This window comes from Leiobunum rupestre, chromosome 9 (assembly GCF_980474605.1).
Source record: "Leiobunum rupestre chromosome 9, qqLeiRupe1.1.hap1, whole genome shotgun sequence".
Lineage (NCBI taxonomy): Eukaryota > Metazoa > Arthropoda > Arachnida > Opiliones > Sclerosomatidae > Leiobunum > Leiobunum rupestre.
Window position 1 is genome coordinate 49,159,240 of NC_143392.1, and position 144,179 is coordinate 49,303,418.

A 144,179-nucleotide genomic window follows, 5' to 3' on the forward strand; every position below is an offset into this window, starting at 1 on the left:
ATTAGAATCACTTTAGAAAATAATAATGGAGGCTGGCGGTTAACAGTTCGATTTTTAATATTCGACTCTTGGTGCAAACGTATTTTATTTAATACAGGGATGGGAGTGTTTCCGGGGAATATCATTGACTTTAAAATGAACTACGAGGTGGGCACGATAGCTTCTAGGCGTGAACCATAACTACGATTTGAGCCTCATAACTTCATCAGCTGATCGGCACAGAAGCGAAATTTCTAAGTAAACGCGGTCCATTTAAACATATAGCGGGCCCAAAATAGACCGATAAACATTATATTAATTTAATATTTACAATGCTTTCTAATTAGGAGGTAACCTTCGAATTTAGGTCGAAGGTAGAATAGAGGTAAATGTTCCCTTAGCTTAAATTCGTTTAGGTTATTAATAATTTATGGCGTATTAATTAGAAAAAGTACATGTCGTGTGAGTATTATATTTATTAACTGGCATTTCCTTTTTGCTCATTCATTGTTATTGCTCTGAAAGTGGAGAAAGTATCAGCGAACCATGCGACAGGTAAGTGGAAAATTTTGTTACTGGAAAATATAATTTCTTTGAACTGATAAAGTATATGACTATTATAAGTGGGATGGTGGTTAATTATCATAGCCGAGGTACGCCAAAAATAGCAAAGAATTCCGTCTTTTTGTACGCAAGCCAGCCACTTTGTGTCAAATTATATTATACCGTTAAACATGATTTCCAGATTGTAAATTTAAGGCGTTACTATATAAAAATAGGCGAAGGCCAGTAAATGATTAACCACGAAAGATCTTTTAAATTTGTTTTTTGTACAATCATTATTAATTTGTGGATAATCTTTCGAAACCATTAAGTAATTTGGTCGCGGCTCGGAAATCATTTTTAATAAAATAGTTACAAATGAATGAATCACTTTTAAAAAATAATTAACTTATTTTTTGGTTAGACAATTTTACTTCAATACTTCTTGTGTGGAACAATAGCTTTCTACCATAGCAAATTGAGGTGTGTATTCTACTTTAAAATATAATGGTGAAATTAAATTAAAATTTACTTAATGTTTCCATAAAATTAAATTTTTATGTATTTTAATACCATATACACAGAAGTTATCTGCTATTTTTATTATAATAAAAATGGCAAGTTATATAAATGATTTACTTGGTGCCACGAACCGAAGTTTGTTATTATTTTAGTGAGAGAAAATGGTTTAAGATCGAAAAATATATTATGGAAACACGTATTAGAAAAGGTCGAGTATGAAAAAATCGCGGTTAAAAATAAAAACAGTGCCTTGATATAAGAATGTAAATATGTTCTTTTGGCTTTTATAAAATTGGTTCAAACTCGGCATTGAGCGATTTGAGCCTTCATCAAAATTGTCTATCATTTAAGCATTTCACCTACTCGTTAAATAGATTTTAGAATAGCTAATTCGTGTTCCAGCTGTTCTGTAATGGAAGCTCCAGATCCGACGAAAGATGTAAAAACCGTCCCTTTGTGCGAAGTGGACACTGATCCGGAACCATTGACGCCCTGCTCACAATCAATTGATGGCCTTCCGGGCAAATCTGACAGTACAGGAAATATTAAGTTCCAACTGAAATCAGCTGTTTGCCATAAGTATGAATTTATAGTTTTATAAATTTGTCTTCAATTTATTCCAATCGGATTAAAGAAAAATTGATCCAAATCGATAATTTTTGCGATGAAATCCCATTTTATTGCAATAGGAAAGGTAATTTTATCCAACCGCATGTGGTTCTAGTTTGATAAGTCAACTTGTTTCAAAATTATTTCAAAATTATTTTTTAAATTGAATTTGTATTTTATTCCGTTAAGTTTTTAATTATCGTTCTTTTTTCTTTTAACTTAATAATTTGATTGGTGGTATATACTAGTTGTCCATGCGGGAGTCCTAGGTTTCTCAGGATAAACTTAACCAATTTTAAGCTACCAATTGCAATACCAACAGATACAAAAATCGTATTCTGCCTTATTCCAAATTTGATTGCGTCTGGATAAAATAGGCATTCAAATTTTTCGATTTTAATCTTTAGAATTTTTAACATTTATATAATCCGTCATTTTCGACACTTTCACTGATCTTGGCCCCAAAAGCAATTCATCTTGTTTATTGGCAGGAACTTATAAAACTCATTTGACACCTGGTTAACGCCGAGTTTTAAATACGATTCGTGTAAACACATTTTTTCATAACAATTACTTCAGCCAGGCTAATACCCAAAGCACCACCTTAGGCCTAAGTCATCATGCGACTTTTGAAGCCCTTAATTCAGGTGGCCGGGTCACAATGCGTAGGAGGTTGGTGGCAAGCCCTGCATGCCACGAGATCGAGCCAACAGCTCCCTACACTAACTATTACCGTTAACCTAGACAAGTGCTAGAAGCATTTCTTTTGGAATAAATCAGTAATCATTTATTCCCTTCCCACAAAAAGTTTAAATTTGCCCCCTCTAGTGGAAATAAAATCGTAAATCTCGAACGCCTTTGCAATTAATTTTGATTCTATTTTGATACATAATTTAATTATCATTTTTTTAAAATCGGTAAATAAGTTTAAAAAATTTTACCCGCACTCAAAAAAATGTAATTGAAAACTTTGGTAATTTCCTTTTGTTTTATAAATAACCTGATGATCTTAGTTTCACGGGAAAAAGTAGGTACTGCCATTGGTGCTCTACATAATAATAACATAAACCAGCTCAGCTAGTACCCAAGTCATCAAGTGACTTTAAATGCAATTAATTCAGGTGGGTGGGCTATGCTGCGTAGGAGGGTGGTAGCAAGCCTTTAATGCTACACGAGCCAACAGCTACACTTGCTATTACTGATAACATCCATAAGTTTTTATAGAAGAACAAACCGAAAGCTAGTTGGAAAACCCTTTTATCCATGTAGTTGGGAGATAACGTAGAAGGAGTAACTTCGCGACCCCAAATCCACCATTGTTCGTCACCTATCAGTGGGTGTAGGAGGCGGTTTGGAAAACTGATTCCATGCTGCTCAGTCCCTCAATCATGCGATTTGCTAAAGCTCGATCGTTCTACTCATTTTGTGTATGAAGTGGCTACGGTTTGTCCAGATAAATATGGCTGCGAGACCATTTACTTTAACAAACCATGAAGTAAAATTACGATTTCTTACAAGGAGACTACCTGAGGTGGTTATCTCCGATTTGGTTCAAACTTGGGTGGTAAGTAGACCTTCATGTAACTTGAAAATCCCTAAAAGGGTGGACAAGAATGGGCTTTCGTTTTGCAATGGCATCCAAAAATGTTTTTCGCAACTTAAAAACTGAATTTATCTAAGAAAATTAACATGGGAAAATTAAAAAAGGTTCATCAATTAGATACATCATTCTGGTACATTTGGACCAATATACGTCAATTTTGGTTAATATGAGTAAATAAACATATATTGCTTCAATTCGAGTAATCAGTTTTTAAGTTGTGAAAAACATTTTTGGTTGCCATGGCAAAACGTTAGCCCATTCTTGTCCACCCTTTTAGGAATTTTCAAGTTACATGAAGGTCTACTTACCTCGGGTAGTCTCCTTGTTAGTGATTGCTGGCCCAAAATGGGTTAGAGTGTGCAATAACTGGTGGCTTTACCGGGGAGTCGGGGTCCGGCTCTTGTAACCCATAAGTGTGGTGGCGCACTGGGAGATGTTAGCTCTGATCAAATGGTCCTATCTCCACCTACGATTTCGGTCAGGTTTGGGCTGGATACTGAACTTCGGTTCAGGCTAACGGAGAGGGTCCAGGCAAACTGGTCACCTCGGCGGATTGGGTAGCCTGCTGAGGGGCGGCGGGCCTGTTTCCCGGCCTTTTGGAACCACACCGGGATCTCCGGTGCCAGCTGTGCCGGGTTACTTGGACTGTTTTGTGCTCGTCGCTCCCCTTAAGGAGCTCTCTCCAAAGGGTTTGGCTCCTTACCTACGTAGGTAGGGTGTCGGCTGGAGTTGCTACAGCATTCACTATTTATCCCACTGCTGTGTGCGAAGTGGGGATTGGTCCACCCATTGCTGCACCTTCTGCTGGGTTGAGTGGCTTGCGTCAAAGGTGCGACCATCAATAGTAGGGTTCTGCTACCCATGCTGGATTTGTCACCTGTCCGGGCTAGGTGGACGCTGGCGTAGGGCACTATGATGATGGGCCTCCGGTGGTATGGTCTCTGTTACTAGGTACACCGGGCTATAAATTCTGACACACTGTTAGTGATTGCATTAATTGTTCATTTATTGTATTGCTCTATTTTGAAAAATACTAAGATTATGTAGGTCATTTTAGCTCTACACAAAAAAAAATGTTATTCTAGCTGCCGATTTCAAAAATCCGAAATTTAACAGGAAATGGTATTTTATTGCTGTAACTAGGAACCTTTTAATATCAAAACATGATAACAGTGTTTCGGTTACGATTATTAGTAAATTCAATATGTTCGCATGTATAAAAATATTCTTTACATTTTTGTTGCAGGGAAAACTCGACAAGCAACTGGCAACACTTGTTAGGCGATAGCTATAAAACCAGCTGCACAACTCTCAGGGTGGCTCTCGGTAGTGAGCAATGTATGGTTCCAGTTGGTTGCTCATGTTATTTCAGAAAAGTATAAATTAACTCATATTGTTAATCTTCATATTTATATTTTCAAATTTGTTAATTGGTATACCAATATATCGTGTAAATGTCCCATTAAGATGATCTTGTGAAGGTATTTAACGAACAGACATTTCATCATTTGAGTCGCTGATAAGAGCGTTTCTTTTGATAAAGTTTGCTAAGCTTCAAAAAATAATTTTAAGTAATTTTGTAACTATTGTAAGAATTGCATTGTTTAGAATCATAAAAACTTACTAAATTTGTAAGCTGACGTTAAGGACACTTTAGTTATTAAAATTAACCTAAATATTTTAACAATAAACAATTATAATGATTAGTCAACTTACTTTGTTATTGTTTGGAGACGGACATTTATCTTATTCAAAAACTTTAGTTCTTTAATTTATTCGTCACGAAGAAATTCCTCATGTGCCGTGATGACAAACAGATATACATTTTGAAAGAAAATTTGCAAAATACATAACCGTTACGTGTTTTAACTACGGAAAGCTGAGGAATATTGACGGGTAAGGGGTGGTGGAAAAGTTTTGTTACAGGTATCGTCAGTTCAGTAGGATTTTCCCATTTTGGAAAAAATAGCTGGCGACAAGTTTACCATAGCTGACCCCAAATCATCCTTAATTTTCTTTACTTAAGTACACTTTTTTGCCTTAACCCCTTTGGGTGACTACAAGGTCATCAGATTTGCTCGCCGTTTAAATAAGGTACCGTGTTGGTATTATACGCGTTGTTAACACTTTTGCGCGTAATTTTTGGGTTTCCATCAGAAAAGTAGAGCGTTGTTTAAGGAACAATGTAAATGATACCAAATATTTTTAATGGTTGCTATATAACGCTTGTTTCTGTTCTCTATGATTATAGACTGAATGTCGACCTGCTCATATGATCTTGCTAGAATAACTAGTTTTCCGAGTATTAGGATAGGGCCCCTGAGTGCTTGCCTGCGAAGGTATTTCGAAGTAAAGTTTTTAATAATGTTGTGGAGGATTTCAGTATCACCTTTAACGAAATAAGAAATCTTGGGTAGAGCACGTATGAAATCCATCGATTGTTTCTGACTAACCCAGTATAGCTTCTTCGAAGTGAATGACATCATATGCAGTGTGTTTACGTGGAAGAAAGCTATCGATGAGAGCTTGAAGGTCAGAATATTCCGGGGTCGTAACCCCTCTTGTGCTGGAGGTGACACGATGGTATCATATACAAGGTGTTTCAGAGAAAACTTCCAGAAATTTACAACCGTGTTCTTTGGTTAATAAGGAGTAAAAAGATATTAAGAATTTTTTTTATAAATTGCACCGTATCTGAATAATTGGCCTGCCAAACGTCGAAAACCGCGCAAATGTGCAGTTTCTATTATTCCTTGGCCCGAATGGTTTCCTTTTACAAAACATTTGGTTTTTCATCGAAAAAGATAAGAAAACGATCACTAGTATCAAAAGTTCGTTCTTAATTGATATAAGTATTCTACGTGAAGAAATTAACAATAACAAGGTGTTTTATAGTGACCACGTCAATAGAAAGAAAGTTAATTATTAAATTTCGTTTTTTCTTCAAATGCCTTAAGTACAAATTTAACTGAAATACAAAAAAATATATACAAATGATCACCCGGGGCACACGCAACTCATTCTTGAACCCGTTCGAAGATTCGAGGCGTGTTACGAATTCGCAACCGAAATCTATGGTTGCGCTCCCTTACGGCGGCGGGCGGAAATAATCGTCGGGAGTAAAATTCAATGCACTGTGGAAGCAAGCAATTTAGAAACTTAAGCAGACTCTTACGTTATAAAACGGTTTTTGCACAGTTGCGTCATCTAGACCCGTTTCGGTCGCAAAAAATGTTCACAGTGATCTATAATGCGTTTTCGTAAATTCGTAGGTCGTCAATGTTGCGGACTTCAGTCTTGTGTACCAATTTTTCAAGATGTCCACATAACCTAAATTTGGGTATGGGTAAAAATTCCTGTTCTTTGAGTAACAAGTCTTATGAGATATGTGAATTAAAATTTCTACTAGAAGTATGCCATCGTTACGATTTAAAATAATGACAAGCTGATTTAAATTACGAAGATAAACATTAAATAATTAATTTCTTTGTTTTATGGTTTCTCAGATGTTACACCATTACATTGATCATTGTATTTACAAAAGTTGTTCTTGTGTAACGAGTCCTTGATATTGTCCCAAAGGTAGAAATCTCATGTTATTAAATCAAGAGATCTGGCTGGCCATGCAACAGTTCCGCTCTCCACCTCTGAGGAAACTCGGAATCCAGCTAAAGTCGAACCAAGGCTAAAATGAGGGGTGATCCTTCGTGCATAAATCACATTCGATGTCTTACTGCTAGTGGTATGTCTTCAAGTAGCTCTGGTTAAGTGTCTTGTAGAAAGGTTAAGTACGACTCATACGTTAGACTTGGTGGTAGACAATAGGGTCCAATTAAATGGTCGCCAACAAATCCGCACAAGACCTTGATACTGAACTGCACTTGATGTGACCTAATGGTGGTTGGGCTCGCATTTTCTTGCTGCCATTCATGACGATTACGTAAATTGAAGATTCCGTCACGGGAATAATTAGCCTTGTCAGAATCTTGGAGCGTACTTAACCAATTGACGTCGTTAGTCTGCTCCTGAGACGACTGACAAAAGTCGACTCGTCTTGGATAATCGACCTAATTTAGCATCACAGGATTAAGATACGAAACGTGAATTTCATTATTGAGGTCCCTCAATTTATTGCAAATTCGATCCTCGTACCCGTCCAAAAATCTATAAGCACATGTGTTGTAGACTAAACTTTTTGACTAAAACATTTTTTGTGGTTGACTATTTAATGAGACCATTAATTACGGAAACAAACTACATTCAGTGTACTAGCATTCCAGAAAAAAGCTAGCTACGTTCCAAAATGCCTCACAAGGTGTTAAATTTGTACTTCTTTATGGCATTAGAAGAATAAACAACGAAATTTAATAATTTCCCTTTTTTAATAGGCGTAGTCACTTAGAAACACCTTATTATTGTTAAAACGTATTTATACACGTAGCTTACTGTTTCATTTAAATAACGCACCTTTGATACTTGTTTTGTTTTTTTATAAAGAAAAATAAGAATTTAAACAAATGCTTTTAAATGAAATCAATTGGGTCCAAGGAATAATAGAATTTGCACATTTGCGCGTTTTTCGATGTTTTGGAAGCTGATTTTTGACGGCCAATTACTCGGATACGGTTCATTAAGGAAAACGTTTCTTAGGACTTTTTCACTTCTTGTTACCCAAAGAACATGCCTGTTAATTTGTGCCAGACTTCTCTGAAATACCCTGTATGTGTTATATTTAATCTCCCCGTAATGTACCAGCATTGACTTCTGTCGTAGGTGCGGTGGTCGAGTGGTTAGCACTTTCGCCTCAACTTCCATCTAGAAAATCATTTGTTCTTTATCCGACTTCAAATTCTTGCTAAATATTTGCAACTTTTTCAAATAATAAACATAAATATTTTGTAAAATGAATTGATTTTTTAAAAAATATTACAATACACATCTTCTTTACGAAAGGTATCTGATAAGTCATCTGTAACATAACTTTCAAACCCCATACAAGCTAGAACACGAAAATGGTAATCCCAAATATAACGAATTTGTTCAAGAACTAAGTCACACTTTAATTTCCGGCTTCAAATCTGATTCTTCGTAAAGTGCTCGGTATGGAATCACGCAGATTTTATGAGGACAAGATTTTGGAAAGCTCATATTTTACTGTGAAATGTAGAAAGCAGAAGACTAATCGGTAATCTCAACCATTCAAATGTTAATTTCAAATATATGCCCCTCCCGCTGGTTTATAGATCAGGTTTCTACGCTCCACAGTTTCTAGTAAAATTTACCAAATAATATCCCGGTGAGAAGAAGGTAACTGGCTAAAGTTTTCAAGGTATACGAAGCTGTCGGAGTGTTAGTTTAACTGTCAGTGAAAGTTTAATAATTTGGGTGCTTATATTCAAACCTTTTAACGTTAAAACAACAGAAGATGACTAATGCCATATTACAATAATTACGCGAATGTTTCAGAATGATAAACGACAACTAATTTAGTAGTCATATGTAAAATTGATTGAAACTTTTTAATGCTGAGGTTATGCTTTTTAATAAAAGGATAAGCACTTGATTATATAACTTTTAGCAATTGTAGGGTTTTAAATACTAATTGCTCGCTTCCTATGTGGCATACGTCAATTTGATAAAAAAAAGTACAAGGGATTTTAATGCGTATTGCTTCTCAATTTATTTTATATTGGAAAACACTCAAACCAGAAACATCACGGACCATACTGATAATGCACAAATTTCGCCCGAGTAATTAAAACCGACAGAGTCACAAATTGGAAAGCTAAAACTTTGTTTCTATATATAACGCTTTTTACGCTTGAATTTGTAACCTTTTTTTACTAGATTTTTTTGCCAGAAATTGTACCAATATAGAAGTAAAAAGTTTAAGCATGGTAACATTTTTGGTACAAAAATATGGCCAAATTCTGTAAAACAAATTTAGAATTTTTTGTGTGATTGATCGTAAAACTAGTTATAGTACCTTTCGTTTTTAATTTTTTACTATTTTATAAACGAAACCGAGTGCCATTGGCGAAAAAAAAATTGACCTTAAACTTTAGATACCTAAATAATGTGTTATTTTCAAATCTTTTCATCCCTACACAGTGTTTCAAAGAGCACAAATTTTTATAAAATTAAAATATGGTCCATTACAATTTTTTTTTATATTTTTGTAAGAAGGAAGTAATGAATAGTGACGATGGACCAAAAACGTTTATCTATGACCCTTATCAGCAAAGTTACCTTGCCTAAAGGAACACAGGGTTCATTGGTGTCAACCAATAGATTTAAGCAATTTTACAACTTCGAAAAAAACTAACAGTCATAAGTTTAAGTGTCGGAAAAGCCAATTTTGGAGGATGATAACACGGTATGATTCCGAGAGACGCAAGTGGATAATAAAAAAATCAATGTTTATTAGTAAATGTTACAATTAGTCCATGAATTAATTTTTTAGGTTTCCCTTCGCAACCTTTGGAGAAAGAAAGGTTTTAAAATTTGGAGAATATTATCGAAAAGCTTGGCTAAAACCGCCATATTTGACTATAAATTGTATTATCCGGCAATGAAAGTTGTGTTTAAAAAATTGGGTGAATCTAGTAACAGATCTTGTTAATAAAATATTCTACGAAAGAAAAAAGTAACTTTTTTCGGGAAAAGGTTTCAATATTTTTAGACGAATTTTATCTTTTTAATGAAAGAGTTTTCTTAAAAAAGGGAACAGAGGTTAAAGAATTAAACTAAATTTTATAATCTTAATAGCTATAAACGTATCTTTATCGATAAATACGGTTTATTGTTCGAAAGGTTTTATGCTATTATAAACGGTTTTGAACCGATAACTGGTACAACTTAATTTACTTAATATTGTTTATAATACAATTATGTATTAATCTACAATTATGTGTCAAATAAGTTTTATCAAGTGGTAACACTAATTTTCGCAACGGTAGGACTATTCTCCTACAATTATTTCTAGCCAAATTTTAGCTAGGAATGTATTTATTATTTTGAAAATTTTAAAACCCTATTTTCTCCAAAGTTTGCAAAAGGAAACTTATAAAAAAAGGATTAAATGGACTAATTGTAACGTTTACTAATAAACGTTGAACAAATTATAGTTATAAACATGCGTCTCTCGGAATAAATCGCGTTTTGGCAGCCTCTGAAGTTTTTGTAACTATTCGTTATAAATTCGCTTTGATCAATCGAATGGCACGAAAGAAGACTCTGTGTTCTTTCAGTTAAGGTATGTTTGCCACTAGGGGTCACAGCTAATAAATTTTGGTGCAGCGTCACTGGCCATTATTTCCTTTTTACAAAAATGTACATATTATTTGTAACGGATCATTTTTGCCAAAATTTGAGCTGTTTGAAACCCTGTGCACTAGTGTCTGGAAATCATAATATTAAACATTTAGTAATTATTCATTCAGCGCTTTAAAATACACAACATTTTCCAGGACAATATTCCCTTTTAAAAAAATGTTTTAAAATTCTAATTTAAGATTATTTGAAGTAATTTTGTCTTACTTGCACACACTTAGTAGGGTCCGTGAACCAGATTCAACGATAACCAATAATCAAGATCAAATATCAATGAGATTACAATTAAGAAAAATAATTGATAGCGCATGCATTATTAAACAATCCAACTTTGGCCCAAAGCTAAATAGGCTCATAGCCTACTATAAAATCCAGGTAACGTAAACTGATATCTCAAAGAACGGATTCTAAGACTTATTTACTTATTCAATTATTTATTTACTGGTAACTATTTAATGTAAAAGTGTAGAGGTTTATAAAAATGAAATATAATCTAGCGGTTTATGACATAAGGCACTTTTCAATTGCTATTTAACTAGCCATAATTTTGGTGAATTAATGACTATATTTTCTTTAAGCAAAATGATTTGATTTTGAAATTATCAGTTTATGAACCTTACATAGTAGGCTACGAAAAAGCTTTAGCAGCGGCTGGTGTTTGGTTTTAAATTGTCGGGCAGGTGTTCAAGTTAACGTTTCCGTGAGCTTTGACTTTGCTCATGGATGGCACGGAAGAGTCAGCCTCATTTTGTTTCTTCTGCCTCGATCTGTTCTTGCTCTTAAGCAGTTCGATTCTCATGCAACCCACGAACTGCTCTGTCGTTTCCAACCCTCTCGTGTCCTTGCGGTTCGGGATGCCTCCGAAGTAGAGCGGTTGGTTGGTCTCTGCCGAGTTGATGCCAGCTTTGCCCGTGACCAACCCGGATGACTCGCTCTCGTCGATGGTCAGAATGAGCACGTTGCGAGTTTTCGCCACTGCAAACGAATCAAATCGTCAATTTATTTAAGAAATAAAATAAACTAAGTTTGTCCCCATAGACCCGACACTGAAGCAAACATAATTTAAGAAGGCGTATTATTTAAGTAACGTTAGGAGAAACTCGGAACAACTCCTTCTGCGTTGAGTTTGCAAGTTCTCTCCCCACTGGTTTAAGGGGTTTTCCCCCGAGCTCTTCGGTTTCCCCTTCCATAAAAACTTGTTGAGGTTAACGGTAATAGTTAGTGTAGGGAGCTGTTGGCTCGATCACGTGGCATGCAGGGCTTGCCACCACCCTCCTACGCAGTGTAACCCGGCCACCTGAATTAAAAAGGCTTCAAAAGTCGCTTGATGACTTAGGCCTAGGGTGGTGCGTTGGGTATTAGCCTAGCTGATTATTAATTTATGCATATATTATAAGCGTTTTGATTGGGGTACCAATTTCTTCAAGCGATCAAAAGATCTCACTGATTTGAATGTCATAAGTGTTAACCTAGAATATCTAAAACCTATGGCACACCATTTATTCATTGTCAGCATCGAACATATAAATAGGAAATCATAGTCCATTAATTCATGAAATGAATTCTCATTGTCAAACGTGCCCGTAAGTCATATAGAGGAAAATATATTTAAAATTATTTTTTATCGACTTTAAAAGACCATCAATTTGCTAGTAGAGTAATAGTTGGTGAAAACGAGTCTTCTGTAACATAATTCAATATTTGCTACTTTTGAAGTTCCTACCACGGAGAAATAAAAGCGGAAAGTTGGGCGTCGTTTGTACGTCGCGAGGGAAATGTTTTCCGCTTATAATTCTGTAAGTTTTTCCGTGGAGTATTGAACCAGCCCAATTCTTTTTATGTTTGTTTTAAGTGATTTATTAAATGTATTTTTTGAAGATGCAAGAAATAAATTTAAAAGAAAGAGCGCTTACATTTGATCTCGTGCCAATTTCCGTCGCATAAGTTGATGTCTTTGGGTATGACGGTGGAATTGATGATTCCTCCACCATTGTCCACGTAAGAGACCACTGCTCCGTTGACCATCTGGAGGATGAGGAAATCGACGGGACCGTGGACGGACATGAGCACCCCGGACTGACTTCTGGGTTTAACCTTGAGGACGGCTTCCAACTCAATTCCCACCTTGAACTTGTCGTCTGAAATACATCGGTTAGAAATTCCATATTAGTTTTGCAATCACTGGCCTGATCTATATTTTTGTGGACGTTTTTAATTATTTATATTTATTTATTTATTTATTTATTTAATTATTTATTTGCAAAAATTTAACCATGTTCAATATTAGATATTTTTGTTAGATAGAACGAACTGATCGCAAAGGATATATTAAATGGCCATATTCACTTAAAAAAGAGTGTGCTAAAGGCGGATGAACTAATTGGACTTTTCTAACGCCTAGTGTAACATCATCTACGGGTAAATTGCAGCAGTCACATTAAAAAATAAAACAAAAGTGGTATTTTATAATATTTTTGGTCAAAATGTCTTAAATAAGAAGGGCGCAATTGAAGAAATCAATGAAACGAAAGAGTCATTAAATCGATGTTGACTAAATATGAATACGTACATAACGTGATATATCCTCCGTCAGAGTAGAAGAAGATGCCCTCCTCGGCGTTGTCGGAGCAAGGTTGGACATTTACTTCGTGTCGCGGGTTGCCGACATCTTCTTCGCGCACTTCAACTCTCCGAATGCAACCAGGGAACGACGTTAGGGATCCCTGCGGGGTCATTTTCAAAAACCAATTCAAGTTGTGTAACTCAAATCTTGCTTATTTCCAATTTCTAGATTTCTAGGTATGCTTATTTCACGCCAATAAAAAAGCGTATTTTGTATCGACAGTTAAAACACAGACACTGCACCAGTAATCTAAATTTAATATTTCTTATTACAAAGATATAATATAACATCATTGATCTCAATGGTTAAGTAGATCCTGATAATTATTTGGTTTTGCCTAATGGCTATCAGCAAATGTCTATACTCTAAACGGCACATTACCTCCACTGATTTGAGACTGCTCTTGACTTCGCCAGCCACTTTGTCGGAAAGGCCTCCGACGTACAAGGGTGACTGTACGTTCAACGAATTGGTGGACGACTGGGACTGCCCGATGATGTCTTCTTCATCAATGCGCAGAATGCCGTCTTTGCCCTCTCGAGAGATCTCCACTCGATGCCACTCACCGTCGTTGTAGTCCTCCTTGCTCACTATTTCCGCCGGACCAGAGCCGCAGTTGAACAGATAAACGATCTACAAGACAGTCAAATTACATTCAAAACTTTCGAAAAACCATGAAACACTTGGCATGAAATGCGCGTTAATAGTATTTTATCATTAATTTAATAACTTTAAAATTAATTAAATTCCTTATTTAATTTTAAATAACGTTTTTAAGTTGACCCTCCAGCCAGCTACGAAGACCTCAATACCTTGATAGGGCCACTCTACGTTTGCCAATGATGTCAACTAAAATTAATTTATAAAATTGGCCCTTTTATTAAGGTGGAACTAGATTTGCAATAAAAACGTTTTGAACATTTACTTATGTATATATTAAACCTAATTAAAGGCCCATAAGTGGAGTCCTTGATAATGATTCCAATTATTTAAAAAGAAAAACAAAGAGAAGTATTTAAAAATACTCAGGTAAATTACAGAATGTCCATAAACGGTTTAAGCCCTGTATGGTTGTAATTTAAACAAACCTTTTTGCTCCTCATGAAAAGGCTAACGAAATCGACGTGGTTGGATCCACCGCAGTACAGCAATGTTCCGTCGGTGGCAGTGGTCTTAAATTCCAGCGATAAACTGGATTTATCGAGCATAGCGGCTATAGTGGCGCTCTTAAGGAAGTATTGCAAGTGACTGTTGTTGCTGTTTCCGTAGCGCAATCCGTTGGACGCCGGAATGTCCCGTTCTTCGCGAGGTTCCAAGGGCAAACTGCAAACCTTGGTCTCTTCAGTAGTCGTCGTTGCTTCGACGGAAGTCACTTCGGGGATTGGCGTACTCGGCTCAAATTCGAAACTACTCTCCGGCGTCGACAACTCATCTGTTATTCGCGTTACTTGTCCTATTGATTTAGAAAAAAGTCAAAAACTAAGTTTAAAGCATTTACAAGGGGTATCAGTTTTTATCGTATAAAATAAGAATTTTTCTTTCTATACCGCTATTTCCTTTCTTCAAATATCAGTTTGTCTAATTTACTACTACTTAATCAAAATGAAAATCATTATTGACCAATTTGTTGAGCTTGAAAACTGAAATTCCGATTTCCAAAAATTACCATTAAGCTTTTTTTGGGATAAAAGTTAGATCTTAAAAATAATAAACAGTTGACACAGGCCATAATAGCAAACTCACCACTGCTCTTTTTTATCGTAATTGTGGCCTCAATGGTCGCTGAGAAATCAAGGGCTTTAAGTTACGGGTCCCCGAGGGCCTAAACGGGGATCGCGTCTGAGAGCTTTTCATACCCCATTCATGGACGTGTCGTTCATATTTGTCGCCTTAGTGGTCGCTGAGATATTAATAAATTGACTGTTTTGACCTTTGCGTTAAATTTATATTCGGGGCGTAAAATTACCTTTGATCAACCCCAAATTTCGGTACTGGCATAGTTAGATAGAGAAAACTAACATTGATCGAACGCGGAATCAATTAAATCGGTCGAACGCGCTACCGAAGAGATTTGACCGTTTCACGGGGACTTTTACGTCAGTTTTATTCAGGGGCAAAATAAACCTCTTTAAGCCACAACAAAGGTTCGGCACTTGTAAAGTTAAATATAGGGAACGCATACCAATCGAACGCCATATCAATTAAATTTTAATCAGGAACCGTTGAGGAGCAATCGCTGTTTCACGGAGTCGCTTTCGGAGCTAGCGCCGCAGTATATTCACACCACCGACCAGAGTTCAAATAAGAGCCTCAATTCCTCTTTAACAAGAGGGGTGAAGCTAAAAGGGGGGAAAAAGCTAAATCCTTACAAATTTGAAGTAACGATAAAACTTGCGAAATACTCGGACCTGGTCTACGAGAATAAAATGAAAACGCGAAACTCTGATTAATTTATTTTATTCTCGATGACTTATTAATCCTAGAATTTCATATGTTTCATCATTACATTAAATTGTCAGGGTTTAGCTTCTTTGCCTTCTTTTTTTTTAACTTACTTTAACAAAACTGTTGTTAAATAAACTCGCTAAGCCAGTCAAGAAATATATTGGTGGGCTAGTAAATGGAGTGAAAGCCCGATTGAGAAAAAAACCTTAATGCATCTCAAAAACGGGCATATGGAACTTCTTGAAGAAAAAAAGAATTCGTATTGTGGAAATAACCATAGACACCAAAATCCATGAGGGTCGGGTAGACACTGCATATATCTGAGCATTTACGCCAGAGTTACTTTAATTTAGTCTAAATTAAGCGATATAAGGTCTTCTTAGGAACCTATATTTTTTGTGGTAAAATGACAACGTTTCAATCCCGTCGGAACTTACTTTCGTCCGGTTCTTCCGGAGGTGTTGTTCCAGTATCGTCAATATCAGGCGCTGGTGTTGAGTCTGTAACCACGGGTGAAGGCGGAAGAGCGCCACCCTCCGCGATGGGACATTGTTCCAGAGCAATTCCTCGCTTATCTCGACTAGTGGCGAAGTTCTGGAAATCGTCGTTGAGCGTGACGTCACCTAAGCACCCTTTAAAGCTTGACAACGAACCGACGACGTCCCTGTTGATGGCGTAGGAACGGGGGACGCCTCCGAAGTAGAGAGGCGTCGTAGTAATCAAGAAGGCACCGTCACCCTCTGTCTCGAAGTTCTCCTTATCGTCGACGTCCAACCGCAAAGTGGTTCGGATTCTTGTGGCCAGGACATAATGCCATTCGCTGTCGTCATATCTCGTCTAACGGAGAAGAAAACTTCAATCACTATTTCCAGACCCATATTAGGGTTTTGATTTACGGTAAGGGACAGAGACAGTCTGATACCATCGCTGTCTATCGCGGCGTGTTGAGAAGAATATCTCCTCGTGAAAACAGACGCTACAGTCACAACCACATATTACCCTTTAAATTAATCCATTTTTGGTAACACATCAAGATAGAAACACTTTTCGAGGTAAAATTTTTGAAGTCCCTTTATAGTTTACTTTCGATTTCCAAATGACCCGGACAAAAATGTATTTATCTTAACTTTTATCGATAACTCTTTAACCCAGTAAGGAAATTAAAACTTTGTATTATGTATTTTCGGTTCTTTACCAGAGAAATAGAAAAATAAACCCTCCTTTAAATTATCTTATATATTTATAGCCTCAAATAATTAACGACCCATCGCTCTACCGGATAAATTTAACCTAACTGTATCTGCGTAGGTGTGACGGCATCACATTGCCGATAGGTAGCATATCCCATTTATTAAACGTGGCTGCTCTTTATAATATCTTTGAAGGGTCACGGCTTTGCCTATTTCTCCCGAAAGAGCGATAGAAATTTTACATAAGTGCGCTTACTAAGCAATCTAAATGTTAAGTTAAAAGGAACCACCTATGGACTGCATTGTAAAGGATGATAAAATAAGCGAATAAGTACACTCTGTTTAAAAAATCTTCGACAGGTGAAATTTTTACCCTCTTTTTAATTCTGCTAGAAAACTATAATAGATAGATCGATGAAACCAATTGCAACTCTTATTTATTTTCCAATATCTTTCGTTATTTATCGGTTTCGTCTGCCAAAAATTAATAGTTTAGGCGGGTACCGTCAAAACTCATTTTTGACAACTTTTTAAATATTGGTTCTACGGCACTGACTCGCGCGTTTTTGAATTAACAATGGTTGATTCATATTTAGAAAGTGGAAAAATTATCCCTCTACAACCAACGGTTGAGAAGTTATCACGTTTACAAACTTTCGTCGAAACTAGGAAACACCTAAAATGCACCAAGCGATTTTTATAACGCAACTTCGACAGCGATCCAACAACATATATTTAAATAAAGGCTGGTTTAAAATTGTGTTAAGAATTATTATAAACAATTTATAACGCATATAGCTTTTTAAAAGCTTTAGCGTATAAAAAACGATATTCTTAAAACCACTTGCCAAGTTGTCCTAGAAATTTCAATTTTTTAAACCGGCCTTTAAATAATTATATTTTCAATGTTGTTGGATCGCTGTCGAAGTTGCGTTATAAAAATCGCTTGGTGCATTTTAGGTGTTCCCTAGTTTCGACGAAAGTTTGTAAACGTGATAACTTCTCAACCGTTGGTTGTAGAGGGATAATTTTTCCACTTTCTAAATACGAATCAACCATTGTGAATTCAAAAACGCGCGAGTCAGTGCCGTAGAACCAATATTTAAAAGGTTGTCAAAAATGAGTTTTGACGGTACCCGCCTAAACTATTAATTTTTGGCAGACGAAACAGATAAATAACGAAAGATATTGGAAAAGAAATAAGAGTTGCAATTGGTTTCATCGATCTATCTATTATAGTTTTCTAGCAGAATTAAAAAGAGGGCAAAAATTTCACCTGTCGAAGACTTTTTAAACAGAGTGTATATTAGTCCATTATTAAAAGCTAAACCCTAGACACTTTTGTTTAGGGTAAAGCTTTATTTTCCCTTTTCATTTTAATTTCGTGCTTAGTAATCACATGCTTCAACATTTTGGTTGATTTCTGTAGTACCTACGCAAGGGAACACTGAGAGAAAAAACTGTAAAATTTACAGAAATATTTTACAGCACCCGTTCTGTATTTTTTTAATACAGTACTGTACTGTATCAAGAAATATATACAGTATAAATTACAGGATGTTTTAAGGTATTTAAAATGCAGGGGCTTCATGTAGTATTTATCGTTGAAGAATAATATACACATACATTTTCAGTACATATTACCAAGAGAAAATAGGGGAGAGTGTAGCTCTTCGCGAAACGCACGCGTCGCCTTGTTTGAGGGGTAAAAAATCCGTGAGCAAGAGCTGTCGCCCCCCTCCCGCGAAAGCCGCTTCACAATTTTTATAAGTTTCGAGGTTTTATGTCACTGCGCGCTCAAAAACATAGTACGGTTTTATTTTTAATTCAAAACCACGGAAATTGTTTTATATATATTAAAATTATATATTTTCGATAAGTAAAAGACATGTGCAATACATATACATATATATATATATATAGATATATATAGATATATATATATATAACGAAAAAATTAGGTCAAAGTGACATTTCGTCATCATATGGTAAATAAGTGTTTGCTAGTCTCTTGCTAATCTTTATAGTAGTCGGCTTGCAGCCTGCCTTGAGTAAGTTGAGTTTAAATTTTTTTTGCCAAATGGCAACGCGAGGAGACATTTTAAACCCCTTAATTTTGATAAATATTTTTGAAGATGATATTTTTGAGTTTGACGAAAGCGGAATTTACAAGATAATAATAGAAAAAATGCAAATTAGTGGTGCCTTAGCTAAACTTTGTAACAATTTGTGCAATATATATAGTGAGTTAAAGGAACAATTCAAAAACAACAAAAATGGTTATTCCAGTTTTTTATACGCATGGAGTGCCTCGGTACATAGAACCCTTTATTCTCCTAGTGATGAATCTAGTCAATCTACATGCATAAGCGACATTGAAAATGAAAATGAAAAAGAATTGCTCACACTCACTCACTGGATATCCTTCAGAATAATTGATGAATATGCTAAACTGAATCAGACGGAAGAGTCAGCGTCGAAAATAGTGAGAAAAGATCTAACGCCGCAAATTAAAAAAGTGCATAGAAACAAAAAGGGTGACCAACTATATTCCGCCATAAGACTCGGAGGAGGATGTCTAGGAGAAGTTTTTAGGCTCAACAAAAACTACTTGAATGAAAAATATAGAATACTTAAGGGAAAAAAAGTTGACAGAAAAGCAGCGAAAACAAGCTGAAGTTCTATTAGAATCAAGTTTAGCGATTAGAGACACAGAGAAATCAAAAGAAAATGTACCTGCAGCACTAATCAAAATTGATAAAGGTGGATTGTTATTTCCTCACCCACAACTTTTGCGCTATGTTAACATAGTCAGTGACATGGTGGAAAATAATGCATGCCAAGTTGGCAGACTTAATTAGGGGTCAAGTAAACAAGCGTAATGAGAGAAAAGGAAAAAGAAGTAAAGGTGGGCAAAATTTAAGGTGCAAATTGTATAATTTGTCCAAAAAAAATAAAACTAACCCTGGAAAGCTACAGCTAGTCAAAAAATCAAAAAAAGTGGCAAAAAAGTGTCTTGCTAGTGAAATACTTCTGAGCCATCTTAAGCGGAATAGGAGAAATATATTAACCCGAAAAAATTTAACAAAATTGTGCTAATAATAGTTTATTATTAAGATGTGATATTTTTTATTGAGATAAGTATTTAAAATAAATTTTCACTAAAATTAATTGCATTTTCACTTGATTTTATCTTAAAAAATTAAAATGGAATTTACATTAAAATATATTTTAGAAATTAAAAATAAAATCAGTTTTTAGTTAAATTATTCAGTCCAATTTTACGGTAACCAGCTTCTGAATTTTGTGCAGTTTTTGTGACCCCTTTAATATATAAGGCCCTTGTGCATGTAGAATAATTTACACTTGTTAATTTACCAGCCGCCACATATTTAAGTTGACTGAATATAGTTTCAACAGCTGAACCATTAATTCGCACTGGATATATATATTGACCAGGATGTCTGCCACAAAAGTCCTCAACTAAACCAATAAACCCATAAATTGCTATTCGAAGCAGTTCCCATGTCTGCCAAGCTAGAATTTTTTTTGTCGTTTCCAATAGTTTCACCGGATTGTAGAATTTGTATCGCCCAATCTTCAAAAAACTTTAAGCCCTCTAGCATTGACTTAATAGGAGTTGAGGTAATTGAACTTGCAGGTTTTTTAGAGAGTAGCCCATTTTCGAAAATTTTATTACAGGCTTCTAAATAAGCATGGCAAGCTATAACCTTATTTCTGTCTTTCGGGACTTCACTTTCAATCTTTGGGTTGGCATAGTTATAGAGTTCACATAAAACCGGTTCTTGCTGCATTATTCTTGCGGGTGTTACGTTAAGCTTCGACCATGCGTCCCTGTCAATATGCGATTGCAACAGGCCTTTCACATGAACAAGTTCATAACATTCTCGACGGTCCTTTTCTCTTTCATACATATCAACCAACTGTTACCATCCAAAAGAAATTACCTCTCCATTTATAGTAATTGTGAAATCTCTTGTGAATGATTTAATGCATTTATCATATTTTTGAGTTGGTGACTAGGGCACATAATCCAGTATATCCAACCATCTTTCACAAATGGGTTCTTAAACCTTGGTAAAATGGAAAAAATCGTTGCGCCATCTACATTTGATGTATGAGTGGGAATTTTATCAACGCCTAAACTTTGTCGCAATGAAGCTATATTGGACGAGCCACCATCACAAACCAAGCCTGTCACATGAAGACCCACACTTTCAAATGACCAAATACACCGTATAACGGTATTTGTAATTGTGGAATTAGGGACTGCCTTCGGCATTATGAAATAGGGTCCAATGATGTTTAAATTTCCACCCACGCACCGCCAAAGATATTGTAAAACATATTATCCTTCCAGTAATTCCGTAAGACTTGGTTAAGAATATATATCTTTTAGTGAAGGATACTCACTAACATCCAAAGAACTGCCAATAAATTTGTGATCTCGAGAGTTCCATAATAGTTTTCCTATAACTTTGACTTCGTCAAACACTAGAACTCCTTCTTTTGGTGGTTTTAGTTCTTTTTCGTAGTGGTTAATAAACTCATCAAACCTAGCTGATTCACTTTTCAGGTGTTTTAACTCTATTCCTTGTCCACAAGGTATTTCTCTAGCTTTCGCTTTAACAGTGTGTATACTCGGCAGCTTCAGTACTTCAAATGAAGCCAAGGCTTCATATGCAGCTGGAGACCGAGAATACACAGCAAGTGCTATTCTATAAGTCAACGGACTATAGCGGTTTCCTTTGGACCCTTTAACAAATTATGATTGGTCTTTCAAAAAGTCATTGCTAATTTGATTTGAATCTAATTCCCAAGACTTTTTTAGAGCTTCTCCCAGCGATTTTTTACAGGCAGTGGCTTCTTCGTAAATTTGATTTAAACTAGCTTGGCCTTTCTCATTTATTTCGGAAATAATCTTTGTCATTTCCAAATTTTGCTTTTCGGATAACTCAACCCTAGCATCTGACAATTTCCGCTCTAGTTCATCTATTTGTTTCTTCTGGTTATGACGGAGACGTCTGGACTGAAGTATTCGTTTTTTTTTTTGGATTTTGGAGTGAGAGCACTAATTGGGCAGCTCGAGGAAGCAGCAAACCTTTTAAGTTTCTTTCTAGGTGTAATTTGTTGAAGCTTTCTCAAACGATCACGTAAATACCTATATAAATTATTTTTAAAATTATTGATATTATGTTACCTATGGTTAAATTAATATTGCAGTAATTACATACCAATTAAGAGATCTGCAATCAGAGCATTGGTAAACTTTATTCATTAGTTTTTCATTGGGCACATTTAAAGGTGGCAGGTACCAAGTATGACAATTTTGCGATTGATACCTTTCAAAAGGTCGAGTGAAACTTTATAGGTTTTTAGTAGCTTTAAAATTTTCGCAATCAGACTGTAAAAATATTTTTAACTTGAAAAATTGAGTTTATTCAAATTCTGTAACAAGAACTTTCACCTTTGGTATTCCTGGACAAAAAACGTGGCGGTCAGAGAGAAGGCCCATGGAACTATTAATGACCTCATAATCCAGCATTTGAGTATCGCAATCAAAAAAATCTACGACGTATGCTTTTTGAAAAATGCATAAAGTTGTCAACTGGCCATTTTCAGAAAAAAGTAGCTTCAATGGTACATCACAGTATTCAGCTACTGATACAAGAGATTTTTTGGAAGATTTCAATCTGCTCAATTACCCCACTTAAATTTTTCTTTACTATTATTTCAATATCAACTGTAAAAATAATATATATATATATATATATATATATATATATATATATATATATATATATATATATATATATATATATTAATACTAATGAACCCAAATGCAGTTTTAATTGTGTGATCACCTTTATCACGACTCAAGATGTAATTATTTAAATGAAATAAAGTTGAATTCACTGGTATTTCTTCTGTAGCAAGACTACCATGACAGCTAGTTGAGGCTTCTACGCTATTAGAAAAATTATTAGGTTCCATGGTCCCTAGTTCCATATCCATAGTGATATTATTTGACGAGTTAGGCAGAAGTATTCTTGACCCATTGATGGAACCTTTGATTAGATGCAATTAGAATAGTGGTTTTTATTTCATGCCTTCTTTGTTTTCATACCACATTCACTTTTCGACTCACTTGTTTTTAAAATATTAAGTTCTTTCCATTTCGAATCTGGTACTAAAGTTCCAATAATTTAAGTTTGACTAGGGGTTTCCAAAGAATTTATATTATCTGCCTGAGCGAAGGCTGGAATGCATTTTGAGACAGTTTGTTTTAAAAAGAAGTTACACTGAGTTTTTTGGTTTTTCACTTTTGGCTTTAGAATAGGTTGTTTGTCGTCTTTCAGATTGCGTGGTGGCATTTCGTGAAGTTCAAATAATTTCCCAGAATTACAGTAAAAAAACTATAAACATTTCCTAAAACCGCTGTCACCGACCAAGGGTTAAAAATCTATAATTTTACCCTTTTAGCGCGCTTGGCGTAGTAAATGAAAGCGGTAAAGGTATCCCAGACTACCTCGGTCAGCACTACATTCCCGAGAAGAATGACGTTAGGGCCCCGTGACTTTAGCGCGTCTTTATTGGCTGTCGCTCGAGGGGGGAAGTTTAAAATATTTGAGCCCCTCAAATAAGGTAGCAAGCGAAGGGAAAGCTAATTTTTTTGAAGAGCTACACTCTCCCCTATTTTCTGTTGATATTACTTAATTTGTTTATAGTAAAAATTAGATGTTTGTTTCAGATATTTGTAACAAAAGACAGCCATGTAGTTTCTATGGTAGAAATGTTATATATGTACATATTTGTTCAATACATATTACTATGTATTTAGATTAAAAAAATAAGACGTTTTAAGGTATTTAAAATACAGGTAGTACCTGTAGTTATTGTGGTCGAAGTTGAATTGCTACCAAACAGTAATAATCCATAAAAATTCATTATTTGTTGTAAATCAACTAATATGAAGAAAAGATTTTTAGTGACATCTCGTAAAAGCACCAATGGAGTCATATTTTTAATTACCCATCAAATGAAAACAAATTAATGTTTATACATTAAAATGCAAATTCATCGCGTTAGTGTTTGTGGTTTGAACTAAGTTTAATACGTGTCTGGATTCCGAGCTAATGAGTTGCATTATTATGTTGTGCACGTGTTTATGTCTCTTGCTTTGGACTCTATTTCTGCTGGAGCTTATTGGTATATATTTAGCAAATTTGTTGAATATTTCTTACAATTAAAGTACCTTATTGGTTAAAAAGTAATTACGGAAATGTTAAGTGTACATCAACTTATTTTAAAAAAGGGTAGTAAGAACAAATAAAATATATAATATTTCCTGGCTATATTCATGCAGTTTTTAAATGTAAATTCCAAAAAATTTACAGGCATGTTGGCAATTTTAATTATTATATCAGTTGTATACAATACAATGATTCTGGTTGAAAATTTTACTATGAGCTATTTGTATAAATAACAGGAATCTCAAACAAAAGATATTTACGAAACTTTCTGTAAAAAATACAGAACATTCCTGGCTACTGTGCGTCCACGAGTTCTATGTAATTTCTACGCAATATTTTTCTCTCAGTGAAAATGTAGGAGGCTCGGGCATTACATTAAGCATATTCCGATCAATAAGAGGTTTTTTCTTACCCCCGTTCGCAGTTCTCCACCTGGAGAGCTCTTGAGAACCAGTTGACCGTCTTCTATGAGAACAGTGACGTAATTGGTTTGGTCGTCGTCGGCGACGTAGAAGAGAACGCCGTCACTCTCTTCAGTCTTAAACTTGAACGTCAGTTCCATGTACTGCTCCAAACTGTTCCTGTTTGGCATTATGACGTACGCTTCTGACGATGTGTTTTTGAAGTATACGGTTTTCACTACCTAAAAAATTCGTCAGTTAGCTAGATAAATACTACGAACGTCTGATTCGACGTATGGCAGCCGTTAACTTTATTTATATATTATAATTATGTTTTATGTGAGTGGGTCAGTACAACATGTTACATTTTCACTGTGAAACATTAATAGAAAGCTTCGCGATTTCGTCTATTTGACACTCTTAAAGTACATAATTATAAACCAATAAATTAAGTTACAAGAGCTTACTGTTTCAGGGCAGCCACTCTCGACTCCAAGCGCTTCTTTGTTGTCATTTAAGTTAATAAGCTCCGCTGCGATATAAAGATCCACAATGCAGCCGTCGTATGATGTCTTCGAAAGCGACCTTAAATATAAAGTGAGAACCTGAAGTCGGAACAAGTAATGTCATTTCAAGTGCACCATTTCGCTAAGTGAAGTGGATACCTAAGCAAATTACAGAAGCCGGAAATATAATGTTCCGTTTTTAACATTCAAGTCCAGGGGCCTCTGGAAATTTTGAGGCGATTTCGCCTTTTTTCAAGGTTATTATACAATCAACTGTTAAGCTTTTGTCCACTAAAATACACGAAAAAGGAGCCATTTTCGAAAAACCGATAAAAACGCGTTTATGCACACATTTATCTCCCAAACCAGGAACAAACGAGGGCCAGGAACCCCGTAAAATGTACCTTCCGGGCCCCTTGAAAGCCATTATTTCTGGAGATTATAAGTTTATAAGTGTGCATACAGAAAAGTGGGAGAATGTCCAAACCCTAGCCCAAAGGCTTCATGCTCCCCGTCGTATAGCCTGTACAAATCTTAATTGCGGAGCAAACAGCGTCAAATTATTAGATCTATTATCAAAAAAATTCAAAAACTACAAACCAATAAATTATTTTTGGTATTTCCTATTCTGCTTTCAATTTTTGGTAGTTAATGTCGTTGAGTGCATGCATTCATTTGACGGGTTTTTTTTTAATGTGAACGCCACGTCGACGTAGGAATACGTGGGGATAGGGTTCGGACACCCGTGGAGCAAATAAAACAACCACCTGTCGGGGGATTGGTGGTTAAAATATGAAGAATTTTTTCAAAAAGATTTAAACATGCTATTTGGCGGTTTCTCGAGTAATATCTCAAGTATTCTTTTATTTGGTGTCGTTTTTTGTTCATTTACCCCGTTTTATACAACAAAGCTAAATTTTAAAAAAGTAACATACTTGAACTTTTTCCCGTTGTAGCCACCAACGAAAATATCTTTGGTTGTAGCTAGTTTCTCGTCATTACCCGGAATTACAATCTCTCCAATTTCGTTTCCATCCACCTACATTGCAAGAACGCGGTGTTGATGAGCAGCTGATCGTTGTAATTACAACTAACGAGTTATACGTACCTTTAAGTAGGCTACGTTGTTTTCTCTGGCAGCTTCGACGCTGTACCATTCTCCGTCATTTAACTTCTTCTTAGTGACGAGTTCGTTTTCGCCTTGTCCCAAATTAATTTTCAGTTTCAAATAACCTTCTTCGATCGCCAATACGAAGAGATCGGGCTACAAGAACAAAAAGTAGCTCTAAGCTTAATTCTTTTTATATGCAACATTATCAAATAATAAATAAATAAAGAATTTCAGTAAGTTATGTGATTAAAGTTCCAAAATCAGGCTAAAAATCAAATCACAAAGTATAGTGGTTGCTTGTATCCGAATGAATAGATAATATTACAAGAGTGCTAACCTCTAAAAATCACTCGTGTCTTTAAAAATCCCTGAAGTCTCTAAAAATACCTGATGTTTCTAAAAATACCTGATGTCTCTAAAAATCCCTGATGTCTCTAAAAGCTCCCTGATGTTTCTAAAAATACCTGATGTCTCTAAAAATCACTCTCCCTAAAAACCACTCTCCCTAAAAACCACTCTCCCTAAAAACCACTTTCTCTAAAAACCACTCTCTCTAAAAATCACTCATGTCTCTAAAAACCACTCTCCCTAAAAACCACTCTCCCTAAAAACCACTTTCTCTAAAAACCACTCTCTCTAAAAACCACTGATTTCTCTAAAAATCACTGACGCCTCTAAAAATCACTGACGCCTCTAAAAATCACTGACGCCTCTAAAAACCACTGACGCCTCTAAAAACCACTGACGCCTCTAAAAACCACTGACGCCTCTAAAAACCACTGACGCCTCTAAAAACCACTGACGCCTCTAAAAACCACTGACGCCTCTAAAAACCACTGACGCCTCTAAAAACCACTGACGCCTCTAAAAACCACTGACGCCTCTAAAAACCACTGACGCCTCTAAAAACCACTAACGCCTCTAAAAACCACTAACGCCTCTAAAAACCACTAACGCCTCTAAAAACCACTAACGCCTCTAAAAACCACTAACGCCTCTAAAAACCACTAACGCCTCTAAAAACCACTAACGCCTCTAAAAACCACTAACGCCTCTAAAAACCACTAACGCCTCTAAAAACCACTGACGCCTCTAAAAACCACTGACGCCTCTAAAAACCACTGACGCCTCTAAAAACCACTGACGCCTCTAAAAACCACTGATGCCTCTAAAAACCACTGATGCCTCTAAAAACCACTGATGCCTCTAAAAACCACTGATGCCTCTAAAAACCACTGATGCCTCTAAAAACCACTGATGCCTCTAAAAACCACTGATGCCTCTAAAAACCACTGATGCCTCTAAAAACCACTGATGCCTCTAAAAACCACTGATGCCTCTAAAAACCACTGATGTCTCTAAAAACCACTGATGCCTCTAAAAACCACTGATGCCTCTAAAAACCACTGATGTCTCTAAAAACCACTGATGCCTCTAAAAACCACTGATGTCTCTAAAAACCACTGATGTCTCTAAAAACCACTGATGTCTCTAAAAACCACTGATGTCTCTAAAAACCACTGATGTCTCTAAAAACCACTGATGTCTCTAAAACCACTAAACGTCTCTAAAACCACTAAACGTCTCTAAAACCACTAAACGTCTCTAAAACCACTAAACGTCTCTAAAACCACTAAACGTCTCTAAAACCACTAAACGTCTCTAAAACCACTAAACGTCTCTTAAAAATAAAGGTCTCTTAAATCCACTAAAAGACTCTAAAAATCACTCTCTTGAAACAATTTGTGTATCAAAAGAAACCTTGGGTTTCAGAAAACAGCTTTCCGTCTTTGCAAACAAATTTGCGACAGGCTTTTTAGCGCTCAGCTCGAGATAAAAAAATTCCAAAATACACTTGTTCGAACAAGTGATTTTTTACGAAAACTACTTAAGGTAGAAATTTGTTTCAGAGTAAAATAAGTATTTTTCCATCGAACGCAAGATATTCGTCGGTAGAAGATTATGCTCTAGAAATTCTCAATTGATAAAATTGATCTAGCCCCTAATGATGATTTTTTTAGAGCAACAAAATATTTTCAGAAAACTATGACATTTCACCAATCAATGCCTCCCGGTGTATTTACGTAACCAAACAAATTTCAAATTTGGACCTTAAGTAGTTTTCATAAAACCATCACAACACTATGTATAATAATGGCTTCAATGATTCCCTAAAGATAATAGTACAAAACATCAAAACCGGATATAATATACCAAATTTAGCTGACTTATTTTATCATATTTTTTAGTGAGTTTCCTAGATGCATCCACTCTGACAATTCAATATTTTACCTGGAATTCTCCAGGTAAAATATTGAATTGTCCCAGCCCCCTTTACAACCATAACCAAGTAATTTAGTTACTTACATCTTTTCCAACCAAGAACAACAGTCCATTGGCAGCGTACGTTTTGAACTTCAATGAAATGAAAGTTTGTTTTTCGAGATTGATCTTTCTTCTCTGGACGATGGCATAGCCAGTTCCTTTGAACCTGAGCCCAGTCGAGGATTCCTTGTAAATTAACTGACTGCGGTCGGTGCATCCGTCCAAGTTCTGAGCTACCAAGAAGTTCCAAGTACCTATCGGGGAATCTCCGAAGGACAACTCTTCCAAACAACCCTCGAACCTCCTGGTCGTTACGTCATCTGGTAGCTATATAAATATACATATTGACAAGGTATAAAAGAAAGCAGTTTGATTTATAATTGTATGTCCTATAAATAAGTTTGCATAGAAATATAAACATTTGCCCTGCCATAGATGCCATAGTTCAAAGGTTATGAAATTAATTAAGGTTAGCGCGTGTGAGTTTTCACAATCGCCTTTTTGGAATGGGATTAGAATAGAAAATATAGTTAAACACTGATGTAAGTTAAATCTCTATATGGGCGTACTGACCCATGTGGCTATTAGAAGTCTTAACAAGAATAATATTTTATTATTTTGCATTGGTTTAATTTATATTGCTTAAAATTTATAAATGAAATTGAATCCTATAAAAATGGGTAAGGATGGGATATAAAATTTAATATATCTCGGAAATCGTACAAAATTAAATTTACTAAAAAATATTTATAAATGGGATAAATAAAACAGTAAAACCTGGGCGTTTCGATAATACAAAATTGGAATTCCTAATTGCCTTATACAAATTAGTGAACCAGTTCTATCTCCTGGATCAAAACAACTGATAATTTTTCTTATTACATACCGCAATGCCCTCAGGAACACCTCCAACGAAGAATTTTGCATTTTGTGGATCAACGTCGAAAACGATGTTGGTTCCTTGCAACGAGCCCTGCTTGACGGAGTCTTCTTCTTCCTCGGTTCTCACCGTTACTTTCACTATCTTGGCCATTCTACGCGAGGAAAGGGTTACGATTATAACGAAGCTTAAGAATGTGACGGATGTAGAGTATCTTATGCGATATTAGTCAATGAGGACAATGTCGGGATTGGTTTCCATGCAAACGCATTGGGGCAAGGGTCCTCTTCCAAAGAAGCAGCTAAGCCAAGGCGACTGCGGATTATAATAACGTACAAATGTTTATTTTCAGTTGTCTATGAAATTCGACTTCTGGGCCTAATTTTCGCAGAGTTATGACAAACTTGAGCACCTCCAGCCGACACCCTACCTACGTAGGTAGAGCCAAACCCTTCAGAAAAGAATCCTAAAGGGGAACGACTGGCAAACAGCGATCCACGTTCGCCAGTAAACAGGGTCACTGCACCTGATACGGAGACCCGCCGCTCCACAACAGGCTACCTATTCCTTTGATGTGACGTGGATGCCTGGACCCTCTCCGTTTGCCTGAGCTAAAACTCAATTTCCGGCCTCTACTTGACCGAAGTCGGAGGTGGATTTTGGCTAGCATCTTAAAGTGTGCCACCTCCCTTATGGGTTAAAAGAGCCGGACCCCGAGTCACTGGTAAAGCCACCACTTATTGCACACCGTGGCCCATACTTGAAGGGGATAAAGAGAAGTGTTCCGAAAATTTTGGAAGTGTGCATCTGTTTCTTTAAAATATTATGACACATATACACTGTGCCAGCGTCCGTCGTACTGATAAAAATTCGGCTTTCGAGAGAGAATACGAGAGTTATTTCAGCTCGGGACGAGGTGAGGTAAATGTCGCGAAGAACCGTCTTTGGCGACATTTTAGAATAAAAATATTAATGGTAAATTGGCGAGTTTAATAAAATATTATGTAAATTAATATTGTTTTGGTCATTTATAATGTTACAGGGAGAAGGGGACGGGTAACTGAAATATTATGAAAGATAAAAGATACTTCATAATTTTAATAGTGTTTTCTACCAATTGTTTAATTGGGCTCCCCCTATTCCTTCGGTTTTCCCTTTCCAAAAGAACTTGTTGAGGTTAAAGTTAATAGTAAGTGTAGGGAGCATTAAGCGCGCGTGGCATGAACGGTTCCCCCCCCCCTTCTACGCATTGTAAGCCGGCCACATGATTTAAAGGCATTAAAAATAACTTGGGCATAAGTTGTGAATTGGCTACTATCTTTATTATGAGACACAGTAATTTAAAACGGGCTACGTTACGAGGGCGAGGTGGCAGTCGAACACATTTTCATAATGGTAATCAGTATTTCAAAACGACTTTACCTTTCAACTTTTACTTGATGCCATAAGCCATCCGCCACGTATTTTTCGTTGAGTATTTGCTCCGTTCGTCCACCGAGACTCATGTGAACCACAACGTAACCGGCACGAATTTCAATCGAAAGGAATTCATCCTTGTTTCAAAATAAAAAACAAGTTTTAAAATGATTAATCAAACTAGCCTTTTAAATTACCATAAAAAAACCACACAGCACGCTAATAAGAAAGCTAGTAGCGCTTATCTGCCAGATTTTCGTGAGCCAAGAAGATTTATTTTCTTAACAAATTTTCACTTTGGCCACTAAATAGGTCTACATTAATATGAAATAACAGGGATCAGTACCTTTCTATTTTGCTTCTTTAGGTTTCCGACGTAAGCGAGAAGTCCTTCACTTCTCTGCGTTAAGAAGTACAGTGAAAGGGCGGTATGCGTGGCTGATTTCTCCTTCTTCAGGGCGTCCGGGTTTCTGATCTGAAGAGTGGTGTTTTGGTAGAACCGCATTCCAAGTTTGATCTGAAAATGACCAAAATATTTTATGAAATGGCTTATTTTGAAAATATTTTTTCTTTTTTGAGCTTTGCTTGACCACTCTTATGACTGCAGCTAATTTGATATTTAAAAATTAATTATTTAAATCATTAAATCCATCTTGCATCAAAACAACTAAAATAAAGGCTAAATCGAAGTTTTCTGAAATGTCATAAAAATAAGGAGCATAACAAGTAAAACTTGCTAGCTGTCATGGAACCTAGCCTTGTACATCCCTAATTATATAAATACAGCCCCAGAGAACCAATCAGAATATAAACAGATAATTTACCGATGGTTAATTTACTGGCGTTTTACTTATAGAGTAGAATGTTTTCCTTACAGTGTTAGCTTCCTGTCTGGCAAGTGCTACTTTGTGCTTGAGCTCAGCAATTTTGTCCGCAATATCGTCGATTGCTCGGTTCATGGTTCTTTCCTTGGGAAGCAATCTTCCGATGTATTGATTAATTTCCGGAACAATTTCTTTAACTCGGCTCACTAGAAAGATATGATGTAGGCCGTTTAGCATTATTCTATAATAATTTACATCATATGTGGAGTGACGTAGCACATCAAAAAGGATAAGCGCCCCTACCGAGAAAAATTCACAACTCAAAATAAATGAGCACGCGCAAGCCCTACGTATAAATACTGTACCGACAAACTTATGTAAAACATAAGTAATAGATGACCAACATTATTAGTATGTATTTTCTTTAAACTTATAAATCCAATTAAAAATGATATATATTTAATTAATTATAAATTTAATAAAATTGCATTTTTGTTTTAATGCAGTTACATTATCGAACGTTAAGGCTAGGAGTAGGGGCGTTCAGGGCAAATGAAGGTCGCACATATTTTTAAAGATACATTTTAGAGAAAACATTAACGCTGATAATGACATCCACAATGCGTTATATTTGATACAATTCCCATGTACCGAATTTCACTTTATTCCGATATTAACAAACTCATTTGATCCCAACTTAATTGGTTTAAACTGGATATGTATTGAACCAAATAAGGGCATTGATCATGTCAGTTTCGTAAGCGTCTCAATGCAAATCTAACGTACCGTAGTTGTTAGACCCTCGAATGGCTTGATCCACGTCGTCGTGGTGCCTCGATTCGTCATCAGTTTGCCTTTTCTTTTGCGGCAGGGCGTTCAAGATGTCATCTACGCTTTCAAGTGTATCTGTATCAGTTGCTTTGGATCTTGACGAAGCATCCAGAGAGGCTTGTGCTTTCTCGGCAGTATCACCTTTTCCCAACATACGAAAATAGAGGTTACTACCAAACCTTAGAAAATATATTAAACTAACTCTTTAACTAATAAAGGAATTAAAAAGAGTAACAACCGCCTGCGCTTTGTATTCCACTTACATATACGGAGCTATACGTTGTTTTTGCTTATGATAGTTAATCAAATTTAATTCCAAATTGATCAGATTCCACTCTGATTATGATCCGAAATACGATTCAAAAAGTTTTAACCAATTGCAATACATAAAATTAAATTTTTTATAACGATTTTATACAAAAAGGATTTGTTTCGAACTGAATGTATCTTGATTACAGATGAATTTAAATTTGGACATTAGCTTAAGTCACAGTGATTTTCGTAAGTGTTGAAGATTACGATAAGACTTTTTATGTGTATGTAAAAACCATCCACGTTACGATGTTTTCTCAAGGTTATGTCAGATTAGAATCTGCCTTGTTTTTTATTGTACAATATCTATACTCGCCGGGAGCTCATTTACAATGTGTGTCACTTGTGTTCACTTAGCAGCTCATTTCATGTCGCAATAGCGCACTAGCTATCACTTCATTTAATATGTTGTTCTTATAAATAAATAACTTTCAAATTTAATTTATTACTTTTCTGGATACTTAGATTAAATACCTCAATAGTAGGGATTCTCAAACAAACTTATTTAAACTTTTTAGGATAAATATGTGATAATGAGACTTTGAAATGCTACGAAATAAAATGAAACTCGTCAAATAAGCTAACCCAATCGAGTAATTCATAAATGGGATGTCCAAGATCTGGTCCCTCTTGGCCTCGGTAACACAATGCTAGTGGCGTTGGGACGGTTAAATAAAACACCTCCTATTTGCTTACTAGTTCATGGTACCCGTGGATCGTCTCAACATATTCGCTAAGTGTAAATAAATACGTTATTTGTTTTATTTTTTTATCATAGGATTTTAATACAAGGCCGCGTAAGCAGATGTTGAGACCCAACAAAGTATAACCGGTTGACAATAAGCATTTTATATCCCCCCTAAATTAACTCAGAAATCCTGATTTTTTTAATCCGTGCCTTTCGAAAGTGTGAGCCCAAGGCATTTGCCTATATTGCCTAGTAAGTAACGTGGCCCCTGTTTTAGTATATTTTCGATATAATAATTTTGAAGGTGAACATCAAATTTTACTTAAGATCACCCACTCGCGCCACTCGATGTTCAATTTAAAACCGCCTATACGATTCAAAACTGCAGATCGAAGTAAGAGGTCGGCGTTTGGATAACAATTAACCGTTTGTTTGGATAATATCTATAAATAAAAATTATCCAAAAAATAATCAGTTATTTTTGGCTTTTTCCCATATTAAATCGTTTTTGTCCATGGATAATATCCACGAATAAACGGTTAACCGCAATTTTTATGATTAAATGAAATTTTGCCAGTTAATTTATCTGCTCCGCCGATCTCTAAATTAAACGGTCGTGCAATTCATGGAGCAATCTGAGCGTAATTATTACTCTCAAAGACAGGATGTAAAAAAAAACCATTTGATCTATAAGAAAAATAGTCAATATCACCTTTCGGAATCCTCCTTAGCTCGTTGTTCACAATATCCAATCCTCGTTGAGCAGCGCTGTTTTGTTCTTCCAGAAGTCTAACAGTGGCATCGAACTTCCTTAAGCGGGGTTGCAGTTCTACGACAAATAAGAAGAGTACAACATGAAACACAAACCAGAATGTGGAAGAAAATATGAGAAAATCACCGTCGAATAAGAAATACAGATATTTAAATGAAAGCATATTAAAAGAGTGTGTAAAATTCCACATCTCAAGTGCATCAACGAACTTATCATTTCTGACACCATGTGAACAGAAGCTAGTAATGATTGGCGGTAGTCACGTGAGAAATGAAGTTATGGTCAGTGGCGCAGTCCTAAAATAAAAAGAACCGGGGCGCTACCTGGGTACAGCCTACTTCGATTGCGCGCGAAATTGAAGTTGGCTGTACCGGCCCCTATAAATGTACGTCCAACTTCGATTTTTAGCGTGATCGAAGCTGGCTGTACCTAGGTAACGATTTGAAATTGTTATGGTATTTTTCTGCGGGCAAAATTCATCAGAAAATTAACACACCCTTTATTCTAGAAAATTGATATACGAAATAGAAGCAAGGCGTGCCCTGGCAAGCTGAAAAAAAGAGCCAGGGTCCGCCCTGGCAAAATGGAAAAACCAAGGCGAGGCGGGGACCTGCCTTTGAAAAAAGCACCGGGGTGACGCCCTGCACCGTCCTGGCCCAACTACACCACTGGTTATGGTTCGTCTTAGCAAACGATTGTTTGATTTATTTTCCATTCCTTTTAAGGGAGACGTCCAAAGTCAATCTAGACCAGTTATCTTATTGCGAAAAACCTATAATCTAGCTTCAATCTCATAAACGTGGCAGACTCTTAATTTTATTTCAACAATAAACCTATTTCATTAGCGGTGATCAGTATTTTTAATCTGATACCACAGTCTCTTTCTATTCCGGTATTAATGGTTCTGTTAGATTTTTAACAAACCTATTTCAGCTTTAGCTTTTAGGTCTTCAGCTTCAGTGAGTAGAGCATCACTCATACTCTTCGAAGAGTTCACTAGATCAATCAGTCCTTCATACTAAAATGTAAAAGGTTATGGCATTAACAAAGATTCTTTGCGTATTTAATATTTGCTTAATGATATGTACTTCAGGCGCGAGACTTTCAGCTGTAACAAACGCCTCTTCCGCTTCAATATTAGCTTCTTCGGTATCATTAACAATTGTCTGGTACGCTGTTCCGGCTTTAACCGCGGCTTCTGATGCCTTTTTCGTATCAGCTAACAGTCTGTTGGATGAACGAATTTTGAAAGTCGCGTATTAGGAAAGCCACAAGTTAATGAATTACATTTAAATGTTTTTTGCTCGGGTCCTAATTTTTAGGGTGTTAAGTGACATTAACTATAAAACTGGGAAACTACGTACGAGTTAAGAACAGCCGCTCGTTGTCTCAATCCTTCAGCGTGGTCTTCTGCACGTTTAACCAAAGGTTCAGTAATACTTAATTCTTCTCTCATATTTTCTAAAAACGTTTCCAATTTTTTTATGGCATCGTCAAGGTCATCCAAATCTTGTTTAATCTTAGTCTAAAATATGTAATTTTATAAATTTAGATGATTAGTTGATACGTGAAAAGTTTTAAATATTAACTTCATAAGCGTATCCGGCGTCTTTCAAAAACTGTTTTGCTTGTTCCAGGAAATCAGTGGCGGTGTCCAGCCATTCGTTAGCAGTACCAGAAATTTCGTTGATGTGCTCTATTGCATTCTGAAAAACAAATATCAATTAAATTTCACTTGATACCATTAGACATCGATATTAAGCGCGTTTTTAATTAATGGCAGGAGAAATTTCCGCGGATGCTATGAAAATTTGTCCGAATAACTTTTAAAATCGCAAAATATGCGAATTGCATAAAATCTGCACACGACCAAAACATTTGGTGTTTGAACAATACTATCGGCCTAATGCAGTTACAATCTAAAATAAAATGACTTAAGTATTTTTTTCTTAATTTGGGGCTACGCTCCCCAAACTTCCAGTGCAGTAGGCCAGTGACAAACCGTCTGCTTACCCCGCCACGGGGAGACTTCGGAACTAAGAACTCATATTACAGGTAAGTCATACCGTATGGTTATCATGCCAAAATAGGTAAGCGATGCCAAACTTGTTTAAACACTTTTTGATATGTTTATATGAGAGTGGCAAAGTGTTAGGTCAAAATATTAATAAATTCATTTAAAAATTTTGAAGTAAGCCCTATTTATTCCGAAAACTCGAACTAAAAATTGCTTATTAAGTGATTCTCATGAAAATATCGCACGGACATTTGAGTACACATGATTCCCCGATGTATTAACTATTTAAAAAATTTTGAACAATTGAACTGAACGTACCCAAGAGGAATTTTACCGGTAAATGAATTTTTCGAGTTTCCTGCTTTTAGAAATAAATAACCGAAACGCGAACACTTTAATTTTTAGACAAACCGAATTTTTCGAGTTTCCTGCTTTTGTAAATAAATAACCGAAACGCGAACACTTTAATTTTTAGACAAACCGAATTTTTCGAGTTTCCTGCTTTTGGAAATAAATAACCGAAACGCTAACACTTTAATTTTTAGACAAACCGAATTTTTCGAGTTTCCTGCTTTTGGAAATAAATAACCGAAACGCGAACACTTTTATTTTTAGACAAACCAAATTTTTCGAGTAACCTGGTTTTGGAAATAAGGTAGCGAAACGCGAAAGATTTATTTTTGATAAAATAACTCTTGGGTTTTTTAAGATAATGTACAAGATTATTGAAAAAATTTCGATTTTAAATCTATTGTTTAAAATATATAAATACATCGGGGAGTGTGTGTACTCAAATGTCCGTGATATCTTGTTTTTAGAAAAGTATTGAATATTTTGCGGAGGATCCCCAATTATGGTTCATACGGTTAAATGGTCCATCTTGAATTTAAACGTTTTTTAGTATTGCACATTTTTTTACTTCAAACCAATTATTGCATATAAAGATGTTCAATTTTAAAAATGTAATTTACCAGAAGCCTATATGATTTGGCAAAATATATTTCCGGGTATCATAAAATACAAATATACATATAATTTATATATAAATATTTGTATTTTATTTCATGGTTTATTAAGTCAAGTGGTCAAACTGTAATAGTTGGACCATTTGACCTTATAAACCTTCAAAAAAATTAATACTTTCTTACGTAGTAACAGAACTAGATCGCCAATTGATTAGCACATAATTTTTTTCGTACTATACTCCACAACATGAACCTTTTTATGAGAGTCACTTAAAAGCAGTAGGGCTATTTTTATTTTCGTTCGAGGACTCGAATCTTCAAACTCCACGGGGTTTCCTTCCAAACAGTCCCAAAAACTAATTTATTAATATTTTGACCGAAACATCTGCCAATCTTAGTTATATAAGTACAGAAACATGTGTGCAAATTTTGGAAACACAAACAATTTGCCGTAAGGTCCGGTTATAAATTCGAGCAGAAGTGTAAAACAGACCAGCCCGTAGCCAGAAATGTTAGCTTTAGGCGGCAATGTTTTTCTGTATACGCCGGTATACGCATACTGATTTTTATTCTGTAACACGAAAAATTAATATAAATTTTACTTAGTTTATAGTGAAAAAAGATTTAAATGGACAATCTAAACAAATGAATTTTCCTTTGAAAAAGAAGGTTTTTGTTTCGAGGAAGTACTGAAGTATCATAAAAAAATAGATAAATTTGTGAAATTTTAGCTTTATCATTATCTCTATTTGCCCGTTTGAGGAGAACACTAAATATAAACGCGTTTAAATCTTTCCACATAAAAAAATGGCTACTAACGTCGATGTTATTTTTGGCGTTATTACTCCTGGTATTGAGATGATTAGCATCGTTGGTGAGACGAGCGGTTTTGTCGCAATGATCACGTAGCTCTCGCAGCAAATCTTCCAATCTGTTGTGTTCCGCCAGAATTTCCTCGTACCTGTCCTTGTTGAAAATGGAGGGATCTCGGAACATTTTCACCTCGGCGAGAACTGTGGCCAAAAACCAATCTTGGGATAAGAACATCGATTGCCCGTTTCAACTTCACGCGGAAGGAAATGAACCGCATTTCACGTTACGTAATAAATTAGACCAGAAGTTATTGATAAATATCTAACGAGTGACGTCTTCATAAAATCTAAACATTTACCTACAAGTGCTCGAAAGGGTGCTTAACCGCGGAAAGATACGTAACATTGTCTGTGGCTCAAAGTGAACCAGTTGTAATACTCCCGAGCACCAAATAATTAGAAAGGGAATAGCAAATCTAGCTTAAATAAATAATTGGGAATTTTGCTATTACTATTAAGCCCCTTAATTTCCTATCTACCGGACGCGTTATCATTCGTAAACAAAGCAAATCCAAACCACGTAATATAAATACGTATTTTACTTATCATATTTAAAGTTTAGATAAATTAGCCATTACCCATAACTAACTTACTTAAAATTATAAAAAGAAATTTCACCGTTTTCACTTTAATATGAGGAAATTTCAAACTCATTGCGTTTCTTCGAAATTTTAATGGAATTATCCCAAATTTCTACTGAAATATTTTTCCATACATGGGAATAAAATAAGGACCACCCTAATGAGGATTGTTCTCTAATCCAATGTGCACGTTTTACCCTAAATGTAGTCTCCTATTATGGCCATATTAATTACTCTATATTGAAAACTATTAATTTTATGACTATTCGTTAAGCGGCAGTAATTACGCTTTCTTCTTGTCAAACGTAAAATAGAGAGACGTAACCGGAGTTCGGTGTTTGATTAGAAGTTTAGATTGGAGCTTCTCTATTGCTGTAACAACTAAATGGTTTATCTTAGATTAAAACGCGAATACCTTTTTTCCCAGAACAGGCCAAAAGTATTTAGTTTTCACTAAATAACATTTAGCCCGGCTATGTTACACTAACCGGAACAATTCGCCAGGATGGTATTGAAACAAAATGATGTCAAAATACTGTACTAGCTACTCCACCTTGAAATCTCAATAAAAGCGAAATTATCCACTTAAGGCGTCTTTAAAATATTAAATTGCATGCCTATTCGGTTCATTTACTTCTAACAACAGTAAATAAAAGGTTCTGCGTATATCTTACGATCTTGAGCTAACTGCATTTCGTCGTTGGACTCGTTCTTGTCTTTTTCAAAATCTTTGCTCTCAATTTCCTGAAGAATTCTTTCCGCTTCGTTGACGAATCTGTCAACATTGGGTCCCGAATCAGACTCGAGGCCATCAGCGATTTTCACCACTTCCCGGACGATAGCCTGCGCGATCCTAGCTGCGTTCTCCACAATTTTCTCCACTTCGAGAGCTTCTTTCCGGGTCACGTCTGCGCTAATGGCCTCCTGATTGGCCGATTCGTTAGCCGCTGTGGACTGAAACAAACCGATTTCTGTTAGAAAGTCTGAGTGCGATATTACACAATATCAAGAACTTATGAAGGTTACTGAGAATGTGTGGGACATCCCGATATGGGTAGCAAAACTATTACCTAATGCAAACTAAAAATAGTAATGCCTATGGTCGGGGTCTTGTTATAAAAATGGACACAATAACTTAGAATCAATTAACAATTTTTCGATTTAAAAGTCATAAAGTGGTTTAAATTATCTTTTGTGAAAGGTTTATCGAAACACAAAGACGTTCTTACGACGAACATTGCTACTATGCAATTATGAAATTACCCTATATTCGTTTGAGAAACAAAGTAGGCAATAAATAATGACAACGAGCCAGGAAGGTAGACCCGTATGATCTCAGTACACTAAATACATTCTGAACACCAAAGCCTGAACTAGAATAGAAAAGTGCAACCGATTAAAATTTGGTCTATAAAAAGTATGAAATAGATGTAAATGGTGTGACGATTCAAGTGAAGATAATCTGCAGGATATTACTTTTGGTATCCTCAGGAAAATGGGAGAGGAATAGAGAGAACGACTGAAGTGTTAAGCGATCTAAACGTTTAGGGAATGTTTCTCGGACATGTTTGAATGTCGAGCTTTCCACTGCCATGAAAGTTCTCTTAATGCGTTCTTTCGTTGTCCTAGTGCGTTTTCTTTATTGACGAGAGCCATCTTAGCAATAGTGATTTAGGTGTTTATAAAGCCAAGCGAGTGTTTGTGTCTACGTCATTATGTTATTACCGTATATTTCTATTGATTGATGTGTCACTCGTGCGGCAATTTGAAAAGTAAGATAATATTTACTTTGCGCATAACGTGATCAGTATTATCCTCCAGATCTTGCAAGTCAGCCTCCAAAGGACTCAAATTGAGAGCGGTTGGATCGGAAATGTATTCGTCAACAATCGGCTTAAATTAAAAAGTTAAATTAGTAATAGTTGAAGTGATAAATCTACAGAAATTAGGTCCCACTTTTTTTTAGAGTAGGAGTTGGTGAAATCTACGATTCAACTTTTCAACCGTATAAATCGAAAAAATTTATAAAAGCGGTTTCCAATAATTGCTACAATTTTAACCACGTGTTTAATCAAACAACGTACAAACTTATTTTTCAATTTCAAATGATTTTTACAAGTTAGTCTAATTTGTATACACACACTAGTTCAGAGGTGTATATCTAAACATACATGATTTAAATAAATTGTTTACATCGTTTTTACGGAATTATAAAAAAAATAGAGAGCAGAGAAAATAAGGTATATAATTTGATTTATTGCTTAAATATCACGTTTGTATCATTTTTTTGGAACAAACACAAACCATATTTTGAGTCGACATCGCCCTCTATGACAGTAAAGTTTTCCGATAACGTTACTAACCTAACTATAAAACTTTCTTGAAACTTAAAACCTACTAGAAATACTGTCACTTAAAGCTTAATTTTTATATGCAAACCTAAAACTGGTTTATTGTGTCAAATTTATGATACACTCTTATAAATACTATCTTAACTAGTCGTAATTGTACCAATCCCCCATGTTTTATTATTGATTTGAATGGGATACTGTCAAATCGAATAGTTTATAAGTCGATATGATCAGAACGCCGAAACGGATTTTCGGCCGCGTTATCCGACTGCCATATTTTCAGAGAGAAGTGCTGCCAGACAAATTTTTCGAAAATATTTTTATACGTTGATGTATGAAAAATAGACCGACGATCACGTGATCCAAGATTTCCCGCGAAAAACGCCGCAAATTTGCGAGACTTGCGCGGCGTACATATCAACTAAGACTATTCGTTAAATTAAATTCCTGTCGCTTAAAACAATTTATTTTTATATTCTCATTTTCGGTCTTTTCAAACCTTTAGTCAAAGGTTTTAACTTCGCTATAAGAAAAATAGATCCCCTACATGTTCATGTTATAAATTAATAATGAATGCTGTCAAATCGGAAATCATTTAATGCCAAGTAAATGCTCACTCTCAACTCGTTGACGCTGTTGTTGACGTTCTCCAGCCTTTTGTTGGTGAAATATGAACCCGAGATTTCTCCCAGCTCCTCGTGGAGTGGATCGAATATGCTCCTCAAATGGTCAGTTTCGTCCAACAACGAATGCACGCATGGTCCACATTCTAAACATTATCAATAAAACGTTTCGAAAATTATTGAAAAAAAAATTAAAGCAGATTTAGAAAATTAGCTCGAGCGTTTAGAAAAAGTAATTTATTTAGTATGTACTGTTTCGAAAAGGCTAACGAGTTTTATGCTTTTTTAAAACCGAACCAAGTTATGGTCGAACTAGTGTTGACCAATATCGTAATTTAACCGATATCGATACAGATTATTTAGCCAATATTTGAGATTCGGGAAATTATTACCGTACCATTACATAGCTTATGGGACGCGTGGGGTAAACACCGGAAGTAATCGTGGACCTGTGGTAGCCGAATAAGCAAAGCCAAAGGTCAAGGTTGTTTTTTAGACAATCAGTTTTAAAATATAAGGAAAAACAGAAAATAAATTTATCGGTTATTTTTAAAATCGGTATCGGAAAAATCAGTAATTTAGAGGCCAACCGATAAATCTAGAATATCGCGAAATCGGTAACCGAAACCGATATCATACCAGTTTCGGTCCATCGTTATAATAAAAAAATGCATCGATTTAAAAATAACCCGAATCCACTGTTTCGTAGCTATGCTTTTCGGAGAAAGCGACGTTTCCACCCCTTCAATTTATGCTTTTTCGATTGAACACATATGATTTACATGTAGGAAATAAACCACACTTCAGTAATATGATTTGCGAAAGTACAATGCCTGATGCACCATGAACTATTGGAAACGAGAATTGCATGAAATGGAAGTTACTTTACTATAGTTTATAAAACACTTAAATACTATCTGCTTTCGAAAAGCATTCCTAAATTTTATCAAGTTCTACGGTTGATGGGGAATAACTACGTAATTTTGAATAACCGTGGGTAAAGAACTGACGAAAAACCTTTAACACTTACCAAGACAACCTTGCTTTTTTACGAACACCCATCTGTAAGGGCAACTGTCGCACTTTTCGCCGATGACTCCCGGCAGACATTGACACTGTCCCGTTTGAGGATCACAACCAGCACCAGCAGAATACTTCAAATCGCAATCGCAAGCTGCATTTTAAAAGAATAGAAATAAAGTGAAATTGTTTACTTCCAATTCAATATGATCCTATCAGAATGGTGCAAGAAAATTTCCCATTTTGCTTTAAATCTTTTTGAAAAAACTAATTTGTTACCCATAGACCAAAACGATATTACGTTTTATCGGTAAAACGCATTTGATAAAGCATGTTCTTCTCTAATCCTCGGGTGTAAGAACATTAATTGAATCTGGGTGGAATCTAGCAACCAGCCTTGGGGGTTACTTTCTACTGATGAAGTTCTGTAGGACTAGATTGGTGTGCTGTTTATTTTAGTTGTGACGTAGTATTACGAAGGCCCTTAATTAAAATTCAATATCTTCTTGATTACTCAATCAAAATAGATTAAAATGAAATCAATTCGAAAGAATTAACTGGTTGACTTAGAAATGGTACGACACATCAGGTGAAGGTAATGGAAATATCTGTTTGGAACTAGGTCTTATCGGCCAATTTTATAACGATTCTACCTTTTACTAACGAAGATTATTTAATGGTCAACGGAAGAAGCATAGCACACGGCGAATAAAAAGTGGTATTTTAAATAAATGTGCAGGAGTCTTTTTTTAGTACATCGAATAAAATGCACAAAAAGCCTTATTAGTTCCACAACTGATGGTTAAATGGCACGCCTCCCTTTCCTAATCATAAACGTAACGAAATGATTGCAATTAATTTTACGCCAGAGAGAGACCAATGTAGTGATTTCTCTATCTCCAAAGAGACTCTGATTGCGTTTTGAGTTGGGTTAGATAGAACAAGCATGTTGCCTTCTTTTTGTCGTCGAAGGTTATCTGTTCTTACTACTCCCTAATAAGTTAGTTCTATAAAAACTTGTTGTGAATAACGGTAAAGATGAGTGTAGGGAGCTGTTGGCTTGCCACCACCTTCCTACGCATTGTAAGTGCTTTAAGTATTAACCTAGCTTATTAAAATTATTATTATTTTAACTTACAGATACATCCTTGCGATGAATATCTCCAGAAACCAGCATCGCAGACGTCGCATGTCCTCCCAGTCGCACCAGGTTGACACATACATTGACCAGTAACCAAATCGCACTGTTCATGAATTGACGCCGTAGCGCAGTGGCATCCACGGCATCCGTAACAGCTACTGAAATCGTAATGTCCGGGCTAAAGAAGACCACGGTTATTAATTAAAAGTTCAAAGCCATTGAAGAAAACATCTATAATTTTTCAGACAATAAGATATTTAAATATATTTTTTGATAAATTGGGATACACACTGATTCTAAGATAAAACTAAATTAATTTTAGTTGAAATTTACGTTCAAATCAGTAGAATTGGGGTATCCCGCTATAGGTTTTACCACGTTGTCCACCCTAAAACATCTATTATTCGTTTTCGAGATAAATCAGGTAGTTTTACTGAATTCAATCCAAAGATATATCTGGAATCAACTGAACCAGAGCCCGAAGGTTTATTTAGTTTTGGTGTAAAATCAACTATTTCTCATGTAAAAAACTGCTGGACGAAGTAGTATTAAATTAGAGAATTTTATTTCTTCAGTTTAACTAATTTGAGGAAAATTCATCGGGAAAAGGGTGGAAAAGATAAAATTTCACAAAAATTTTAACCTGTTCGAGACAAAAACAATAAATAAAATTAGTACATCCCCTCAAACTCCCATATGTTGCTAAGAAGTAAACTAATAATTTCCTTTTCATTTCAATGTTGATAGCAAACATAGGAAACATACCGCACATTGATCGCAGTGACTTCCAACGACGTTAACTTTGCATTCACAAATACCATCTCTGCTGTCACATCTGTGAGTTCCACACTCATCACAATCGCATTCTTAAAATATTAAATCAAATAGCTTTGATATAATTTTCATCGTCTTTCAATTTTGCATCAAATGAAAATAATTATATTGTTGAATATTTGGTAGCACTATCGGTCGGTCTCAAATATTCCATAAGGCCTAACGTATCTTATCAATGAAGTATTATACTAACTAGTTGCCAGCCGTGGCGCAAGTTTAGGCTCTATTAGTATATCAAGAGTGATAGGTAGTCAGAAGTTATTTCAGATATGCTTCAGCAGTTTGCTACGCTAATAGCTATGATTAGTTGACCATTTTTATGGCCTAGTTAAGAACTAGTCGTTAGTTAGTGAGCTAACTAAGCTACTTTATCTGATTTAACTGGGAATTGGTAATTATAGCCTTTGCTTATAGTAAGGCGTCGGCCTTACCCTAGCCATTTTACTAAGTACGGCTAGAACTTGTAAAGTGCTTAAAACGACTTGAAGATTCTTACGTTTACAGTCTTTTCTGTTAACAGCGTCTCCATGGTATCCAGGAGCGCACAATTCGCAAGCTGATCCGAAAGTGTTGTTTAAACAAAGTACGCATTCACCGGTATTAGAATCACAGCTTCCCGGTCGTTCTGGGTCTATATTTCCACTGCAGTCGCAAAGCTGGCAGCTACTCCCTGGTGTTTCAGGCGCCCCGAAATATCCAGCAGCACATCTATATTTTGGTTAACATTAATCAATTTGAACGTTACATTCTTAAAAATTAAGTAAATTATTTAACGTACACTTCGCAGCGTGCTCCATAATATCCTGGTTTACACTGGCAACTTATCTCTTTTCCACTTGGTGAAAGCTCGCAGCTCTCGGCGAAACTATTTGAAACATAATTAATGCTTTAGTATGAAAATATTTATTTCGAAGTGTGTAATGAATTTTTGAATGAGATTAAATAGAATACGCAGCGCTTAAGAGGTTTATGAAGTTAGTTATTTTTTTGCATGTCGGCCGATTTTCGAGGATTTCCAGAATTATTTTTCTTTGATTTTAAATCTTTCAGATTTAAACCGATTTTTTTTCACGAGAACTTGTTCTTTTAAAACCAAATAAAGTTTAGTAAAAAATGAAAAAAATTCCTTAATTTGCGTAATTGACAGAAAATATTTAACTTACTTGTTGGTCTCTATAGGCAAAGGACACGCGCAAATAAGACAGTCATAAGGTGATCCTTGAGTGGCGTCTCCATGGTAACCAGCAGCGCACATTTCACAATGAGTTCCAACAGTATAGTGCAAACAATCCTGAAATTACAGGAAAAAGTTAATAAAATAGTACAATTGTGGTTCATTGAGCGGAGCGAGCGAAGCTCTCACTGCAGCGACTTCAATGGAAAAGATGCCTGTCGTGCTGTTCGTCCGTCGCATCGCTGTAGAGTTTTAGGGGGCACGTAAATGGAGGGGAGCTACAGCGACTTCAATGGAAAAGATGCTGCCGTGCTGTCGTTTGGCTGTCCACGCGCAGCGTTAGGTGGCGCGTAAATGGAGGAGAGTAAAGAACCATTTCCTTATCCCCTTTTTAGCCTCTAACAACTGAAAGAGAATATCGCGGTGAACCAAGAGAAGGCGATCGTTGAAATTCACCTCTTTCTATCGTCTTTGCGTACAGCAATAATTAACCAAACTGTAGGTTATAGTTATATAACAGTACTAGGTAAGGATCAGTTTTCTCTATTTTCCTCGGTTATAAAACTCTTGACAGCCTTGCGACGCGTTTCGTATTTTAAGATAAAATTATTTTTCGTCTTCATTTTTCAGTCTTGTTTCTTCCGTATGTATTGATAATCCGGCTCTGTAGTTTTTATCGTGTTTTTGTCCATTATAAAATGTAGCTTTCTTATACTTAAAAGGTTTGAATCAAAGTAAAGGAGAAAAAACTCGTGACTTGAATTATACGCGAGCTCCGCTCAATTTTTGGTCGAGAACGCCCGTTTCGGGTTTTGAGACGCCCTACTTTACAATGCAAAAAGTTAAAAAATCTTACGTGACATTCTCCGGTTTCAACGTCACAACTGTCCGAATGTCCGTTGCATTGACAGGGTATGCAGAAACCCAGGTAAGGGCCGGTTTTTGCTCTATAAAATCCTTTAGAGCATTCCTTTTAAAAATAAAAATATAATATATTTTTAATTTAAAAACTCAGAGTACATGATATGACAAATATTTTTTTATAAAAGAATAAGTTTTAATTAAATTAAAGGTAATTCTCATCTCTCATTATGAGTTGCTCTATTTTTTGAGGAAAATTGAGCGGCAACACACCGTTTAAAAAAAATTACGAGAACCTATTTCACCGCTAAACAAATTAAGATTGGAACGCCAATTGCATTGCTCAAAAATGCGCAAACTGATATCGAGCGAAAAAGGCCTAGCTGCGCAGCTTTTTAACCAAAATTCCCATCACTGTTATTTAGTAACGATATTTTAATTACTTTATTAATTTCGAACCAGATTTTCAATGAAACTATGTTTTTATTGGAAAATCGAGAAGCAGATCACTGTTTCCTAATACTTAACCCAGTTATTTGTCCTTGAAAAAAATCGTAATAAACCATAATCAATGCGGCTTCTTTTTTAAAAAAATGTTTATTAATTTATTAAATAACTTAATGCAAACGTTTTGATTATAGGAGGTTAATCAATAAATCTGGATGAAATATAACAATCATTAACTTACTTCGCAAGACGTCCCTTTGTAATTTGGTGGACACTGACACTGTTCAACTCTAACAGCTTGAGGGGCGTCGGCCACGAAGTCCTCACCGGCTTGATCCAACAAAATATTGCTCAGACTGTTTTTCAAATGGAAAATGTTTTTATTTCCGTAATGGTATGATAATTTTTTATGAAGCGTAGAAATTCAAGGTAGCTATCAGGGTTGCTGATATTTTCATTAAAATTTAAGAAAATTTATTTATTTTGATTTAAACGCAAGGTTTTTTATTTTTATTTTTAACTGGCTTTGTAAACTACACTTTAGAAAAATCAAAATGAAATAAGTACTTTAAATTAATTTAGCTGAAAACTGATATTGCTTTCTGAACTATTTTTCCCGAACAAGTTGATTAAAATCAAGTTAAAATACGGGAAAAGGTAGGAACGTCTATAATAAAAAGGGCGCCAAAGTGAAAAATTTACGAAATACTAAAATTAACACAAAATTCGGACCAAATAGATCTAAGAGACAAAAACAAATTAAAAAGGAAGTAAAATAGCAAGAATTTGGAGGCCATCAGTCTCGCGCAAGGAATCGGGCTTGCGACTTTCTTAACCGATGAGAGAAGCTAACCCTAAACATTAAAAATTGCAAAACGCCAATTGTGGGATACTCGTATTGGTGGAGAATGAAATGTACGATAAGTTACACTTGATAAAACCACCTGTGGTTTTTAATCCATTTAAAATACGGAAATCGTAAAAACGTGTATAACTTTTATGTATTTATCCTTTTATTAACTTGATTAAAATCATTTTGTTTTAAATTATATTAATTAAATACCGATGATTTAAATGAGACTACCCTGATAGCAGTAATACGTTTAGTTGTATGACCTGATTTCGGTCGCTGGCTTGAAGTAGCACGTTCTGATGTAAATGGCTTCAAGATTCACAAGAACCATCATGAGTTGCTCGCGGGAAACTTCGTTGCCTGAAGTATGTCTGAATTCCCTCTGTTCTCGAAGTAAACGGTTTTTATTATAAACGTTAGAAAACGAGAGAAAGATCGTCTAGGTTTGTAAGCGCTTACTGATTACCCAACAAGATGCGGGCTTAAATGGTCTATTATAAACGTTGGTGTTGAAAATTGTAAATTAAAATAAAATATACCTCAACAATTCTAATGTTTATATCAAATGGTTGGTTCTCAACAGGTTGCTCATAATGATGGTGAACCACAGTCAAATTATTGCCCTAGAATGAAAATGTTCATATAATAAGCAATCTAAGGAAATGCATTTTCTTGTTATTACCGCTAGAATGATGTCACTTAGGCCGACAATAGATCCAATATCCTCCAAAGAATCCACACTGATTAATAAAGTGTACGTTAGATTACCTCCATAACTTGTAATCTGCCAAAATAAACAATATTTGATTTTGCGATGCAACAAGTTTTCGCATCTCTTTATGTGTAAACTGATTAGCTTTTTGGCAATAAATAATTAATTGTTTCGAGAAAAGCATCTTAGTTTAAATATTCCAAAGTTCTAAATTTCCGTAATTTCGTATCCTATGAGAATGCAAACCTTGTTTCCTAAATATTTAGCAGGGGCGGCGATGTACAAGTTGTTGGGGCAGCTGTAAGTGTCTTCACCCAGTGGCAATATTCTTATTTCGGATCCAGCGTTGGTGACTTCACCCTCGTTTTCTTCTTCTTTGGAAACGCCATTCTCCAAATCGACTGTGAACAATTTCCAACCTTCCAATTCGTAAATCTAAAGAAAACAATATTTTTAATTATAACTAGTTGATCATTAACGCACATATACAAATACCTGAGATATGTAGCGATAAGCACTGGAGCAACGGTCGGTCGCGCCGAAGCAGAAACACTTGGTACATCCCAATGGATTGTTTTCTTCCAGGAAAAATGTACCTGATTTACATTGATCGCAATAAACGCCATTGACATTCTCCTACAATAGTAAAAATAAGGATGATAAATAAAATGTTTTTTCTTAAAGCGATTGATTTTAATAAACACCAAAATCCTAGGTAAAATTAAAGGAATAATAATAAAATTAAGAAGAAAAACAAATTATAATGTAAGCGTGAGAACCTTGCAAAAACAATCGGATGAAAACTGATCGCAGATTCCTTCTTGGGTTCCTCTCAAGTCGCAATTACAGAGCTGACAGAATGGGAAAGACCAATATCCTGCTTGACAGTGGTCACACGTACGGCCGACAATGTTAGATTTGCATCTTTAAATAGTAACATATAATTAAACCAGATCTAAATATAAAATAGGCATGTTTAATAACTTACTGGCACTGTCCATCGGTAATATTACACTGCTTATTTCCTCTGAATACGCCTCGTGGATTACAGTTGCATTCCTACAATAACAAATATAATTTCAATAAAAATGAATAAATAAATGACAGATTTAACAATAACATTGAAAGGAAACTACCAAGGAAACTATTAAAACTGATCAATCTATTTCGAAAGCTACCATTATTATCATTTCACTTAAAAATTGTTGGAAATTTTACAAATTTGGAAAATGTGCAATGATGTCGTACTATTAATTCAATAAATTTTTAAATTAATCCACTTTCTAAATAAATATAAATATATTGGGTTTTTAAAATTAATAATAATAATAATAATAATAATAATCAGCTAGACTAATACCCAAGGCACCCCCTTAAGCCCAAGTCATCTAGCGACTTATAATGCCTTTTAACAGGTGGCCGGGTTACAATGCGTAGCACGGTGGTGGCAAGCCTTTCATGACACGCGAGCCAATAGCTCCCTCCACTAACTATTACCGTTAACCTCGAAAAGTTTTATGGGAAGGGGAAACCGAAGAACTCGGGGGAAAACCCATTTAACCATAGGGAAGAGAACTTGCGAACTCAACGCAGAAGGAGTAGTTCCGAGTTTTCACTCAGTGCCACAATTTGGGATCGAACCCGGCTCCTCTTGCTGCGAGGCGAAAGCGCTAACCACTCCGCCACCCCACTTGTTTACTGATAATTTGTTCTAAATTAACAAAACCCGAGAAAAGTCCAAAATATCTACTGCACGTATTTTAAAAATTCAAATATCGTTTATCCTCAATATCTGGCCTTCAGTCCATTTATTGTTTGTCTTATTTTCAAAAACGTGAACTATTTCTAATGAAAATGTCGCTAAACAGAACATTGTCAAATTGCCACGAGTAATCACAATGTAGCAAGTGAACTTACTTCACATCCGATGATTGGATCCAGGCCGTAGGTGAAATCGACGCACGTGTCACATTTCTCGCCCGTGACTCGTGGTGGGCAGATGCATTGTCCGGTAATGGGATGGCAGACGGAAGTGGATGGGCAGGAACACGGTTTGCAATCGGGGAACCCAAAGTATCCGGTCTTACACTGTGAACAGGTTCGTCCGATAGTGTTGGGTTTACACGGGCACTGTCCTCCGAATTCTTGGCACTCGAAGCTCGTCGACCCGTCAATGTCGCATTGACACGGCAGAGCCCCGTTGTTGTATTCGGAGGTCAACGAAAATAATGCATCGCGGCAGAATCCTTGAAATAAGTTAATTTTATAAATAATAGGGAAACGAGTGATGTTTGCAAGGGTTAATGACCAAAATATTTATTTAAATTCCGCTTGTAGTAGGTGCTAATATGAAACGTGCTTTTTTATTTTTTTAGTAATCATTCAATGTGTATTGCCCACCCTCATTCCTCAAAACGTACTCAATTTAAAGCAATTACTCTGATACAGACGAATTAAAAACCTAACGTTTGGTCGAGAGCATCCTGACTTTCACAAAACTTTGCGGACATATGGTTAAATTAACTAGGCTCCTGTGGACAAAGTGCTTTCTAAGATGCTCACCTAAAATTCTTAACGACATCCCTTGCAACCCTTTACATTCATTGCCAACAAAAGTTTAACTCAAAAGTATTTCCTTATAATCTCTAAGTCGAAGACCTTACCTTCAACGCCGGTGTCAATATTGAAACTATTCTGTCCACATTGAGTTAAAAATTCTCCAGCTTTATCTTCACGTTCTGATTGCAAAATCGATTCGTCATACTGGTCGGATGGAATTGCTAACACGTAGTCCTGAAAATGAAAACGTCTATGAGATAAAACGGCCTTACATTTCAAATAAAATATTTAACTGTGTTAATCGCAGCAAAGTAAGCTGCTTTCCATGTTAAGAAATCATTATGAGTATGGAGAGAAGAATTTATTAACAACTTATACTCATTTCTTAAGTTAAAAATTGTACTACCGTTACTATTTATGTAGGAAGAATCGTTCAAATTCATTAGCGTCAACGGTAAAATATAACATCTTTAATATTAATTAGTATTTGAAATCAACCTACCACCCAGACACTTTTATGATTTGGTTCTTTCAAGGACAGGACAAAATTCTTCAGAATTTGAAATGACGTAGTGTTGGACCCTTTGGCATTTATGACACTACGGCAACCTCCTCTACTAGGGCAGTGAGACAAAGGCAGCTTAGCTTCGTAGAACTGGCCATTTTGAATCAGCACGTTCATCTCGAAAGCTGGATGATGTGGCTAAAAATAAAAGCTACCTGAAAACCCTAGCTCTATTTGCAAAAACCGTGGTTGCAACAAACTATAGAGTTATATCTCACTTGATAGTAATGGACGACGAAGGTGTAGAAGCCAGTGTGAGGCACGTTGCCAGATACGTCAACCATAGGATCGGAGTGGTCGAGGTAGATCATTTTCGCGTCCGGGTCTTGTATATTCGGTGGATTTTCATCCGAAATCCTGTCTTCGTTGAATCCGCTTTCAAATTCAACCTAATAATGCGCACAAAAACACAATTTAACTTGAAAGTTTAGATCTCTGGAGCTAACATTAAAATAAAGGAAGCTACGTATGTTTTGAAATTAATAATCTACGTATAAACGAAAACTAATATTAATGACAGCTACATAAAGGAAAATTACGTGTGCTGAAAATGAGGAAGCCATGGCAGTAAATCATAATAATTAAAATGCATCAGTTAGGTTTCAAAATGAGATTTACGTTAAATTCCATGAAAGAAAACTGTTCTGATAGACGTTGTTTCACGCCAAAAAGTAGGCACCGCGATCACTGTTCACTATTGTGAAAGTAGTCGGCAACTGTAATAGTGCCTGAAACATTTCGAAACCTACCGCCATCCTACATTAGTAGTGTAGTTTTTACAGTTGTTGAGTGATTATTTGTTTTCTATCTTAGATAGCCTACATGACGCGATAATATTATCTCTTCCCCTGCTTTAAATCTTTATTTGTTTTACCTTGGTTTATTTGATAAAATTTAAGAAATAAGCGCAAAATGAAAACATATATTTTATCATGATAACCGAGATAATAAGGTATGGTATTTTAGCTCTAGCTAGATACAAATTAAATATTCTGCATACAAAGAAACTACTATGATACAATGTTGCCAGAATTGGATTGTTTGAAATAGGGGCGTCCACGGTTCGGAGTGAAACAAAGTCTAAAGTAACTTCGTTTTCCGAGAATTCCAGTAGTTCTTGAAGATTTTTAATGAAGTTGTTTAATGCGTGTGTAGTAATTTCCAATCCTAATTAAAAAACCATAATAATGCAATTACTTTGACAGCTTCGGGTAAGGTCCTTCGGAAAGATCTATCTTTGCAAACGCCGTTTTCCTTGACACATAGGGAACTGGGTAGTATGTAATCATTCGTCCACAAATCGTATGGAATTGCAGCCACGCTCTCTACAGCCAAACTGAAGTCCTCTTCAAAAGTAAGGGTGACACTGGCGAAATTGGACTCTATCTCGAACACTCCGACTTTGCCTTCCCGGTCAGTAACCACTTGACGGCAGATAAATGAATAGTTGCAATCATAAACGACGGCTTTGCCTTTGTCCATGCGATCTGTCGTGGAGAAGTCCACCATGACGTTGGAAGATCGACCACCTTCCGGTGTATGATAAAAGAGGATCAAGACGTATTTCCCAGGTTTTGGAACTCTGATGTCCAGATGAAGCGATTGCTGGTCGATGTTCAGCCAAGCCATTGGTCCAACAGCAAGGTCCTGTAATTAATAAATTATATTGATTTTTTCATTATTTGTTACTAAATTGTATTGGATTATTTTCCTATTAAATAATTACATTATTTATAAGAATAATTAATAAGATTTTTTTATTTAAATTCAATCTTAGTTTTAGACAAATATATTTTAAAATTACTAATTGTTACAGGGAATACTATGATTAATTAATAAAAAGGAAATGACAAAAATGGCCACACAAAAAATGAAAATAATGACATAAAGCCAATGATAATACTGCCCAACACAAGAAATAATAATTCTGCCCGCCAAGTAAGTAAGAATACTACCGACAAAGAAAATAAAAGAAGAATCAGAAGAATTCGCAGAGGACGCTTCATTTCAGGGAGACCTTAATTCGAATGAGATAAAGGCTTCGAACGTTATGGCCAGGGCCGTCAACAGGGGGGAGGCCGGTAGGGCCCGGCCCTGCCTAGAATTGGTTTGGCCTTACCTAGAAATTCGCGATAAAAAAATTAGAGCCTTTGGCCCTACCTAAAATTTTCGTTTCCTAGTAGGCTGCATGTAGGTATTATAAGTTGATAACGAATCTTATCCGGGTAAGTTGTACTGAGAGCTAGTCTCACTATAGTGTAGTAGACTACAATACAAGAAACGTTAGCTTATATTTGGTCCATCGCCTGTCGCCCTTTTCTCTCTTTGACTTACTCGCTCGTAGACATACGTTCTAAAACGCCTCACTTGGCGGCTCCTGGAGAAAATTTCGAATTTTGATGACGCATTCAGTGTTCAGCGATTTGGTATTTGGTAAAAGATACTAGATATTTGTACCTAAGGTTAAAGTATCTAGCGTATCTGTTGATTGTTAGTGAAAAGATACTTTTATCTAGTTCAGCTATAATTATCTAAACGTGCTATACTGTTTATCTTCACATACGTATTCGAGAGTTATATTCGCGTATCAGATATTTCCTCGAACACCTATTACCTTAAAATATAGTACCCAGTAAAAAATGATTTTATCTAAAGGTAAAAATATCTGTATCTAGATAGTACATGTAGGTACAGTTTAGATATACAAAACGATTCCTATGTACTGTGAGTAGCCAGGGCCGGATTGGCTAGTAGTTAATTCCAAGGTTTTCCTATTTGGCCCCCAATTTGAGTTGGCCCCGATCTGACCGGGCCTGTGAGTAGCGACACGAAATTTAACAGAACATTTCAAAGAAGAGCAGGCATAGACCAAATATCAACAAAGCTAACTCAAGACGTTAAATCGACCGATAGGTAGATTCAGAAAGCCAGTGAGTGAGAATTTGCGTGAAGTGAAGTCCAACTTCCCCCTCAGGCCCAGAATTAGAGAGTGCGGGGCCCTAAGTAGTGAGAAGGGGCCCCTTCTCTCAACGCAATGGAAGAAAAAAAGAGGAGGCGCACCAATAAGTGCCGCTATGTACGGGGGGAACCAAAAAACCCCGCTAAGGGCGGGATACCAATAAGTGTCGCTAACTGCGGGATCCCAAAACATGTCGCTAAGTGCGGGCAAGTGTCGTAGACCAGGGGGATTCCGGGTCCAGACTTCGGCCACCCCTCTTGACGGATTTTTGCTGGCCCTCAATAAGTGCCGCTGAGGGCGGTCGCCTTTGTCGTCATGCCCTAGCGCCGACCTTACTTCGCCTACGTCATCTTCCTTTATCATAGGATAGTAGCAGAAAGATGGAGAAACACTGAACTCAGCGGTAGTCACCATACTTTCCGTATAAATAGTACCGACAGATTTATGCGAAATACTAATTAATTTACATTCATGACGGCAAACGACGATGTCTGACTCTTGCGCTACAAACGTTAATAATGCTCAGTGTTTCTCTCAGAAACGTTTCCTCGGGGGAAGGTAACTAGGCTCAGGGTGGTTTTTACCTGACAAACGTGTGTGTGATGTCCATTGGCAAGCTCTTAACGCCCGGGAGGTAGAAATTCCCCCCGAAGAGATGCCTGATAGAAACCCAGATAATGCTTATTCAAACTAAAAACATAATTACGTTCGTTTTCACTCTTTGTACCTGGTATATCTTTTTATCGATTTGTTAAAATATAACTACCAAAACAAGAAAGATACAGATAATGAACGTCGCAGATATAGCCCCTCAAAAAAAGATAGATACCTAAGGGCAATAATTTAGATACATAAGATACATTCTTTGCAAACAGATACGGAAAAAAAGTTGTGTAAGAGATTTTTATATATCTATGTTCGCCTGAAAAAATTAGTATCTTTTACCCACAATAGTATCTTTTACCTAAAAACATAGCTAGATATCGTGTATCTAGATATCGCTGAACACGGACGTATATAACCCCCATTCATTCTTCCAGAGTTGCCATTTGAACGATATTTAGGCGGTCGGTACGATATACGATCGAAAGTACGATCCGAGAATCAGGCCCGTATATCCGCCTAGGCATATTTAGTAATATATCAGCAGAGCTCTGACTTCTACCGGAGAATAAGAGAAATTCAGGCATATCCTAGTTCCAGGGATCGGAGTAAGTGCAGCTCGTGAAAGGTAGCCCGGTAGTCGTTGGTTTATAATTAAACTAATAAAACGATTGATCTATCTATCTTGAAAACTGATTGTATAATTATTGCACATATATAGAAAAATTAAAATATGGTAATTTAAAGTGTCATTGCTAATTTGCGTTTTTTATAGCGGAAATACACGACGTATGAATTCAGTTATTGTGAATACGAATAAAAGTCGTCTTTACTCTGTGTAGCCGCGGAGCGAGCTCGTTTACTAGAGACCTCAAAATGTGCCCTACCATGGCCCTACCTAATTTTTTGGGCTGGTGACGGCCCTGGTTATGGCGGAAATTCAGAACATGACCGTTTCGGTAGAACTAGTTTTGGAAATTAAAAAATAATGTGGGAAATATGAAAGTGCAAAAAAAAATGACCGAGCCCAAAATAGTGGCAAATTTGAATAAAAAATTGGACAAAATTCGAGATTTGAGGTTTTTGACGATAAAAATTTAAAAAGAACGCCACCAAACTAGGCAAATATCAAAGTCAGTAAAGCATACTATTGCAGACTCGCAACAAATTTAAAGGATAGCAATTTAACGGAAGGAAGTGAAACTCTTCAAACACACTCGCGATTTTAAAATAAGAGAGAAAACATTTACCTGGAAATTGTAGAATTATAATTATCCTTAAATACTTTCAATTAATATAACCAAAACCTTATTGCAACTATTCAATTAAGAAAAAAACATAAGGTATTTCTTAGAGCTACTATTCATCTCATTTAATAAATATATATCGAAAGTAAAATTATGCAGATGTAAAGGTTAATAGTTATTTTGCGACTTTCGGAAACCGGCATGATTTTAATGAACATTAGACCGCGTAAAACACGCCGCAAAATTTCGATTGAGTTGTCTATACCGTTTCGACTTTCGACCGCTTATCTTTCATTTTTGTGGCTAAGAGAAACGCATCCCTCGTCAAAGACATACACTTTTGATAAAAAATTGATTACACCAGGTGTTCTCTTAATGAAATAAAACTTTTCAAATTCCAAATTTTAAAATGAATAAAACCCAGGACAATTTAAAGAATGATAAAACAAGCCATTATGAAAAGGGGCAAAAAAAAGCTAAATTCTACATAATTTCTTAAAAATTACAAAACTTACGAATTACTCGTACTAATAGGTCTTTGAGTATAAAATAAAAACGCGAAATTCGAATCAACTAGATCTTCCGAGTCCAAAACGAATTCAAAAGTAAATAAAATAGTCATAAATTGGCAAAGGTTTTTGTGGCTAATCTGTACCGTGCAAGGAATGTGGTATGCGATTAACAAACCAAAAACGAAACCTAAGCTTAATCATTAAAAGTTTCAAAACCAGTTGCGTAGCAACTGAAAGCAGAATACCGAGAGAGTGTGGGATAATAATTTATTCCAAAAGTTAAGTTAATAAGAACTACTTATAAAGTTTGATACTGGATTTTAAACAAAACTGATTTTTGAACCATACAGTATCGTTCTCTTAAAATTGATAATTTTCTAATTTCGCATCACCACGGTCAATGAACTTTGTGTAAATGAACAAGGGGAGTATTTTTTAAAGAATAACACTGAAGCCTGATCACACTAAGGTGTTTCACAAACAACGGTGTCACCCGTTGCACTAGCTCATAGTGTAACTCTCGGTCCATATATTTAGACCAGAAAGATAAAAAAGAAGAAATACAGTTTTATAATGCGAGTGTTATCCCCTTTGAATTTGATACCCGGTTTGATCCGCACCCCTCTCAACCCCATTGTGAGGCAACTGGTTTAATAGCGCAAAATGTGACGGGGTTGTGACGTTTATCGCCAGCAGTATACATTTTCCCATTGGATTCGCGGTGGACGCCGAACACGAGCGTGAACGTAACTGAACTGTTTGAAACTCACTTCCAATCTTTCATAGTCGGAGTACAGTTGCGTGTTGATTCTCTTGTCACCGTCAGGAGCGTAGCCAGCTTCCCCTCTCGTAATGGAGGTGTCTTCTGGGAGTGACGGGTAGGAAAAGTGTTGGCAGAGTCCCTGGGCCACAGATCCACACGGCGAGGCCACGTCTTCTTGCAATAAGGTTGCCTCGTAGTACGATTGCGGCAGCAAGACAATATAGTCCTGTTTAGTGAAGAAAATTAATGACTCTTTACACACAAAATCTTGGCAACCAATAGTCCCCAAAGATTTATTAAAAATAACGGGTTCAAATCTGAATATTAAATGATACTCATGGAACAAATATTTATAATTTACACACATATGAAGATTGAAATTTAAATATTATAAGATACAAAGTAATATTATTCGCAACCAGTACGATCAGTTGTCGTCAAAGTATACCAATAGAGTTATTTACCATCAAGACTACCGTTAGCGTCAACCGGACCTATATATTTTGCATAATTTACTATGCACTGAACGACATCCGTGCGTTCAGTTATTTTCCTACTTAACGTTCTACGCCTCTTCGTCAGCGAATTTTTTTATTTGTTAAAGTTCATACTTTATTGTTAGTCATTAGAATATAAAATTAAAATATGATAAAATATGACCAAGATTTGATTGGTCATAGTCGGATCAAAATTTGATAAACCATATTAAGGGTTACAATTCCAGGTAATTCTAACTTACCACAAACAGCGGTCGGTCGATTTTCAGAGAAACGCTCCATCTACCAGGATTTATAACGAATGGCGAAGCGATAACTCCAGTTTTTCCTGACACACGAACGAACTTAGGTTCTCTTGTTGGCTCGAACACTATGTCGCTACTTTGCTGAGTTTCTGTTCGGGAGGAAAATATGTTACGGTATCCATTTAGGAAAATCGAACTTGTAATCCATTTGAATTACCCGAGAACGTGTCTGGCGTGAATGTAATTACTCCATAGACGTTCTCTCCTCCAAAATTCAAATACTTCAAAAGAACGTGGTATAAACTGGGTTTGTCGATGTAAATATCCATCAAAACCTCTCTCTGAAAAGAAGAGACTGTTTGAATGGAGTCTGACCATAGGAAAGTTTAAACAAGTAATTAAATGGTGGGGTTGCCTGCCACTCTCACTAACGGTTGTTAATTTTTTTACTTCTGTCGTAGTTGAAAGAGAAAATATTGAATCTTGTGTATGCAAATCTGATTTAAGGCTGCTTTGGACTTGAGAAAACACGCCATGACGCGATGGCGAGCGTTGACGGATATTTTTTGCGTCAAAGTTCACCGTTGTGTTCAGAATAAGCTCTGACCTATGCCTCTACCTCAAAATTAGCCGTCCCCATTCAACCGGTTTCACGGGAATAATAATCTAGGTTATTTCTATTTTGCGTTTACTGCTAAGTAGTTCTGCGTGTACATTCAAATAAAGTGGCGGTCAGCGACGTTCTAGGCAGACGGGGAACGCTTGATTTCAGGGGGCACCAAAACTATTTGAAGTCATCTTTATATATAAACTAAAGGTAGAAAAGTTATTCATAGTAGCTTTTCCCCCAAAAGTGGCGACATACAAGAATCTAGCCCGGCCGCCACATACCCTTGGGAAGCCCGGCTGGGAAAAATACCTAGTTTTATAATCGCAATTGCTTCTACAATTAACGGCAAGATTCCTTTGTTTTTGTCAGATTTTAATTGCATGTCAAGTTGATTTCTAGCGTTGCCTATAGTCCATGTTACCATGGAACAGCTGCACAATACTGACACCGAAAAAATTATTTTGAAACTTTAAGGGTGAAATTTTCTTAAATATAAAAGCGTTTTTATAATAATTGCAGACTAAAAACACACATAAGACGCCATTCCTGTATCTGCTATTAATACTTTTTAACTTTAAATGCACACTGTTCCTTTAGTGTTAGCTTAACTTAACTATAGAAGTGACGAAGTCTACCTGAATGTCCGAAAAGATGGCGTATCCTCTCCAGGAGAAGTTGGGGAAAATATTTTCATCGAATCCGAATCTGACGAGAGTTCCGCTCGGGGTTCGTCCGTCTTCGACTTCGTATTGCAGTTGATGAAGAGTCGGATAGTAGTGTGTTTGCAGGGGCTTGTTGCATCGGAGACCGGTCACTCGCGGACGACACGGACACTGCCCGGTTACTTTGTCGCAGTAGCTGTTCACTGAGCCTCCAATGTCGCAACGACAATCTATTAACGGATAAAAAGTTAACCTTCAGAAAAACATTGTCAAAAAATTATTACTTATTTCGATATATTTTGTGAGATTATTTATTTCTCAAACGGATCTTTAAGAACCATGAAATTAAAGAATTATTGAGGATTTCAATTTCAAATAACTATTGTAGCGCTTTAACGTCAATTTATTTTCTTCCGTATAGTTCCTTCCGTTGGTGGAACACAACTCCGGGTGGAAAAAAATCAAACACGAGTAAGCGGATATTAAATACTTTTTTATGGTTGGCACTAAATTTCAACAATTCGATTTTTAGACGACAATGACGATAACTCTACTTCACTCTTGGTTTTGTCGAGTAGTAGAAAGTTTAGCTTCAATAGCAAGAGCCTATTTTAAGATGTAGAATAATTTTCACCACCGGAAGTAGGTTTTGAATAAGCAAAAACTATCCATCTTACAAGAAGTTAATGAACCCTTAATAAGAAACAATATATCAAAGAATTAATCGTAAATTCCACGGCCATCTTAGCGTATGGGCAATTCTTCATGCGTCTAGAGTACTTGTACTGTTGATAAGAAAAATTGGGAAGAGGCGCGATATTTAAATTTGGAGCAATACTTTACTAGTTTTAAGCATTGTGCATACCAAGGAGTACCGACATGAAGAATCAAGAAAAAAAAGATTTACATTTGTGGGTTAAATTTTTCGCCGTTGAGAGAGAACACTTCTTTTAAATTCATTCATTACTCATATTTATTTAAATTAGATAAAAAAACATACGTTGTCAGAAGTATGTAATAAATCTCCTACAAAATACGATTCATCTAGGCGAGAGAAAGGAAATATAGGTGCAAATTTCCCGTCAAATTTCCTTATCAAAGATGGAAATTTTCAGCATACATTATCTCCCAACTAATGCATTATTACGGAACTTTGAAAATTTTCCTTCTTTATAACTTAAGGTATTTTGCGTAGCAATATATTTTTCTTCTAATAAAAGTAGTTTCAAAAATGGAGAGATTATAAGAAGGTGCATGTTAAATTAAAGATCATTTACAGAGTTGATACAACCTTTTTTATAAATAATGTACTATATACATTATGGAGAATCTACCCATCAGAGAGTTCTATAGAGAAATGAATATTATAGCGTTTTTTCACCCACCTTCACATCCGAACAAATTGTCTTCGTCCAATTCGAAGAAGCCGTCTCGGCAATGGTCGCATTGCCTGGAAGCGACGTTGGGTTTGCAAATACATTGTCCGCTGTTTCCTTCGCATACGCCAACACTTCCCATCGTCCCAGGTTTGTAACATTCGCATTCTGCAACAGCGGATCAATTTATTCCACGCACGCTCTCGATTTAAAATATTAATAATTACCTTCACAGCCCAAAGCGTTGTTTGCCTTCAAATTCCAATAGAGTGGTTTGCACTGGTTGCATATTCTGCCGAACACTCTTTCTTTGCATTCGCAAAGTTCTCCACTTGTTAGACTACCGCAACCGGCAAACGTTGGCAACACACCAGCAGGATTGCAATTACAGTCTGTAATATTCATAGCAAAATTTCTTTCAATTTAACAAATTTATCTTTCAACTAGGTTGTTAATATATTTCTTACCTTCGCAAAGGGGATAGTTGTAAAATCCTTCTTTACAGCGGTCACATTTTTCGCCGTCGAAATTCGGTTTACACGAACACCGGCCATCACCCTCGCATGAAATTCCGATGGCACCAGACGGGTCGCAATTACAATCTACAAGACAGATATTTTAAATTTTATAAAACGGTCAAATGTTTGCCAAAAGAGAGATGTAGTTCAAGATTTAGTGATAAAAGATATTAATTAAATTAATTTGTACAATCAAACATTTTTATTTATGTTTCAGACACAATCAGCCGCCATTGTATATTTTGTGGACTGAATAAAATATTCAAGAAAGTAAAAATTATACCAAGAATATATTTAATTAAACTGGCCAGAGAGGGGGAAAGAAAAAATGATCGGCCTGCGCCTCAATCGCGATAGAAGACTTACACTTTGGAAAATTAATGAGATACCAAGATAATTTCTTTTATAAAGGTGAAAGACCTTACTTATCGATCACGAGGGGATTGGGAACAAAATGTTAAAAATCATTTGAATTTAATAAAATACATTATTGCTAAAGTAATAAGAAGAAAATTAATGATAATAATAGAATAATTACTAAATTGAAAATAATAAAAAATTTATAATAAATGTATAAATTAAATTGATAATAAAACTAAAATATCAATTATAAAATTGATAATAAAAATAAAATGTAAGTTATAAAATTGATAATAATAAAATTGATAATATAAATAAAATATTAATTATAAAATTTATAATAATAAAATTGATATAATAAAATTTATAAGAATAAATTGATAAGAATAAAAATAATAATAATAAAATTGATAAAATAAATTGATAATAATAAAATTGAAAATAATAAAATCGATAATAATAAAATTGATAATGATAAAATTGATAACAATAAAATTGATAACAATAAAATTGATAACAATACAATTGATAATAATAAAATATTATTAATTATAATAAAATTAATAATTAAATTATTAAGGGTAGCAAAACACTTACTGTGGCAGTCGGGATAGTTGTAGTATCCTGGTGAGCACTGAACGCATTTCTGTCCCGAAAAGTTCATAAGACATCTGCATCTTCCATTGTTGTCGCAAATGGAACTAACAGATCCTTTCAAATTGCAGCCACAATCTACGAAACGAAATTTATGCTTAGATCGTAGTTTTCTTGAATTTGAGAGATTTAGTAAACATCCTGACTTCTCTAAACTAAATCAATACTTCATTACGTCTTTTTATTTATTATTTTAACGGTTCTATATAAAAATTTTCAGATATCATTTTAACCGTATCAACAATTTAAGCTCTTTAGTAGTATAGCAGGAATAGCAAATAAGTAAAAAAATACGCAGGCCTTCATTTTTAGTGCAGTGAAAGATTTGAAGCAAGGTAAATAGTCAAATTTGGAAGGTATGAAATTCAATGAAATCAAATTCACGCTCAATATATTTCAACTAACAAATAGCGGTTACATAAACTACCCCAATTTCCATTCTTGTTTTCTGATCTTACCACAGATTAATTGAAATAGCGTTATAACAATGTTGATTTATACCTGTGCAATGGGGGTATCCAAAGTATCCTGGTGCACATAGATCGCATCGTCGTCCTCCATATTCTTTCTTGCACAGACATGTCCCAGTGGTGTTGTCGCAGATATCGTCAATACATCCAGTTTTATCACACGAACAGTCTATCGCGATGTAGATAAAATTAAATTCTAAGCGTTTAGAAATTGACGAGATTTATTGGTTTGAATAATATTAAATATTTAACTTACATTGGCAGTCTGGATAGTTGAAGAATCCAACATCGCAGCGGTCGCATTGACGGCCACCAAAGCTACTTTTACAGGAACACTGGCCAGATTCGATATCACATTTTTCACTAAGAGATCCCACGTCGTTACAGGCGCAAGCTAACAGTAATAGAAGAAAATGTAAAATAAGTTCAAAATATTTATAAAAATAATTAAATATAATAACTATTTAAAGATTATTTATTAATTAATTAAACTATCAAATAATAATTTGAAAAATAAATTAATTTAACGGTTAATTAATAAATTAAATTAAATAATAATTTAATTTAACCATTTATCAAATAAAGGAATAATAAATAACTTAAGCAACTAATGATAACTTGGAATAATAATTTATAAACCATGCAATGATAAATTTAATTTTTACCTAAACAAGCTGGAAATCCGTAGTATCCTTCTGCACACTGATCACAATTCTTTCCCCTGTAGTTTGGCTTGCAAGGGCATTGACCACCTCCAACTTCACAAACTGGACCATAGGTTCCATTCATATGGCCTATTGAAAGTTAAAACATTGTAATGGTTCCAAAATAAGAATAGTTTTATTTAACAATATGTAAAACTATTAGTATCATATTTGTGTGTCACGAATGTTTTTTATGCAAAATTTTTCAAAGAATTAGTACCATATCTTTCAGAACCGATAATTTAGAGAAAGCCAAGTTGATTTTCGTGCTGCATATTAAAACTAAAATCTTATGGTAATCGTTGAAGATTATAATACCAATCCTTAAATTTAACCACTTTATATCATAAATTAAAATTTTCATAGGATAAATTCATTGGTATTTAATGTCACTGTCTATTTAAAAAAATACTTAATATTTTTAATTTTTGACTACAAAAATTTATATTTTCTAATGTTTTCGAGGAATGAAATTAGTATGCGTAATAAATGAATACTTATTTACAGTCGCAAGGTTTGCATTCCGGGAAGTCGTAGTATCCGAAATTGCACTTGTCGCAATGGGGTGGTAAGAACTGCTTTTGGCACTCGCACTGTCCAGTTCCGTCCGCGCAATTTCCAGTTGAAAACGACAAGTCGCAATTGCAAGCTAAATCAAAAAAATCAATAAGCATTACAACCAATCAAATAGCCTCTAATTCCGTTTTTCGATAACATACGTTGGCAGACGTCACGATCGGTTAAAGCTTTTCCGAATGGTCGGTAAAATCCCGGTTTGCAGCGGTCGCAGTTGATGCCCTCCGTGTTGTCCTGGCAGTTCTGGCATACACCACCTCCACTGTAAATGCCACGCATGTCTAAACTCTGTCGGTTCAGGTCCACTTGTTCGTCGTAGATGCATTCTGACGAGTGTCCGAAACAATTGCAAGCTGCGAGTTGAAAACAATATGTAGATGGTAGAAAGTTATCTTACGAAGTTAAAACAGAACTGAATCTAATTGTTTACAAAAAATATCCGTTATATTTTAATTCGCTCGCGCAAAACACGTCTTTAATACACGAACGAGGTGTAATTCGTTGTCCTAAGGGGTCATGTAGAGGAAACAAATTCATAAAATGCAGAAATAACATTGATAACTTTCGAACTTCCAAATAATTTCATAAATACTTTAAAATATTTCGTTTTATTTCAACGTTATGTAATACCGTCATATAGAAATTCATAAAATTTGAAGTTTAGCTCTGCTCTGTCGTTCCTTAAATGCGTAAGAACCACAAATTTCCTTAAACATAATATACGGCAAAAGGGTATTCAACACGAAAAGGCTGTTGCAGTATATTCTATCAAATGAGAGGTTGTGATTAAACATTAAAAAATAATAAAATTAGAAGTGTTTTACGCAAAAAAACTGGGCGCGTTATTTTTTACGCATTTTTAGCGAAGTGACATCATTGGTCGAAGTCGTATGGAATGATAATTGTCATTAAAGTAAAATTACACTCAATAATAAAGTCTAACTTAACTTTCGTATTCAATTTTCGAATTAGCGTAAGACCATCTTAAAAGAGCGCCCAACGTCGTTTAAAGTCAAATGATTTTCGATAGAGTCGCGAAAGCTAAAAGAATCAAAACCGAGGAACCAAAAATGTCATCTTTTTTAAACTTTCTAAGCCTTGCCGCGTGTATCGAGATTAAGGTAAATTAAGTTTCCTCGCTTTCAGTGAAAATTGGAAATACGGCTTTAGAAATCCCACTGAACGACTGGACGGAAATGCTACGACGATGACTGGAAGAGGAGGAGCTACGCGATCCTCAGTCTCAATTTTCCAGTTAAAGTGTGTCCTTCTAAATGGAAACAGAAACTGCACTTACACTCGCAGACGTTAGGGCTGTCAACGCTGGCTCCTTTCCATTTCTTTTGCACGAAGCCCGGACAGCAGCGTTCACACTGGGGGCCGCAGGTGTTGTGCTGACATCGGCAAAGCAGTTTGAACGGATTGTTCGTGTCCGTTATGTCGCAGGTTTCGGCGTGCCCGTTGCAAACGCACCTTCCTCCAATATTGATGTCTTTTATACTGTAAAAGTACTGAAAAAATAAAACCGGGATTTAGTTTAATATTCAATATCAGCTATTGGGACGAGCTAATATGTATCGTTAATAATAAATGTTCATTCAGAAGACAGCACCCTGCTCACCTCATGATTTAAGGAAGAAAAACCATGTTTATTTATCTTAAGTAGCCGGAGAATTTCGGCCGTAAATCAGAAGCGCGGAGATAATATTATCGGTTAAAGTGCATTTAATTTTTCTATCGTATAAATTGATCCGATCCTAAATTAATCCGCGTATTCAATCATGAATATCGCTCGACTAAGCGCGGCTGTCGTAGAAGCAGGGCAAAGTTTATTGAAAGGGTCATTAACGACTTGACGATTGTGACAATGCCGTGGGGTGGAGTGAAATATCCTGCACATGCAACAGGTCGATCCGTGAATAGTATTGCCAGATTTATATTTATGACTGTTTAAGAATAAATTAATGATGTAATGAAGAATATATTTATTTATGCTCACGTGGCATGAAAGGCAGGCCACCACCCCCCTACGCATCGTCACCGGGCCGCCTAAATTAATGGCTTTAAAAGTCGCTGGATGACTTGGGCCTAAGGTGGTACCTTGGGTATTAGCCTAGCTGGTTATTATTATTATTAATATAAAATTGAGGATAATTGCTATAATGAAAGGTACCCTCATGATCGACGAAAAAATACTAATAAATTAAATATACACGGTATCTAATTGGTCATCTTCCGAAGCATAACCTTGTGACGTCTTTATTCCCCTCCCTCTCGATCTGAGTGTTATTAGGCCTGGCCACCTGTTTAAAGGCTTTAAAAGTCGCTAGATGACTTTGGCCTAAAGTGGTGCCTTGGGTATTAGCCTAGCTGATTATAATTTGGTCTCCCATAGCATAAATACATATATTCTTGTAATCAAATAAAATTGCAAGTCCTTTACTTACATGAAATAAAATATTTTATAAGTGCGTATCTACATCTAAAGATTTTTTTATCTCAAAAGGCGTGTCAAAGAATAACACTAAAAACCATATAACAAAAAAGATATTGTATTGCTGAAATTAGAGTCTTTTAAGAGAGATCTAGCTTAATTTATACCATCAGAACAAGCAACCAAAGTAGATTTGGAGTTAATTTTTGGTTAACAGGATAAGCTACCTCATTATTCAAATAGCTTGCGTAATTTATCTTCTAAAAATTAACTTAATTAAGACTTCAAAATAGATATATGTACAAATCATTTCCATTTTTCATTTAAAGTACTATAATTGTCAGGGATCGGCCTAGGCATTTTTCTCAAAAACTATACCTTCTAGAAATGTGAAATTTGCAGTATGTACTCACTCGGTGGAGATCGTGTTTATTTGTGAATTTCAGAAAAATCGTTAAATATTTAACGGTTTTAGAATTTGTAGTTTTTGAACGCTAGGTGGTAGACGAAAGGTTTCAATGAGTAAGTTGTAGAGCATACTCGAAAACCTCTAATGCAGTTGGTATGGTGAAAATCGTACATTTTGTTACTGAAATAATAGGTCATGCAAAATAACAAGGTGGTACTACCCAAATGTTTTTACGCCTCATGTTATTGTAATGATTGTCTGTGAAAAATGAACATGTTTTGAGTGCAATTTTATAAGGAATTACAGTTGGACCCCGCACACGTTTGTTTTCTATGGACAAAAAGTTGGTGTTATTTATTAAACAAGAAAAAGGAGGTTTTAGGGTCTAGAAAATGTCTAATTTATGCCAACTAAATTTCCGAAAGCTTTTTCTTGCACATCTAATTCGTTTAAAATGTGGATCCGTTTTAATATTTAAAGTGCCACCGCTTTGTTTGAAAAACATTATCTCTTCGTAGTACGGTTAAAAAAATGAATTGCTATACTCGTGAACAGCGGTCCAGGATGGTTGAGTTATACTAAGGTGATGGTCATTGAAACGCACGTTTAACAAGTCGGTGGTTTCAAATGTTATATCGTGACAGTCAACCAAATCACCACACTTATCTCCGAGCTGTTGCTGACTTCGAAGGAGACGGCAATATGAATCCCAGATACCGCGGACCTGGACGCCATAACACTAATATGGAAGACACAGACATCGCCTACTTTGTCGCTTACCCTCGAGCAAGTTGTAATGGCATGCTCCGATTTGGAATTGTCAAAATATTATGTAAGGAGTGTCCTTAACCACCATTAATTTCACCTATTTCGTGCCACGCTCCACCAAGCACTTAACGATGGTGATCAGCGCCTTAGGTTTAATTTCGGTAACTGCTTCAGTACCATGGCGGATGCCAAAGAAGATTTCCTCCGTTTGATCCTGGCGTTTGACGAGTGTTCATTTGGAAGGGGCTGCCCATTTAACCACCAGAATAACCATATGTGGAGCGATGTAAATCCGCACTGGGGATTTCCACATCACAATCAAGTACAATTCCGCTTGAACGTCTCGGCAGGTCTACTATAAGATCGCGTCATTGGGCCATTTTTTCTTCTGAATTTACTTAATGGGGTGAGCTACTTGGCGTTTCTACGAAATGAAGTAGCAGAAGCATTAGAAGATGTCCCTTTAGCCAACCTGCCACGCCTTTGGTTCATGCGTGACGGTGCAACTCCTCACCAACAACGACATGTTGGATTGAGAAGAATGGTCCAGTGCGATGGCCTCCTAGGTCCCCAAATTTGACACCGCTGGACTTTTACCTGTGGGGATTGGTCAAGGAGCAAGTATACAAGACGCCAGTCACTAGCGAAGACGACTTGCGCCAGAGAATCATTGCAGCGTTCCAACTCGTTACTCCAGATATGGTCCGTGGTTCGTTCCAGAATATGCTTCATCGCGTACGGATTTGTATAGCAGGGATGGTGGCATTATTGAACCGTATTTGTAACAAAATTTCTGTAATTCCTTATTATAATAATTGCACTTGTTCTAACACTTAATTTGTAAAAGTAAAACCATGATTTGGCTCAAAATATGTTCATTTTTCACAGACAATCATTACAATAACATGAGGCGTAAAAACATTTGGGTAGTACCAACTTGTTATATTTCATGAGCTATTATTTCAGTGACAAAATGTACGATTTTGACCATTCCAACTCCATTAAAGGTTTTCTATTATGCTCTACAACTTAATTATTGAAACTTTTCGTCTACCACCTAGCGTTCAAAAACTACAAATTCTAAAACCGTGAAACATTTCACGATTTTTCTGAAAATCACAAATAAGAACGATACTCACCGAGAGAGTACATACTGAAAATTTCATATTTCTAGAAGATATAGGTTTTGAGAAAAATGCCTGGGCCGATAAAATGCAGACACCCTGTTTAAAAAGACATCCACAACTAACATGCCATTAAGAATTAAGACCATTAGTTCCCCTTTTCTCCCCATGTAAAATTTTGCTAATATGAGAATAACCACCTATTTTAAATAAAATTAATGCTACATCATTAGGCCAAATACGTGCTCTTAGCTTCGCCTCCATATTGTGCGTTCGCAGAGATTAAGGCGACTAACGAGTGCTTGATAGTTTATTTTCAGTTTTGAATTTTTATCTTTATCATTTAACGACAATTATAATAATAATAAATTACTAATAATCAGCTTGTATACAGTTTTATCCTCATTTAATTAGTTCCTTAAAACTAACGTATTCCCCTTCCCTTCACTGTCAGTTCACACAAATTCAATGTTGGAAGAAAGCGGAATTATTAATAATAATCAGGTAGCCTAATACCCAAGGCACCCCTTAGGTCTAAGTCATCACTCGACTTTCAGGTGGCAGGGTTACATTGCCACTAAATGACTAAATAACGATTCATTCACTAATGAGGCAGTCATATTGATAACATTATTATTTAAAATTATATGTTTTCATGATCTGGCAACAAGCATATATTTTCAAAATCAAACATATAAATCTTTTTGGTTCCAGCATGTATTTATTTATGTTTTGGAAAAGTTACTATTTTGAAACTATATAGACAGGCATCAATTCTAGTGTTTCCCTGCAGGACCAGCCTCAAGGTTTAATTTACCCCAGCTTGAATCAGGTTGAAAATACTCAGTTTTAGAGCACCAATGAGAAGCTGGTATGATTTGATTTTCTTTTGCACAAAAGAGCTTACTGCTAAATAACATCGTCTTTTTCTCAGTATAAATAAATACATTCTTGGTAATATCTTTTGTACGTCGCTAGTAGTGAAAGATTAATTAAACACCAAAATTACAAATGACAAGTAGTCGACAAAATGTTGAGGTAAGCTTTATCTTGTACCAAATACAGAGAACTGAGTGAATATGAAAATAGCTCACCCGACGAGTGACAGTAGGATCCTGGCGAGCAACGGACATAAGATGTCCTAGAAGATTCTTGGTACGCAAAAGCCTCAGTCGAATAGTTGTAGCCTTCGTCCATTCTTGCAATTCCATTGAGTGCGAGAAGTTGTCAGCGCTGGGCCGACCGTTCAACAACGAAACCACAATCTGAAAAAAAACCACAGGCATTCACACAAAAATGTCACGAAACATTTCCATAAAAAAGATAGAAAACCCTTAAAAGGCCAAAGAATATGAATAAAAACGCAAAGGCCACGTTGGAATTCCTCTTATATCAAATAGACCATTCGGCCTTAAAACTTTCATACCGAAATGGAAATTGCCCAACAATAGTAAAATCATTAATAAACTAAAAAAAGATTAAATAAAAGGCAATTAACGAAAAAGAGACGTGGTCAGAAGTGGGATTTTAACCCAGCTCCCACCAAATAAACCTAATTCCTCTTAATTGGAAGGTTAGTGGCGCCTTAGATCACTCGGTCATACTGGCACGTGTTTCTTTTATGCGAAAAATACATGTCCACTTCGTAGAAACATTAATTCCAACAGCTGCCCGTCCTAGTAATTTGGGGTAGGAAAAAAGTGGAATGCTTTATGACCGCATGGCTGCCGCCCTCACCGCATAAAGATGTCAATAGTCACTTTTATAAATTTTTACCGTTTTTCACGTCTATGATGATTCATTTTAACTGATAATTTGTCTTTTAATTTGGCGAGTTTAACGTTATAGCTTAATTTAAAGATAAACTGGCTTTCCCTGAAGCCTTATTTCGGAAATATAAGTGTCAGTTATTTAGGATAATAATAATAATTATCAGCTAGGCTATGCTAATACCAAAAGCACCACCTAAGGCCCAAGTCATCTAGCGACTTTTAAGACTTTTAAACAGTTGGCTGGGTTACAATGCGTAGGAGGGTCGTGGCAAGCCCTTAATGCCAAGCAAGCCAACAGCTCCCTACACTTACTATTAACGTTAACTACATGCTCCATGACGATTTACATCTCAAAAATATTATATTTTAATAATAATAATCAGCTAGGCTAAATCCCAAGGCACCACCTTAGGCCTAAGTCATCATGCGACTTTTAAAGCCATTCAGGTGGCCGGGTTACAATGCGTAGGAGGGGGGTGGCTAGCCCTTCATGCCACGCAAGGCAACAGCTCCCTACACTAACTATTAACGTTTACCTCAATACGTTTTTATGGAAGGGGTACCCGAAGAGCTTGGGGGAAAAACCTTAAACCAGTGGGGAGAGAACTTGCAAACTTAACGCAGAAGGAGTTGATCCGAGTTTTCACCCAGTGCCACAAGCTGGGATGGAACCCGGCTCCTCTTGCTGCGAGGCAAAAGTGCTAACCACTACGCCACCCCACAAAGAAAGATCTCTACGCATGCACAAATATCCTCCAATCCGGTGGTCCCTTCCCCGATATCGTTCAGTTTTCAAGAAGTAGCAACCGTTAAAAATTCCACGCTATTTATTTCACCGTCTTTTAAAACTAGAAGAATACTACCGATTTATAAAATGCTACTTAACGTAAAAGATCCGTTGCTTTTATCGAAAAAAATTTGCGATTCATAGGAAACTCATAAATTTGCTAAGAAACAAAAAACAGTGAATATAATTACCTCGCCACCTTCCAGTGGAACCACTTTAGAAAACTTGGATTCGCAAATGACAGAGTCATCCTTCAAGATGGGCTGCAGAGTGTCTTTTCCGAAATGATGAACGCAATCGCCTGGGCTTTCGGCGAAGTACTGCCACGGTTCGTACGACTTGCCATCGTCTGTCGACCTCTCCAAAACCCAGAGACCTGGTCGGGGGGAGTTGGCCATTTTGATAAAGACATACGCCACGTGAAATTCCTGCGAATTGGGGGAAAAAATTATTTTGTTATTCAGTGTTTGAACCAAGAAACCATGTTTCAAATTCTTAAAGGAGATTACATAATAAAGAATCTACCAAGACTTACTGCCTCACCATATACGCTGGGTATTTAATTTTACAAAAATTGCAGGACTTCAATTCTTAAACCACCGAACGGAGTACAATATTTATTATTTGTTAACTTCCTAGTTCTACAAAACTGACACTTGTGAGTGTGATAAAACCGGGTAGTTAATCTTGAATTATTTAGGTTCGGAAAACACTTTTGCCCGAATGCATTTTTATTATATTAAAAATATAAAAATTAAAGATTTGCTAATATGGCTTTTATCAAATGTAACATAATTGCTCGTAAGTGTGCCAGAAATAATTTTTTCTCAATGAGACCTTGTTGCAAGGATATGACGGTTTCATCGTCATCAAAACTATTTCTGACTTGGAGGGAAGGAACTTAAAACCAGTTTTACCGTTTTTACGCGACGTTAGTCCGTATTTTCTTTGGTGGCTGTGAAACAAGGTCTCATGTAAATTTTTAATACATAAATGTTAAACAGAGGCACACTTATGAGTAATTATGTTACATATGCTTTTATTAAACGATATACCCAAGACGTTCAGGAGGACTAAGTCCCTTTAACCCCAAACGGCAGATTACAGTGCCCCAAAATCCAATAACAAACGGTACGGTAGAACTAAGGAAATCGTACCTTTTGCAAAGTACTAAGTGACATTAAGAACACTTAAAATAGTAACTTAAAAATTATTGCACCTCAATGGTTATTTCCTTTAAACGAGTACATGAACATCGAAAATGTTATTGTCGAAACACATACATTTTGTGTCGTGTACTAGGTGCAAAATCGCGAATCAGTGATAATACTTTATGTCTATAGAAGTCGAAAAGCGCCTTAGTTCGTCGCGTATCCGATTACACATTCGTGTAGAATTGTAGATAATACAATAATGGGCCGGTCCTCTAAATATGGTTTACTTTTAAACTATTTTGCCGGCCTTACCTTTTTGCGAACATAAAACTCTACTTGCCAGTTTTTAAGTAATAATACAATCACGCATCGTTAAAAACTACAACTGATACATACGGATTAATAACTGATAAGGCGAATTACTAAAAGAAGATACTTGTTAGGTAAGTTAGGACTCACGATATTCATAAACTAAAATATATTAGTCTAAGTTCTATAAAGTGGAAATGACAAAAACATTTCATTGCGGTTTTGTGAAAATAGTTAACCCCGTTCTTAAATGTAGTACATTACACCATGAATGTATTCATTTTAACCTTGAATATTGAACTACATTAGGTAGACTGGCCTCAGTCGCTAGGATGGGAGGGGCTTAATAATTTATTATGACGTTGGTCAGGCGCCACCGCCCAAAAAATTGTATTGAAGGGCAAAGTTTTGAAACTTGACTAGATTTCACTGCCAATTCTTAGCTCGAAATTTAGTTTTTAAAATTTTAATACTCATCTTTTTGATCGAACGAAAACCCGTAAGAATATAGATAATAAATTCCTTAAGTTATGATTATAAAGTAATTTGGTTAAGGTACAGGTATTTTTCTAAGAACCACGAGGCATTTTCTTCGCCGTTAAATCACGTAATCCCAGAAACGTTTTGCGGATCGAGTCAATGACAAATGCCTGTCTCCTGATTGGCTCAAGTGATTACATAAAACGCAGAAACGCACCGCCCATCTTAGCCCCAGATGGTGGAAAGGATAATGATATAGTTCGATATTCATGGTTGAAATGAATACATTATTGATTATACATCTCATCGAAATAAATATATTTCTGTGCACGGGATTTACTTTCACAGGTGTGCAGGGTTAGCAACAATCCAGCCTTTCGAAAAAATGGAAAAGTTTCTATGGTTTTTACCAGCTTAAACCACATTATAAGGGGACAAAATTTAGATGTCTTTAACATATGACACTAATTATAAAGGTTTAAGTGTCGTTTTGAATGACGTTTAAAGCCTTGGTGGATAATATCGGTGGATCTCAAAAGTACGCTTTAAATTATGTCGCCTTGTTAGATTATAAATGCAGATAAACAATCCTGCTAAACCTAATAATGTCAAGGTAGCATCGCATAATTTTGAGATCGGGCAGTTGCGAGTTAAAAAATTAAAATTTCCTGATTATTCTATAAGAATTCGATACACAAACGGTATTAACCCTTTATTTTCATTATGATTAAAACGATCTTGTTGACTCTTGCTAACCCTGCCTAGGGGCTGCTGAAAACAAGGGCTCATCCTCGTAATACAGACGGCGTTGCTTCCAGCACATATATTGTGACGCTAGAGGTAAAACTTTAAAGAGTGTGTTTACAATAAACTTAATATTATAAAAAAATTAAGAATTATATTAATATTCAATTAAGAATTTTGATCATATTAAATTATGAATTATATTAATATTACACTAAGAATTATATTAATATTAAATTAATAATTATATTAATATTAAATTAATAATTATATTAATATCAAATTAAGAATTATATTAATATCAAATTAAGAATTATATTACCATTAAATTAAAAATTAAATATTAAATACATATTTTAATACTAAATAAAAAATTATTTTAATATTAAATAAATCATAATTTAAAACTAAGTTAAAATTGTATTTTAATAATTATGTTAAAATTAAAAAAATAATTATATTAACTAAATAAAAGGGTATTTTAATATTTCTGTTAAAATTAAATAAATATTTTTTTAAAACTTAATTAATTTTTAATATTTCTGTTAAAATTAAATAAATATTAAATTTAAGTTAATGAAATGAAATGAAAAAGTGGTTTATGTGCATTAAAACAATACAGGGTTGTATCAGCAAGTTAACACACAGTTTGTACTTAGTACATGATATTAGAAAAAGTTTAACGATTTCCAAAAATACATAGTTTAAAAAATTATACATGTTACTTGTGGAAGAAAAAAAAGGAAAATTTCAAAACAATTTAAACAATTTTGAAAGTATTTTGAGTATATAAATGAGAGGTTTAATATTCTACTTGTTTTAAATGGGCAATTCTGCAATTATAAATATCAATTTTTCCACTACATTTATTTACAGTGTTTAGTACTCTATTAATTGGATTTAATTGGCTTTTTTCGGTTTTATACAAATTAAAATTTCTTGTTTTATAATTAGGCACACATAGATTGATATAGGGTAATAGATTTGAGCATAGTGTAATGTTATTTGTTAGTTTAAACATAAATATTAGCTCAGTTTGCTCACGAATGGTGGAAAGGGTATTTAACCCAATGTCTTTAAGTATATTTTTGTAATTATATCTGCAGTGTTTTCGAAGAAAGAAATAATATATTTGATTTACAAATTTACGTTGAATTTTTTCTATGTTTAGTAACAGATAATTGTAGGTGGGGTGGCGGAGTGTTTAGCACTTTCGCCTCGCCGCAAGAGGAGCCGGGTTCGATCCCAGCTTGTGGCACTGGGTGAAAACTCGGAACAACTCCTTCTGCGTTGAGTTTGCAAGTTCTCTCCCCACTGGTTTAAGGGGTTTTCCCCCGAGATCTTCGGTTTCCCCTTCCATAAAAACTTGTTGAGGTTAACGGTAATAGTTAGTGTAGGGAGCTGTTGGCTCGAACGCGTGGCGTGTAGGGCTTGTCACCACCCTCCCACGCATTGTAACCCGGCCACCTGAATTAATGGCTTCAAAAGTCGCTTGATGACTTAGGCCTAAGGTGGTGCCTTGGGTATTAGCCTAGCTGATTATTATTATTATTATTATTACTGCAACCTCCCCATGTTAATGACCCGTACATAGATTTGGAATGAATTAAGCTTATATATAATAAAATAAAATGTTTACTAGATTTAATGTTTTTGCTAAGTTTAAGAATTACTCCTAATAAACGTTTACAGGAGCTAATAATGTTCTGTATTTGTTCCCGGAAATTCAGGTTTTTGTCAAAAATGACCCCTAAATCTCTAGTGCTACTTTTTCGAGTGATTTCATCATTATCAATTCTATAATTATACCGAATGACATTGGTTTTTCTAGAAAAAGAGACGACTACTGATTTTATGGGATTAATTGGTAAATTATTTTGTTTACACCAGGAATTAATTTCTTTAAGTCACTTTGCAGAAAGTCACAATCACCTACATCCCTTATAACACGACAAACTTTATTATCATCAGCAAACTGATAGAGTTCCGAATGATTTAATCTAAATTGAAGGTCGTAGATGTACATATTGAATAGTAGCGGCCCGAGTGAGGACCCCTGCGGGACTCCACAAGTGACCGGATATGTTACGTCAGTGACGACTCCATTACATTTGATGACGTTTTTGCGCTGGCTCAAATAATCACGAACCCATTCTAATAAATTTCCATGAAGACCATAGCTGTCGAGCTTTTTTAGAAGGTAGTGATGTGACACCCTGTCAAAGGCTTTGGCTAAATCTAAAAATATTACATCAACCTGATGCCTATTTTCAATATTGGATGCTAAGGTGTTAAGAAAGGTGACGTGGTTGGTTTCTACACTCTTTCCTTTAGTAAAACCATGTTGACATGGGTTTGGAAAGGCGCTGAACCAACTAGATAATTTCGCGTGCATAATACTATCCAAAAGTTTAGCAAAAACACATAACAAAGAAATAGGATGATAATTTTTGGCGTCACCAGCGAAACCGCTTTGAAAATTGGACTAACAATCACCGATTTCCATAAATTGGGAAACTTATTACAACGAATGGACAGATTAAAAATGTGACCGAGTAGAGGCGCAAAAATATCGCCACAGCCCTTAACTATAAATGGAGGAATGTTATCAACTCCAGTAGAAAATGTAAGTTTAAGTTCAATAATAGCAGCTTTAATGTCAAGATCAGTGATTGCGAAAGTGTTAAAGGTATCTGAGAAAAAATTAGAAGCACCGTAGTCAAAAGGTTTGTCACGACTAACGGTATCAACCGCTATATTAGAAAAAATTGTTCAGGAAGATATCTGCTAAATCCTTTGGGCTGGTAACGAAATGTCCCCCTTGTTTTAACCTAATGTCCATTGGTTGACTCTTAATATTACGATTTACATAATTCCAAAACATGTTAATGTGTTTTAGTGCCATATCACACAAATTCTTATTCATATCGCAATTGCCTCTTTTAATTAAAATTTTAGAGTTAGCTCGGAGCTCGGTATATTGCGCGTAATCCAGAGGATTACCTGTTCTCTTAAATTTTTTGTGATAGTATGTTTTACGTTTAAATAAAGCAATTAATTCCGGTGAATACCAATCTGGAGAATTTTTTGACCTCTTGTACACCTTTTTCGGAATAAATAAATTCATGGCCGATTCAATTTTACTCGTAAGTTCATTTACGCAAAAGTCAACATCTGTTTGATTGTAGAATTCAGACCAGTCGGAATCTCTCAGAAATGTATATAGGCTGTGATAATCACCTTTAAGATAATTAAAATTTTTAACGCTAGATGGGACTGTACCATCGGATAACGTGGTATAATGCAATACAAAAGGTGGGTGAGCGACATCTACATCAACAAATGGATCAGGGAGAGGACAAATTTTAGCGTTAGATACATTAGTGAGACAAACGTCCAAAACGTTGTTACAGTGATTCTTTAAATAATTAACTTGGTGTAAGTTGCTAGCGTAACACATGTCAAAGATATGGCAAGATTTTTTACGGACGTAATGAGTGCAGTCGGATGTGTCATTCCCCGACCAGTTAAATTTAGGTAAATTGAAGTCGCCTAATATGATAATGTCTTGTTGTAGATGGGGCGCACAGCGTTGCCAATGCGAACTAAGGTCCTCGAAGATCTTCACACTACTGCTAAGAGAAAAGTAGACAGTCCCAAGGATTACGGATTTATTGGTGTTAATTTTGATTTCTAAAAATATGGATTCGGGAGTGTTTTCCAGATCGGTGCGTCGTATAACCATGCAAGTGTTTTTAATGGCAATTAAGGCGCCACCGCCTCGGATACTATTATCAGCCGAATAATCTTTGTCCGAGCGAAATATATTAAATGTGTTCGGAAAATATTCGTCGTTAAAATGAGTGCTATTGAGCCACGTTTCGGTGATACAGATGACGTCGAAATTATATAAATTGACATTAGTGAAAAATATATGAGATTTGGTCCGAAGACCCCGAACATTTTGATAGGCAATTTCGAGTTGTTAAATTAAGAAGGAAATGAGTATTAAATTAACAGTAAATTAAGGAAAATTAATTAAGCATTAAATAAATATTATATTAACATTAAATTAAGGAAAATTAATTAAGCATTAAATAAATATTATATTATTAAATTAAGAAAACTTAATTATGAATGAAATAAATATTAAATTATTATTGAAATAATAATGAAATACGAATTCAATTAATATTAAAATGATAATGAAATGAAATGAAATGTTTAATTTAGTGTGCAAGTCAACAGTACCGAAGTACTTACAGGGAGATGCATAGGCAGTGCCAATCATAAAAACAAAAGGTTACAGGAGTGAGATAAGTAATGGTTACAATATTGAAAAATCAGGGTGTATAGTATACAGGTATACGAGATCAGATTTTCTTTATACACAGGAGGCAATAGTCATTTTAGTTGGTGGATTTCATGGTAATTACAAGAGAAAATGTCAATTTGCTCACTGAACTTATTGTATGTTTTCTGAATCCTTAGCAATGGGGTTAGTGGGTTTCAATCTTTGAATGTAATGGTTTGTCTGGTGTTGAAGGTAGGGACGTGGAAATTAATAAAAGGCGTTAATTCGAATAAATTCGGTTTAAATAAAATCTTTGTTTTTAGAAAAATTAATTCCCGTTTGGAAGCGTATAATCCGATAGTCTCCAGGCCCCAGTGGTGGCGAAATAAATAAAAAATTAATATTAAAATAATAATGAAATAAATATTAAATTATTATTATATTAAGAAAAATATATAAAAATTAATATTATATTAAGAAAAATATATTAAATTAATATTATATTAAGAAAAATAAATTATGAAATAAATATTTAATAAATAATAAATTTAGAAAAATAAATTAGGAATGAAATTAATGTAAATTTAATATGAAATAAATAAAAATAAAAAATAATTAAATACATTTTAAATTTAGAATAATAACTTAAGAATGAAATTAATTTAAATTTAATATGAAATTAATAAATATAAATTATAAATTAAGTATGAAATAAATTATAGATTAGGATTGAAATAAATTATAGATTAGGATTGAAATAAATTATAAATTTAGAACCAAATAAATTACGAATTAAATAAATATAAATTATGAATTAAGTAAATATTAATTATGAATTAAATAAATATTAATTATGAATTAAATAAATATTAATTATGAATTAAATAAATATTTGATTAAGAAAAATAAATTATAATTTAAGTATGTAATATATTATAAATTAAGAATGTAATATATTATAAATAAGGAACGAAATTATTTAAAAATTTAATTAATATTCAATAGGTGTTTCAATAAAATACGACAGGTCACGTGTAAATGTTTTTTTTTACTTCACTAGCAATTATTGAAGACATAGAGCACGCGATCGAGTCGATCAAGATTTTGGAATTTGAAGTCTACGCGCGTGCCTATGAAGTACCAAAAAGCTTTAACTCTTGACTAGAGGTCGTCGTTTGGATAAAAATTTACCGTTTGTTTGGATAATATCCATAAACAAAAATTATCCAAAAAATAATCAGTTATTTTTGGCTTTTTCCATGGATAATATCCATGGATAAACGGTTAACGGCGATTTTTATGATTAATTGAAATTTTGCCAGTTAATTTATCTGCTGCGCCGATCTCTACTCCTGACACGGATAAAAACATTTAAAACTTTAATTTTTATTTTATTTTTGTAAACACCTATTAAGAACAATAATTTAAGAATGAACTATATTATAAAAAAAATCATATTTCATTGATTATTTTACAATTGAATTTATATTAAGATAAAATAAAATTATTAAATTACAATTATAAAAAAATATTATTAAATTAAAATAATATTCAATTAAAATAATATTTTATTAAAATAATATTCAATTAAAATAATATTTTATTAAAATAATATTAAATTTAAATAATATTAAACTGAAAAATAATATTAAATTAAAATTAAAAAAATATTAAAATAAAATTAAAATTATATTAAATTAAAATTAAAAATATATTATTAAAATAATATTTTATTAAAATGATATTTTATTAAAATAATATTTAATTAAAATAATATTTAATTAAAATAATATTAAATTAAAATAATATTAAATTAAAATAATATTAAATTAAAATAATATTAAATTAAAATAATATTAAATTAAAATAATATTAAATTAAAATCATATTAAATTAAAATCATATTAAATTAAAAAAATATTAAATTAAAAAAATATTAAATTAAAATAATATTAAATTAAAATAATATTAAATTAAAATAATATTAAATTAAAATAATATTAAATTAAAATAATATTAAATTAAAATAATATTAAATTAAAATAATATTAAATTAAAATAATATTAAATTAAAATAATATTAAATTAAAATAATATTAAATTAAAATAATATTAAATTAAAATGATATTTTATTAAAATAATATTTCATTAAAATAATATTAAATTAAAATAATATTAAATTTAAATAATATTAAATTTAAATAATATTAAACTGAAAAATAATATTAAAAAAATTAAAATTAAATTAAATTATATTAAATTAAAATTAAAAAAATTAAAATTAAATTAAATTATATTAAATTAAAATTAAAATTATATTAAATTAAAATTAATATAATATTAAATTAAAATTAATATAATATTAAATTAAAATTAAAATTAAAATTATATTAATTTAAAATTAAAATAACATTTAACTAAAACTATAATAATATTACATTAAACTATTCAAGGTTTGTTACTAGATACATGTTCGGTTTCAAAAATGTTGTGGGCGATATAAGTGACGGTCTATATTTTCGCAATTCCAAGATGGATTTTTCTAATAAATTATATAATTTTATTATTATTTAAAACGTTTAGAAAATTGAAAAAAATAGCCTGGTTTTTGGGCAGTGTAACGTAATAAACGCGGTGAGTTTATTACTACTCGTAAATTCCGCAGCTTTGACTGTACTAAAAAGAGTACGTGTACTCTGCTCTATCAAAGGCTGAACTCCGTGTACATTATTTACGGAAGAGGTTAGCCCCTAAAATAAAATTTTAAAAACGATCTAAGATCTAAAAATGTAGTTAACGCAGTTCCTGTTGAAATTACAGAATGGCACTGACCTTTTTAAAAATGCACCGGTAACATTCGTTTAATATCAGAAGTTTAAAAATTCAAGCGTATTTAGCTGTTTTTTGGTCTTAAACGAATCATTCCGAGGCACTACTTCCAGCGGTCATATCTTTCAAAATTATTGAATTATGGCGCTTTAAATCGTGCACTAACCAAAAATATTTGGGTGCCGAGCAATGTATGTCTACAAATTAAAATTGGCGTAACTATAAAAATGAACAATTCAGAGCAATTAATATGGCGCTTCAAAGTTGAATACCCATAAGAAAAATATTTGTTGGTTTACAAAGTTTAAGCCCTAGGAATCCCCCAGCGATTACAAAAAAATGACTTATTCGGTCTTTGATTTGTATTGAAAAATTAGTTTTGCCTATTTTAATAAATTTCACGCAATTAGAGTAGAGTTTAGCAATTAGGAAGTCTTATTTAGTTTATAATTACTTCAGTGTCACAAGTTTTTTCGATATTTTAGCTGGTAAATGATAAATAATTTTTAATGAAACTCTTCGAGCGTACATTTTGGAGGAGGGGTGAGGTATTAATACATACATTGAACCCCCGAGTGAAATCTGAGAGAGATATTTCGCCGCAATTGGGACCTGGGTACCAAATTGGCGGTCTTATTTTTCAAAATGGGTATCTTAAAAGAAATTCAAATGTTATTTCCAAAAATAACTCATAAACACATTCCGATTTCAACCTTGAAAATAGCCTTCTCTTAAATTTAAATTAAACTTTTTATATTTCTTTGTAAGGTTGGTTAACTCCTGATGCATTTATCCAAAAGATTGCCTGTCGTCAAGCACCTTTTGAAACTAACTGTACATTAATGATATCGGAGGTCTCTGCGGTTTTTTTTTCTCGTGTAGTTGGCAGCCGCTGTATAGGCCCCACACTGAGATCATTACGTTTTAATATAAAGATGAATGCAGCGGTAGCGTCTCTGCGAGAGGAAGTCTTTATTTACACCCACGTTCTGAGATAATTGTAAAAGGATAACACTCAACTGCGCCGGCTTCTACACGTACCGCCTTCTACTTCATTTCCTGTCCTTATACCAACACTTTTTCTGAAGCCCGAAACTAAACGGATCTCTGATTAGAAAAATCGAGCTACCGGTCGTTTCGCCATCTTGTCTAAAAGAAGTTATAATCCGGCTTAAATTAAAATAATCGCGCTTTCGACCGCTATTTTATGTAGAATGTAATTTTATACTGTCGGGGGAATGACTATGTTGAAACAATCCGCGGGCATCGTGCTCGAATTTTCCCCCGCGCGAGAGGGGAAGAAACGTCAACGACATGGCCATCAATTTTTGGGAACCAAGAGATGTTGGGCTGATTTGATTTTTTACTGGGGAAGGGGGTTACTCTTTGAGCAAGAGTGCCTTTAGCAGCAACGATAAAAATCATCCCGATATAGCAATTATCTTTTAACATACACAAATTTGTTCTGGGCATTATAAAACACTGAAATGGGTGTATAATTTAATACACATACCATTGGTTTGAATTTGTGTACCCCAAATTGTGTTACAAATGTCCCACATTTTCTTCGCTCATTTTAAGAAATAAATTGCTTTCAAATAATTTACCAATTTAGTAAAATGGTTGACGGAATCACCGTGACTACAGCGCCAGCTTTCTTTAAACACAAAAGGATAGTCTGTTAATTTTTCACCCTTTTCTACACATCTTAAAAAGTACGAATGACTGTCGTAACTGGCGCCTTTATAAATACTGAAGCGGAGTATTTAATGACATATTTATCTCATTTTTTAGAAATCACATATTTTATTTTACTAATAGATAGTAAAGCTGTTTCAGTTTAGTTAGATTTATTGAAAAGATACGTTAAGCTAATTCAGGTGGAGAACTGGGTTAAGCGTATCGCGGAAATCTGAAACCATTTTCTGTAAATATGGAAGACGTTCGACAGACGTTTCCGACATTGAATTTTAAAAAACTATTATAGTATATCAGAGACCAACACATTACAATACCTCACACGTTATTAATAAAATTACCGAAAAGGTTTACAGGATTATATCTTGATTATTAAATTATCCGACATATTGCAACATTTTGATAGCATGGGGCTTTCCATAACCACCGATAAAAATTATACTCGTTAAGCCAAAACAAGTTTACATTTTTACTAATAATAATTGATAATAATTATTAGGATTAATCTGATCCTTGAAAAATAAGTATTAATTTGCTATTTTAACAAAATTATTACTGTGGGTTCCTGTATAAAATTATATTATAATACGTAACACTTGGGCAACGTATCCCTATCTCCGACAATGTAACACTCAGGGAAGTAGGAATCGGAGGGGGCAATGCCTCTCCCAAATATTTGACTAGGACGGGCAATTAATAAGATTGCTCGATGCAGCTTATTGGTTAGTTCAAATCTACAAAGTTGAATGTATCAAGGCAGTTATGCAAGCAAATATAAACCTCAGACAATAACATATTTATTTTTGGTTTCAGTGAATAATGACAAAAAATGTTATTAAAATATTTGTGAAATTTAGTAAATTGTGTCTTTTTTAACACCTACATCTCAAAATTTCCAAATTCAGAAAATATTACTCGTTTTTTACTTTCGAGTAGCCCAACGTAATTTGTGAATGGCCCCTAAACCAGGCAGAGATCAACCTGGAAATCTTTTAATTCTGCATTGGCGACGGAAGCTGTTGATTTTTGTTCAGGGTGGAGGCGTTAAAGAAACTATAATTGACTATCTCCGGAAATATATTTCTAAGTTAAAGTATAATGGATGTTATAAACTTGGCATTATTCGTTTATGTATAATAATTATACTAAAATTATTATGCAATTAATGTTTTTAGTGCATTTGTCTAAAATTAAAGTAATTCTACAGTGTAACATAATACATTTGAAATAATTTGCATTTTTGATACCATTTTAAAACGGAAATTCACAATTTCACATATATCGTTTAATTTATTGTAAAGAATTTGATTTAATTTTTATAAATTAACTATTCTTAAATTTGATTTAATTATTTTTAATAAACTGTTCTTAAATTTGATTTAATTATTATAAATTAACGGTCCTTAAAGGCCTCTTCACGCTAAACATTAATTTATCTGGCGGGCGAACTGTATGTCTTAGAAATTTTCACTACATTGAAACAATGTTCCGGATCACCTAATTTATATTATATTCAAATTTGACGAAATTTTGCAGGGAACCAAATTCAATGTTAAGTGTGCGGGTCCTTTGATATAATAATTTTAAATTAACTGTCCTTAAATTTGATTTAATTATTATAAATTAACTGTTCTTAAATTTGATTTAATTATAATAAATTCACTGTCCTTAAATTTGATTTAATTATTATAAATTAACTGTTCTTAAATTTGATTTAATTATTATAAATTAACTGTCCTTAAATTTGATTTAGTTATTATAAATTATCTGTTCTTAAATTTGATTTAATTATTATAAATTAACTGTCTTTAAACTTGATTTAATTATTATAAATTAACTGTTCTTAATGTAAATTTGATTTAATTATTATAAATTAACTGTTCTTAATGTAAATTTGATTTAATTATTATAAATTAACTGTCCTTAAACTTGATTTAATTATTATAAATTAACTGTCCTTAAACTTGATTTAATTATTATAAATTAACTGTCCTTAAACTTGATTTAATTATTATTAATTAACTGTTCTTAATGTAATTTTTATAAAATTATTATGAATTAACTGTTCTTAATGTAATTTTATAAAATTATTTCTGAACTGTTCTTAATGTTATTTTTAAAATTTTACCCTAGCTTCAATATTAAATAATACTTGGTTTTTTTAGACATTTTTGTTTATAAATTGTACTATAATAAATATTTTTAATTGATATAAATTTAAAAATTGCTCCTTACGCGCTAAGTGGTTTAATTGTGGAAATAGATCAAATAGTATACATTAAAATAATTAATGAATGTTATACATCGTGAAATGTACTTTTTCGGGAAATGCGATCGCTGGGCGCTGGCTGAAGGTCAGAGCTGCGAGGTTAGCGGTTCGGGTCAATGCCCCAACTATATTCAGTCCACGAGATAACTATCCTATAAAACGGCCAAGGATGGGACATTGGGTGGTCTATCGGCGTGGAGAAAACTTCTATAGGCGTGCGCTGCTGAGAGGTCAAATCGTTTCAAGACGATAGTCTCCGCACTGTACAATATACTTACAGTGTTTTACTAAGTATGTATTACGTTTTTTTAGACTTTTGTTTTTTGAATGCGATATGTTATTAGTAATTTTATATAATAACGATTTGGTACAAGTGGTATAGAAACCTCATAAATTGTAACAATCTAATGCAATGTGGTACCAAGAATATTTTATATATACGGTTGGCTATGCTGAGCTGATTTTTGTTGTTACTCCAAATCCCGTTTATGCTCTAAACGTAAGTTTCTCCTGAATATAATCAATTCAGCCTGATTGGTTCTTTGAAATTGACGTCGTCCTCTTCCCCGCTCCCATCCCACTGGGTTTAATTCGACCACCATGCCCCGCATCGTCGCAAAATAGGTTATTCTCTCTACATTCTTGATGGAACTTTGAAAAATAATAATTTTGTATATAAAAATAATTTTTGAATATTATGAAAAAAAATGGAAGGCTCTAACTGGCGTTAGTTGTAACGTACCCCCTCATAGATATTCTGCATAGAACAGTATCGCTGCAATGTCAGGTTTGGCTTTGCCAAAGGGGCCGTTCACAAATGACATAACGCACTAAGGGAAGTAAGTGGGGTTTCGAAAGCGTTTCTAATTAGTACTGGAGGATGAGTAGGGATAGATCAAATGTTACGTCACAGAGCAAAGTTTCATACAAGTTCGTAAATTAAAAATTAATTTAACTTACTGTCTCACTTTTTTACTTGTTATTATAATTTATAATTTAGTACACTAAAACATTTTGTGCAATTGAAATATCGTTTGGATTCTTTGAACTATTAATAAATATTATTTCGAAATAAATTTAATAGTTTTATTGTTGATGGTGCTATTATATTTAAATAGGGAGTTTGACTATTTGTTAAGTAATTTCGGTGTTTTTAAAATATTACTTCTCGTTAAGAGGGAAAGTGTGGTAACGATAAATATAATTTTTCCATAACGTAATTTGTGAAAAACCGCATACCGGTACCGAAATCTGAGTTTAAAAGTCGAATAATGCGTTAAAGGATGTTTTGTTCTTGTGGAACATATGTGGTCATGCTATGAAAGAACCCATGATGGTCTACTAGGAGTAGGCCGACTCAGTCGGATCTTAGTCCGTAAAGAGGTCGAAATATCACAGTCGGTCACCTCGACTAATTTTAGGATCGATGGTCAAATAAAAAAGGTACAGCATGCCCAAATATCCAAACTGTATATCGGTTGGCCCAGGCAATATTCAGTCACATTACCGACGAAAAAAAGGTAATTACGATAAACTACAGTCGTTGAAGACTATAGCCGTATTGTAAGAAAATAATATCTTAAAAATTAACGAAACCAACCTGTCCAAGATCGATGGTGAGGTTGACCTCGTTGAACTTGTTGCCTCTGGAAAGGGGCGGACTCTGCCACCATCTCTCTGTGCCGTCAATGGCGAATTCCGCGGGATGGGACATCTTGGGGTCGGTGGGATCGCAGTAATCGCACACTTGTCCTTGAATCAGATTAATATTGGGATTATCCTGAAGATCCAGCGTGGCGCCCACTAGTTTGCAATACAGTTCCGGTTCGGCGACGCCCTCCCCGCAAGTGGCGGTTGCCGCGATGGTCCTTCCTTCGGCCAAATTGAAGTACGGCGGGTCCAACACTTGGGCGCTGGTCAGTGTCGCGATGACCAGTATCCATAACGTAGCCAACATTGTCTGTTTAAAGTCGGAACCCATTTTATTCCACTGACAAAAGAGATTAAGGCCTTCGTAATAATTGATCGCCGCGCATTTAGCAAAGTTATATTTTATGAGGCCTTAGTCTAATATTCCCTTCTTGAGAAAAAGCCGGCTTCTTCGCGACGTTCCGCGGTTGTTCTAAATCGTAAAGTGAAGCGAGCGGACTCAGCGATCCCCGCGGAGAAGAGGGAGAACAGTTCCTCAGTAACAAGACGGCAATCTTACTTGGAAATTGGGCTAGAGAAGAATGTAGCTTTGGCTACTCTTCGGTAGAGGTTTCAAGTGAGGAGGGTCGCGATTCGTAGCGGGAATACGGTCCTCCTCGGGACGGGTGGCGTGCAAGCGAGGGGTGAAGCGGGACTATGTTAAACGTTATTTACCAAGACTCCCCGAGACGGGCCGTTCGACTGGTTGGGTGTGTAAATCAAGAGAGGAGGAAGAAGGAGGGATGGGAGAGTGGAACGAAACAAGATGGCCTCGAGAACAAACAAATGCTCTAACGGCTTCTCTCTCATTCGTTTTATGTGACGACCGATTCACAAATAACTGAGAGGGAACTCGACATTTAGATTGAAGCGCTTAGAGCAAAGAAGGGGAATTTGTTTGGATGTCGGGCTAGTTTCAAAATTAAATTATAATGTCTGGTTTTATTTACCTTATGTGGATATTTCCTCCCAGTCATTTTTAGTTATATTATTGCAAATTTTAATTAAATAAAACAATGGCATTTTTTTCAAATAAACAAACATTTACTCTTTACCGTTTTTCATATGAAATAGTAATACTTCAAAAATTCAAAGCAGGCCACCAGAATTCAGTGGCGGCAGCAAACCTTTTTGGTCAGGTAGGATAAATAACAAGGATAAACTATTTTAATATTTTTCGATCCTATAGAAGAATTTTGGGGCCCATTTTCTTCTTCTTGGAACTAGCAAAACAGTTATTCTTTTTCAATATTTAAGTATATATGCTTCCTGCGATGAATTTCAAGTAAGTAAATTAAAAGTTAACCTTCAAATATTTTCACTTTTTTATTTATAAATTGACCGCTTATGTTAATGCCACTACGTCATTAATGGTTTGGCTTTCATTTCTTTGACTATTTTATAATATAATATTATGTTTTAAAACTTAACACAAGGCTAGCATTAACAAAGGCAGAAATCGAATATAATGAAATAATTAAAAATTAAGATACTCTTGGTAATTCAACAAACATTTTCCTAATATAACTAAAAACTGTTCGGATTGGCTAATTTTATTTGTATTGAGTATTGCTACAAATGTAAAAAAAAATTATATAAATAGTTAGTATCAGAAATTTCTACCAAAATGGAAAAATAACACCTTTCTGGATTTTAATACAAAATTATTGTTAAGAGACGAATGAAAATAAAGATCCTAAGTAATTAAGTTTATCTTTTCCTAAATGTGTTAATTATATTATTACAGAACCTTTAAATTTAATTTTAAATTTGGTAATTTTTGCATGTGTACATAATTATAGCCTTTTGATTTCATAACGGTTCAATATTCTTTTTATTATTTTATAATGCAATTGCTACGACCTCTGGCAGTGGAACTACCCTTCGTAACTCAGTTCAGTCATATATAATTATTTAGTCTTCTTGGTGATATTAAAACTCAAATTGTATAGGAACAATGTTTACTTAAGTTAAAAATATTAAATTTTATATTTTAAAGCTATTGTACAAAAGTCGTATTAATAAATTATGCAATGACGTGCCTTCTTTATGCAAACCAGAAAAACAAAACCATTTTTTCCAATTAATTTTTGATAAACAGGCAGCTCTCAAGTGTAGCCATTAACGCCATTTGATGTAACACTTCTTCAAACTTAAGTTCAATTTTATAAAATAACTTGATCGCAGATATTATAGCTCCGCCCTTCTATTCTCAGTTGCAATTCATTAATTCTTGAATTGACTCGAGGTCATTTTCTCTTTGTGATAACGAGCCCTTGATCCAAGTTGGAAAGACGCGGAGGCAAAGCAAATAAAACGGCTTCTTTTAACGGCGCCGTTTTATCTTGACAGAGTACATATATTATATGAGAACTCAATGTCGTATTAGACAAAGTAAGCCCGTGCTAGAATATGCATGGGGGATCTTGTCGGCTAAACAGTCTGTGCAGTGTAAAACTTCCTATAAACTAGTAATAATACTCCGCTAGGCCAAAGTCATCTAGCGATTTTTATTGCCTTTTATTCAGATGGCCGGGTTAAATTGCGTCGGAGGGGGGGGGGGGTGGCAAGTCCTCCGTGCCACACTTCTCCACGTTCCCCAATAATTAATATTCTTATTTTTAATTTAAGGGGGAAGACTACAGTGGCCATTGTCTACTTTCGTGCTATTTCAAGCTGAACTCTTTTAATTTTGTATTTTAACTTATAAAATTAATATTTAAGTGTAGCACAGCCCCTTGTTTAGTGCTTAAATTAATTTTGAGAATTTTAAATTTAAAATTAATTAAGTTATTACGTTTTAATTCAGACCCCCGGGGCTAAACAAGTTGGGCAAGTGCCCAAACTACCCTTTAGTTAGGACCTTATATCTCGTTAACTATTAATATTAGAATTACCAAAATTATTTTAAGCACTAGAGGACGGTTCAGCCTAATAAGAAAATTAAATTAAATTATGGTTTTGTTAAAACAGAAACGTTCAGCTTGAACGAAAAAGAGGCTTTTACTGTATTCTTCCCCCTTAAAGAATGGTTCTCATTAACAGCAATAACGCCTTTTAGGGGAAAACGAAGCTTTATTTGTTTCAATACTTTTAACTGAATTCCAACAAATTTTTGAAAAAATATTCAACAGCTGCTTATAATACGCTATTCTTTAATTATCAATTTGTTTTTAATTTAAAATAATTAATTTAACGAAAAACGCCTAATTTATGCTAGGAAATGGTAGAGAGAAAAGCACCAAATAAAACCATCGACCAGTTCCGTAATATTGTATAAAGTAATGTAATGCAATGCAATGTAATAATTTAATATAACATATTAATTAGTAAATAAAAAAATTAATAAATATATAAAAAAAATTCGATCTCTGAATGAATGTTTTCTAAAATTCACCAAAATCTGAGTTACAATATTTTGGTAGTGAGCTAACGAATTATAGAAGTCAGGTCTAGGTATTTGCGCCATGTGGCGAGAGAGAGAAACGCAACGGTGGGCACTGAGCTCAACGTTTTTTCTTAGACAGGCGTCCCAGGACAGCTAGTACATCACCGTTGGGTTCCTTCCCTTTGAAGAATCACTTTTACTGCTCTAATAATAACCTTCTCTTCTCCTCCGTCACTCGTAGCCTCTGTTCTCTCCCCGACTGGGTTGGCAAGCTCGCTTCAAGCTCTCAAGGCTGAGCGCCAGCTACGAGGGAGACGCCGACTGACTGTGCCGCCAGAAATAGTTTCGAAGGGGGTGGCATACTTTCATTCATTTTTCATACTGCACCTTCGTATTGATGACGTAACATATATTTTACGCATTTGTTAATGTACGTGTGGTAATTCGCCACCTTAAACGACTGCTGCTCCACCTAGTCACACTGCGCGGTACTATATTTCAGTGATCCGGGTAATGGAGTTATGCGTAAATGCGGGAGTTTTATAACATCAATTAAAACGTTTAACTTACGATTTTAGTATATTTTTGAAAGCCTGTTCACATGCTTATTTTTTTGATAAATTTGACCTTTCAATATAAATTTAATTTGTAATAGAGAGTTAAATAATACTATGAGCAGGCCTTAATTAGAGAATTCATACACGGGATCAGTAAAAGTTTAAATTTTAAAGTTTTAACACACTCGATTAATTGAATTTTGGGAATCTCATCGAACATGACGACTCAAATAGGTATGTAGTAACTTTATTAATATTATATTGTCATTATAACAAGCCCACACTCTTATAATTTCATAGAATAGTCATTTCCACATTTAAAAAATGTGATGTATAATGTATTTTAAATTAAGTTTATTGGAAAGAAGCCTTGATCTACAGAAGGTGAACGGATGCCTTGAGAAAAATGATTTTTGAAATTTTTTGTTATTATTGAAGTATATGTAATTCAATCGAGCCAATAAAATTGAGACCCACATTCTTGAAAGTTAAAATTTAAAGTCAATGATGGAAACACAGCATTGAAAGTGTCGATTGTTTCTGACACAGCGAATGTACCAGGCAAAGCAAATTAAATATCAAGACTGCGTAACAAAAGTCAGTAAACTGACTTTTTGAGTGACAAGCCTTAGCTTAATGTGACGAAAGATTGATTTCTAGCCTACCATATGAATCTGTCTGTGCTATGCATCTACCAGGTAATTAAAAACAATTTGTTTGTTGGAACGGAACAAACTAAAAATCTGCAAGCAGTTTCATCAATCCGAGTGAAGAAGCTGAATCTATCGAAAATTCGTGTACACGCTGTGAAATTGATTCTTTTGATTTGTACTCGCACACTTTTATTGATGATATTTTGGTAGAAACCCTCAATGTGTTCGATGAATATGAAAATCAGTTTCCTAAGACGTCTACAGAAGAAGGTCATTTCTTTAAGGAATTTGTAAAAGTAGATTTGGAAAGACAAAATCAGACGAATTGAACTGGCACCACTTTTAAGAAAATAGTTTCTTCTAAGAATAAGGAAAATACCACTTCACAGCTTTTGAAAAACCATTAAAAAAGTGGACGTACTAGAATTTGGTCTCATTGCTTGTCGCAAAAGTCACTTTCTAGCTATTAGTCCGGATGGAATATTTGTGGAGAATGGTGACAACAAATTACTCGAGATCAAGAGTCCATTTGTAGCAAAGAAATTACAATTGAAAAGGCAGTGGCACAAAATAAACTCAACTTTTTAAAAGTTGGAAAGGAAGGGTTAAATCGACCAGCTAACGACTGTAGAGGTAGCTATAAGCAAATTCAGCTAGGCATGTACATATTAAACCGGAAAATATGCAAATAAAGAAACAATTTATAATTATAAATTATAATAGAAAGTTAATAAAATATAAATAAAAATGTTACCACTTGCAAAAAAAGTATTAAAAATAAAATCATTTGAATTTAAAAACAGTATTATGTTAATCAATTTTTATAATGGGATCACCTTAAAAAGCCCAACATATTATTATAAATACTGAACCATCAGAGCAGCATAGCTTGTAGAATTGGGCCCCAATAACAGATAGGAAATTAAGCTCTTGTAACGTTTTTTTTGTGGGTCCCAATGTAGGGCGTTGGGTGCATTGGCCTATTTACGCCTCTGGCATTTAACTTTTGTTAAACCAAAATATTTAAATCCTTGGAATTTAGTTGTGAAATTTTTCATCTGCTTGTAACTTCAAATACGTCACACACCAGTGTCTTAACTAGGCCTGTGCGAGTCCTCTTTTTTTGGGTTTCGAGTCTTATCCTGAGTCCTGGAAAATTGGACTTGAACGAGTCTCGAGTCTCTGATAGTTGGACTTGCTCGAGTCCTCGAGTCCTTAAATATGGTGGCGAGTCTAATTCGAGTCCAAAATTTTCAAAAGAGTCTAATTCGAGTTTCGCTTATAAAATTACTGTTTAGAGTTGTGTATAAAATTCAAACACTAACTACTAATTTAAAGATTTTTGGCTTATTGGTATTAAATTATAATTACAAATCAATTTTATTTAAAAAAAATCTTTTTATATCTGGATAATGATGGTTATTATTCTCCAGCAACGTTTGGTAAACTATTTGGGTTAATATTTTTTTAGCTTTTTTACAATAAAAAGTAAAAACTTTATCTTATCTCAAAAAGTCAAACTTTTTTTCAAGTAAGGAACATAGTGACCACTTAATTAACGGTTTTACCACTTTATCCCATTTTGACATAAATTTATAAATTAAAAGGGGGGCTAAGTGATCTCCATCAAACAAACTGTGTGCACGGTGCACTTAAATGGCTACTGTAGCGCCATTCCGAGAATTTAAATTTCTCGCACGACTGGAATAACGGACTCGTCGGCAAAATAATGGACTCGTCGCGACTTTTAAATTCTTGCTCGAGTCCCCTTTGAGTAATTTTTAGGCCTTGGCAAAGAACTCAGGTACTCGTTCGAGCCTTAGAAAAACGGGTTGCGAGTCCGAGTCCGAGTACTCTACTCGGACTCGGGCCCGAGTACTCGCAATTTTCGAGTATCCGCACAGGCCTAGTCTTAACGCCAGACCAAGGTACCATTGTTAAACCATCCGGCCGTTTTCGGAGGGTACACCCGTAAAATCAAACGTGCTTTTTACTGCATAGAAAAATAAAGTCGACCAGCGCTTTTGCAAATAAGCCTATGTGTGCCATAAGAATGGACCTGGGTGCACCCAGATAAAAAGACACACAATGCAAAAGGAGTCATCGCTCAAATGGGTTCCATATCATGGCGATGAAAGAGAATTGAGACAAGCACCGGCCTCTTTGGAGCCCACCACGATCAGATATAGCTTAATCGCTCAAGAATTTCAGCGACATATCTACGAGACGCTCTTCCCACGCTTTGTGATAGCGCCGGTTATCCCTTTGTAGGAGATTGAAAAAATTATGTCGCCTGAGATAGATATGAAGTCTGGAAGGATTTGGTGTATAAGCTCTGCACTGAACAGGAAAGCAAGTACAACGAGTTTCGAGTCGTGGCAAATAAAGAGGCATGATGGGCTTGCCACGGCCACACTCCTAAGAATTTTAACCCGGCCACCTGAGTTAATGGCTTTAAAATCGCTTAATGACTTAGGCCTAGGGTGGTACCTTGGGTATTAGCTTAGCTGATTATTATTATTATTATTTATTACCCTTGGCCGTGGGGAGCGACGACTTAACCCAGGGAACTGCTTCCATTTAAGTGTTGGTGTCATTAAAAGACTGAAGTCCGTTTACACCACATGGGCACTAGACGGGAGATAGGAAATCTTAGTCATGGCTAGTGAGTTTTTTGGAGAAAGCTATGTTTATAACCTGCATTGCAGGCCCTTTTAACAGTATAATTAAAACAGTATCCCTTCACTAGCTTTTGCTTTAGAATCTTCAGAAGGTTTATAGAAAGAGGAAACCGAAGTACAGAGAGGAAGATAACTTGCAAACTCACCCAGAAGGAATGGTTCCGAGATTTTAACCACCAGCTGGAACTGACCCCGGACTCCGCTTTTTTACAAAGCGGAAGAGTTAACCACTAAGGATATAATTTAAGATAATTTTTTTGGAATTGACGTTTTTAGTTAGAGGTATTTGAAATATTTAATACAATGACATTTTCACAACCTTACAACTTTAAAAAAACTCTCCTTTTGACCTTTAAATGGAAGAAAAATTCGTTTTTCACTCTTGCAGGTGTGAAGGAATCAACCGAGCGCTCCTGTTTGATATATAATACACTACTACTTGTGTACTGTTAAACGACGTTTTTCCCGATACAGGGCATTCGAATAATCGTTCTGTGTTTGTTAGATAAATTCAGTAACACCGAAACGTCGCTCGTTTAATTAGATTCAAGACTGTTCAAAATTGTAATTATTTCCTTCGAACGAAAAAAATAGCCAAAGCTAAAAGCGACAAAGTAAAGTAATAAAAAATGATGTAATTTCACCCGAAATGAATTTTTTAATCTTATCTCTTTTTATTTGTCCTCCCTGGCATACATTGTTTCAACAGGTTTGTTGGAACCTTGGTACAGACGCCACTTCGGTCCATGAGCCCTCTCGCAAAACTGGACTTCGCCATAAATTTGGAACTTTAGGCGTCTAGCACCAGCTGTTCAAAAACGATCTGCACTAGTAAGAAATCTCTTCGTTTTTTATGCTCGTGCTTTATCTATTCTTTAAATGTATCTTCATTTATTCCTGGCTCTTTGGCAAATTAATTAGTCGATTGAAACTCTAACTATATATTTCAGTGTACGAAGTTTTGACGAAGCACGAGCGTGCGGGCTCTGTTCGTAGTAGGCCTCTAAGAAGCTAGTTTGTGAGCTATTATCTGCAGGGTCCAAGGACCTTTCTCCCTTTTCACTTCATTTCCTCTTTGCATTTCCGGAATGGTGCTATCGGCTAGCTAACGTTTTTCGGGTTAAAATTTAAACATTTCTGCCTTGGGTAAATTTAACAATATGAGAAGGCGCCAAAAATTCCATTGACCAAGAACAGTGTCCCCAGATATGGCTCTGACTGTAGCCAATTTGACGCTAGCCGTATAACCCGCTGAAAGGTGCAGTGATGAGACTTGCACTTCGCACACAGCCGTGAGAATGATAATGGTTTACGGAGCACCCCCAACAGACATCCAGACCACAAAAGGACGAGTAAACGTCTTGAAAGTGAAGGTACGCAAAGGCATTACAATGCGCCCTAGCGTCCGCTGCACAGCTCGCCCCATACAAAGAACCGCCGCCGCACAGTTCTAAATGAACTCCGCCAAAGCGTCGATATAGCAAGGACCTCCCTTACCTGACCAAAGTCGGAGGTAGTGGTAGAACAATTTGACCAAAGGTAACATTTACCGGTGCACAACCACCCTTGGTGGTTAGAAGTACTGCGCACTCCGCCACTCTGGTAACTCCACAACTTATCAAACTGTATTTCATTTTTCCTACTACTATGCAATAGAAGATATGAAGCGTAAACTATTTAAAAATTTTAACTATTGATGATCGGCGCTTCATCTCTATTTTGTGTGAAGTATTGTGTCAACATATACTTTTTTACTTTTTCCGATTTTAATACATTTCCATATTTCTGAGCAATAGCGCCTAAATTAAAAATTTTAACCTTTGGTGATTTAAATCTAATAAAGAAAATTAAATACTTTTATATATTAGTTAAATATTGTATCAGTACACTTGAGCTTTCGATTATAGAATCTATTAAATAAATTAATAAAAAATAAAGTAAGTGACTAGCATTTTGAGACCGAGCTAGTACTATCCCGAAGCAACTAAGGCCGATTCCAGCCCCTTGTATCTCCTCAACCACTCAGAGTAGCGAGACAAGCAATATACCATTGGAAAGACCAGGCGCATACGACAAACATACAATAAAACTATAAATCTAGGGCTGTTATTCTTATAGCCAATATTAAAAAAAAAAACTAACCGTCGTCGATTTGATGAGGAACAAGTTGGCAAGCCAAAATATACCTCTCCTCGGAAGAATTGTCCCTAGTGGTATTAATTTCTCGAGATAACCCTTAAAGATATAACTCCGCAATTTAGAGTTCTTTGTTAAAAATGTTATCCCAGTTCTATCCCGCCCGGTATAAAATTTAATTATAATTAGAATAATTGAGACGAAACGACCAATTTTAATTTATTCAGAATATCATAAGTTAAGTAGTTACAACAGTGAGTTAGACGTACTATAACAATGCACAATTGAATTAAACCCTTTTTACAGTACAAGTTTGTCAGTTAAATATAATACAAAGCAAATTTTAATGAAAGAAATAGCTACAGAGGGTATTATAACGACCGTTCGCTTTTGGTTTATAATTTTAACGGAATCGGGCCAATTTTAATTAAACGATAGTTTATCGAAATTTTGTTAAAATAATATTCCATAAGGCCGCGCGATAAATTTACGAGAATAATTTCCCGTCGCCGTTATATCGCAAATTTAGTTGATTCGGGATTGCCAGAACTTTAATGTTGTGGGCGAGTGATTAGAAATAAAATGGCAACCAGAATTATGCAAAATTATAAATGTTTATTTTTATTCAGAACACTATGTAACGTTCTAGATTTAACTTTCATCAATAACCCAACAATATATATCCCTCCTACGTAATTGTGCAGAACTGGTACTCAAGTGTCCAAGACTAGATTTGTCTTAGTTCATCGTGATTGAAAAATAAACCAAAACACACTTACACTTACATTTAAGTAAATATCATAAATTATACTGAGTAATTTTAACTAAATTCAAACTACCTTACTATAAACTCTTGTCATAATTAACAGCTGAGAGCTGTTCGCTACTAATATCTTCCAATCTACTTAATTAGCCTCACAGGTTGAGTTGATAATTTCTAAGGTACAATTAGATATTCCAATTAAAAAAAACAATCAATTTTATCTTACAGCTGACTTGAGTTAGTTCACAATTACTTTAACACTTTCAGTCTTAAACACGCACTGTTCATACACTGAAGTCCATTCACTTACGTTCCAAACGCGAAACACAATTTTTCTCTTTTCTTGACCGAAGACCAAGCATACTAATTAAAACCGCAAAGTTACCTCATAATTTTGACCGACACCAGGACCCCGTCCTGTAGTAGTTCGTCTGACCGCCAAGAACTAAGAAAGACTAATCTTCCATATTGACGGCAACGGCTTTATATACGTTTATTTGATGTTTTTTAGCACCGTCAAGATTTGACTAAAGTTCGAAAAATTGAAGAGATTATATTTTTTACCCGGTTTGATTGATAGTTCTCCACACGGTGGCGCTATATTATTACTTTTATATAGTTTCCGCGGGAGTTTTGAATAATTATCCTTTTTTTAAAGCATTATTAAAAGGTAAAAAACCCGCCTTATCATAATGGTTTCTTTACTTTTTATATTCGTATAGGAAGTCAATGGCTCGGCGGTAAACTATCTGCATTGTAACGATGCGACCCGAGTTCAATTCCTGAACACGATCAAATAAAGTAAAATACTCAGATATTTAATTAAATATAATATTAATATAATTTATAAATATAATATTAATATAATTTATAAATATAATATTAATATAATTTATAAATATAATATTAATATAATTTATAAATATAATATTAATATAATTTATAAATATAATATTAATATAATTTATAAATATAATATTAATATAATTTCTAAATATAATATTAATATAATTTCTAAATACAATATTAATATAATTTCTAAATATAATATTAATATAATTTATAAATATAATATTAATATAATTTATAAATATAATATTAATATAATTTATAAATATAATATTAATATAATTTATAAATATAATATTAATATAATTTATAAATATAATATTAATATAATTTATAAATATAATGTTAATATAATTTATAAATATAATATTAATATAATTTATAAATATAATATTAATATAATTTATAAATATAATATTAATATAATTTATAAATATAATATTAATATAATTTATAAATATAATATTAATATAATTTATAAATATAAGATTAATATAATTTATTAATACTTAATTAAATATAAGATTAATATAATTTATAAATATTTAATTAAATATCAGATTAATATAATTTATAAATATTTCAATAAATATAAGATTAATATAATTTATAAATATTTCAATAAATTCAAGATTAATATAATTTAGAAATATTTAAAATGATGTAGAATAAATTATAGTACCTAACGTTATAACTTTGTAAATGACATTCGCCAAAGCTGTTTTTTAGAAAAACACCGTAATTTAACAAGCGTTGGTGGCTGAGTGGTTAGAGTAAATCTCTTGCACAAGGCAGACCCGGGTTCGATTCCCGGCCAGCGCTAATAAATCGCAAATCGGTACTAAAACGAATACCGTGTACAATTGGTGGAAACCCTGCCATTGGACGTTGAGAGGTAGCATTACACTCAGCAAAGTCATTAAGAAGAAGTTGGAGATAAAACGCCCGTACAAACACAACAGACTCAACATCCACAACCATCAAAACACAAACACAACTAACTCTACACCCACAACCGTCACAATACGAATTCAACGTTCGCAACCTAAACACTACAATAACGGTACCAAAATTCCCCAATAAGGTTTAGCCCATTGAATTGTGAATAATACTGCTAGAATTACAATTACGGTTGCGGTTGCCATGGTTACGCGGGACCTGTTCTGAGAAGACTGTACGAAATTCATCTTTATAATTAGGTGGTAGCGGCATCTATATTTTGTAAAGTTATATGATTCGCGCAAAAATTCAATTGCAATATAGTTGCCACCACCAGAGACAGATGCCGCCACGGTTGAACGATATAGTTGAAAAAATCTCCATATTGAACGAAATTGGTCCCGCGCCAGCCAGATTTAGTTGTACCTTTTTTTTATTCCCAACTCAATGGTTTAGCCACCGCAGCGTACCTGACTCAGTTACACTTACCTTAAGTAATAAGATCTTTATCTTTTTAAAAAGATCCCGGATCCGCAACCTATTTTCCAAGAGTTGTGCTTCATTTTATTTTAATATAAATTAATAAAATATAAGAAGTTGGTTGTCAAGCGTGGCTTAGATGAGAAATTATAGCAGGATTTTTTTGTTGAGATTCTCTGGTAAATGGAAAACCTTTTAATATTATTAATGTGGTAGGGCAAACGACTAGGAGAATTTTCGAAATTTTCGAATAAATGGAACTAATTTATTTTAAGCATCAGCTTTGGATTTGGGGCTTCTCCGGATTTTGGTTTTTCGGCTAAAATGGGGTCCCTAAAAATCGGGGGCCCTAGGGCGCGCCTCTCGTGTGCCTGTGTAGAAAACCGCCACTGGATTTAGACCTAAACTAAAGTACGCTTCGTCACGTTTCAATTTCCAATAGAATTTACGATTTTTTATTCAATATACATTCTCATATAATGGGAAAAGCTTGTCATAACTCCCTTTATATTTATTTAGCTGAATAATTTGAATACATATTCAATATTATTTTTATTTAGCTGAATAATTTGAATATTCAATATTATTATTGAAATACTACAAGACGTGCCAGGTAAGAAATTGTAAATGGGTTAGCGTACTATAAGAATCTAAAATCATACAATTTTCTCCTACACGTTTGTTCAGGAGGAGGGGGGGTTGGCTTAAACTCTTTAATGTCTCAAAATTATTTAATTTGGGATGTTGAAGTCTGAGGATCAGATTTCCAAACTGAAACGAAAATTCTCCCGCGTTGTCTAATTCTTTTATAGAGGTGCCAATTGATAATTACAGAGGACTAGGTCCCAATTTCCCAAAGTGTCGGGATGATTGTTTGTAGTTTCTTATGGGAATTTTTGTTTTTACAACTAAATTTCCCTTATAACTATAGTATAATTTTAACTATAAATCTACCGCGGTGGAATAGTGGTTAAGGTGGGGTGGCAGAGTGGTTAATAGTTCTGGAACTACAAAAATATATTAAATCTGGCCAAGGTTAAAATTCACAAGGTCCTCTGCCAACACAATGTTCTAATGTCTCAGCCCATGAACGTAGTGAAATCAAACCATGGGCAAGGTCTTAAATTAGAAATATGGACTAATTCTTTATGGGCCTGTTCATAACTCTTGGTAAAGAAAAGCCCGCATATCACGCTACTTGATATCAAATACGCTAGACCTTGCGCGGCCTTTTTCTTTTAGTTCTCAACGGTGCAAGTACCATCAGATGCCATCATCGGTATAATTAGTATAATCATCAACGGTACGATTAGAATCATCAACGGTACAATTAGTAGCATCAACGGTACAATTGGTATCATCAACGCAACAAATGGTATCATCAACGGTACAATTAGTATCATCAACGGTAAAATTAGTATCATCAACCGTACAATTAGTATCATCATCAACGATACAATTAGTATGATCAACGGTACAATTAGTATGATCAACGGTACAATTAGTATGATCAACGGTACAATTAGTATGATCAACGGTACAATTAGTATCATCATCAACAGTACAATTAGTATACTTTACTGCTAGTAACAGCTTTTAATATAATATTAAATCTCTTGTGACCGTGGAAGAAATTATACAGGCCATACAAAACGAATATTTTAATTAGAAAAAACCAGATGCAAAAGGCATTTAAGCAACTAAACGGCATAGCTTTACACGTTTGGGGTATAAGATGGCATAATATGAAATGATGGAATTCTAAGTAAGCCGATCTTATTAAGAATTATCAATAGTTAATACTATCATGAAGTGTGTTATAGGTCTACAGATACAAACTGTAGAAATTAAATAAAATACCTTTACTATAATCAATTTCATAATATCTATTTCAAAAGTCAAAATTTAGGCCAGAGATTCCAACAGTAGACCGGTTTCATCCATTTCGGGCTCATCAGTACTGTGGAGGAACTCTGGCTATCCTCGGACATCTGCCGATATCAGTAAAACTAATAAACATTCAGAGTGCAGTCTATTGCATCTTATAGTGAAATTCTTCCCTTATTATTGCATGGATAAAGAATTTATATATTCAGCATTATGTAGATGAAAATAAGAACTTATTATAAACTTTATTACAGGCTATTTAGGCAGATTACACTCGGATTAAAGTTTTATAAAGCACACTGACAAATGAAACATGGCTTACTTATTCCAAAAAACCTAAGATGTTCCTTATAATTATTACAATTAAAAAACAAATAATAAACTTAATATTTCGAATTAGATAATTTATTAAATAACTCAAAACGTTTGAAATCTCAAAATCTATAAATCTTTAAGTCCCAGCTAAACCCTATAGGATTTTCTCAAGTTTTGTATTGAATTTGCCTATTTCTTCGCCACAAAATGAACAATTGCGCGAAGCAGAATCACTCTACTATATCTCATGTGCTCAAAAATCCTGAACCAACTTGATTCAGATCCCACCTGATATATTTCTATGGTTTTGAGATCATATTGAACAGTGTTTCGAAAAAGATAATTTGGAAGCCTGATTGAGCAGGTGAGGATGTGAAAAAATACACCAGACGACACTTTTCTATGTGTATTACAGTGTATTCAGGCTAAATAAATCTTTACGCTCTCTTTCGCCTGCCGTTGAAAACTAAATTTGTGGCATACTTCGACAGCGGACTCGGCCGTGCCATTTGAGTAACTGTGATATAGGAATGTCGTGATGTGATTAAATCCCCTTCGACCAGATAATTCCTCGAATTCTTTGTCCACAAAGTTGTTTCCGTTCGAGGGGCTGATCACTCCGCGTAATCGGTGTACAGAGCCGTACCTTTGACTGTACTAATGGGACTACGCGTAATCTTTGAAGTCCCTGCCTTTGGCAATGCTAATCTAAGCGTAATCCGGTGTACAGACTTTCAAAGAGTGGTTTGCCCCTCGGTTCCGTTGTAACGAAATAATGAGAACACCCATACGTATTTAGAATAGAAATGTGTTTAGCTTGGTGTCTAGCTGAACTTGTTTGCTTCGTTGGAAACTTGGGCGCCATCCTGGTGGGGTTTGATTGGGCTTACCCTGGAAAATTCCCTTTGGAAATATTTCTCGAAGTATCTCTAAAAGTCTGTTTCATTGTTAGTTGCTTAGTAATTAACCAAACACTTTCCAAAATCTCGGATAAAGTATGAAAGTGATCGATAACGATATGTAAAAACCCATACGGTCATTACAAGAAGGTTAGAATCACTCAGAGATTGATTGAAATAGCATCATAAAAATCTTTTCTTCAGCATAGAACGGTGATAATTCTAGGCGTCATAAATTAACCGTAGAACATAAGTTCGAACGTAAGATCTGAGTGCGCGACTGTGCCAGCGCGTCCCTATCCGTAACTACTTCGAGTCATCGTAACGCTATGTCGTAAGAACTTCATCTGTCAGCGCTAGTCTAAATTACTAAGAAGACCTCGAGCGCCGTCATTGCATCGATGAGATAAGTTCTGTGAACATATTAATTCCCCACTTGCACAAAGCCAAGGATTCGATTCACTAACAATTGTAAGTGGTATTTGTCAGTTGCCGTAGGCTGTTGCTATTTCGTATACTTTTATTAGCTAAATATCGTTTCGTACGATTGAGGTTCGTTAAATAAGTCGCACTTTGAAGGACCTAAAATAAGCACTAACCTCTTTGACCATTTATATAAGTTATAAACTAAACTCCGTAGCCGCAGTGCGCTGATCATTCCTAAGTTGCATAACCAAAGGAGTTTTATTGTAAGTAAAGTCTTAAGCCCGTTCAACAGCCACTTATTGAATATTTTATAGGCTTATACCAATATGATAATATTGCTTACTTTTGTACCATTACTCTTATTAGTGTTCAATCACATATTCCTGTTGCTTTTAGTAGTGCAGATTCTACTCGTTAATTCACCTTCAATTAACTCCTTCGTTTACTTAGATAGTTAGATTTTTGTATAGCAGGCTTAACTGTGTTGGTTGCCGGTTAGATTTGGTAAGGGTAATTAGAGTCATCCTACACCGTAAACTCGTAGCCAGAATCTGAGGAGCGCCATAACGAGCCAAATGTTGCTTCGTGGCTTTGACTAAATCTGATGCTGTGGTTGACTCGTATCATCAAAAGTATTTTACAAGTGAACACGTCTGGGTTCACTACTGCCAAGAGCGGCTTGGACCAGCATATTCTTAAATGTCTGCTGCCATACCTGGACAGTAAATTACACCTCGTGCTTTGAGTATTGTTGCCTCAAGTCCCAGGTAAATATAATGGACTCTTTTCAACGTTTCTTGCCTGATTTGCTCGTTGTTAGGAATCCATACCTCTACTTGGAATGCTTATCTCGGCAGATTTTCGTCTCGATGTGGCTGACGTCACTTATGTTAACTTAACTAACAACAACGTCTGAGGCGAGCGCGCGAAAAGGATATTTTAACTCGTAAAAAAAGGATTCCGTCCTCTGCATGAGGGAGGAAATGGTCCCATTAAATCTATACCAAAGAGTCCTCAGGGTCTTCGCACTTTTATTGACGTCATGTACGCTGGAAGCTTTCGCCGTTCCGTTTTGGTGAATTCACAGACAATGCGTGTTCTATCGTAGTGGTGGATATGTTTCCTCATTCCTTTCCAAAAGGTCCGTCTTCAGAAAGCCGATATGGTCAGAAAATCATGCATAGTGATTTGTCCGTAATACTCCTACAAAAAAATTTGAATAACCACCACCCGTAGCCTCACAGAGAAGGAGAGAGAAATGGCTATTTGGGCAACGAAACAAAGATGAAAGGAAGGAAGGGTCGGTCGAAATGGAGGAGAACTGGCCATTTACAACCCCCTTTCTATTTTCGGGGGACCAAGCAACATTTCTATCTGCTTGTAAAACAAGAGCCATTATCGAGGGGTTAAAAACTCGGGCACCCTTAGCTAAAAGCTTTGTGAGAGAGGGCCTAGAAAGTAGAAACAAATAGGTCAGAAAAAAGCAAAAGTATTTTCTTATAATCAAAGTTATCTTGAAATTTAAAATATTCCAAATTTAACGTTAGAATTCTTAGCATCCGGAAGTACATCTGCTTAAGTAATTTAGAAGAACTGCGTGCGTCGTTGGTTCGAGGGCGACCCGAGGCTAATTCCTTGCAGAATGTTGCATCGAAATGAAAAAAAAAACTATGTAAAGAAATGCTTTGTAATATTAGCATTTGGAAGTCGTTTTTAAAGTGTTGTTTAAGTAATTTGAAAGTGATAGAATACTCGCCTGCTGCCCCTGTAACACGTGGTTCAATTCCCGGGCGACACCACGGTTCTTTTCGTTGATTTTGGCAATGACACGAGGAAACCAAGGTGTAGAAATGCTATGCGCGTCAAGAGTAACTTTACTAACAATAGACTCTTTAAAGGGTTCCCCAGTGTCGACCAAGAGCCACAAGGGAAGAAACATTTTACGATTCAGCGCCGAAGATAGAGACTGACCACTGCGGAACTTTCTCAAGACACGAAATTAAAAGGGGAGCTAGTTGAAAAAATGGTAAGCGGAAATTTTGATACGTCTTTCTAGAGAATTGGTTTAAAAGACAAAAGACAGTAATGAGCGTTTAGTTAATGGCTGAAACGTTCAACCAGAAAACATCGAGTATTCCACAATAATTAATTCATAACTAGGCAAACCGTCCACACGTTTTCTATTCACAATTACTGAAATAGAAAAAAAACAATGAACTAAAACATGTGGAATAATAAAATTAAGTCTTCTTAGTCAAAGTAAGTTTTGAAACTTACGAAATGAATTTTAGGCTACAATATACCAACTGACTATGTAATAGAAATAGCTATTAATTTTTGCTTACCAAACGACGCGCCGTGGGAACAAGGGCCCATTTCCTACCAATGTCATAAAATGTTTGTTTAAAACTTAAACTTATGGACAATAAGGATATTGCATCCTGTCATGGCGACTATCGTGTTGAATACTCTAAAGTGACGCCTTCTCTAGATCGATTGCTTATCTTATAATTTGCAAAGCTTGAAAGAATCTAGTAACTGCATGTCTTCAAACAATAAACCGAAAGTTGTCGGTACCCATACCAAAATAGGAGTCTTGTTTAAGAATGAAATAAGGATGCATTTGAATTACGCCTAATTTAACAAATAAATAAGGCGGAAAAATATCGTAACCCAAATTTATTTGCTACGTTTAAATATAACTTAATCAAGACTTATGTTAACCTAATAAACTATGTTTTTGAGAGTAAATTTTCAACTCTTTCATTTTGTGCCTTAAGATTTCCGTTAAGGTCTAATGGCGTAACACAGGTGTCGGCTTCCGTGTCCCCTTTGGGCGTACCTTTGAATTTACTTCATGTTCACCCCTTTCTCGACAACTCTGAACCTTTACATAGCGCGAACCCCTCCAGGGCGGATTTCAGACTACGCTACTGTTATGCGTAAGTTCCAAAAGTATAAATTTAAAAAAAATGTTATGAAATATAAGCGTTTTAATTAAACTTCGTATTAATATAATTAATATTTAAACTGAAAAATAATTATAACGTGGTTCTTGATCAAAACAAGGGAATAATTTCCAGGAAGTTTTGGATTACTTTGGCATGTTTCCTAGGCTATTTGATGATAACCCATTCTGTTATTAAATCACTTACACACGTCAAAAAATGTCCTTAGTGTGTAACGTTTAAATTTTCCTGGATTTAAACATTCAAAATAAACCATGCTCTACCACCAAAAAGTACAAAACACACTTCCAACACGGTTACTAAAATCAAAATCAAAATTAACGGTTTTATAATGGTTTGGATCTGGGTTTATTGTAATTTCGGAAGCCGTTTTGTGGGTTAATTCAAACCAGTTATGATTTATTATTTAAACGTAAAAATTGTAAAACTGAAACGGTTTTTGAATAACCTATAAAAAATTTAATAATGGACTTAACAATTTCTTATTGGTATAAGTTAGCTTTAAATCGCATATTTTAGTTCAATCCTAGAAAACCAATTAATTTCAAGAAAATATTTTTTGAATGTTCATTCATATAAACGGCGCCCCATACACAATTTGGTGTAAAATCCATTTTTTTTTAATTTTTTACTTAACTAATATTTGGGTTTCGAATTGCTATGTTTCCTTTAGGTTTCTCGTCAAATCAAAGGCTTGAAGAAATTGGTTTTGTTGGCTCTAAGTCCACTGTAATATTTATTCTTAATGAGTATCTAATTTTGCAGGAAATAAAAGTGCTGTCAAGCTGTCAATACTTACATTTGTGAATTTGAAGCTTATATCTAGAAAGAGATTGAAGTTAAATTACTTTTTAAATGAATGCCAGATTTGCTGTTATTTTGGCAGTTTTAATTTGGCAGCTTAAAAGGAGTCTGATTTGATACTAAAAAATAGAACTTCGTTTTTGGTAAGGGTAATGTTATTGCCCAATTTCGTTTCCTAGGAAAGAAATAACAGATCATTAAGGTGACCCCGTCAATGGCTACATTAATATTTTTACGATAAAAGGTTCTAAACGCGTTTAGCGGGCCAGCAGATTTTAATAGCGCTACATTTTATATATTATTTTTAATATTAGATATGTATAATTTTATAATATATAAAATTTTTAGGTCACAAAAGTAAACCATATGCTATCGGAGGCTTGAAGTACAATCAAGGGCGTAGCCACGGAATCTAGGAAATCGGAGTGCAGCATATATGCCAACCTCAAACTCTTGAACATAAGTTAATAACTGACATCTAGCGTAGAAAATTTGCAAATTTTAAAAATTTCCTGCATTGGTTCTTTTAATCTGCCTGGGAGTCTGGAACATAGCAATGTTAATTTGTTTTTAACGGTTAATAATTCTTATTCCTACCAGTTTTAGGAACTGGGTAAGAAGTTATATTCTTATAATCTCTACCACACTAGGGTGTATACTCGTGACGTCATCATCACTGTAGTGGAAGGCTAGTGTCATCCCCCTTTCTCCATAACTATCAACCTTAGAGCAATGGCCGCCATCTTCTCGTGAATACCACCTATTATCAAAACGGCAGTTTTTTAACTCCTATAAAAACGCATTCTACTTAAACTATTTAAACACTCATATTGAATTTGTTTGCACAATTAAAATCGGTTCGGGGTTCTTTCGCGACTATAATCGGTTACTGCCTGAAAACTTCCAAATTCCAAAAAAAAGTTGTTGCTCTGACTGTCATGGGATGGCGCTAAAAATCGTATGTCCAAAGGTTTGAGTGGCCTTAGAGAGAACGGGAAGCCCGTATTGGGGGGATACAATTTTATATTCCAGGATGCCCAGTCTTCACCTTCCTAGGGCATACCCACCGAATGACGTAATGGGGGCCCCCTTAGTGTGTTTTATTGGAGGAAGGGGGCGAAAATACTTTAACCCCAACTCTTGCCGAGGAGGGATGTGCTGTTGAAGCTTTTCGGGGTTCGAATCTCAAGGAGGGGGAACAAGTTAGAATTTTTGAAATCATAGACGAAGTATGGTTAACGGTAAACACTGGACACATGACGGACGCCTTCCACAGTAGAGATATATTTTGAAAAAATTTAGGAATTTATTGGTGCGCGATGCTGGCGCCTCATGCGGCCGCCAACAAAATAACAACTAATGTACAAGTGCGAACTTTTGTTTCCGGTCTCGGGGTCAAAGTCGAGGTTTCGTAAGCCTTTTCCCGTCAGTTTCCATCAGGCCCTAAATGGGTTAGAGTGTGCAATAACTGGTGGCTTTACCGGGGAGTCGGGGTCCAGCTCTTGTAACCCATAAGGGCGGTGGCGCACTGGGAGATGTTAGCTCTGATCAAATGGTCCTATCTCCACCTCCGACTTCGGTCAGGTTTGGGCTGGATACTGAACTTCGGTTCAGGCTAACGGAGAGGGTCCAGGCAAACGGGTCGCCTCGGCGGATTGGGTAGCCTGTTGTGGGGCGGTGAGCCTCCGTATGAGGGCACGGCGGACCCATCTCCCGGCCTTTTGGACTCCCACCGGGATCTCCGGTGCCAGCTGTGCCGGGTTATGCGGGCTGCTGTGTGCTCTTTCCAAAGGGTTTGGCTCCTTACCTTCATCGGTAGGGTGTCGGCTGGAGTTGCTATAGCATCCGTTCTCTATCCCACTGCTGTGTGCGAAGTGGCGGGCTGGTCGTCCCATTGTTGCACCTTCTGCTGGGTTGAGCGGCTTGCGTCGAGGGTGCGACCATCAGTAGTGGGGTTCTGCTACCCATGCTGGTTTTGTCACCTGTCCGGGCTTGTGGACGCTGGCGTAGGGCATTCTGATGAGACCACCGGTGTAGTAGGCTTTTTGATTCGCTTGGTGCACCGGTATATAAATTTCTGACCACATGTCAGTTTCAATCAGTCTTGGATTAAGTGTGTTATTTGTAAATAAATTATTAGAAATAATCGACAATCTACGGTCTGTTATCCCTAAAGCAATAAATATCTTGGATTTATAATTTCAAGTATGTTTTTATATATATATATCATGTGTAGATTGTAGAAAAAGCTTATTTTGATAATCGCATGATTTCCTATTAATAGGCCTTTTGTGAACCTTCAGGTTCACCTTCCCCCGCATACGCATTTATTTTTGTTTATTTTGTTTGATTTATTTATTATTTACTTTTGACATTACATTTCTCCGCACTCTTAACCAATATTTAATAAGCCCTCGAGGAGTACAAACGACTGGTCTTGACCATTTTGTTTGAACTATTTATTGATAGATATTCTTAAGTATACTTAAAATACAATATAACAAATGTCTTAGAATTCAAATATCTAGTAACTAAAAAAATCCCAGTTGTTAAATAATAATTAAAATTACCGTTAACTTAAACTTAAATAAAGTTTTATACGAATTAAATTTAGTTTATACAGCTAATAGAATTCGATCTCCCCTCGCTATAAAATATAAAATTAGGTTAATTAATTAAACAGTTCCCATAAAATAAATTATAAACTAAATCCCTGCCTTCAACCAGGGCTAAAATTAAATTTCTCGCTAATGAAAGTGTTTTCCTCTCTGTCATATGACCGTCTTGCAAGACATTCCTCTCCCGTCCCAAGCTCAGATCTTTCCCAAAACTTTCCCGGGGAATGAGCTAGACAAAAGACAAAACCAGCAACATTCCCTCAGCTCACAGCGATCCCGTGAAACCATTTTCATATTCGAGGGCCTCAGGCCTACCACCAGGTAACGAGACTCCAACAAAAGCGCGATTTTTCCAACGCTGCAAAGTCAAGACCACGTCTCACGATAAAAAAAACCATGATTTACAATAATACTTAGGGAACATTTAATAATTTTTAATTAAATTAATTAAAAATATATACATAATCTATTCCTAAAGCCTATAACATTTTTATGAAATAATTAGACAGCTATTAACAAAACGGCAGTTTAATATAGTTTAAAAGCGAAGAAAATGCAAAACATCAAGGTATAATGCAAGGAATAACCAGATTTTACAATAAGAATCGTAGAACCTAAGTGCAAAAGTCTGATAAGACCGTATAAAAAGTCTCGAACTATAGGTTACTAGGGCTGAGCTGCAGCTTTGGGTATAGTTCACATGTTATTTCTTAAGCAGACCATGCTTTTTTTAATTATCATTCAAAACAAGCCAATAGCCTAACATAATAGGTGTGACGTAGTTAAAGTAGTACCTAGATCGAATTCTAGTATCTTGATGGTCATTCCAACCTAGTTTAAACACTGTCGAAGGAAAAATATTATTTCAAAAACTCGGAAACGTTAACTGTTTAATATATAGTAATTTTAGGCTTTTTCACAACATTTATTGCTGTCAGGTAAATAAATAATTGTAATTGGAAACTTAATTGGTTAACATTGTTTTATATTAAACCATAGACTTATTTTTATAGATGTTTAAACTTTAAGCCTTGGCCATGCCTCCCCGCAAAACTAAACGACCATTAACCTCTACTTCTTGATAAGTTACTTTTTCGTTGTTTGTCATTTTATCTGCACAACAAACATTTGTAAATAGTTATAATGATTAAATATAGTTCATGTTCAACAAAAATAGATTTACTTACAAGTGTATTGAGGAACAATTACGCGTGGTGTTAAACAACGTTCTGCACTCAACCAAAACTAACTAGCAGACGATAGTTTTGGGCAATCGCTGGCGAGTCACATGTCCAACTCTAGCCAACAGCCGGATCTATTTTTAAACATGATCAATTTCGAAATAAAACTCTATTATGTGGTTTGCTTTAGTTACCAATAACGTTATTAATATCATTTCCTTATTGTGTTATTACATTAGTTTTAATATTATACTCATAAAATGTGAAATTTGGAAGAACTTTGTTTTGTAGCGTATAACCACACTTTCTGTAAAAAAATTGGTGAAGTGGCGAGAAAGTCACGGGATTTTAGCTGCTGCTTTAAATAGTTCATCCGGTGATACTTCCCTACGCGACGTAAGAGGAACCATAGAATATAACGCGGTTCTCGCCTCGGCCCTAGTACAGACTTTTTGAGTCTTATCACAATTTCAAAATAAAAAGGTATTGCTTACCAACTGAAGGTTGTTGGATTACCAGCCTTTACGATTCAAATAAACATTGAACCGGGAACCTGCCTTCTGCATAAAGCCTAGCTTTGTACGGAGGATCTCTTCGTGGGTTGATGGGAATTTGATGAAATGATGCATGCGACTGTTGATAGCTATGGGGTGGCGGAGTGGTTAGCACTTTCGCAAAAGGAGCCGGGTTCGATCCCAACTTGTGGCACTGGGTGAAAACTCGGAACAACACCTTCTGCGTTGAGTTTGCAAGTTCTCTCCCCACTGTTTTAAGGGGTTTTACGCCGAGATCTTCGGTTTCCCCTTCCATTAAAACTTGTTGAGGTTAACGGTAATAGTAAGTGTAGGGAGCTGTTGGCTCGCGTGGCTTGCCACCACCCTCCTAAGCAATTGTAACCCAGCCACCTGAATTAAAAGGCTTTAAAAGTCGCACGATGACTTAGGCCTAGGGTGGTGCCTTGGGTATTAGCCTAGCTGATTATTATAGCTGCTGTCACACGACGAATGATACGGCTCACACTCGACTTGACAGTTCTGTGTCGATAATCATTTTCCGTGACCTCATAGACAATTAACAGAAGAACCAGAAGGTCTGATTTTAGCGGGGGGGGGGGGGACTTCTGCAGCCGACTTCCGCTTGAATTCTTGCGATGAATGGCTTTACAAATGTTTAGGTTTCGAAGCCAAACGGTCTGCTCTTTGAGATTCGTGCATTATGGCATTGCCATTTGCGGATTTATCTAAATCATCGGATAATAGTCAAAATATTCAAAATACGGGTAATTTAGGATGTTTTATTCTAAATATTGAGTCTAATAACGTGTTTGCAAATGATGAAGATGGCATTGCTTTATTTAATATAACCGTAATGAAAGGTTAATATGAAAATAAAACTAATGGGTCTAGTTAGAGATACGAATCGGTAATTTACCCTGGTAATTTACGCGATAAATTACCCTGGTAACAGTAATTTACAATTTTCTCAGGTAAATTACGAAAATGGTAATTACCCTGGTAATTACCAGGGTTTTTACCAACGTACTCGTGTTTCACTTTCTCAATTTTCTTTGATCTTTCGGGCTAAAATGTACGTAAAATACGTCGCGCAAGATTACAAAACTCAAAACCTAACGTTATTCGCATTTTAGTGTATTTTTGCATCGTTTAATATTATAGTTTAACTCCAGCAAACACTAGGTCATAGGCGTAACGCACTAACTCGAAGAGCTAGGCACCGCTGCGCCACCTAGATTCGTTTTTGTTGCGAATTTCCAAGGAGTCGAAGGCCGTGTTAGAATAGTTTGATACGTTTAATAGGAAGAATACTTATGTCTAGCCCTGTTTACGAAAAATCACATTCAAGATTCATCTGTCGTGTGCTAAAATGTTAGTTTTATTTTCACTAGGTTATTCCGAGCATCTGCGTTGGTTTAGCGTTTCTTCGAAGTAGTCTAGCGAAAGAATATAGTATTCCTTCTATAATTTCATATCATTTAAATAAGTAAATAAAGTTTTATTTGGTAAAAATGGGTAAAAAAAAGAAAGTAGACCTAGTTATTCAGAAATTACGCGGTAAATTACCGCGTAATTTACTGATTTCCTAAATTACCGTTATTTAAGAACTCTAGGTCTAGTACAATTAGACCTTTGTCAGACATGCTATTTTCAACTGTTTATATTTTAAATTTTAACAAGTAATCATTGAAAATACATTTCTTTTCTCACTGAAAAAAAGTTCGATGGGAGTTACGATTTCGTTATATATAGAATTAGTGTGACTGAATTGGTCCAAGATCTTAATTCATCCAACAACGCTACATTACATAAGACTTTCAAAGAGCACCTTGTTAAAGTTTTTTCTCTTTAGCCTGGATAAATACCAAACTCAGGTGGATTATGCCAATGCTGTTCATAAATTGCTTTTGGCTGAAAGAAAGAAAGATGAGATATCCGTATTATTTCAATTAAATGATAAATTTCTGGCGCTACCAATTGCTGTCAGGAAAACATTCATACAAACAATTCTTAAAACTTTTTTTGGACGGCTAATGGTAATGATCCAAATTGGAATCAATAGAGTATTAGAAACACTGAAGCAACCAATTGAGAAAGATGCGCACTCGGTTTCCGAGGAAAATAAAGAATATCCTACTATGAATAGAGTTAATAATGATGTGATTCGATATGTGGGGTGGTTACGTTGTTAGAAGCTTAATTAAAAAAAATGTCCCCAAGAAACAATCGATAAACTCACAAAAGAAGGCCACTTAACATTGGATGAGACTGAAGCATGGATTAATAAGATATCTCGTGAAGGATTATTTAATATATCTGATGAATTTTACGAGTCGTTATTGAATATCAAAAAAAATCTCTGACAAGCATTACTGTGTTAACTATCAATTAATTATAAACCAAGAAATGAAAACAAACATGACTAAAGAAGCATTAGAAGATGTCAAAGTTTCCCAGGAATGGGCGAATTTACACCTGGGGACTGATTTGGAAAAATGGGTAAACCACTTGCTCGATACCTTTTAAAATACACGGGGTAAATGTCTTACAAGGGACATCACGGAATTATTCTAACACATTACGAAGTCAAGTATACGTGCAAAGAAGTCACTTCGAAAAAAACTGAAAGAAAAGGTTGAACAAGAAAGTCTGGATAAAACAGTCAAAACCCCTAAAGAGAAAGGCAACATGCCGAAACCAAATGAAAACCTATTGAGTCCTAGAAAATCACCTCGTAAAAAAAGCCAAAAGTAAAACATCCACCACATAAAAATAACGATGAAAGTGCCAATCTGAAAATCATCGATTTTAGTTTTTTGGCAGATGATCCTGATGCAGATCAATTTTTGTAATTCCTATAGTTTGCAGCAACTGTGATATTTTTGGTTTGAGTTCCTCAAATGAAATGATAAAATACCCCTGACAAATTAATGCAATATTTTTAAATTTATGGGTCTAGTATTTTCCCATTTGTCGGCAATCTTTACATTGATAAAGAGTTATATATTCAGAGCATATTGTGTTCCATTTGTTCATTATCATTTCCTATATCTACTCCGGTAATATCTTTCCCAGTTCCTTTCAATGGATCCTGTGTATTTCCACCAACGGCATCCAAAACTATTCCTTTTAGAGTTTTATATGTCTCTTTGTTTGCACCATAGTGCCAAACTGTTGGGTTGCTGTTTCTACCCCCAGCTGCTCGATGTCTGTCAAAGTATTGTTCAAGAGCATCTTGGTTCAGATGTTGTGTTAGTACATATTCAGCTCCTTTGTTCAACATCAATTTAACTACTTCCACAGTCGAAAGTGCTAAAACATATCATGAAATTGTTAATAATTTTCCAAATGTTGCAATAACTTTTAAGGTGGGGTGGATAGTGCTTCGTCTCGCAGCAAGAAGAGCCAGGTTCGATCTCAGCTTGTGGCACTGGGTGAAAATTCGGAGACCACTCATTTTGCAAGCCCTCTCCTTACTGGTTAAAGGGGTTTTCACCCAAGATGGGCCAATGGAATCTTGATTTTGCTTGTTATTCCCCGGATCATTAGTTTTAAGATATGTGTGGCTAAATGAGGTTTCTCAGACTTTGTAATGGTGCGTTCTAATTCATCCAGATAAGATTGGTCTTCATTGACATCAATAAACCCAGTTACAAGGACTGTACTTTGGTTTAAATGAGCATCTTCTTTTATACTTATTTAATCTAGTGATAAAACAAAATACTTTTGATGTTCTGCTATATTTTTAAGTTCACATTCTTTGGTCATATCCTCATACATCTCAGTTGTAAAACCTGATTAACTCGTTATAGAGTGGTTGTAGAGGGTTCGTGGAGTGGGAAGCGACAGTAATTTTGATTTTCTCAGAGCCTCATAAGCGGATTTTGACTTAATATATATGCGCCCCTTAACAAACAGAGGATCCCACCACATACCATATTTTGATCTCTCCGTGGCTTGCAATTGTTGTCTTAAAAATACATGCATGAGCGATCCTGCTGGGAAATTTTTCAGCCTTGCTTTCAGTAATAGCATCAAGCTATTTATTTCCTTTTTACCACATTCCGTTGAAACGAGAGCTTTCTTGATCTTTTTAACCCGCTTCGTGTAGTAGGTGTTGTCGTCCTTACTCTTGGCAAACTTTTTCCAATTATTCCTGTGTCATAGTTTTCTTAAGCTTGATCGGTACTTTGTAGGATGAGAGCATCTCTTTTTCCAAAATTGACAGATCCTTGATGACTCGTTTTGCCTCACCAACAGCGAAATTCACAAAAGGACAGTTTCCAAATTGATCAGTTCATGAAGGTGTTATAAAGTTATATAAAAGTAGGCATTTTATAAAACAACGCCAGAAAATTATCAACTTTTGTTAACTATGTACAATAAATTCTAAATTAAATCTGCGATAAAACTAAATTTTAAATTTAAAACTCCTTAATGCAATTTTCACTAGTGTCATCAACCATAATTACATCATGCCTAGTGACATTCTCTTAATGCCATCGTATTTACAATTGTTAGTGACATTCCCTTAAAGACATTGTTTTTAATGACATCGTTCTTAGTGGCTTAATCTTATGATACATCATACCTATTTGCAACCCCTCCGTATCATTATACAAACTTACATGACCCTTCTAGAAACCATACTCCGTTAATGACATTGTATTTAGTGATATTCACTACAGTTCCCTACACTTTAGTTATACCGTACCGCTTGAGCGCATCCTACTAAGTACCTACATACCACACCTTAACACGCCTCTGACTTTTGATCTATCGTATCTCTGGACATTAACCTTAATGACCTCGTATCTCAAAAGTAAAAGGTCATCGTTTCAACCACAGCTACTTCGCCCATTCAACGAAGTAACAATCTTTGATGATAAAAGAACCAAGAATCTTGCATGGAAGTCATGAAATTTTTTCCATAGCAAGATAAAATTGTTTTAATGGTAAATGTTCCGTGAGCTATGTAGAGTGAAAACTAAGAAATTATTTTGTCATATTTTATATGTTTGTATTCTGAAAGATTTTATTTAGGGGCAGTGGTGGAAGGGTTAGCACTTTCGTTTCGCAGAAAAAAAGCGATGCCAGCTTCTGGCACTAGGTGAAAGATGAGAACTACTCCCGCGTTGAGTTTGCATTATCTTTTCCTCATTTGAAAAAGGGTTTTCCAGAGATCTTCGCTTGGCCCTTTCCATTAAAAATAGTTAAGCTTAACGGCAGTAGTACATGATGGGCATACCACCACTTTCCTACGCATTGTAACCCAGTCACCCAAGGCTTTAATGTCGCCAGCTGACTAAAGTGTAGGGTGCATTAGGTGTTGACCTAGCTGATGATAAAAATCTGTTGAATTATTGGTTTTTTTGTTAAAAGTTATAGTTATTTGATTAGCATAAATAATTTCCTAGTATTTGTTCGAGTAAATGTCAAATAAACCACCATAAAGAATAAACTATCCATCAATTGTTATTTTAATTAAATTAAATTAAATTCCGCAATTGTTACGCTTTTTGCCAATTTTTTTATAAGAAATATGCATATAAGGTTTTTTTATTCATATTCGGAAGTCGTAATTTGAGTAATTTTGTTAAGTTTAAGTTATTAATATTTGCGAGGTTTGATTTTTAGCCCACGCAATCATCCTTTAGTCTTGAAAATTATTTTCTTATTCAAGGAAGTCATTTTATATTAGTATCGTCGCTTTACTATAAAATCGTTTACTCTTTGCTCGAGAATTGTTTATTCAGTGGTAGAGTTCTTGCCTGTCATGAAAGTGACCCGCGTTTGATGCACGGCCGAATCAATGTTTGTTTTCGATGGATGGTTTTTCCAAATGTGATATCTGTATTGCGTTAATGTTTTGATAAAGTTATTAAGCAGTTTTATGGAACTATCATAAAATATTGAAATATGCATTCGGACAGTAATGTTTATTAGTAGAATAATTGTTTGGAACGAGCAATTGATAAAATAAATTTATTTTTATAGTTTTTATATAAATAATTTTATTTTTATTCACAAAAAAATAAACAAACAGACAAAAAACCTTGAGAAAAAAGTCTTCTAGTAAAGCTCCCGGCCGGAAAGTGTTGAACTCAGAAGCCGCCTCACGCCTCCACGATTATCTCTCGGAATCTACGACCTACCTTATTTTGAATTATCTTTTATATAATAATATCGACTTTAAAAAACGATTTTAAAAGACTTATGTTATTCGAATGGAGTAACGCTGAGTTTAAAATGCTTAAAATTTCGTTTGGAAATTAGATTTAATATTACACTTTTTCCATCCGATTAGAAAAACAATACGGGGTTTTTATTATATTATTTTTTACCTAATATAATACATTATTTTACTCCGTCCGGAACAAGTGAAGCTCTCAGCCAATTCTAAACTAGGCCTAGCTGGTGCTGTATTAGGGTAGAACAAACAGGATAAAAACATTTTCGTGCGTCTTTATTCTGCGCTAGTCTGCAATAAATCTGTTCTTAGCTGATGATACAAAGAAAGTTTGTTAAAAAACTACTCATAAAAGAGTCTATTTTATTATTTTCTAGGCATACACCATTTGCAAATAAACGGTGACCATTATTAAGATTGTAACGTTGTTTCAAACTATTAAGTCAGTTGAATATATTACCATTATTATTTCTTAATCTGAAAAGAAATCCATAAGCTAGAAATAGGTTTGTTCGATTCGTATGGAGGTGTACTTTAAGAAAAAGTTGAATTTAAGATCAGGGTAGATTAAATAGGCGAATTTGAATACATTTGGCCTAGCCTACCTTTATGCACAGCTTGGAGAAAGGGGTAAAAATTGGTTTTATTTCTTCAGAACGAATGTTTTTACTGAATGCCTTTATCACGAAGCTTAAAGTTGGCAGACAATAAAATATGATGTATGTTACCACACAGACATATAAAAGTCGCCCTGAACTACTTAGTATTAAAAATATTGGAATATACCAAAGAACACCAAAGATTTAATGCCAATTACTAGTGCAATTAGAAAAAGAGGTTAAATATAGTTTAAACAAGTTATTGTATTTTGAAATTTGTTTAGCTTGTTAATAAAACCGGTAGAGTACGTCCAAGCTCAAAATTAATGTGTGAAGAGCCCAAAGAAAATAGTGAGCAATAGCTTCATCAGTCACGCACCTTTAATATTGTCTAGCCGCTAATTATGTTGTCGGCATACGTCGATACTCCATAGTTAATTTTTATGGAGGCATAAAGAAGTTTTAGGGCATAAGAAATAGTCAGTATACATGAAACATTTCGAATCAAACAAATAAGCAGTTGGTTTTATTCAACGTTAGTTCTTATATCCTGTGACCTAAAAACGAACTCTATTTTACAAAGGTTAAAGGTTATTGATTAAACGCCTTAATAATACGTCAAAAATAAAAAATAAACATTTATTTTCACGGTTTTGCTTTACGATTGAAAATTGCGTAAAATAAAGCGTACTTTCAAGGCAATTGCTGCTAATTTATTTTGATTTATTTTATTCACAGTTTACGAACGTTTGAGCAGCGGAATATAAGATTTAAGTCAATTAGCGCCAGGTTTTTGGCCGATAATATCGACGATTAATCCAGGTAGCAATTTGTTTTAAAATTAGCAAGACCACTCGGTCTCAGGAGGTTTAAGGGTCATAGAGTGTAGATTATCAGCTGTGGAAGTGAAACAACAAATTTAGCTTTAAAAAGGGTAATCAAATGATTATCCAGGTTGAAAAAGGGTTTCTGCGGTAATTTGGTTATAAAATATTCCAATAACTGAACTAAAAATCAAAACATTACCGGACAAAAATACGCTTAAATACTTCGACTCTATATGTCGAGCAACTTTTTATCCCACAGCCCGCTTTCGCAATAATATGATATTCGAAATTAATATCTGACATCGAACATTAAAATCATTAACGAAGAGATAAAAAATTATAATCATTCAGGAAAATATTGAAAATAAAAATCATAAACGAAGAGATCGACCAATAACGACGTAGTCGTTTGATAGAAATTGAGCATTAACTAACCCTTGCATCTTTAGAGTGGAAAGGAATATGATATATGTTTCTTGAAATGTTTAATACGTTGTAAAAGTTAAATCAAAGGGTTTTGTTGGGAGAATGTTAGAACTCTGTAATTGACCACTTGAAAAACGTTTCAAGTTCCAATCCAGGATTCACTTTTTTCCAGTTTTCTCTTTCCACAGACGAGAAGCGGAGCGATTTCGAAGCCGATGGCGACGACTGAGAGCGCCATTCCGCAGAGCCAGACGCGGAATATGGGCATCAAGAAGGTCATCGCGATCGGCTTAAAGAGAACAGTCACGTCGTTTTGAATCTTTCGCCGATATTTTATTTCGTCGAATATGTCTCGGGGTCCTCTTTGTTGGGTATCCACAAATCTCAAAACGCTGCAAAACATTACTAATGAAAAGTACTTGAGACAAATAACTATTTGAATTCTAAGTATAAATCTTTATTATTAACCGTGAATTAAATTTTAATTTGTGGTATATTACGTTAAGCAATGAACTTTTAAAAGTTTACACTTTTAAATTAAGATATTGATAATGAAATCGTTAAGAGCTCTTTTGAATTAACACGTTGTGTTTTAAATTTTTACCCCTATTTAGAAAAAATATCGTCAGTTTAATTCTATGGATATGAAACTTAAATTCTTAACGGTGAATATTTATTTCGATAAAGAAATCCTCATAAATAACAGTCTTAAAACGGCGCAGGGAAAGACAGCCTACATGAAGTTTCAATTTAATGAAATAAGTGATCCCCAAATTGTTCTCAATCGTTGATTGTATATTGATTAGTTAGCAAACTCACCGATATCGAACCGTCTCTTGAATGGATGCCGGCAAACTGGCTGATAGAAACAAGTGGGCCGTCATAGGAAAATATCCTTTCTCGCCTTGGTAAATACGGTCGCAGGATTGACTTGTTAAGGACAACAATTGTCCGAGAATAACCGAATTCCGACGTATAACCTTGCGGTCATTAGAATAACCTTTGGCTTTCTTTAAGAACTCATTTTGTGCCGGCGTAGCACCTTTCTGTGAAAATGTTTACATTATTTTTAAATTTTAAGCAGTTTATTTTTTTGATGATAATTAACTGAAAACTTTATATTGTTTAAGTGAGAAGCCCATTGTTAGTCGAAACAAAATGAAAATAGAGACACCAAAAGTTCTTAAAATTCACATCAAATATTTATTGAAAAATCTGACGTTTCAGGGATATTTACTCGTGTTAAAGTTCCTGAAAACGAAATCAAGTTTACTAATAGGAAAGTGTCGGTGTATATGGTATGTTTATTTTTAGCCTTTTTATCAGGTCTTGGTAGAAGTGGCCAGCGATGTTATTGAGAAAGAAAACTTCTGAATAGTCTAAATTGTAGCTTGTGTATTAATTCGTCCAATTTGGTTATCTAATGCAACAAAATAACAATTTTACGAATTAATCGTACGAGCATTTAATTAACACTCTTACTCTTTATTTAGGGTTTCCGCAAAGCAAATAATTACTTACTATAACTTCGTCCTATTAAGGAAATCCCCTAAGAGAGTTAAGAAATATTTGGGGCACTAGACGAGGTTATAACTCTCTCAGCAACGATAAAATTAGTGGTATCTGACCGCTGTTTTTAAAACTCGGACAATATCTTCCGGAAATCACGAAAAAACAAGGAATAATTGTGGCTTTATATTCTTTGTTTATCTAAAAAATTATATGCACAAAACTCCCATCTTATAATAAAAGACATTCTTCATTGTTCTGTCATGTTTAAATAAACAATTGAAGGGTTATATAAAAACTAAAACTCTAACCCGACTAAGAATAAAAAAAATTAATTCATCAAAACAAATTACCGTATCATAACCGAAAGCTATGAGAAAATTTGAAAAAATCCTTACTTTTTAAGCGTTTTCTTTAAAGATTAGAGCACGTGCACATTTTAATTACATTAGCTTGAGCATGCGACATCGCATGCTCTTCTAAACTTCAAAGCATAGTATAATTTATATTAATCAATAGTTATTTCATAATTATAAAATTTTACCTTTTAAAACAATTGACTATTTTATAGGAGATGATTAAATAGTTAACCAAAACTTTAGCAAAAAATTAATTGGAATGGCATATAAGAATTCGTAGTATTCATCAATACGCGGAGTGTTGAGGACATCTTCAATAGTGTCGATGAAGTTTATTTTGGCCGTCGCCAATTCTCCTTTCAGGTTGCAGAGGTAACACAGGTTCAAAATCAGTGTGGCGCCCAAAAGCCAACCAGACAGGAGTAGTCTCCATGAGGTTCTGTGTTGATGCAGTTTTCCAACATCTTTAATATATTAACCATGAAAAATAAGTAAACAAATCTTTTAACAAATAGATTTAACATTAGATAAATTAAAATGTTCTTGGGCTTTTTTATTGAACCAAAGACACTGTTTTTACAAACACATTCAATGTGGGAACATAAAACGACCAGAAGGGAGAATACACATACCAAAATGTGACCATGAAAATCCTCACAAATAAATTCCCACCCTAAATTAATTTATGTAAAATTAAACAAATACCGCGCATAATTTTTTCCAACACTCCCACACGCAAATCAGTAAAAAAGACCCCACATATAAGCCAAAAACTGGCAATTTGATTCTAGTGTTAATTTATTTAAATATTCGTCCATAGGAAAAAGGGTTGGTTTATAACTATCGGTTAAAATAAGCGAGTCATCCTCTGAACATCATATCTCTCACAACTAAAAACACGATATTTGAGAGAAAAAACAAAGCTGCATTTGAATCATTACTTGTGGAAACATTATGGGCCAATTGAGAGTAATAGAAAAAGAGGTTTTCCGCGATGGATCTGATCTTTTTGGGTTTTCGACTCTTTTTCTTAGCTCCATCGAAAATAAAGGCCGTGTTCGTCGAGATTAAGAAGAAACTGAGCAGTAACAAGTCCCAATTGGCTTGATCCAAGGCTTGATGAGGTAAAAGAACGTGCTCGTCTGCTCTTGGCACGTCCAAACAACTGAAGATGTGAAAAGCTGTTGAATCGAACGAGGAAGTTTCTCGAATCGCGTGCTTTGTTAAAATTTCTTCCATTATCTCATTAGTAATCCCATAGATTTGCACATCTAGAGCCTAAATTTAAGAACATAGCTATTTTATTACTACTTAAGATATCCTTTAAGTCATAATATAATTAGTTCTTTTAAGGTTATTAAGGTGGCGGAGTGGTTAGCACTTTCGCCTCGCAGCAAGAGGAGCCGGGTTCGATCCCAGCTTGTGGCACTGGGTGAAAACTCGGAACAACTCCTTCTGCGTTGAGTTTGCAAGTTCTCTCCTCACTGGTTTAAGGGGTTTTCCCCCGAGCTCTTCGGTTTCCCCTTGCATAAAAACTTGTCAAGGTTAACGGTAATAGTTAGTGTAGGGAGCTGTTGGCTCGCGTGGCTTGCAGGGCTTGCCACCACCCTCCTACGCATTGTAACCCGGCCACCTGAATTAAAGGCTTCAAAAGTCGCTTGATGACTTAGTCCTAAGGTGGTGCCTTGGGTATTAGCCTAGCTGATTATTATTATTATTATTATTTTATTATTATAATATTACGATCAAATATTTTGTATTAAGAATTGTTATTTAAGTTTCATTATACTTACACGGCGGATAAGGTTTGATATATCCCAGTTTGTCTTAACGTAAACTAGTCTAAAAAGCATTTGTTACATTAGTCTTTTTAGCATTAATTATGTGCAGTGGTGGCGGAATGTTATTTCTCAAGGGTATAACGATATTTCCATTTTAAATAAGCCGTTTTCTAGCATGTGTTAAAGCAGAGCAAGTTTTTAGATATTGTTTTCAAAGTCCGTTTATAATTTTAAGAAGCTTTTGCGGATGAGAGCCGCTCATTCCCTATAAAACGTTTTACACGATCATTAGTTAACAAATTGGTTCTAAAAAAATCAAACTCAACACTTCCATATCTAGGAGTAACAGACACACGGAGAACGCAGCTAACCTTTAAACACGCTAACGCAGGGTTCTGTACACATTTCATTGGACGAGCCGTTACGCTGATTGTTTTACGAAAAGGGGGAAGACAATTTCCCAATTTTCACTATCCGACGGCAGCAGGCGATAATGCGTCTAACCAATGAAAACTGTACGCAAGAAAATTCACGACTTTTGACGGGTTGCGTTCTCCTTGTGTGCTGTGTTTGTTGCTCCTAGTTCTATATAATCTTGGAATTCTTCCAACCTACTTGAGGTTCATGGCTAAACTAAAAAAAACTAAACTGCATTATTTATTTTAAAACACAGTCGCTTGAAATAACTGAATACCAGTTAAAAGTCGTTATTCAAGATAGCAACATCTCACACGAGTTTACACAATGTTTAATGGAGGTTTTCCTTTTTCACGAATAACTCCACTAATCTTTTGGGAAATAATTGAAATAGCTTATACGAATAAAATAAAGAAATCCAGACTGAAAAGTGACCAAAATGAGAGAGGAAAACAATGAACAAGATTTCACGCACATTAAAGTAGACACAATCGATCCCGGATGTATTAAATATATCTTGCGAAATAAATTTCAATTTGTAAAAAATTTCGATCACCTTGTAATAAGCAAATTATAAAAAGTAATATTTTCCAAAAATTAAAAACCTCTCAATCACGCGGTTGCTTAACATAATAAGCGCACTAAGTATTAACAAACTAAGGGCAATTTTACTACAAACAAAAATCCATAACATTGCCTTATTAATTAATTAGTAACGATTTTTCAATCATCCCTGTACATTATATTAATAAGAGCAATATAACAATCGTAGTGTGTATTTCGAGAAAATGGGCACTATCTAATCATTTATAAATAGGTACTAAGCCATTAGAAAGAAAATATTAGAAAAACTATTTTAATCATACTGAACTTGAACTTGACAAGCACGGGAGTTTATTTTTTTATCAAAAGCAGCGCTTTCTCAACAACCTAGTGTATTACGAACAGTCCTAACTCAGTAATTTCGTCTAAAATTAGATAAACAAAAATAAAATTGATAAAAAGAGTTAGTTTCTATGAAGTAAAGTGGGTAAATATCAATGAAATGTCTAATGTTGGGATACATTAATTTGTGATTTATATAAAAAGTAGTAGCAATGAATTACGTTTAATATAATTAGCGCTATCGAGACTTCCGCGTCACATTTGTTTGTCCAATAGTTTATGACATAACTCTTTCTGATGATTTCGGAAATTCAGGGTGGATGTCACCATGGAAGAATTGTAGGAGGACTTTTGTCGAAGGAAGCTCTGATTTGACTCATGATTTGAGTACCCCACAAGCGGGAGAATGGGGTGGGTTAAACACGTGGGGAGCGAATCCTTGGACCGCATGATCTCAGGCAGTCCCCATTAGCTTGCACCATATAGATTAAATTATTTCGTAGCGTGCTTTAGTGGCATGTAACCGTGTTCTTTATTTTGAAAAAAAAAAATGCAATGGGAATAACGGTTCACGTGCTTAATTCTATGATTTAGAGCTTTATTTTGATTTAAAATAACAATATAAATGGGGAAATATTGTGTGAATAAAAATTGTAAAAATTACAACAAAGCTCAACAATCTCGTAGTCAGAAAGTTGAATATTATCGTGTACCAAAACCAAAGAAAAGCTGGGAAAAGTGTTTAAAGTGGATTGATGCAATTAATCGTGCAGATATTAAGACTCATGATATTAAACCACATCATTATGTTTGCTGCAACCATTTTGTTGGTGGTAATGGACCTTCGGAAGAACACCCTAATCTGGTTAAAGAAATTGAAGAGGTAAGATTCTACTTGTACTACCTATGATTAAGTTAATTAACTTATTGCAACTCTGTACCCTCAGAACCCTATTGCTTTGGATCACACTTATTTTCAAAAAAGCAAAATGGACCCACAAATGGATATAATTGGTTTTAGCGAAGCCCATGATGGCAATGGTTAGCCATATTTTTATAACATCTGATCTAATAAGAACCAAGACTGGATTTTTAAAAGCTTTTTATTTTAATTACTTTGGAATCATTAGATGCGGATAAAACCAGCTACATGGTCAATTTTACAGATGGACCATTCACTACAGAAAGCCCCGAACCTTTAAACACAACAGTGGATGCGGTTGTCTTACCTTGTGATGATGTGCTACATCTTTGAAACACTGTGATACTCCAGCTTAAGAATCTATCCAAGATTATAAAATCAATGAAAGCAATACAGCACTCACACACAGTACTAAATTAACCAGCCTCAACTTTAAAAAATAGCGCTACACCTGTTGAAAATGAGCCATCCTCTACCTTGGAAAACCTTCCACATAATCAATTATTAATAGAACAATCCGATCAAGAAACTAGTCAAAGAATTTTTATATATCAGTTAGAAAATATAAATAATTGTGACAGGTCTATTGAAGCAATCCAGGAATTGGTTAGCAATTTGCGAGGTATAAAATGTCTCAATTTAGTTATGGTTAAAATACCCACTGGTCTAATCCCAACTTTATATTTTTGCAAAACAATAATTCCACCTGAACATACAGAATTTTCATCAAGTTCCGTAGATTTCAATGGATCGGTTTCATGATTAAAAGACGTGATAAACATTCTGTTTGAAATTAAAATTTGGCAAACTTGCCAAGTCATTTTAAGAGTATGGTTTACCCATTTCAGAGACAAACACTTAAAACCTGCATATTTATGTGCTACTAATCAATAAATTCGCTCTAATAAATGTAAAAAATTGTTCCTTGTTCAGTATTCAAGAATTTGTCCTTCTAGTCGAATGAGATAGATAACGAAGAGAAAAGAATTGTTTTGGAAAAATGCGCTAATCTAAGATACATGACTGAAGAAAGAGTTAAAGACAAGCTTGTTATAGTTAATAAAATTAAGCTCTGAGGAAAAGGATCAAGGTATTGTGTTTAAAACTAAAGAAGAGACTAAAAAATGACGGGTTTTTTATGTCAGAAGAAGAAAGTCGGGATTTTGAAGTAATAATTGTAAAAAATCCATATGAAAGTAAATCAGTATTCCAGAAGCTATTGATGCAAGAGCAAATGAAATTAATTCGAAACAAAAAATCTATAACAAGAAAATAGCATCCTGCGATAGTCCAATGGTGTATTTCAGTAAAAGCCAGGTCTCCTAGTGCTTATGAAGCTATACGTCAAGCATTTCCACTGCCTTCACAAAGAACGCTATACAATTATTCAGTAGATCTAACTACAAAAAGTGGATTTGACAATGCCACTCTGTTGGAAATGAGAGATAAAATTGATATGGACAATTTAGAAGAGTATCAAAAACATTTTGTGTTAATTATAGATAAACCAATATTTAGTTTTTAATAGCAGCACCGGACAATTAATCGGAGCCACCAATCTAAATCAGTTTAGGAATAAAGTTTCAGAACTAGAAGACCGCATAAATGGTGCATCAGTTGAAGGAAATGTAAATTTAGCAAATCAGGTGCTTCAGTCGATGGTCAGAGGACTGGCCACTAGTTTCAAATATCCATACACTTTTTTCCCCCGTGGAAATTTGCACGCAGAAGACCTATACTCCATAGTTTGGGAGGGAATCGAAAACCTGCAACCAGCTGGGTTCAGAATACTCGTGGTTATATGCGATAAAGCCTATTCAAATATGAAATGTATCAAAATTTGAACAGAAATAGACCAAAAATCTATTTAACGACAAAAGCCGCTGTACTTTGTTTCTGATATATGCCATTATATCCAAACCAATAACAATGGTTTAAGCAACAGTGGGGGAAAGAAGAAACGCCAGGATGGTTTAGTTCAACCAATAAGGCTTTTAAAAAAAGAGTGGCAAATTTATCCTATAGCAGCATATAGTTGACACTTATAACAATGACTCAAAGTCTTTGCTACGGCTAGCACCTAAATTGACTTATAATCACGTGAACCCTAATGCACATAGTTGCATGCGAGTAAAGCTTTCAACTCAAAAGCTAAATACTACTATTACTAACGCTGTTGAAGAGTTGATCGGAGAGGAGGCGAAAGAGACCGTGAAGTTTCGACGAATGTTTGACACTTTTTTGACAACTTTAATGTTTCAAACACTTTTTCATATTTTACTAAGAAAAAACCAGCTTTAGAGCCATTCCGAACTTTAGAAGATTGGCAGTTTAAGGTATTAACTCAGTAAATCTAAAAAGAATTGTACATTTTTTAACAAATAACAACCCTTTCTATTTTCTAGTGGCTATACTAGAGGATTATCTTGGTTACCTGGATGAGTGGGAAGCTGAAGTTAACCAACTGCAAGTAGAAGAGGGTTTTGATAGATCAAAAATGGTGTTAAGCAGAGAAACTCTTGATGGAATACGAATAACTGGTATGTTATTAAAATTATCAAGATTTTAATTCAGTCAAACATTAATTTAAAATTAAATATTGCTTTGGTATTTCAGTATATGCATCTATTGACGTGTTTACCCCAAAACTAAATCAGGATTTGGTGGAAAATTATTTTAGTTAGCAGCGAGGGGCTTGTGGTTCGAGTGAGAACCCAAAAGTGAGTCAATATGGTCAAGGTACAAAGAGATTAAAACTTATGAAATCTTTATTACCAAAAGTAAAGAATGGAAACTGCAGTACTATAAAAAAAAACGTGATAAACGTAGAAAGGTAGCTCGTGACTCAATGCGAGAACAGTTTTAAATCATATTAAACGCCTTTTTTTGGTTTTCTTTACTCTTACTTGATCTTTTCAGAGTCTGAACTTAAAGTTTTGAAGAGCTTCAATAATATTAATGTTTCTAGTTTCATTGTTTTTAAGAGGGATATTTGAATTTACAAATTGTACAATCTTTTTACATGCATGATCAAAAAGCTAAAAGCATTGCCAGACAAATATAAACATCTTCCTCTATCTTGATTAATTGCCCATTCATGAAATTTTTTATTAGCTTCGCTTTTTCTAATTAGAGTGTTAGCCCAAAATAGTGGACACTCATAAAGACCAATAATCTGATTAGCAGTGTACCATGCAATTTGATGAACTGTTTGCATTTGTTTTTTTTTGCTTTGCTCCACACTTAAATTGTTACCTTTGGTCTTTAAATTCTTGGGTCCAGATTGTTCTATTTGAACTACTTTCAACTTCTCTCTTTCCAATTATTGGAATTTAATTCATTAAACAGGCGATGAGCGAAAATTGACGTGACCGTGTTTTGCTCTTTGCTTTGAAGTTTCTTGAAAGGCTCCATTGGTGTAAATAATTTCGAGATTAAAATAACTAAAACACTATTGTGCAATTAAAAGGTTTTATTACAAAAACACAGCTATGGCCGTTTCGACGCCAACACCAGCGTCGTCGTCAGGCTGGTGTTGGAGTCGAAACGACCGTACCTGTGTTTTTGTAATAAAACCTTTTAATTGTACAATAGTTGTTTTTAATTATTTTCATCTCGAACTTATGTACAACAACTGTCCTATATTAATTAAGTAAATGATTTCTTCAATTCATCCATAAATTCTTTACTTATTGGAAGCTGGTGCCTTTTGGATGTAAATTTATGCTTATTCAAAAGCCCAGGGTCACTCTCTACGAATACTGGTAAAAAGTCAAATGCCACATCTGAAATTGCACTAATTTTCGTTTTGTTCATTTCGTCTAATGCATCCGGCAATTGAATTATAAGAAACAGAAAAATATCCCTAGACAAATACCAAGGTGCTTTCGTCGTATAAGTACTCCATTGTACACTCTGTTAAATAAGTCTTTGGCACTTATTTGCGATTATCTCAAAAACTATGAATGACAGCAAGTTGAAACCAATTTTATATTTAATATTTTACTTATATCTTTCATACCTATGTCTTGATTCACGTGTAGCATTTCCATATCCGCCGGAAACGCCAAATACCGTTTTTGACAACTTTTTTAATAATGATGTTACGCCCCTGAAACCTACATTTGTGGATTCAAAAGGGTTGATTCATATTTAGAAAGTGCCATTGTTATCTGGCTACGTCGAACGGCTGCTAAGATATGGCAGTTCGAAAATTCGGGTATCATTCGGAAAATTCTAAAATGATCGCGGCGACTAAGAAATAATATCTTATTATTGTTCAAAAACAACTTTCGTCGTTTCATTGTGGGGAACTCAATAAGATTTAACGAGTTGTTATTAAGCTGTGGTTATATGCCGGATTAATAATATTTATTAATTACGCATTTTAGAATTTTCCGAATGAGACCCGAATTTTCGATGCTCATATGTAGGAGGGTCATCTCCTACTAAAACTAAATTGACACTTACTGGTAGTGCCAAATTCAAATCATTATCCAATTCCTGGTTTAAATTATTTCTAGTAGTCTGAGACGCGCTCAGCGAAGATTCAGAGCTTGAAAGATCGATTAATAATCCATCACCTTTATCGCCTACTTCTTCAGGATCGTTAACAGAATCAGCCGAATGGCGCATTTCACTATCAAGTTCATTTTCGGTTGAAGGCGGAACACTTTGTTCTAATTGCTTAGATGAAAAAAAGGTAGTCAGAGGTTTAATTTTTTTTATCTCTGTGGCTATTTATTTGGCCTTAAGGCGCTTTTGATAACCTGGCTCCCATTTTCGTCCCTTATCGCGGTCTCGATGACTCATTTCTAGTCAAAACTAAAATTAAATTTGTTTAAATAAGACAATAACCTGCCCGCGTCAGTAATCAAAGCCATTTGGTGTAACCGTGTAATCGACCGATTGTCTTTTCAGTTAACTTATCATGGTAAATTTCCAGTAATATTTATAAAACGAATAATTACGAATTGTTTTATACATAAATGGGAAAAATTTGCGAAATTCATTTCCAAATATAGAACTAGTATTGTAAATATCGAATGTCCTTATCATGTACTCTTCTACATCGATTTAAGTTGTTGCGACGGACAGACAATAAAAACTAGCTGCGTAAATAAGAATTTGTAGAATTTTATAGATTATATTTGGTTGGGTTCTAAAGCAGAGTACACGACGAAGTCATTCTTTTTTAAACCAAACTAAAACAGAAATGTTATAGCACAGTCTTGCGAACTGAATCTTGGAAGTGGAGACTTCTTTTTTCGCAAGGTCGATATAACTTTGAAGCGAGAGGCCCATAGAATGATAGATGAGCTAGGCCCCTTGAGCCGCGAGGCCCTGTGCATTCGCATCGGCTACACCTGCCTAGAACCGTCACTGTACCCAAGGCACCACCTTAGTCCTGAGTCGTCAATCGAGTTTTTAAGCCTTTAATTCAGGTGGCCGGGTGACAATGCGTAGGAGGGTGGTGGCAAGCCCTTCATGCCACGCGAGCCATAAGCTCCCTACACTAACTTTATTTCATAAGGCCAGGCCAACATAAAAAATATGTCGGAAACAAATATCCTTAGATGGTTCATTTAAATTTGTTCATCCTTTCAATAAATTATTAATATCATGTGTTAAAGATTTGAACGTTTTTGGTCAGAAACGATCAGCCTTTTCAAAATATATCTCGCTGCAGAGCAAATTAATAAGAATTCCTGGGCTTCATTAATATTGCTCTTCCTTGGCGTATTTGCACCAAATAATAGACAGAAGACTTTAAATGAAATATCGTTAGTCTGCAATATTCTTTGGTAGTAAGAGACCCTTGTAAAGCATGAACTAAAAGCAGACATCGTAAAATAATAATATAAAGCCAAAGTTTAACAAACGTTTATCTACATTGATTTACGATCAGAATGTTCCCCTGCGTAATCTGCGTCAACGTATCCAACTAGCTAAAGGTTTGGTGACGAGGATAGCCGTAGAGATAAATCGATCGTACCTTTTTAATATCTCATCACTCGCTTCTTCGCAGTCCAGTCTCGTTCTCTTGGGTTGCTGACTCGACGGCACATCAATCTGGTAGCGTAGGTGATGTCTGGTCTAGAAATTGTTGCAATGTGAAGTAGGACCCCCAAGGCTTTTCTGTACTTAATAATAATAATCAGCTAGGCTAATACCCAAGGCACCACCCTAGGCCTAAGTCATCGAGCGACTTTTAAAGCCTTTCGTATTATCGGGTAGCTGGTCTTGGTCTCCAAGGAACTTTGGGTATTCTGAGTCAATGGGCGTTTTCGATGGTTTGGCACCGACCAGGCTGAAGTGTTCCAACATCTGCTTGATTTTGCAAGATTGATGGATTCTGAAACTCCCGTCTTCTAACATCTCGACTTGGAGATAGTATGAGACATTGCCCAAGTCCTTGATCTCAAAGTGCTGATTTAGGTGGGTGTGGAGTGTTTTGAGTGTATCGTCAGACTCGCTGACGATGAGAAGGTTGTTACCGTACAATAAGATATGGGTCCAAGCTTCGTTTTCGTCTCGCTTGCTGTAGAGGCATGGATCGGAATGACTCCTTGTGAAACCTAGGTCGACCAGAACGTGATTTGCCTTCTGATTCCACGTCCGTGCCGACTGTTTCAAGCCGTATATGCTGCGTTTCCACTTGCAGACGAGGTCTTCTTGTCCTTGTTCGGCAAAACCAGGCGGCTGCACCATGTACAAGTCCTCTTTGACGTATCCGTACAAGAAGGCTGTCTTGACGTAAAAATGACGTACTTACATTCGTTTTGAGGCGGCAATTCGAAGAAGGATTCGAACGGTTTCATACTTGACCACAGCTGCGAAGTTTTCATCATAGTCTTCACCGTATTTTTGTTTATACCCCTTTGCGACGAGACGGGCTTTGTTTGTCTGAACCTTCCCATGCTGATCGTATTTGATCTTAAAAATCCACTTGCAGCCAATGGCATTACGAGTCTCAGGCAATTTTGTTAGACTCCACGTCTCTCGCTCTCGAAGGGATTGGATTACTTCTTTTGCTTTATCCGACCATTTGACTCTTTCGCTGTTTGGTAACTTCTCAACTTCTTCCCAAGATGCCGGTTCCCTTGAGTGTTCTGCCGTTACTCTGTATGCTTGTCTTGGCGGTGTTACGCTTTTATTAGGCCTCAGTGACCTTCGGGGACCTGGACTGGATTGATCTTCGTCTGCTTCGGACCCTGACTCGGGTTCGTCTTGAGGATCCGGTGCAATGTCAGGACTGACCAATGAATCGACTGTTGCTTCGGACGTGTTACTGCTACTGGACTCTTTCATTACAAGGTCAAAGGAATCGTCAATGAATTTTTGGCTTCTGCTCATGGTGATCTGGTTGGTTTTTTAATTGAAAATTCGAAAGCCTTTAGATGCTTCACCATAGCCGACCAGGATTCCTTCGATGGCTCGATCTTCCCACTTCGTACGCCTATCTTTCGGAACTTACGTAAAACCCTTGGTTCCAAAGATGCGGATATGACCAACTTTCAGTTTCGAACCCTTCCACAGCTCATACGGCGTCTTCTCTATAGGAGCGGTGGGGAGACGACTCTGAAGATACGTCACTGTTTTGATTGCTTCGCCCCAGAAACGGTCTTCAAGTTTGGCATCGAAGAGCATACATTTCGCCATCTCTACGAGTCTTCGATATTTCCGTTCTGCGACGCCGTTTTGTTCGGGTGAATACGGTACGGTCTTTTGATACTGGATTCCTTCTTTGATGAGAAGGTTTTCAACGTATTTTGCATTGTATTCTCCGCCATTATCAGACCGGATCGCTGTCGGCTTTCTCCCGAATTGGTTGCTAGTGAGCACAATGAACTCCTTGAATCGGTCCAACATCTCTTTCTTCTTCTTTAGAAGATACGTGTGCGTGAATCAAGTGTTGTCGTCGATGAATGTCAGCAGGTATCTGTTTCCACCCAAGGTCGGTGTCGTCATTGGCCCACACACGTCAGTATGAATTAAGTCCATCGGTCTTCTACTCTTGGTTTCGGAGGACCTTGGATAAGGGGTTGCTGTCATCTTTCCCTTGTTACAACACTCGCATATAACGGTGGTTGGGCATTTGTGAAGTTGTATCCTGACAGACAGATCATTTGTTACTAATTCTTTGATTGCAGCTGGATCTCGATGTCCAAGTCTTCGGTGCCATAGATGGAGGCACTCGTTGTGCGATGAACTTGTGACAGTGTTTGCGCTAGTCTTGTTTTTCAGCCGAAATAATTGGCCATCCTTTTCTGTGACTGCAACCAGAGCTGGTAGTTGCTGTTGTTGAGTCTGGTTATCAGTAACTTCGAATCTGCGCTTGAAGCCATGAGTGACCTAAGCTTATCCTAACAACTCAACTCAACTACAGAAACACACGAAGAACTTACTAACGGTAACCGGGCCCATAACCTGTTTGAAATTCTATACTATGCAAATGACGAGACCATAGTATAGAATTTCTAACAATTCTTACCGTCGCTTTCACTACGAGGTGATCATCCTTAATATAACCAACATATTTCAAAAAAGTATTAGGCGCTACCATAAATGTTTTATTGACTAACATCTTACTCTTAATTTGATTTGTTGAAGTTAAATACCTTCTCCCACGTGATACCTATATCCCTGAAGAAAATGACTGGATCCAATGTCTAAATTTCGATTCAACTGGAATCAAGAAACATTCAATTAGATTTTGATCAAATCGGAATAGAGTTGAATTTCCTACATTGTAACTGAATCAAATCGAATACATGCATGAGGTTTTTCAATTCAATTCAAAATTTCCTCTTTCTTATTTTATCGATATAAATATCTTTTTCTCTCGCGCTCAGAAAAGCTTTAACAATTGGAAATTCAATATTTATTTAGCTATAAAACCCTTTGAATTGCGTTTTATTTCTTCTTAACCAATCAATCAAAAACCTTATTTATTTCTTAAGCGTTAGAAGTTTGGTTGGTCTATGGAAGTAAAGGTTTTGGTGTAAAGCTTCAATCAAAAGCCGTAGTTTTCGTTTAAATTAAATTTAAAATTGACAACATTTTATTTTTTAGGTTTGTTCCTATGAATAAGGGTATATATGTATTCAATATTAAGTAAATTTGTTGTAATATATCCAATAAGATAATCGGACTTAATAAAATACCCTACGCTCAATATTGGTTTTCATAATTTAAAATAATTTAATTCTTAAATAACGAGGTTTTATTTAGTATGGACATTGGGTTGGGTGGAAAATGTATTTTTGCTGGACACGCTTAAAAATGTTGGGTTACATATTTTTGGTAAAATTTATTTCGACCCAATTTGAGTTAATTTTAAACCATTTTTGGTTGTACCACAACTTTTGGGTTATTTTGAAAGGGTTATGTGTTTGTGTTATTTTCGGGATTTGTCTTATTGCCCAACTTGGGTAAAATGTACCCAAAAAAATGGTAACACTCCATTATGTCGGCTGCTCAATTTTTGAAAGTTGAGTTTCTATTGGTTCATTTAACGTTTACGCGCCAAACAGTCGAAACTAATCTTTTTCTGGCCAATTCTAGAATGTTCCAAGAAACTGAAAAAAGTTTTAGTTTTAAACATCCATAAACTGAGCTGTCGGCTGCGCCAAAAAACCAGACGTCATTAAATAGTAATTTTAAATTATTTTTCTTATTCAATTATAAGCAGTGTGAACTTAGATATTTAAAAGGATTGCAATATGCTCTAAACTAAATTTGATGCATTTACTATACCTAATAAGGCTTTTTCTTTTAAGTAATTAGGCTTAAGCTTGCTTCTTTATTGTGTAAACATGTTTTTTACTTCCAAACATATAGGTAAAGTTTTTCCTAGGTCTATTTGTTTAAAAATATTAGCTTATATGAATTTAAAATGTGAACTGGTTGGAAGTTCTCAAAATTAATCAGAGCAATTGCTTTTAATTCAAAGAAAATTAATATGCCATAGGTAAATTCCACTAACATTCCCACTCCAGTCTGGCTTATGGGTTCAGTACATTGGCCATGAATTAATCATAGAGTTTCTTGCTGTAAGAATATACTTGAAAAATGCTTTTGAAACTTGGAATTGACAAACAAAGTTCTTGTCAACGGAGAGCTTTAGCAAATCGTAGAAATATATCTAATTTTCAAACAATATGTTTTTCATGTAGTTATGGTTAGGATGAGTGGAATTGGCTGAATTTTGACCTTTACGAGTTAATATATAAGTTTTCTGGAAAAAGTACTACTTAATTTTAGAGAATATGAGAAATTTAGCTAATTTTCAAAGTATATTTGGTGTTTTTCATTAATTTATGGTTAGGATGAGTGAAATTGGTGGAATTTTGACCATTACGAGTTAATATAAAAGTTTTCTGAAAAAATTACTACTTAATTTACTTAAATGGTATATTTTCCATATGGAATTATTTTCATGGAAATTCTTGAGAATCTACAATATTTAAGTGTTTGCTTATCTAATCTTTATATATAACAAAATATTTACTAATTTTTGTTTTAAAAATGATCAACTTTTGTCTTAAGAATGATTTACTTTTAAATAATAATACAATTTTAACTTTCAACTATTCTATCAGAATTGTGTTCCTTTATATGAGTAGTGGTATCACTAGTGTAAAAGTTAATTCTAGTAATTATTAAGAAATGACAACGATTTTTTGTACACTATGAAACTCTTTTTATTTTCCCTTAAAGAAGTGCGTAACATGTTTCGGCAGTGGCCATTACACCGCCGTTGTCAAACTCGTATAATTCGATTTGTTATTCCCACCAGACATGATGTTTAATGATAAGCTATCCAAGGTTATTTCAAGGCATTCAAGTGATAAATAGCTTTTGTCAATACCACGAATCAAAATTGCTACTTGTGCGGTGTCAGTTATGTCAGTGCTTTCGTCCAATGCATTTGAATAAAAAGTAAATTTACTGGCGTTTGATTTTAGTTTATCTTCAATAAAAACGACAAATCCTTAATACGCCTTGTCATGGTCTGGCGCGAAAGACTTATTTTATTAAAGATATTTATCTTATCTAGGCACATTATATCAGCTGCAGTTTCAAGACACTCTTGAACAATATAACCGTCTGAAACGGTTTGAAGAACTAGTATTTTGCTTATTTTAAAGCTCATTTTGACAGACGCAAGCGAATCAGAATTACTTTCTTAAAGAAGTTTTGCTAATTTTTAAGTTACGCATTTAAATCGATAACGGTTCCGGTTCGTGATGCCTCCTTAAAGCCGCATGTTTGCTCTCCCTGGATTAAAGTTTGAACTTTTCGAAGGTGGTAAGCGTGATAACGATGCCCATGTAGAATTCTACACACCATGACATGATTTACGCCCAGCTTCCTTCCAACTTCGGCTCGCCCGTTCATCAAGTGCACGTCCGCCTATTTCGAGGTTTTTTAAATTTGCCATCACAGTCGCCAGTGTGATTCCTAAGTGATTAAATTTCCAAATTAACCAGATGTTTTATAATGAAAATAATATAACACTACGACGTCATTGACGTTCGAAAGTTGTTTTCACCTAGGTAGTGATTATGGAAGGCAACTTGGCGTAAATCATGACATGGTGTGGACAATTCTACATGTGCATCGTTATCACCCTTACCACTTTGGAAAAGTCCAAGCCTTTAACGAAGCCGACTATCCTCGCCGTATCAACTTCTGTCAGTGGTTTGTGGACAGTGGACTGGATGATCTGCAGTTCCAAATTATCATCCTAGCTTGGGTTGAGGCCAATTTCTCCCGAAATGGTTTTCTAAATTTCCACAATAACCAACAGTGAAGCCAAAACAACCCTCACGGAGCTGTTGTCGCATCACCAAATTTCAGTCTCAACATCTGGTGTGGCATTGTTGGAGACAATTTAGTGGGACCCTACTTCCTTCCACCCAGGCTAAATAGAGAGTCGTACATGTACCTAGAATTTTTTCAACGAGCCTTACCAAAACTACTGGAGGACGTTTAATTATCGACCAGACAGCGAAAGTGGTTCTTCCACTATGGAGCGCCACCCCGTTTTAGCATTGTCGTAAAATATTCTTGATACCACTTCCATTTGAGGTGGGTTGTACGAGAAGGAGCCATTCCATGGCCGGAACGATCTCTCGATTTGAACCCACGGGAGTTTTATCTTTGGGTACATCTCAAAGACTTGGTTTACAAAACCGAAGTCCGAGATATCGGCGACTTACGGTAGCGCATAATTTATTGATGTGAGCTATTCATTATACACCAAGTAACACCAGAAATCTTTGAATACGTTCGTCAATCACTTTTACGACGTGGTCGTTTGTGTATTAGAGCCCAGGGTGGGCAATTTGAACAGTTGTTCTAAATATGTTTTTTTGTATTTATAAAAAAAAAGATCACAATTTCATTGCGTCTTAGGTTTTAGCGTATCACTGACTACTAGGGTGTAGCTGATGTTATCATTAACTTAAAAGATTTAGTAATTAGTCAATTATTATTAATTGCGAAACTGACTTGTGAATGTTAATACTTAAATATATGATATATTTTATTTGTAAAAGCATTTGGTCGCAATTAAGGGAAGGATAATTTGGCCACCCTGATTTTAATAATTTCAGTTGCGCAGAATGTCTTCGCGATGCCAATGATTTGACGTAACTATTTAGTAACAATAGTTAACGATAGCCTCCACTAGCAAAGGAAAGCGACGAAGAATTGTAACTTGAATGCTAAGTTTTGCGTCAGCCCAAATTTCGAATACGACATTTTGATGTGAAAATTTATTTGTGTTTTAATTTGACCTCTGCAGAGAAGTTAGTGCATAACCATGTTCATTATTTAATTTTTGTCTAATTACACTTAATCTTTTAGAAATTTAAACTTCGGCCACCCTTATTTATAAAACTTACGCTTATCTCCCCTAAACAACTCCTACTTGTTAACCCCAATAGTGAGGTTATAAGAATATCCCCAGATCCAAACCTGTAGTAGCCCAAGACCGAAAAGGCACAAATTAATGTATGGTTGATATGACTTAATAAAATGTACTTAAATAAATTAACTTTTTGTGATCGTTCATAAGAAATTGAAAAAAAAAACCGAACTCTTAATGAAATATTAGCTATATCTAAGCTGTCTTTCAGGGTAGGAGCAGCAGAGGAGTCGAGTTGTGGAAAAGAAACGGCTTCAAACTATTTTGGCCTGGAAAACGAGCCTAACTAAGTAACTAGTAAGCTAGTATGTGGCAGCTTAATAGTTAACCGCCTGAAAAGCGACTATTTTTTCCCGGAAGACGGGCCAAAATAGCCCCTTCGCAAAACGTTCAACCTTACGCACAGTTTACAGAAACGGCTAAACATTTTTTTTATTTTTCAGAACGAAGATTTTTACATTGTTAAAAAATAACTGAATACCTTGATCACGAAGCTTGAGGTAAACAGACAACAAAATATGTACTATATTAGTTTATTACCAAACAGACGTTTAAAAATATTGGAATATACCCAAACACACACATAATATTTATTCAAATTACTAGTGCAATAAGAAAAGAAGTTGAAAATAGTTTAAAAAAAGTTAATATATTGTGAAAAATGTTATAAGGGTGCCAGCTTGTTAATAAAACTGGTAGAGTACGTTCAAGATAAAAGAGAATGAATGAAGAGCCCAAACAAAATAGTGAGCAATACCTTCATTTGTAACACATCTTAAATATTGTCTAGCTATGTGGTCCACTCACTTCGATACCATTCAATTTATTTTTATGGATGTTGAAAGAAGCATATAGGGCACTTGTTACTCGAAATCTACTAAACCGAATCGAACAAATAATAAATAAGCAGTCGGTTTTATTCGACGTTTTTTGTTCTTAAATCCTGTGATCTTAAACCTAACTCTATTATACAAAGTTTAAACGTTATTGATTTACCGACTTAATACAACGTCAAAAATGAAAAAATATATACATTTCGTTTGTTTTGCTTAAGAATGAAATAGCTGGTTATTTATATTGAATTATTTTATTCACAATTTATGAACGATTGATTTAATAAGCGGGGTTTTTAGCTGGTTATTGTCGTTGTTTTTTACAGTTTTAATTTTTTTTAATAGCAAGACCACTGGCTCTCGGGAAATTTGAGCGGCATTGCTCGAAGATTATCAACCGTGGAAGAGCAAGAACAACTTTAGCTTTAAAAAGGGTAATCAAATGATTCTCGACGTTGAAAAAGGGTTTCTGCGGTAATTTGCTTATACCATACCTCAATAACTGAGCTTTTTCAAAATTATCGGAAATTAATACGCTTAAATTTCCCAACTATATCAATCAGTCTAGTAGCTATTTTTCCCACAGCCCATTTTCGTAATAATATGATATTCTAAATAAATATCAGATGTCGTACATTCAAATCATTGAAGAAGGTAGAAATTGGGAATTAACTATAACTGGCACCTTAAGAGTGGAAAGGAGTCGATAGGGGACCTCGAGCGCTTGCCGTCGCTGTTTAAGGTTTGCAACTCGGCGGCTCAGGTGTGGGGCTTTTTTCGGTTAATAAATTTATGTTTCTTGAGTTTTTAATACGTTGTAAAAGTGCACTCAAATAGTTTTGTTAAGCAAAAACATTTATTGTTCCAATCCTGTCTCCGGGATTCAATTTTTTTAGTTTTCTCTTTCCACAGATGTAAAGCAGAGCGATTTCGAAGCCGATGGCGAATACTGAGAGTACCATTCCACAGAGCCAGACGCGGAATATGGGCATCAAGAAGGTCATCGCGATCGGTTTTGGGGGAGCAGTCGCGTCGGTTTGAATCATTCGCCGAGATTTTATTTCGTCGAATATGTCTCTTGGTCCTCTTTGTTGGGTATCCACAAATCTCAAAACGCTGCAAAACATTACGGATGAAAATTGCTTGAGACAAATGACTATTTGAATTTAAAGTATAAATCTTTTTTACTAATCGTGAATCAAAAACCTAATTTGGAGGTAGATTACGTTAAACAATGAACTTTTAAAAGATTATAAATTCAAATATCACTGTTAAATTTTTATATTAATATTGAAATCGTTAAGAACACTTCTGAATTAAATAAATAAATCGTCGTACATTACGGGGTTTGGTTAGAGAACCTATTTGAAATTGCAATTAAAAGATTTAAGTGAACCCAAAATTGTTCTCAATACTTGATTGTAAATTGATTAGTTAGCAAACTCACCGATATCGCACCGTCTCTTGAATGGATGCCGGTAAACTGGCTGATAGAAACAAATGGGCCGTCATAGGGAAATATGCTTTCTTGCCTTGGTAAATTTTGCCGCCGGATTGGCTTTGATTGCGAAGCTGATTTAAGGATAACGATTGTGCGAGAATAACCGAATTCCGACGTATCATCTGGCGGTCATTAGAATAACCTGTTGCTCTCTTTAGGAACTCAATTTCTACCTGCGTAGCACCCTTCTGTGAAATTTTTTAATTTTTTTAAACATTTTGTAGCATTTTATGATTTTCGATGATAAATAACTGAAAACTTTATATTATTCATGTGAGAAGACCATTGCTAGTCGAAACAAAATGAATGAATTCTTAAAATTCACAACAAATATTAATTGAAAAATCTAACGTGTGGGATGAATATTTCACCTTTTTCAGGGATTTCGTATCGTGTTAAAATCTCTGAAAAGAATTTCAAGTTTACAAATAGGAGTGTCTTTGTATTTGGGACGTATATTGTTCGACTTTTCAAGTCTGGTAGAAAAAGCAAGCAATGTTATTCAGAAAAAAAACTTCTGATTAGTCTTAATTTTATGTTGTATATTAATTCGTACAATTTGGTTGTCTAATGCAACAAAATAACAATTTTACAAAATATTCTTAAGAGCCTTTAATTTACACTCTGACTCTTCGTTAAAAGGTTCCCGCAGAAGATAATATTTTCCAACTATAACCTTCTTTGTCCTGTTAAGGAAAACCCATAAGAAAGTTAAGAAACATTTGGGGCAATAGATGAGGATAGAACTCTCTCAGCATCGATAAATTTATTTGTATTTTACCGCTGTTTTTACAACTCGGACAATATCTTCCGAAAGAAACGTAAGCAAAAGCAAAATGTGCGGTTTCATATTCGTGATTAATCTGAAAACATTCTTGGCAAAACACATAATATATGTACAAATATTCCAATCCTCTATTAGAAGACATCCTTCATTCATTTTTTCTGTCATGTTTAGAAAACAATTGAAGGGTTATTTAAAATTAAAACTCTAACCCAACTTATGTTTCAACCAACCCAAATACCGTAACATAAGCGAAAGTTATGAGTATAACTGATAAAAATCGTCAATTCCTAAGGGTTTTCTTAAAAGATCTAGCACGTACATATTTTCATTACACAAGCTTGAGCATTTCACATCGCATGCCCCTCTGAACTTCAATACGTAAGAGCCGCGAGTCCAGAAAAAACGTAGTATAATTCATATTTATCTATTGTTTATTCTTAGACCATTCACTTTTAAATAGGAGAAGATTAAATTGCTAACCAAAAAAAGTTACCATAAATTTAAATGGTAAGGTTAATATGAATTTGTCGAATTTCTCAATACGCGGTGTGTTGATGACATCTTCAATAGTGTCGATGAACTTTAGTTTAGCCGTCGCCAATTCACCTTTCAGGTTGCAGAGGTAACACAGGTTCAAAATCAGTGTGGCGCCCAAAAGCCAACCAGACAGCAGTAGTCTCCAGGACGTTTTGCGTTGATGCAGTTTTCCAACATCTTTAATATATTAACTATGAAAATCAGTAAACTAATCTTTAGCAGTGGGCTAGTTTTAATTTTTTTTAATAACTAGTTTTTACATAAGATAAAAAACATTTTCGTGGCCTTTTTATTGGACCAAAGACAATGTTTTTACTGACACATTCAAGTTAGAACATAAAACGACCAGACGTGAGAAGTCAAATACCTAAATGTAATCATGAAAACCCTAACAAATAAATTCCCTTAAACAGTGAATTAAATACCCTCCCGGAATTTATTAATGGTAAATTGAAAAAAATTCCCATTAACTTATCCTACACTCCCACACGCAAGTAGATGGTTTTTGAGCTACGTCTGGTTAAAACAGTGGACTCTCACCAGTAAAAATGACCCAAAAAATAAGCCAAAAACTGGCACTAAACTCTCAATTGTATTTTATTGTTAAAATTTCTAAATATTTTTCAATGGGAAAAGGTTTGGTTTATAACTAGCGGAGAAAAAAAAACGCGTCATCCTCTGAACACCATTTATCTCCGAGCTACAAACAAGATATGTGAGATAAAAATATAGCTGTCTTTGAATCATTACTTGTTGAAACATTACGGGCCAAATGAGAGTAATAGAAGAAAAGGTTTTCCGCGATGGATCTCATCTTTTTGGGAATTCGACTCTTTTTCGTTGCTCCCTCGAAGATAAAGGCCGTGATCGTAGAGATTAAGAAGAAACTGAGCAGTAACAAGTCCCAATTGGCTTGATCCAAGGCTTGATGAGGTAAAAGAACGTGCTCATCTGCTCTTTGCACGTCCAAACTGAAGATATAAAAAGCTGTTGAATCGAACGAGGAAGTTTCTCTAATCGCGTGCTTTGTTAAAATTTCTTCCATCGTCTCGCTATTACTCGCACAGATTTGCACATCTAGAGTCTAAATTTCAGAAAATATTTTTTAAATACTACTTTAGTAACCCTTAAAGTCGTAATATAATTAATTTTCATAATGTTTTAAATATTATGATAAAATATTTTGTTTAAAATTTTGTTATTTAAGTTTTTCTATACTTACACGTAGGATAAGGTTCGATGTATCCCAGTTTTCCTTAACATAAACTAATCTGAAAATCATTTGTAACATTAATCTTTTTAGTAACAATGATGTGCAATGGTGGCGGAAAGTTATTTAACAGGGGTATGACAAAATTTAAATTTTTAAAATGTGCCGTTTTTGGTTATGAAAACTAAGCTGTTATAAAGCATGTGTGGTTTTGAGCATGCTCGGAACTCTTTTAAAGCATGGAAAGTTGTCAGATATTGATTTTAAAAGTTCGTATATCGTTTTAATAATCATTCATTGATTAGAGCAGCTCTTTTCCTATAAATAATTTTACATCACAATTAACAGACAAATCGGTTCTAAAAAAATAAACTCAACTAAGCTGACTATCTCATTTAGATAACCTGGGAATTTTTTAAACAGTTAAGATACTTATAACCCTGTTTTTAAATAAGGTTAATTTAGAAAAAAAATCCAAACAAAGATTTATATAACTTAAAGTTCAGGGCTACACTAACAAAATATTTCGCTGCATTATTTATTATATTTAACAAACGGTCCATTAAACAGTGACCTTGAAAAAATGAATGCCCGTTAATAGTCACAATGTAAACTAGCAGCATCCCACACGAGTTTACACAATGTATAATGGAGGTTTCCTTTCTAATTGAATGACGTCACCAATCGACTTGAAAGGATCTAAAGAATATATGACTGAAAATTTACAAAAATGAAAGGGGATAATAATAAACAAAATTTCACGGACATATGAATACACACAATCCACCCCTGATGTATTAAGTATATCTTGCGAAGTAAATTTCAATTTGGGCAATTTTCAATCGCCTTGTACATTAACTTACTATATAATAATACATAAAAGATTTTCGAAAATAAGATCTTTATCAACCACCTTGTATATTAAAAATCTTATCTGAATCACCCCGTCGTTAAACATTATTTTCGCATTAAAAACTTAAGATAAATTTTACTTCAATCAAAAATCAATTACATCGCATTTTTGAATAAATAATTAAATTATTAGTAACACTATTTCAATCACACTGAATTAAAAAGACCAATTTAACAACCTTAGTGTGGGCTATCTCAACCTCTATGTA

At 34.9% G+C, this 144,179-nt stretch overlaps 2 protein-coding genes across 2 annotated transcripts; one reads left to right on the forward strand and one right to left on the reverse strand.

Moving 5' to 3' along the window:
- Positions 1-1,454: 1,454 nt before the first annotated feature.
- LOC149928588 (uncharacterized) lies at positions 1,455-6,585 on the forward strand. Its single transcript, XM_090157935.1, has 3 exons — positions 1,455-1,623; positions 4,503-4,632; positions 6,529-6,585. The coding sequence occupies exons 1-3, from the start codon at positions 1,457-1,459 to the stop codon at positions 6,583-6,585; spliced, it is 354 nt and encodes a 117-aa protein (XP_090014061.1). The 5' UTR covers positions 1,455-1,456.
- A 2,326-nt stretch (positions 6,586-8,911) lies between these two features.
- Positions 8,912-87,707, reverse strand: LanA (laminin subunit alpha). The gene is made up of 62 exons (XM_090159522.1): positions 87,190-87,707; positions 72,003-72,239; positions 70,347-70,517; positions 65,815-66,028; positions 64,661-64,870; positions 64,447-64,590; positions 63,903-64,031; positions 63,494-63,631; positions 63,269-63,406; positions 62,711-62,845; positions 61,703-61,837; positions 61,463-61,627; positions 61,245-61,403; positions 59,833-60,089; positions 58,805-58,928; positions 58,585-58,736; positions 57,853-58,071; positions 52,959-53,408; positions 51,980-52,150; positions 51,699-51,899; positions 51,301-51,430; positions 50,555-50,883; positions 49,626-49,696; positions 49,417-49,561; positions 49,133-49,273; positions 48,884-49,072; positions 48,608-48,709; positions 48,465-48,548; positions 48,189-48,307; positions 47,314-47,428; positions 46,621-46,734; positions 45,754-45,881; positions 45,369-45,455; positions 45,087-45,298; positions 44,522-44,622; positions 43,754-43,934; positions 42,626-42,769; positions 41,590-41,741; positions 40,410-40,514; positions 39,296-39,575; positions 37,988-38,181; positions 35,776-35,892; positions 35,551-35,711; positions 35,275-35,413; positions 35,111-35,204; positions 34,127-34,243; positions 32,370-32,555; positions 31,635-31,789; positions 31,106-31,276; positions 30,766-30,896; positions 29,350-29,497; positions 28,506-28,790; positions 26,136-26,291; positions 25,963-26,066; positions 24,989-25,106; positions 24,533-24,763; positions 16,094-16,493; positions 14,300-14,664; positions 13,593-13,844; positions 13,158-13,311; positions 12,502-12,726; positions 8,912-11,563 (listed from the first exon to the last, which is right to left on the reverse strand). Exons 1-62 carry the CDS (start codon positions 87,568-87,570, stop codon positions 11,253-11,255), a joined length of 11,073 nt encoding a protein of 3,690 aa, XP_090015648.1. The 5' UTR covers positions 87,571-87,707; the 3' UTR covers positions 8,912-11,252.
- Positions 87,708-144,179: the final 56,472 nt, after the last annotated feature.

What these genes read in the sequence shown, in the direction of transcription:
- LanA (XM_090159522.1), bottom strand. Translation starts at nt 87,570, where the DNA reads ATGGGTTCCGACTTTAAACAGACAATGTTGGCTACGTTATGGATACTG. An exon ending in ATCCTACTGTCACTCGTCGG is followed by an intron (nt 66,029 to 70,346) that starts GTGAGCTATTTT and finishes TTATTTTTTCAG; the next exon opens with TACTTTTACAGTATAAAAGA. An exon ending in ATCCAATCATCGGATGTGAA is followed by an intron (nt 49,697 to 50,554) that starts GTAAGTTCACTT and finishes TTGTTATTGTAG; the next exon opens with GAATGCAACTGTAATCCACG.
- LOC149928588 (XM_090157935.1), top strand. Translation starts at nt 1,457, where the DNA reads ATGGAAGCTCCAGATCCGACGAAAGATGTAAAAACCGTCCCTTTGTGC. An exon ending in AAATCAGCTGTTTGCCATAA is followed by an intron (nt 1,624 to 4,502) that starts GTATGAATTTAT and finishes TTTTTGTTGCAG; the next exon opens with GGAAAACTCGACAAGCAACT. An exon ending in GCTCATGTTATTTCAGAAAA is followed by an intron (nt 4,633 to 6,528) that starts GTATAAATTAAC and finishes GTAAATTCGTAG; the next exon opens with GTCGTCAATGTTGCGGACTT.